Source organism: Peromyscus californicus, unplaced genomic scaffold (genome assembly GCF_007827085.1).
Source record: "Peromyscus californicus insignis strain IS unplaced genomic scaffold, ASM782708v3 Scaffold_6__1_contigs__length_162567912, whole genome shotgun sequence".
NCBI classification, from domain to species: domain Eukaryota; kingdom Metazoa; phylum Chordata; class Mammalia; order Rodentia; family Cricetidae; genus Peromyscus; species Peromyscus californicus.
Window position 1 is genome coordinate 72,516,472 of NW_026294584.1, and position 118,744 is coordinate 72,635,215.

Here is a 118,744-nt window from a genome sequence, read left to right on the forward strand (position 1 = left end):
GGGTGCAAACAATGGCTAGATCCTAAGAACCGAGTGCAGCGCCAGCACAAGCTGGGGATCCCTGAGGCAGCCTGACACCCACTCGGCTTGAGGAATCAAGGCAGATTGTCTGGAGGACATTGTGCTGGGTGGCAGGTTAATGGACGAAGAGGCACTCTTACCTGTCCAGGGGGATGCTGCTGTTGGGCTGAGGAAAGAGTTCTCGGTTCATTACACAAGCTTGTTAGAGTCATGGTGGTACAAACCTGTAGTTACAGCTCGCAGGAGGTAGATGCGGGAGGGCCACAAACTAGAGACTAGCTTGAGCTACAAAGTGGGATCCATAGTGAAAATTCATAGAGTTTTGAGCTGTAAGGCATTATAGAGATCATGTTAGGATTCCGGAGGGCTGGAGAGGTACCTCAGTAGGAAATGTTTACCTAACATGGTCAAGACCTTGTGTTCAATCCCAACAAACCCTTGAACTCACAACTGTCACGAATCGGATGATCTTCAAACATTTGCGGACTCTAACTCACATTAGGAGAAATAGTTTATGTCGTTCATGAAACAATATCCTCACAGCACTTTTTATACTGTCTAGTGTTTCAAAACTATCCTTTTTCTTTTTTCTTTTTGGTTTTTTCGAGACAGGGTTTCTCTGTGTAGTTTTGGTGTCTATCCTAGATCTCGCTCTGTAGACCAGGCTGGCCTTGAACTCAAGAGATTCGTCTGGCTCTGCCTCCAGAGTGCTGGGATTAAAGGCTTGTACCAACAAGCTACTTAATCGGCTACTATCCTTTTTCATTAACACACACATATATTTATATAGAGAGAGCACTATATATAATATTTATACTTGTCATACAGAGAGAGAGCACAACACACACACACACACACACACACACACACACACATATATATGGGTCATGCTTGACCTGATGGTTTTTCTAACTCACTAAAGGAGTATAACCTTTATTTTAAAAAAATGTGACCTCTCTCTTTGATTGTATTTCCGTCTGGAAGCAGTGACCTAGAATAATAAGATGACTAGGCCTAGAAGAGCAAAGAGACATTTAAATTCTAGTTTGAGGGATTGGTGTTAGAGATAAAGAATCCTTACACCAGATCTGGTGGTTTACAGCTTGGGAAGCTGAGGCAGGAGGATTGGCAGGAGAATGAAGCTGGCTTGGGCTGCATAGCAAGATTCTGTCTCAAAACACAGACTCCATTGATCACTGGGTATTTTAGGGCTTGCCTTCCCCAGAAGTCCCTCTATTTAGGAAGGGGCAGCACTGTCCTGGAGGGAGAGCATAATGGTGAATTAATATGCGAGGGACCCAGGTCTTTTCTAGCTTCATTAAGACACACTGGATGCTTGGATCCTTCTGAGTGAGAATTCTTAGCTTAGTTTGGCTTGGATAAGGGTGATGCCACCTGTGTGGAGTAAAGGGCCTGTTAGAACTGTATGGGTCTTGGTCTGATATGGGTATCTCCCAGGCACTCTGTCAAGCAACTCTCCTTCGGGGGAGCCATTGTTGCAGCTGAGAAGTTGCCTGGGGCTCTGGCTGATGGGGTGCAATCTAACACTGCAGTGTGCTACAGCAAAGTAAACCCAAAGCAGGGACTGCCAGCCTTGAGGAACAGCTTCCTGCTGTCTGGGTTTCCTAAGGCAGTACAAACTAAAAAATGGTTCAGAAATCAGTATTGGATTGTCAGGGGTTTTTTTGTTTGTTTGTTTGTTTTTGTTTTTTTGTTTGTTTGTTTTGTTTTGTCCCAAGTAAGGAAATACTTGAAAAGGGAGGAGGAGAAAGACGTGGTTGTAGGGTAGGGGGCATCATTGACACCCCCACCCAATCTAATGCCAATCATGAAAATAGAAAAGATGTCATCTTGGATGAAAGGTAATTTCAAACATTGACTGCATCTAGCTTTTCATATATCACAACTACTACATTGTTCTCATTTCTCTGATGAACACACTTCATTACAGATGTGCTGGTGTGTAAACCAGACCCTGGAATTACTGTTCAGATAGATAGAAACTTCTTCCTGAGGTTATTCACCTTCAAATGAGGAAATCTGGATGCTTTATGCTTTGCTTGACATGAAGATAATTATTTAAGTCATAAAAAAAAAACATTAAGTGGTTTGGAAAATCACACACAAGCCATTAGCCATAATCATACGAAATATGAGAAAAAAGACAGCTCCTACGATCTAGTTTATCAGGCCATTGCCAGTTGTCTGCTAATTACTACCATTCTAGAATTGGTCACCGAATGTAGTAGACACTTGCTTCCTTTTTCTCTTCTGCAGGAGGACACTGGAGGCAGTGGCCTGACTTCCCCAAGCCCTATATGTCAAGCTACATGCATTGTATGCATGGTAGGGCTTTGTGTTTTTATTTATTTAGTTTTGAGAAGGTAGGGGTCTCTCCGTTGTCAGTGTTGATCTTGAATTCCTGCAATCAAGCAGTCCTTTTGTCTTAGCCAGGGCAGTAGCTGGGATCACAGGTGCATTCTACCACTTCCAGCTTATATTTGATTTTGCAAGGTGTATAGCCTAAGTTTCTCTGTGAGCTCCAAAAGACACTCTTGCCACTGAACTGCATGAGTTATTATCAGGAAAGAATATGCTTGCTTGCATTTAATACAGCAAAAAATGGAATCCTAACTGTAGCTGTCATTCTCATAACCACTACTGGTCTTACCACTCATTAGACATTAGAATTTGGGGAGTGGGGAAGTGTTTGAAGAAACAGGAAGACGGATTGGTCTGCATCTGTTACAACATACTTGAGAAACTGGATAGACGCACATCTAAACATTTTGTTGAAACTCTACCTCTGCCCAAAAATATTCCAGATGTCACTTGGTGCCTCCTTGGAATTTCAGTGCATCACCATTACAATTTATTGCCAACGGTAAGAAATCAAAATCATCATTTCGAAACCTTCCCAGCTGCTGTTTGCACAGGTCAAGTCTGATGCTGCTTCCTGAAACGCACTCGGGTTTGTCCTTTTCTCTAGCTTTACAGAAGCAACCATATTCTGGAAGTGTTTGTACCTCTCCTGTCCTACATTTCTGACTGTCAAAACTGATTCAGACTAGCTGAGCTGCCTTACTGGTTAAGCCTTTGCCTCAGCATGCGTGAGGATCAGAGATCCATGTAAATGCTGGGTGGGCCCAGTGGCCCGCCTTTAATTCCAGCCTGGAAGGCTGAGACAGGCCTCCTAAAAACCCCACAGGGAGTTGCCAAATGAGACTCATCACATTAGTAAGCTCTGAGTTTGACTGAGAGACCCCCACCTTATTGAATCCGGTGGAAGGATAATCAAGAATGATTCCTGGTGCCAACCTTGGCTTCCGCATGTTTGTGCATACACATACCCACATAAGTGTTCCAATACATACATACATACATACACACACACACACACACAGAGGCACACTCGGGCATGCACGTTTGTTTAGAAGTAAAAGCTTTAGCATTTAAAATATGCAGAAAAAGTGATGGCTACATAAGTCCAGTGGATGGTCCTGCACCCACCCAATACTGACAGCACTAAATGGGTTTAGTGAGTTTAAAAAAAAAACGCATTAATTTGGGAGGGAAATGTCAGGCATGGGAAGAGTTTGGAGGGGAGAGAGTTGGGAATGGATTTGATCACACATATTCATGTATGAAATTCTCAAACAAATTTTTAAGTTTTGAATTAAAAAAAATGAAGAGATAAAACTTTCATATGGCCATCCCTTGCACAGAAGCACACTATGAGAGGAAATCGTGCTGTGTCTCAGCCAAAGCAGAAGGAGGTTGGTTGACACTGAGTCCACAGCCACAGCCCGATCTCTGGTCCCACAGGAGGTGCCGGGAGGAAGGAATCCAGGGATGCCAACGGTTTCTCCTGAGGCCCTTGGCAGTGCAGCGCTGTATCACTAGATGTCAGTGTGGCCTTTTTCCGTCACTGCCTTTGTGTGTGGAAGACAGAAGTACCCAGGACCTTTCCTCAACCCAGGGCTGGCTTCAGAACCATCATTTCACCAAGACTTTTGTCTATTTGTTTCATTGTTCAGTATCTTTAAAAACACAGACACTCTGAATTAAAGGTTACTCTTTTAAATATCACTTTTTATTCTCAGTGCTCACCCTAGGAAGGTGGCCGGCAAGGACGCTCCAAGGCAGGTAATGGAAAGTTCCACTCAGGGTCTTAAAAGTCAGAGAGTGTAGGCCCAGCCTCAGGAAGCCACAGCACCCTACCCTGACACCATTGTTCACAAAGGGAGGGTGGGGGCTGGGAGGGCAGGAAGCTGTGGCCAAGTGTTTCTGATCAACCTCAGGAGGTATAGTGGCCTTGTTTACCAGTTTGGGGGGCAGGAGGGGAGCGTTTAACTGTCCTTTGGGTTTTTTTTTTTTTTTTTTTTTTTTTTTAGAGATAGTTTGTAATCAGGAGATTTCTGGAGCCTTGAAGACAAGTCGCTGAACAAGTTGGCTATCTCTGACACAGCCGCTCCCAGGAACTGGGTAGCTTAGACCAGAACAAACTCACAGCTTCTGAAGGTCACTGGGTTCAGATCAAGGGGCAGGCAGAGAGCTGTTTGCTCCCGGATGCTCCTGAAGATCCACCTCCACGCCTTTTCGGCAGCTTTGAGGAGCCACTGCATTCCTTGGCTTGTCTCTAATCCCACTCCCACCCCCTTCTGTCTCCAAAGCCAACAATGATCAACCCAGTCTCCCTCCCCACAGGGGGAGGAAGTAGAACCTAGGACCTCATAGGAGCTAGGTAAGCCACATTCCCAACCTTAAAACAACAACAACAAAAGAGCAAAAAAAAAAAAAAAACCCAAAAAACAAAAAACCCCACAACTTTTTATTTTGAAGCACCAACTCACTTACTGGCCCAGGCAGACCTTGAACTTGTGATCCTCGTCTCTCAGCTTCTGTAGTAGCTAGGATTAGAGATCTGGGCTACCAAGCTGGGCTCTGTCTAGTCTTTCTTGGCATCCCTCTACGCTCCCTCTCCTACCTGCCTCTTTTGCCTGTGAAGAAAGTGGGCCAACCCAGGTGGTTCAGGACAATCTTCCTATCTCAAGACCCTTCACCTGCAAAGGCCATCTTGCCATAGAAGGTAGCAGATCCGCAGATTTCGGGAATGAATATATGGAGAATCGTGGGCTGCTGGTGGTATATGTGTGTGGGAGCAAATATCTAGCACAGTCATTAATTTAAAAACAGCATAGGATGCAATTTCCAGTGCCACTGACTGGTGCTTTTTTATATGGCAGACGGTATCACAGAATAGTAAGGCCTGAATGGACTTAGCTCATGGAATATCAACAATGAAAAAATAAATTTGTTATGCCCCCTATTAATATTCAGTCGCTCCCCAGCCTGATTGCACTAACTCTACCGGCCCTGGTGACCTCTGCTTCCAGGATGATTGGGTGAGATGCAGCCACAGCACTGAGGAAAGTGAGACCTGGTGCTGGGGAGACATGCTCGGGTGGGCCTCTGTGCATCCCATCCACAGTCAACAAAAGGACTGGATGTCGCTGAGTAGGGGAGTGCTGGTTTAGATGTCCTTGTTTCGGCCACCAACACAGCAAACAAAAACACCCAACTCGATCCCATGACCTGCTGCAGACAAACGGCGGGTTTCCTTTTGCCTATGTGTGGCTGAGTTCAGTTCCTCTCCCCAAGTGGTCTTTCCCTCCATATTCACACCTGGCACTAGAAGCACCGACCAGAAAGCTCCTGCACCACCTTCACCTCTTCCTTCTTTCAAAGAGTCTGTCTCTAGCCTTCAGAGCCCCCTACTCCAGTTTCTCCTCTTGCCTGTGTGCCTACATCAACTCCTAAAGGGTGTACTTTCCTCTCCCCCATCACTCCACTCTCCAAAATGCTGCCCGAGATAACCTATCCTTTCAAAATCTAAATATGACCATGCTACAGCTGCCTAGGAGAGCAGTTCTCTCTTGCCTTTTGGATCCTTGCCCAGCAGGCCAAGCCAGCTGGACTCTGTCCCAGCCCCACTCTTCCAGCTGGTTCTCAGACTTCCTTGTCTCCTTCTCTTCGTTCCAGCTAGTGAAATGCTTGTAGTTCTTCGGATACTCAAAGCTCTCCTTTGCTTCACCCAGGCTCTTGCACCCTAGGCTATCTATAAATGTGTAAAGCAACTGTCTCAAGAGTTGGGACTGCATCTTCGTTCTTTGCCCAACTTCCATCCCTCGGCTCCCGTGTGCAATCACTCCGTACTCAAACCATCTTTCTGTCTAGGCATGGTGGCTGCAGGCCATGAGGGCAGGATTAACTTTGTGTCTCTAGGGCTAAGACATTACACATGTGCAGCCAATGTTTGTTTAAGAATGAAGACGTCTTCCACAGGGGTCCGGTTGTATCCTAATATTTCTGTATACCGGGGATGACCCTGCTCGGGGCTATGTTCCAAAACCTATTGGTTCAGACTTGGAGCTCTAGAGTTCAGCCAAAGACCATCTGGCTTCCGGGAAAGCGAGGGTGTGGTAAATTGACCAGTAGCTCTTACCACCCAGTTTGCCTTCTCATTCTCAGCAAGAGGTAATCCTGCATTTCTGACTCCACTCTTTCCCACCTGACCTACCTTGGGAGCCAAGATCATTCAGATGTCACCCCAAGGGAACTGGCCACTTAAAGCATAGACTGCTTTGGCAGTAAAACACAGAGGACAACCAACTTGGCATGGGAATAACAGTTAGCTAAGTCAGTGGTAATCTAGGGCGTGCATTAATGACTGCTGCCTGCCATTCTGATCCACGACAGGGGCTGAAAGCCTGCAGATGGTCTGAGTCTGGAGAAGCATTCACTGTGGGGAGTTAAAGATAGAGTACGCTAGGGCCACTGTACTTGGGAGGTTTATATAATCCAGGCCTAAAAGACAGCGCTTGCCTCTACCAGGGCCTTGGCTACCACTGGGGGAGGAGGTGGTACAGGGTCTTACGCTCCTTTTTAATCATTCATATATTGCCTCGGGGATTTGTGAAAGTGGTAGGAGATGGGGGTGGATGGTGCATATGCACCGGAGGAGGGAACACATGCATTATGTAGCAGAGAGCTATTTTTTTTTTCCTCCAAGTTCCTATTCACTTCTATAGACTGGGAAATCCCCTTGGTACTGAGCCCATGACATTTTTCCACTAAGTTTTATATCTTTGCAACAGTATGGCCCCAGTAAAGCCTTTTACAACACTATGGAATCTAAGAGGTTTCTTTAGAATACAGGAAAAACATCATAGGTTATGTTTGTTTTGTGCTAAGGGTTTGAAATAAAGGGTGTGTGTGTGTGTGTGTGTGTGTGTGTGTGTGTGTGTGTGTGTGTGTGTGTGTGTTCATCTATGTGTGCACATGTCTGTGCATGCATTCAGAAGACCAGAGATCCATCTTGGCTGTCATTCCTTAGAAGCCCTACACATCATTTATTTATTTATTTTGGGCCAGGGGTCTCTTCCCTGAGTCCTGGAGCTCCTTGATTAGGGTAGGATGGTGAAGCGGTAATTAATGAGGCAATTCCACGGAGTTTATCTGATAACCAAAGGGGTTTATTTTGGGTTAACTTACAACAAACAAAAGGGAGTTGGTTTCGGGGTTCAGGAGGGGTGAGCTGTGGTCCGACGTGGTTCTCTGGAGAACTCTGCCTTGGCCTGCAGTACCAGCATCCAGCATCCAGCATCCAGGACCACGAGGTAGCCAAGGGAGAGCATTCCAGGTCTTAAGGGGTCCCCCTTGGCCTTGACCCGTGGGTGGTTTAGTGAACCTCAGGAATCCTCAGATGTTCATCTCCTTGGAGCTAGGATTACAAGCCACACTACCATACCTGTCTTTTTACATGGTGCCAGAGACTGCGGAGACCCAACTCTGGTCCGAATGTTTGTGTGGCAAACAGTTTATAGACTGAGCTATCTCCTCAGCTCCAAGATGTTGGTTTTCTTTTTTTTTTTTCCTTAATTAAAAGATTGTTTGCAAGCCAAAGTGAATTGAGAGTAGACTATAATACACATATTTAATCTCTTATTAATAACTTTATACTAGTTTGATAAGCAAGAATCAAGTTATTTTTATTAGCAGGTGCTGACATTCTGTCTCACCTGTTTTTAGAAAAGAAAATGATTCTAAAATCTACGTTAACTAGAACACAGGGCACTGCTCAGGAGCTGATTGACATGAAATATTTTTGTGACACACTGAAGCCCAGTTAAGACACCAAAGATTGTTCAAAGTGTTAGCCACCCTATGAAATAAAGAAAAGTTCATTAAAAAAACCCTTTAGATATCAAAAATTTCAAATAACCTCTGGTCTTTCTATATATCCTTATCCAGTCAAGCCATTATGGTGATGTACATACAGTCATGACGACTAATCACTTACTAATGCCACTTTAAGTGTTAACAATTCAATTGTACAAAATAGTGAAATCAAGTCCATCTAAACTGCACAGTGTCACACCCTGCCTCAGACAATATGCATGATATCATTCCACAGTGGGTAGGACACCGAATTCCAAAGTGCTTTCAGACAGACATTGGATCTTTGGAGACGCTCAGCTACTCTGAGACTGGTACTGTGCTCATGTGCACTTCACACATTTTACAGGAAGCAGGTTGAGCTAGGGTAAGCAACTTGGCTTGCCCTAATCCCAAAGCCAGCATTAAACAGAATCAAGACCTAACCCCAGCCTGACTTTACCTACTCTGTGGTGTGTGCGTATAACCCTGTCCCAATGGGCTCTGCCTGTCGCTTTGAGCTCACTAAAGAACCCATGGAGGCACGCAGAGGGAAGAACAAGTTTACTAAAGGAATGTGGAGAACTGGTAGGCTGCGATGCAGCTACACATCTTAAGTGAAGTTACAGCTGCTTGGAGATAAAACTCAGTCCTCATGAGGATTGCTGTTTGGAGAGAGACAAGAAGGCTGAAGAGAGAGAGAAGAGTATCCAGGAAAGGACAGAGAAGAGTCCCTCCACCCCGGTGAAGTCCAAGAGTAAATAATAATGTAAGTATGTGAGTGACTTTCAAGAATCATTTTAGGGCCAGTGAGGTGACTCACGCAAGTAAAGGCACTAAACCCCCAGAACCCACACTGCAGAAGGAGAACTACCTCCTGAGAGTTGTCCTCTGTCACACAAGTATGTCACGCAAATTTCATAGCACGAGTGCACCCACATACATTTGTATACACAAATAAATAAATGTAAAAAATTTTTTTTTTAAAAAAGAATTATTTGTTGGGCTGTGGTGGCACATGCCTTTAATCCCAGCACTTGGGAGGCAGAACCTAGGGCATCTCTGTGAGTTTGAGGCCAGCCTGGTCTACAGAGCAAGATCCAGGACAGGCACTAAAACTACACAGAGAAACCTTGTCTCAAAAAAAACCAAAAAAAAAAAAAAAAAAAAAAAGAATCATTTTAGCATGATTGGAAAATATGAATATACTCATTCACTGAAAAGCTACTGTATTGACATAGACTGTTGAGTGTCTAATACCATGATCAGAGCTATGAAGAGATTATTATATAGCATTGTCTTCTGTCCTGGGAATGGGGTGGCTGGTGACATGTGCAGGGAAAAGACATTTAACCAAATGATGATGTAACAGGATATTTTATATAAAAGCTCAGAGTAGCTATATATATATATATATATATATATATATATATATATATATATATATATATAGCAGGTGCAATTCATATATCCTTTTCCTCCTTCTTCCTCCTCCCTCCCTCCTTCCTCTCCTCTTTATTATTGAGATTGATTTTATTGAGATTGGTTTTTGCTATTTCTCAGCCACCGCCCCCCCCCCCCCCGCCCCCCACAGGGTTTCTCTGTGGTGTTTTGCTTCCTGTCATGGAGCTTGCTTTGTAGACCAGGCTGGCCTTGAACTCACAGAGATCCGCCTGGCTCTGCCTCCTGGTGCTGGGATTAAAGGCATGTGCCACTACTGCCGCCCGGCTTCCTCCTTCTCTTATCTTTTGAAAGAATGACTAAAATCACTACATAAATGACTCACTGCAAATACAAAAGGGGAGGGAACGTGACAACGCATTCATTTTTGCAGTTTGTACAAACTCATTTGCTGTTTTTCCACGCCGACGACAATGCTTCTGGCATCCTCAAAAATGCGAGCGCGGGTCAGAACCCGCTGGCCCAAGCACCACACACAGGAAGGCACCAAGGATTCTGTTAAATTCCATTTAGAGAAACCACAAGATTTTAAAGCCGCTATTGCCCTGGAGATTTAATTCAAACATTATGGGCAAGGAAGCTAAAGTCCAAAAAGGTAAAATAATTTACAGTCTGCATAATTTGGCTCGGGGTTGGGCCCGAAAGCCGAGTTTCAGGGAGAAGATAGTCTCTGCACCTCAGCTTTTGCTGTACCCTTGAAGGTCAGGCTGGATTATCATTCCAGTTTTGTGTTCTTCCAATTGTGGGCTCCCTGCCCCAGGATAATTCCGATCAAGTTGCTTTGGTTGTCCTTCGCGCCGCCACCCCTCTCCCCCTCGACCCGTACTGTTCTTTTTGTTTTCCTTTAAATCGTCCTCACGGCCGAGACCGATTTGTTCGTTGTTTGCTTGTTTAACCAGTGTCTACAACACCAGCGAAGGTCACATCCACCCATCCACAGGCTCCGGTCCCAGGGCACCGCCACCAATGATGCCCCAGCCAGGAAAAGGTGCACTTGCTCTTCTCCAGCGTCCACAGGCCACGTGCGGGAGGAGGGGCCGCCTTCTGATTGGTTACCGGAGCTTGGCCTGGAGGGCGGGGCCACCCGTCTGTCCATCACCACATGCTGGGCGGGGCAGGGGCGGGCGAGCCTGGCTGTGGGGCAGAGTCAGGCCCGCGGGACCCAATCTGTGCGCTGCGCCTGAGGTGGGCCGCAGCTCCTCCAGTGCGGGCCGCGCGGCGACGGTTGCTGGGGCGCGCGCCGCCCGTTCCTCTTTCCCGTTGCGAGCGGCTGGCGCGCAGGGAGGCGGCCCCCAGTCCAGCCGGGCGCCTCCCACTCTCCGAGCCGCCGGGGAGCCGGAGGATGGCGGCGGTGGCGGCGGCCGCCCGGGAGGAGGCGGTGCGGAGGCCGCGGAGCGCGGCAGCCAACGGTAGCGGCCCGTCGCGGCGGCCCGGCAGCGACCGCGTCCGCTCGGCCACCTGAGCGCCAGCCGCGAGCTGCGTCCAGCCCGCCTCGCTTGCTCGCCTCGCTCGCTCGCCTCGCTCGCCCGCTCACGGCCCGGGGCGGCGCGGACATGGGCGCCAAGCAGAGCGGCCCCGCCGCCAACGGCCGCACCCGCGCCTACTCGGGCTCGGACCTGCCCTCCGGCAGCGGCGGCGGCGGCGGCGGCGGCGGCGGGGCGGACGGCGCTCGGGCAGCCCGGTTCGCGGCCCCGGTGCCCGGCGCGCAGCAGCCCAACGCCTCGGCCGGTGCGGCGGCGGCGGCTGCTGCTGCGGCGGCGGCGGCCTCGGTCCCGACAGCGCCCCGCAGCCGCTCGCTCGGAGGGGCGGTGGGTAGCACGGCGGGCGGCCGAGCGGCGCAGTCGGCCTTCAGCATCCCTGGTGGCGGCGGCGGCGGCGGCGGCGGCAGCGGCGGCAGTGGCCCGTACGGCTCGCAGGACTCGGTGCACAGCAGCCCGGAGGACGGCGGCGGAGCTAGGGATCGGGACCGGCCAGCGGGCGGGGGCCCTGGCGGGCCGCGCCTGGTGATCGGTTCGCTCCCGGCCCACCTTTCCCCGCACTTGTTTGGAGGTACGGCCCCCTGCCCCGGCAGCAGCCTCCCCCAGCTGAGGGAGCGGCCCCCCGCCCCCCCTGCCACGAGGTGAATGGAACAAGAATTGTTTTAAAACAAACTGACGAAACAGCCTCGTGGTTGTAGTTTTTAGTATCAGGAAGTTAGGGGTGATCGGTGGTTGAGTGTAGTTCTGCTCAGGAGCTGAAGGGCGAGCGATTTTAAAGGCCCAAAGCCAGAAGGGACTCACGTGGATGTTTGAGTGTTTGGAAAAAGGAAGTTATCTCTCCTTTGGATCGACTCCTAACAAAGCTGCAGTCCTTGAGCGTCTGTAAATGGCTCTACATACTTACTGGGTACATGTTATTTGGGTGTATGTGTTAACGGGAAGTGTTCTTTACCCCCCAGGAAACTGCTACTTTACATGTGGCTGATGTCAGTACTGCTTGGTTTGAAGCTGATTGTGGAAATGTTGAAAAGCAGTTATTTAAGGAGATAATCTTTACAGTGATCACAACTCTGCCCACAGAGGCAGTAATTGGTCAGGGTCTTTCGAAAAGCCGTGCTTACTAGAGCTAAGGAAAAATTTAGAGGTCAGTTACGTTGTTTGAAACAGGAGAAAGGGTGCACTTTGATTGTAAAAATGTGAACTCAGACCGCACATTCCCACATCCTTGTGTTATGTGTCTGGCATTATACATTAATATTTGTGCACCGAATGATGTAAAATTCGTCCCTTCTGTTTTAAAGACCTTATTCATGTGTTTATAAATGTAGAAATTCTGTTAAGTGGAGAGTTTACTGATCTGTGTTCTAAAGCGGTCAGACTCCAGTGTTAGTTCAAGAATGTCATGTGTAGTTTCCACCATCTTAATGATATTTTGCACTTTTGGTATGAAAGCACTTAGCTTTCAGCTACCTTTATTGTTTTTTAAAGTCTTTTTTGTTTGTGAGGTTCTGGGACTCTAACCTAAGTAAGTTACTGAGCTTGTTAGGCAAGCTCTTTACCACTGAGCCGAACACCTAGCCTGCCATTTAAATAGCTTGCTTTTATAGTAAGTTTTGCAATGCCAATAATTATAGCAGTGTTTCCTAGAATTGAGGTACCTTTAAGTCTTGTTTTTGGAGAAAAGAACTGATCATGTCCATACTGTGATTTGAGACATTGTAGTTTCTTGAAAATTGGAGAGTAATGCTACATTTTAAGAATATGTATCTTTTTAAAATGAAGTTGTCATTAAGCAGTTATGATCGGCAAAAGTATAAACAAGAAAAGGGAATAGGAAAAGTCTCTTTAAGTGAATAGTTAATATCCTCATTACCACTTTGATTCAGTTTTTCTCTGGGCTGATGATTTCTCTTTGACAAGAGTCAGTATGTATGTCTTTATTTTGTTAAAGTAACTATTCAGAGCAGGGCAGATAGCTGGCCTTCCTGCTATTAATTCCTAGAGTTGGAATGCAAGCTGTTTGTTTTTGGTTTTTTTTCAAGACAGGGTTTCTCTGTGTTTTGGTGCCTATCCTGGATCTCACTCTGTAGACCAGACTGGCCTTGAACTCACAGAGATCTGCCTGGCTCTGCCTCCCAAGTGCTGGGATTAAAGGCATGGGCCACCGCCCGGCAGTTTGTTTATTTTTTTTAAACTTAATTCTTAGATTTGTGTATGTAGTTCTTTAGTAGTCCTGTGGAGTAGGAGGACGGGTTTGGTAGCAAGACAGTGACATTGAGGAACCTAGGGCAACTTTTCTCATCCAGATCTGGTGAGGTTGAGTGCTAGGCAGTCCTAAGTCTTCAGTTGTGTGGAATGGTTTTTTTTCTCCAGTTCATTATGAACCATTAGAATATGAATCGTTCTTGGGACATTTGAGAAAAAATAGTCACTCATTTTCCTGTGTTCCTGATTCATGTGAGAAACTTCAGTTGATAAAGGCCTAAAGAAGACCAGAAACGGCCTGTTCTTATGTGAAGATGCATGAAAAATGCAGTGACCTTAAAATCCTTGTTGAGAGAAAAATAGTGAAGTCCGTCCGTCCTTAGTAGCTTTCCTAATGAGACTTGTACCTGTATGCCCGTGAGTGGGGTCATGAGAAAAACTTACAGAAGCACATTTTTAATTAAACTGAGGGTGTAGCATGGATCTTAAAGGGTCTTAATAATAAAAACAAACCTGGAGCCAGGTATTGGGGTGAATGCTGGAAGATCAGAGTAGCAGAACAAGGCACAGCTTCCTCGCCTCACCAGTTCCTCAGCTGATCCTTTCTTTTTTCAGACTGGAAGCCTCTGTGTCCTTATCCAAATGGATCTCAGCTGAAATGCTGCTCAAAACCTAAAAGCTTAACCAGCTAGTTCCTGGTCCTCATGCCTTATACACCTTTCTGCCATCACTTCCTGGGATTAAAGGCTCTTGTTTCCACGCCTGGCTGTTTCCAGTGTGGCCTTGACTCACAGATATCCAGATGGATCTCTGCCTCCAGAGAAGGCTAGGATTAAAGTGTGTGTGCCACCATTTTCTGGCCTCTGTATCTAGTGGCTGTTCTGTTTTCTGACCCCAGATAAGTTTATTAAGGTGCACAATATTGGGACACAATATATCACCACAGGAGGGAGCAAGATGTGGAGTCTTAAATAATTAGACTTGATTCTTTAAATTGACTTCATTTTTATTATGTCTTATACCATTGTGTTTATTCAGTTACAGTTAAAGATTGGGCCTATGCAGTGTTTGTTGAGTTTTGAATTGTTAGGGCATACATAACGGACTCCATCTGGAAATGGAGAAAAAGATTATTTCTAAATTAATGGGAAGTACTTATTGTAACTATATAAAGCATTGATGTTTGTATTGTTTCCTCCGCAGAAAATATAGTTCTAAAAATACTCAGATAACATTCTTTGTAGACTCTCAATGTTATGTATTGAAAGAGAAAACCGAAACTATTGCTCTTTAAATTGCTTTACTCTTAGGAGTGTGGCAAGTAGATTTGTAAGCTACTCTATCGCAATGAGTTGCCAAATTGAATGAGGTTTTCTGTGATGACTTTTGAGTATTGCTTTCTTTGGGATGTATATTTTGGCTGCACAATTCAGTTTTTCAAGACAGCGTTTCTCTGTGTAGCTCTGGCTGTCCTGGAACTTACTATGTAGACCAAGCTGGGCTGCATACATTCTTAATTCTCTCTAGAGAATTAAATAACTAGAAGGGAGGTGTATAACCTAGATATTTCAGCTTGTAGGCATTGAGTTCTCCTGGAGATCAGGATATGGTTAGACTCTATGGAGATCTTAGAGGAAGTAGGCTTGCTTGTTTTTCTTTACTCCTTGTGGTGAGTCAACTACTGTATATTTAGTGAACAAAAGTCATCTCTTGATTGCTGGTAATATTCTGGTCCCATTTGCTTTAAAACTGCTCTCTAAGGGCATCATCTAATATTTGAAAGCCTTGGTATCTTAAGGAGAATTTGTTTGACTTTATTTTATGCCTGCATTTTCCCATTAAGTCGCTGATGTTCATAAAAGCTGTCATAGGAATGGGAAACTAGGCTTCACTGATGCAGCTGTCAAAGCAGGTGAATTAGACTCTTTAAATACCCAAATGAGTGAAGATTTATCTGGAGAAATCCTACGGACTTCAGTCATGGATCTGTGTGTCTGGCAGTGGGATTGTGAAGCGAATTCACTTAAGGCATTGAACCACAGTTCTTTGCTGCTTTGGCTGCTTAATTGTCTTGAGCTTGTTTGGGTGTGGCTTGCCTGTGATTATTTCAGCAGCCTGTAATTCAGGTGTCTCCTGTTACTTACAGTGAAAAAGCCTGGGCCATCATTTAAAATTGAGTGTGTTAAATAAGATTTGTATTCCTAGGGAGATTTATTTAAATTAATTTTCAGCACAGATGTGAGGTTTTATGGAGTTGTTCTCAGTTATTACTTACAATAGGTGTCAGTGTTTGAATTTGGGAAACTAGTTAATCTGCTCTCCATTCTTGGATTTTCTTTTATACAGTTGATAGTTTTCTTGGGGAGGGGCGGAAGAGATGTTGCTGTGTAGGGGGAGCCATACTTGTAACTGCCATTCCTGCCATCCTGCCAAGGGACTTGGATGGCTAATGTTTCTCACTTGTAACATCATCTGTCTTTAAAGATCACAGGCGATGCCTTGTGGCTTACTGAAGTGTGGCCTCTGTCCTGGACGGTCCTGCTTTGGGAACTGTTGGGAAGTAACCTTGAGGTTGAAGAAGAGTGGGCTGAGTTGCACAGGCCGGCCCTTTGAGAGCTGCAGGACTTGGCTGGTGGAAGAGCGCTCTGTCTGTCGTGTGCTCGCACCAGCAAGCCTGCCGACTCCCTTCTGCTTGGTTGCCTTGCCTATTGACCAGTAAGTAGGTTCTTATTGCTGACTGTCCACCTGCCTCTTACTCATCTGGTGCATAATTATATGGAGAATTGACTTAATGTTCTACTTACCAGATTCACTGTCTGTACATATAATCCATGATATTGGCAAATGGGCTAAGAGAAAAGTGCAAGAACTGTTGTATGTAATATAGTACTTTCTAAGATTACTTTCTTATGTAAATATTCCTAAGCATTTTTAAGGGCTAGTTTGTTTAAATTTTGTAGGTTCTGAACTGTTTGACATTAACGTGTTTAGAATGGAGAAACCATGGTACTTTGTGTGAATAAAAGGTTCAGAAAAAACTTGTGTGTTGTAGGAATATTTGTTTTTTTTGTTTTGTTTTGTTTTTGTTTTTGTTTTTTTTCTCAAGATGGGGTATCTCTGTGTAATTTTGGTGCCTGTCCTGGCTCTCGCTCTGTAGACCAGGCTGGCCTCGAACTCACAGAGATCTGCCTGGCTCTGCCTCCCCAGTGCTGGGGTTAAAGGCGTGTGCCACTGCCGCCTGGCTGGAGTATTTGTTTTCTATGCTGCTCACTAGCAGCATATTACAAATATAGCTGTTTGATGCAGTACACATTCGTCAGCTTCTGTGGTTCAAGAGTCTGGGCACAAGCTTACCAGGTCAGGGTGTTGGTGGGGGCACTACAACCACTGCTTGCTCTCACCTGAGGAGGATCTGCATCCAGACTCCCTCAGGTGGACTGGCTTAATTCATCTCCTTGTGGTGGTTAGGCTCACAGCACTTTATTCCCCTCCCTGCCTCCTAATTCTTAGTGTGGAGTCATTGCACCGAATAAATGGATTTTGTTGTGACATTTCCTCCCCCTCCTTTTTTGTTTGTTTGTTTTTTGTGACAGGATTTCTCTGTGTAGCCTTGGCTGTCCTCTATAGATCAGGCTGGCCTCGAACTCAGAAAGATCCACCTGCCTCTGCCTCCCAAGTACTTGTGACATTTTCATACATTTATATTGTGTATTTTGGTCATATCCACTCCACCATTAACCCCTTTTGTTCCCATCTCCTTCCTCTTCCCAACTAGTTCTCCTTTTAGTTTCATTCTCTTTTTAAACCTAGGTTTCAAAAACAAAGTATTGGTATTTGAGTGTGGCTTATTTCACTTAATACTACTCTCCATTTCTGTCCATCTTTCTGCAAATGTCATTTTAAAAGATTGTATTTTATGGGAGTGTTTTGATGGCACGTTTGTATATGTATATGCACCATGCCTGTGCCTGCTGCACAAGGCATTGAAGAGGATGACAGAGCCCCTGGAACTCAGAGTTGTGAGCCAGACGTTGTGAGCTACCGTGTGGATGTTGGCAACTGAGCCATCTCTCCAGCTCCCTGATTTCATTCTTTATGGCTGAATAGAACTCCACTGTTAGTGAATATACCCTATTTTATTCATTTATTGAAGGAGACCTAGGCCAGTTCTATACCTTAGTAATTTGAACAGTATCACTATGAGCATGAATGTTCAGATATCTCTGTAATGTACTGACTTAGATTTTTTCGGGTATATTCCCAAGAGTAGTGTTGCTGGCTCATATGGTAGTTCTATTTTTAGTTTTCTGAAGAACTGTCCTACAGATTTCCATAGTGGCTTGTTAGCTTCCGTGCCTGCAGAGACCACATCCATTCCATCTTAGGTTCAGCTTATTGTCTTTACCACTTTTCATTGGTTAGATGCATATAGGCCTGGTCCACACTCGATGAGAGGGAAAGGTTTAAACACCAGAAAGTGGGAATCAAAAGTGACCACCCTAAAATCTGTTTTCCACATTGAGATAGGATTAGGTTGATCAGGTTAACATAGAACTTTTAATTTAAATAAACCTCTCTTTTTATTTACTTTCTAAAAGTTGTGGTGATTTATGAGTCAAGTGCAATAGTGGCCTTGACTTTTAGTCCCTTTAAGAGGCTGGGGTACAAACATGAGGCTGCCCTTGCATAGTTCTTCCTGGAAGCTGAGAAGACTGTCTGGTGACCGTTGTGATACCATGTAACAAGTTCCATAATAGGACATTAAGCAAAATGCTTAGTTAAATATGTGCTGTGGGTGCATGGGGTGTGGGGAGAATACTTAAAAGGAAATAATATATGAATTATTTTTGAAGGATATAGACTTTTTGGTAGGGAAGGCACTATAGACTATGTAAAAGCCTGCAGAAGCTTGAAGTTTGGTAGGGTGTGTCTGGATTGTGGAGTTGGAGGAATGAATAGTGAGCATAGTAAGCTGAAAGAGTAGAGCATTGGACTGCTTTTTGAAGTCTGGAAGGAGAGAGGTTGTCGGGTAGAGGCTTGTCTATGGCTTCTCTTTCAAATAGGGATTTAGAAATGTCCTGATGACATTCCAGCCAAAATTGAGAAGAGCAAGCCCTGAGATTGGGACAGAACACACTCAAGTCCAGGAACAGAAGCTAGTGTGGCTGTTCCATGGGTCCTGGTAACCCAGGTAGTTGGAGTTCAGAAGGCTGTAGAAGATGAGAGCACATGTGGGTTGGGTGAGCATGAGGGTGGAATACTTTGTGACATTGTCTGAGATTCTTGGCTTTGCTCTCAAGAGTGGTGCAGAGGTTTAGAATGGTTTTGAGCAGAGAACTGAGGGAACCTGGTGGGGTTTAAAAGACTGTGGCCCCTCTGTGGGAGTAGACAACAATCCAAGTTAAAGACGACTGTAGACTAGGTGTAGCATCATAGGTAGTAAGAGGTGGCATGCTTCTGATACTTTTAAAAGTAGAGCTAAGGTGATGTAGAGATGAGAAAGAGTTTAACAGTTGAGTACTTAAGTTTGTAGCTTGTGCTATTATACAGCACATATTATTATTAACATCCTGCCAAACCAAATTTCACATTGCTCCTGTTCTTGGAAATTCATTAGAGACATGGTAATATTAGAACCCAAGATCTGCATTTACTTGGTCAAGGTGTATATAAATACAGAATAGTAAACACATCTCGTATGTTTTTCAGAACAGTAAAGCTACGAAATATATACTCACTCTGTAGCCCAGGCTGGCCTCGAACTCACAGAGATCTGCCTGCCTCTACCTCCCAAGTGCTGGGATTAAAGACATGCACCACCAGCGCCTGGCTGAAGCTAAGTATAAATATTGAAGTTCCAACTGTAATCAATCCTTACTGTAACTTGAATATAAGCCTGATTATGATTAGCCTGAACAGTTCATTAATTTATCCTATTTGCATACATATAAATGGAGTGGGGGCATAAATACAATATATGTGTGTATATAATGTGTATATACATATTGCATTATTATATGTGATTTATGTCTGTTCTTGGTTTGAACAATACGTTTTGTTTTTATTGATTTTCGTTTCACTCTCTTTATTGTTTATTGCTTTCTTTCTCATTTTAGAGTTAAATTTATTTTTGTAGCTGCTTTATTTTTCATGTATTTTCTAATGCTCAGGACATAATTAGGCTTCACTTACCTCTCAGTACATCTAATCCTCCCCATAACGTTTGGATGCTTCCTTGTTTCTTTGTCACACACTCATTGTTTTAAAAAAAGTCTTGAGGAATGATTTTGTTAGCGACATAGTTTGGTACTTCGCATCTAGAGGCTATTGAAAGTGTGGCTTTAACATTTGCAGGTGGCAGATTTATCATTGTTTTGCTACCTTTTTTTGAAACAGGGTTTCTCTGTGTAGTTTTGGAGTTTTTCCTGGAACTCATGCTGTAGCCCAGCCTGGCCTTGAACTCACAGAGATCTGCCCACCCCTGCCTCCCAAGTGCTGGGATTAAAAGTGTGGGCCACCACCACCCGGCTTGTTTTGCTACCTTTTTGATCACAGAAGTAACACTATGAAGTGTTACCTGGAAGTAGGTTACACTGTGGTCAGAAACTCTTAAGAACCTGTAAACAATAGAAACATAGCTCAAGATAGCAAGAACTAGAAGAACACAGTCCACTTTTTTATCTAACCTCTTGTGCCACAACAGCTTGTGTGTGTGTGTGTGTGTGTGTGTGTGTGTGTGTGTGTCTCGGGGTGGGGTTGGGGTGGCATGTGCCTGCAGTGGGTGGAGGCCAGAGTTGTTGTTGGATGACTCTGTCACTGCTTTTCTACCATATTGTGTGGGGGTATGCCTGCAGAGCAGGGTGGGTGGGTACCATGTGTGGATGTGAGTATGTATACATGTGGAAGCCAGAGGCTGACATTGGATGTCTTTCTCTGTGAACATGGAGCTTTGTGTCTGTACTGTAGTAACTGGCCAGCATCCCGGAATCTGCCTGTCTCCCCTGTAAGCACTGGAGTGACAGAAGCACATCTGACTGGTCTGTGTGCTGGAGATCTGAACTCACGCCATCTTCCCAGCTTATTTTTAGAGGCTGTTTCTTACTGGACCTGGAGCTCACCAGTTGGCTAGACTGGATGCCCACAAACTCCAGGGATGCTGAGGATCCAGACTCAAGTCTTCCATGTTTGTGCAACAGCCACTGTATTGACTGACCTATCTCTCTAGTCTCTACTTGTTATATGGTCTTAATTTCTTCAAACTATTGAATTATGCTTCATAGCACACTCACTGTGCCAGGCTTGTGGTAAAAACTTTGTAAATATTGATTGATTCCTAAAATGTGCATGAAGGTCACATTATTGTATTTTTAAACAAGATTATTGGTCACCAAAACTATTGTCATATTTAAATCTACAAAAATGTATTGCTCTAGAAAAAAGCAGTATGTGGCTGATGTAAATATGTTCCCTTGACTTTGAACAATGAAAGTAGATTCTATTGTTGGTACTGTCTACAAATGAGACAGACATAGAGTTAGTTGCCTTAGAAGGAAAAGGAAGTACACTGTGCTTACAGCTTGGTTTGTTGTATGACCATTTGAATTTGTGTCAGACTATTTTTAGGCTATCTGGATGTGTGTTTGAGATGGTTACAGTGACTGGTAGGAGGTAAGGCAGCCAGTCTTTGTGATTCTCTAGGACAGAGCCGGAAGAGTTGGCTTGCACTGTGCACATGCTCCCCTATTGAGTACATCTGCCCAGCTGTGTGAGGTAGTGCACCTCAGGCAGCTGGCACAGCCTGGCATTCAGTAAAGCAGCTCAGTTGTGTGCTGGCACTCTGCTGTCGGCAGCCTAGATCTGGGAGGTCTTGATTTGCAGTTCTTGCAATTATCTGTCTTAGGACAAAATGATGTACTCTGGCAGGATGTGATGGTGCATGCCTTTGATCCCAGCACTCAAGAGACAGAGGCAGGTGGCTCTCTGAGTTCGAGGCCAGCCTGGTCTACATAGTAAGTTTCAGGACAGCCAGGGCTACACAGTGAGACCCTGTCTCAAAAAGGGGGACCCCCCCACCCCGGTGGTTATCCTGAAGGCTAGTTTAACTGCTCTCTGCACACTCATTTCTGTCTCAGTGCACAGCAGTTTCCAGAGGCTTCTGTCTAGTCTCTTAAAACACACTCAAAAGTTTAAATCAAGATGTGATGGGCCCCTTTTTTTTAAAATGGTGAGGCAATGCCATGGTTTTATTATAATAATTTGTGTATTGGGAAAGTGATTTCATAAGAATGGTCTCTTGACTTGGAAATATGAATGGCAGATTCTTCACTTGTTTGGAGGCAAGACTCGGGAGAGAACTGTTTGCAGTAGCAGCATTTTAGATATTATTGATTATGTAGTTCAGCTGTTCAGCTCATAAAACCTAATAACTTTGTCTCAGAAATCAGAGCCTGCTTAGGATGGCTTCTTTTCTTTTTCCGCACAACTTCCTATTTCTCCCTTGTGTTTTAAAAGGTTTATTTAGTTTTGTTTTTAAGTTTGTTCAATTCAGTTTTTTTGTTTGTTTGTTTGAGACAGGATTTCTCTGTGTAGCTTTGGAGCCTTTCCTGGAACTCACTCTGTAACCCAAGCTGGCCTCTAACTCAGAGATCTGCCTGGCTCTGAGTGCTGGGATTAAAGGCGTGCACACCACCAGCCTGCTAATTCTGTTAAGTCTTATCTCAACTTATACAAGTTAGCCACTGAATTTCATCTTTAAAAATTTCTGTATGTATTTTTATTTTTAGCTTTCTTTTTACTTTTGTTTGTGTTTCCGAAAGATTATATAGTCCAGGGTAGCCTTGAACTGATTAGCTGTGTAGTCCAGGATGACTGTACTCCTGATTCTCCTGTCTCCACCATCTCTTCAGGGTTACAAGCATGGCTCCCAAACCCAGCTCTGCACATTGCATCTTGTTAAGTCTGTCTGGGGCCTCTGACTCTGTCTGGTCCGAGTTGGTCATACCATATGAGACCTTTACTTATCACTACCCAGGAGGTGGTCTCTTTCCTGGTTCATCTCCAGGTGCCTCGATCGCCTGTCATCGTCTTTCTTGATAGTCTCCATTGTTTGGGGTGGAGCACAATTTCCCATGTCCTACTGAGAAAAAATATGTGTGAAGTAAAACTTTGAGGCCTCTCAGTCTATGAAAATACTTTATTTCCACCCCCACTCTTGATTGGTATTTTGAGTTGATATAGAATTCAGGCTGGAATTACTTGCCCCCAGAACTGTAAAAGTATCCTTACCTCTGATTTTTCTGTTGCTCTTAAGCGCACAGATGCTAATTCTGATTTTTTGATGTGTTGTGTGAGCCCTTGCCTCTTAGGACTCTCTCCCCAGAGTTACATGTTTTCATTGTTACTAATACTTGTGATGAACTTATTTTTATTCCTTGTGTAGCTAGCATATGTGGTAGACTCAGTCTGTTGACTCTTAAAAAAACATTTGTGTGTTCATATATGTGTGTGCGTGTGTGTATGTGTGTTTGCACATGCTAGTGTGCACACTGTGACTAGAGTGTGGGGGTTAGAGGACAACTTGGTGGTGGCTCTCCTTCTACCAGTATGGGGCCCAGGGATTAAACTCAGATTTCAAGCTTGGTGGCAAGGGCTTACCTGCTGATGTTGTGGATATCGCTCTGTATAAATAAAATGCTGATTGGCCAGTAGCCAGGCAGAAAGTATAGACGGGACAGAGAGGAGAATTCTGGGAACAAGAAGGCTGAGGCAGAGAGACGCTGCCAGCCGCCATGATGAAAAGCAACATGTTAAGATACCGGTAAGCCATGAGCCACGTGGCAACTTACAAATTAATAAAAATGGGTTAATTTAAGATATAAAAACAGTTAACAAAAAGCCTGCCATGGCCATACAGTTTGTAAACAATATAAGTCTCTGTATGTTTACTTGGTTGGGTCTGAGTGGCTCTGGGACTGGCGGGTGAGAGAGATTTGTCCTGAGTGTGGGCCAGGAAGGAAAACTCAAGCTACATGATGAGCCATTTCTCTACCCATATCCATGCTTTGTTCTCTTTGGGTGATCTGGAAAAAAAAAATTGTAACTTGTGTGTTGATTTTTATTTCTCTAATTTTTAGTTGATATTAATTTTTTATTGTGAGATACAATATCTTTTCCCTTGAGACTCTTGATAATGTACTTTGTGTTTTTTATATGCATATATATATATATATAAAATGCAGGTGTGTATGCCTTCTCCCTTCATGATTATTCAGTTTCTGGGTGCTTTTTCTCTTTGTTTATCTTTTTTAGTCTTTTTGGGGGTGTTTTCCTCAAATGTTTGGTATTGACTGGTCATGTAAACACTTATCGGGGCACTTGAGAGCTAACTGGAAGCTTTCTACACATGCATTCACCTTTCTGAGCCTTAAGGAATGGTAAATTGTTTTCTCTTGGGCTTAGTCATGTTTTCTGGAAATGACTTTTCTTACATATAAGAAGCATCCAAACTGGCCTCAAACTTGTAATTAATACTCTTGCCCAAGCATCCTGAGTGCTGGAATTATAAGTATGTACTGCCATGCCTGGCTTTGAAGACTTTTTTTTTAAACATTACATTATTATTCATTTATTTATTTATTTTTCTATTATCAGCTTGGTACAGTATAAATTCTTCTCCTAATAGTGAAATGTTTGATTGGGGCTTGCCCAGTAATTGTGTAAAACCAAAACTTATTATAAGCCACAGTCATCTTAGGGTCCCCCCTGCTATATAGCCTCCCTGGTTTTGTGGGTTGCAGTCTGATTGTTCTTTGCTTTATATCTAGTATCCACTTATGAGTGAGTACATATCATGTTTGTTCTTCTGGGTTTGGGTTACCTCACTCAGGATGATATTTTCTAGTTCCATCCATTTGCCTGCAAATTTCATGCTGTCATTGTTTTTCTCTGCTGTGTATATGTACACATATCTCCATTGTGTATATGTACCACATTTTCTTAATCCATTCTTCAGTTGACAGGCATCTAAGTTGTTTCCAGGTTCTGGCTATTACAAATAGTGCTGCTATGAACATAGTTGAGCATGTATCTTTGTGGTATGATTGAGCTTTCCTTGGGTATATGCCCAAGAGTGGTATGGCTGCGTCTTGAGGTAGATCGATTCCCCAATTTTCTGAGAAAACGCCATACTGATTTCCACAGTGGTTGTACAAGTTTGCACTCCCGCCAACAGTAGAGGAGTGTTCCCCTTTGCTCCGCATCCTCTCCAACATAGACTGTCATTAGTGTTTTCGATCTTAGCCATTCTGACAGGTATAAGGTGATATCTCAGAGTCGTTTTGATTTGCATTTCTCTGATGATTAAGGATGTTGAGCATTTCTTTAAATGTCTTTCAGCCATTTGTGATTCTTCTTTTGAGAATTCTCTGTTTAGCTCTTTAGCCCATTTTTTAATTGGATTGTTCAGTATTTTGATGTCTAGTTTCTTGAGTTCTTTATATGCTTTGGAGATCAGTCCTCTGTCAGATGTGGGGTTGATGAAGGTGAAGACCTTTTTTTAAAAGATAGATTTATTTTGTGTATATGTTTATTTGTGTCTGGGTAACTGTATATTCAAGTGGGTGGAGCTGTGATACCTGCTTGTTACATGGGTCCTGGGATCCAGGCTGTGTTCCTCATGATCTGAATAGGTGCTCTTAACCATAGAGCTCTCTCCAGCTGTGGGAGACATATTTTGTATTGTTTTTTAAAATTTACTATTATGTATCTGAGTGGTTTGCCTGCGTGTATGAAAGTGCACTGCATGATGCATGCCTGGTGCCTGATAAGGTATCTCCGTGTTCGGCTATTCTGTTGTCTCATGTCCAGAAAGGTACTTCCAGACACAAAACCTCTAATAGAATTGGGGTGTCCTAGCCCTTCAAAGACAGGGAACACAGCTGGGGCAGCTAACAACTTTTTGCCTAGCCTGGCAAGCAGTGTTGCCCTTTGGCCTGCCCTCACTCCGGCAGTCTGAGGTAAATCAGGTTGTGCCTCTGCTTTCCTAATTTGACATGAAAATCATCACTCATTTATATGCTTTCCAAAGACTGAATACTAATTTTTTGTCATTACATTAATTTTGTAATTAGTTTTATGTATTTCTTGGGCTGGTGAGATGGATCACAGATAAGAGCACTTTCTGCCAAGCCTGACGGGCTGAGTTTGGTTCCCAGGGCCCACAAGGTAGAAGGAGAGAACTGTCAGAGCTCACTCTCTGCCCTCCCCCGCTCCAAAGTGTAAGCAAGTCCCCAATTAAATGTTTTCTTTTATGAGTTGCCTTGCTCATGGTGTCTCGTCACAGCAGCAATACAGTGTTTAATTGGCAAGAATGTCGTCATAGTGTTTCAAAATCTGCTTTTCTGTTTATTGTGTTTAGGGGATTTTTCTGTGAAAACCACCCAGCTCTTGTTTTTAGCTAGTTATGTGTTTATATTTCCATGATACAAATGCATTGTGCTCCTTAAGCCTTTCCTCTTACTGGGCGTTTAGGAAGGTTCTGGTTTTTGTGGTGTTACAGATCAAATAGGACCTTGCATAAGCTAGTCAAGAGCTCTACTGCTGAGCTCCCAGCTCTTTCCAATGTTGTAGTTAGTACCACTGAATATGTCTTTTTACATGCACAAACTTTGCTAGTTGGATACTATTTGGACAGCAGTAGGTATACTATAGTGTGGTACTAATCACTTAAGATTAAGTTAGACTCAGTTATAAGCTTTCTCAAGAAAGCTACACGCATATGTAAGCCATGCTTCAGGGCTTCTCAGGACATCTGCATGGCTTCCCACCTGACTACAGATTTGGGGAAGAAGGCCACGACTTCTCTGGTTTTTGATTATTTTCCAATACTAGCATTGAGTCCAAGGCTTTCTGCATGCTAGGCAAGTGTTCTACCACTGGGTTGTAGCCCCAGCTCTTTACTGCTTGTGATCAGATCTTATTAAAGTTGCCTAGGCCTCAGACTTGTGATCCTCCAGTTCCAGCTTCTAGAGCAGCTGGGATTGTAGGCCCGTGACACCACACCAAACTTCTCAGGTTTGGTAATTCACCACTGGGACTTACTTACAAAGCTCAGGAGAACACTACAGTTATCATTGCTGCTTTATTATAAAGGTGGAGCCCTCCATGGGGCAAGATTGCTGAGCACTAGAAAGCAGTTGGTGTCCCTTCCCCATGGGATCTGGCTGTGGCTCCAGCAGAGCTCATGCTCTGTATGCATGCACCAGAGAACTCTTCCAGGTCTTGTAGCCACACTGCTTATTTGGACTTCATTATGTCAAAGCTCCATCCAACCTCCCTGGAGCTTGAGGTTGACTCAGCTCCCCATCCTCCAATCATAAGGAGTCCTTTCTAGCTCCCATTCTGAATGTCTCTTCAGCATAGTCAGGTGTGAACCAGTCACTTGGGAAACTAAAAAAATTTTTGAAGTTCTGCCAGAATTTTGAGAGAAAAAAACAAAAAACAAAACAAAACAAAAACCCCAGACACGTTCTTTGTTGCACAACAGTTACCGAGGAATACAATTTTCTAGTTGAACAGAATGCGCATTTTAACTTTCAATAGATATTAACCCTCCCCAAAGGCATACTAATTTATTCTGTGCTGCTAGTACAATTTCTGCTATCTTTGCTCTTAGATGTTTTTCTTCTTTTTAGGTAGCTTCTACTTTTCCTCTGTTTTGCTGATAACTTTTTCACTTGGAATTTTTGGCTACTAGTGAAAATGAGCATTTCCATGTGCTTACTGTTAGCCACGCATGTATGTTTTTAATTGCTTGTTCATTAGCTTTGCCTATTTTTTGTCTGATATGTTTATATTGTTTTGTGGTTCATTGTATAATGCAAATACATAGTGGTTTTTTGTATATACATATTTCAAATATTTCTTCTCATACCACTGGTTTATAAGGTTTATGAATGAGGTTCACTGTATTGGTCTTTAATGATACAGGGTTATGAATTTAAATGAAATTGACATTTGTAAATCTGTTCCTATAACTGAAGAAGAAAAGATCTTTCCTTTTTTCTTCTTCCCCTTTTTCTTTTTCTTAGACATAGTCTCACTGAGTAGCAGGCCAGTCTCAGCCGACCTGGAACTCGATATGTACACCAGGTTGACTTTGAAGTCACAGAGGTTTGCCTGTATGGCTGTTTTGGGGAGGGTTTTTTTGTTTGTTTGTTTTGTTGTATTTTACTACAGTTTAGAATGTATAATGTTGAATTTCATAGAAACTTAAATTATATGAAGCTAGTATGTCTCATTTTTTGGACATTTGTGTTTGAGAGTAAGGAAGAGTTGAACAGCAAGAAGAGACTATTTGTGGTAGTGTCTGAGAAGTGAAAGCTAATAACTATCATAACCTGGGTAGTATTTCTGTAAATAGCTGTGTAGTATAGTGTATTTCATATAGAAATATATGTTAGAAGAGGGAATTCTTATCAATAAAATTGATGCTTCGGGGCTAGAGAGATGGCTCAGAGCCTAAGAGTGAGTACTCTTCTTGCAGAGGACCTGTGTACAGATCCCAGCACCTACTTTAGGTGGCTTACAACTGCCTGTAACTCCAGCTCCAAGGGCTCTTGTACTTCTGGCCTCCACAGGCACCTACCTGTACTCACCTGCACATACCCACACACATAGTTAAGAAAAATATAAAAATCTATCTATTTCTAATGGATTTCCTAAAAAGAAAAAAAAAACCAACCCTGAAATATTTTGCCATAAAACTGAGAAATATATATTAGAATGAGCTTCAATAACACTAGCAGAATTTTGTTTCTATAACTCTCAGCTTCATATAACATTTTAATATGTCCTTATGGATATTGTTTTATATCTGTAGATACCTCAGTTATTAAAGTATATGGATATACTCATACTTATGCTCCAAGTAACACTTTTCAAAAAGAAAATGATATACTCTCCCATTTTATAAATCAGAAACTAAGGTTCTGCAATATTAATGACTGAATCAATCCAGTGTTGTTTTTTCCATTTCACTGAGTGTTGGTTGCCTATTGATGCTGTAACAAATGGTCACAAATGTAGCAGCTTTAAACCACACACATTTGTGATCTTACAGTACTAGTGGGCAGAAGTCTGTAGTAACTCTCTCTCTCTTCAGTGGGCAGATTGCTGCTGCAGACCTCCAGGGGAATCTTTCCTTGCTTATGGCCTGCTTCCCATTCTTCCCAGCTACGTGCATCAGGCCAATTCACACTGCCATTTCTCTCTTTAATTCTACCAGACTCCTCTACAGTTTAAGGACCTTTGTAATTACATTGGATATGCCCATTTAATCTGGGGGCATATTCTGATGTTTTTGTGTGATTTTATATTTGAAGATTTAGTAAGTTTCTAAGTGCTAGATGGTAGTAGCAGAAAAATCTATATTTATAGAGCTTCATGCTTGTCAAATTTTCTTGTAAAGTTTATTTGAAAACTTTTAAAATGCTTTCTTCCTGAACAATTTCTAATTTTATTGAGTCTGCTGAGCTCTGTAGGAAGTAAGCAGCTGGAGTTTTCATTTTTCAAGGGAAGATTCATGTGCATACAAAGATCCTAAGTGCAGGATTTGAAGATTTTGACTGATACATACACTATATCATGATCACATCATTAACATGGCGTGTCCTTCTGAGAGGCCAGCTAATACTTCGTTTCTGTTACCATAAACAGAGCTTCATATAAATGAAGTCATACTATGTGTACTCACTGACTTTGGCTAATGTGATGTAGGAACAGTTAGAATTGAGTCATTGGAAAGGACCATGACTCTTTGCCTGTGTGCTGTAACAGTGTTCTGTGATCTGCGGACACAGGTGAGAACACCCAGGGTGTTTAACTGAAGTGTGTGCACATCTCTAGTGAGAGAACAATCAAAATTTCATATTTAATCCATTCCCATTTCATCCATTCTTCAGTTTCCAGCTAGTGATTAAATTTTAGGTTTTTATTACGTTTTCAGATAATTCACTACAGCAGTGGGATGTAGTGGTTGGGGAGCTTTAGTTTTCAAAGTGTATGAGAAGTTCCACTTGTTCAAGGAATACAGAGGCAACAGAGAGAGCAAAGATTTGCGTGGTAGACACTTACCGTTTTAGTTTGATCTGAAGTTTTTTAAAAATCAGGTATAGGCAATGGCAGGGGTTTTTGGTTTTTGGGGTTTTTTTTTTTTTGGTAGTCTTTTTTGTGTGTTTGTATAGAAGCCAATGAAATATAAATGAATCAAATATACTGTTTTGATTTGGGGCAGAGAGGATGCTTTGGAAAGGCTAGCAAGGGTCTTGGCTAAAGGGAATCTGGGGCATGGTCATTTTCTTGCACTTTGCTTTGTTTTGAGACAGGGTCTTGCTATGTAGCTCTGCCTGGCCTAGAACTCACTATGTAGACCAAGTCATCCTCAAATTTGGAGCAGTCCTGCTTCTGTCTGCCTCCTAAATGGGCCACCCATGCTACTTGTATGCACTTTTTTTTTTTTTTTAATAATTTGAAACCAGTTCTCTTTTTTTTTTTTTTTAAAGATTTATTTATTTATTATGTTTACAGTGTTCTGTTTGCATGTATTCCTGCAAGCCAGAAGAGGGCACCAGATCTCATTACAGATGGTTGTGAGCCACCATGTGGTTGCTGGGAATTGAACTCAGGACCTCTGGAAGAACAGTCAGTGCTCTTAACCTCTGAGCCATCTCTCCAGCCCTTGTATGCACTTTTGACATACTACTTTTTAAATATAAGGAGGCATCATTCTACTCGAAGTCAGAACTTTATTTCTCAGTTTTGGAAGTTTCTATGTCCTAGCTGGCCTATTTTTAAATGTCCATGTTTTGGTTGTTTTAATGACCCAGTGCAGGGAAAATCCCACTGGTGCAGTTAGTTCCACAAAGCTGGTGGGATGCACAGTGTGTACCTAGGAGAAAAGTGCTCCTGTGGGTAGTGTGCCAGAAGGACCCTTGTGCAGAGTGGCCTCTGCTACGTGTCAGGAGAGGGAAGGAGTTTCACCTCTTTTTCCCTTTGAGAGCAAAGCTAGTTCTGTAACCTTGTGTGTGAGGAAAGCAGTTTTCCTTGCTGAGAGTTGGAAACTCTTGAGCAGTGGTTCTCAACCTATGGGTTATGACTGACCCCTTTGGGAGACAAAGTACCCTTTACAGGGGTCGCATATCAGACATTTGTATTATGATTCATAACAGTAGCAAAATTACAGTAATGAAGTAGCAACAAAAACACTGTTATGGTTGGGGGTCACCACAACATGAGGAACTGTATTAAAGGGTCGCATCATTAGGAAGGTTGAGAACTACTGCTCTAAAGAAATTGAGAAAACTGACAGGTCCTGCACTGGAGGTTGAGATCTGTTAGTTGTCTACCCTGTTCTCTTGCTGTAGCTATGTGTCTACATACTCAATGTCTTAGACTTCCTTTTAAATTATGTATAAGGAGGAGAGGAAAACGTGATATGGTAGACTTTTATAAGCAAAACATCACAAGACTTAGCTAATCTTTGTGTTTTAGCTCACTTCAGTTTGAGCGTGGAGGAAATGTTTAAGTATTAATTGCCATGCTTAATCTGTATCACATTTTTATTGCTGTGTGTAAAGCAATAAAAATACTGCAGTGCCTACTGCAATAAGTTAGGTAGGCTTTTGGCATTGGAATATAAAGTTGAAGAAAGATCTTTGTCCTTAGGAAATATATGCTTGCTAAGAATTCCTTGGAAAGAAATTGTTCCAGTATAAAAAAGTACTGTGTTTTGTTTATTTCAACAACTTTATTTCCGTGTGTGTGTGTGTGTGTGTGTGTGTGTGTGTGTGTGTGTGTGTGTGTGAAGAGAAAAAAGAAAGTAATACTAATTTACTGCTAATGCTTCTAGAACTGTTTATACTCAGGTCTTTTGTACTTGATTCCATCTGTGTGCTCTGAACACAATTGGGATGGCACCACTGAAAACTTAGTTTGTAGAAGACTGGCCTCCTAAATTTTTCTGGAAAAATGAATTCTGTAGCCACACAAATCTATAACTTACTGAAGTTCTTCAGTAAAGAATTAAGTCACTATTTCCCCAATTAATTCTATAGTTACTTTTACATTTTATTTATTTATTTAATTCTATTCTGTGACTCTCAAACTTTCATGATGGTAGAGAATCAGGGCTGGACCCCATTCCCACCCAGTTCTGTTTGAGTAGATTTGGGGTGGACTGGGAATTTGCATTTCTGACAAGTTTGCCTTTACCTTATGCTCCCTTGAGATAATTAGTTCCTAGAACTGTGATAGGCCATCATCTTAACTATTTCCCTGCTGAAAGAAGGTACCTGTGGTGATGTGAAAAAGAAAGGCTCCCTGTAAGTGCATATATTTGAACAGTTGGTGGAACTGTTTGGGAAGGATTAGGAGGTGTGGTCATGTTGGAGGAGGTGTGTCACTTGGGGTGGGCTTTGAGGTTTCAAAAGCCCACACCATTCCCAGGGTGCTCTCTATGCTTCCTGGTTGTTACTCGTCAGCTGCTGCTCTAGTACCATACCTGCCTACTGCCATGGCCCCCATCATGATGGTCATGAACTCCAACCCTCTGGAATTGTGAGCCCCCAAATGAAATGCTTTCTTTTATAACTTGCCTTGGTCAAGGTGTTTTGTTACAGCAATAGAAAAGTAACTAAGACAGTATCTTGAAATTTGGAAAGCTAGGTGTGGCCATGCACGCCTGTAATCACAGAGCTAGAGAACCTGAGGCAGGAGGATTAAGTTCAAAGCCAACCTGGGTTGCATGCATTTCAAGACTGCTTCATAAACACAAAAATAGGAAATCCTTGTTTTTTTTCTTTATTTAATGTAGAGGGCCTAGGGCAAGTGGTCTTAATTAACATAATTACCCTAGGTAACATTATTTTCCTTTTTGATTAAGTCTTTTCTAGCCCTGTAACCTTCAGTTTAGTTCCTCTGTCCGTAGAAGTGATGAAAGGTTGTAGTTACTTGGAAAGATTGTAGTTAAGGATTAAATGATGTATTTACCACAGTATAGGATGCATCACATCCAGTTACAACTTTAATGAGCAAATGGCAAATCAGGGGGTCAGGTGGCATTCTTTTTTTTTTTTTTTTTTTTTTTGGTTTTTCGAGACAGGGTTTCTCTGTGTAGCTTTGCGCCTTTCCTGGGACTCACTTGGTAGCCCAGGCTGGCCTCGAACTCACAGAGATCCGCCGGCCTCTGCCTCCCGAGTGCTGGGATTAAAGGCGTGCGCCACCACCGCCCGGCCAGGTGGCATTCTTTTAGTTAGAAACTTCATAGAAACGTGGAATCTCAGGCCATACTCCAGACTCACTGCTGCAAGGCTGCACTTGGAGAATGTCCAGGAGATTTGTGTGTACATTGCCTCGTGAAGAGAATCAGTATAGCTGCCATGTTGGGAAAAAGCAACTCCCGGTTGGTTCAGTCTGTGACTCACTTTGATCTATTTTATAAACTGGCTGGTTTCCCATGTCTATATTGATGTTATCAATTAGAACATGTACTGTTTATTCTAGAGCCCATAGTACTTTGATAGTGTCTTTCTTGGTGTTCCCTAACTATAGAACAGTACATGCTATTGTAAGCCTTGAAATAACACATAAAGATGAAACATGCTTGAAAGTGTATTATCTAAGATAAATTACCACTAAAACCAATAACTCTGGTATATTGTTAATCCTGAAATTCTCCAGAAAAATACAGTTCCACCATTTTGGCTGAATTTAAGCAAGCTATTACTAAAATTTTAAGTATTGACCAAGATGGAATTTGGTCAGGACCACCATCTGGAAACTTTCACGTGTTAGCGGGGCTTATATGGACAAAATGCATAGTCCACTGTACTTTCCCATGAGGCTTTGTTGTTATTTTCCAAGAACTACAACTCCCAGAATCCCAGGAAGTTACCTGGTCCTTGTGTAAATGGGGCTTACAGGTTAACTTAGGGTCTAACAATATCTCTTTATTCATTCTCTCTCTCTCGCTGTCTCTCTCTTTCTTGCTCTCTTTTGCTTCCTCCTTTATCCCTCACATCCTCATATGCCAGATGCTTGCTTGATTCATTGTGCAGTATGCACATGGATTTAATCATTACAAATACATAGAGAGATTTTGTGGTCATTGTTTTACAGAAATGGGATTATGTTATAGACTCTCATCAGCATCTTACTTGTCTCACTTTATCTACTTCCAAGTTCATTTAAAACTTTTTGCTTACTTTATGTGTATATGTGTGTACTTCTTTGTATGTGTACCACATGCAGTGCTCTCAGAGGTTGGAGAGGCATCAGATCTTGGAATTGGAGTAACATGATTGTGAGCCACCCAGTGTGGGTACTGGGAACTGAACCTGGGAACTGAACCTTCGTCCTCTATAAGAGCACAAATGCTCCTAACTGCTGAGCACTATCTTCAGCCCTTTGACTAATAACTGCATGATAGTCCATGGTAAGAAAGTTGGACACATTTCACAATTTTTTGTTGGTGGTCAGTTGTTCATGTAGTCTTGTATACTGATGGTTATCATCTCTATAGAACTTCTGGATAGGACAATTTTTAAAATTATTTGTATTACACAATGAATTTTACATGTAGGATGGATAGATAGATAGATAGATAGATAGATAGATAGATAGATGTAGGAAAGATATACCTATAGATAGATAGATAGATAGATAGATAGATAGATAGATAGATAGATAGTAAGCATAGGTTTCCTGAAGTTTATGGTTTTATTGCTCACTGGTGCATCCCAGCACAGACATCAAACAGGAGGCTTTGGTTTTAAATGCCATGTCCTTGTTACCTTTAAGTAGTTTGATCGTTTTCATATTGATAATGCTGCATTGAATGAATGTGCCATAGTTGCTGGTTGATTGTTCAGGTTTTGCATTATAAACAGTGCTGTGGCCGGGCGGTGGTGGCGCATGCCTTTAATCCCAGCACTCGGGAGGCAGAGGCAGGTGGATCTCTGTGAGTTCGAGGCCAGCCTGGTCTCCAAAGTGAGTACCAGGAAAGGCGCAAAGCTACACAGAGAAACCCTGTCTTGAAAAAAAGCAAAAAAAAAAACAGTGCTGTGAGAACATTTGGAGACGTGGGTTTGGGTGTATGTTTGCTCTCTTGCAGTGGTCTTCACACTTTTAACATTCTCAAAGTAAGTTTTAATACCACCTTTGGGTACTGGGCTTGTAGGTCAATGATTGAGCACTTGCTTAGCCTGCCTGATGCTCTGCATTCAGTCCACAGCTCTGAATCAATACAGCAAAACCTGACTGCTTTACACAGTGTTCTCTTTCAGTTTTTGTCATAATTGAATATTTCAGTAGATTAAAATTTTAGGTCCATTACAAATACTGATCTATAAAAATACTCCTTTAAATTGTCCAAATATGAACATAAACATATGATTTCAGATATTTAAAATTTCATTAAATTTTAATTGTCATCAGGCTCCACATAGTAAACATTAATTTCTACTTTAATAATAGTACACAGTTAATTACAAGTAAAATGGAAGTTGTTCAAAATTTAATATATACTTAGCATAAATAAGATTTTATTGGAAATGCATTTCTTTGGTTTTCCCACTTCTGGAAGTAGAATTCAAGGCCTCATGCATGTGTTTCTTAATGATACAGGCGAGGGGATGGAGTGATTGGGTGATATGATTAAAGAACATGTCAGAATGTCCAATGCTTCTTTGGTGCCAGATGTTTTTTGTCGTTGTTTGCTTCTCCTTGTTATTACTGTTTGGTGTATTAAAACGTGATTTGCAGGGAGTGAGAGGTATGGCTTTCTTTATAAAGTGGGAGAAGAACAAATGAAATGGAGCCTGGATCACTTCCATGCTCTTAAACCATGGAAGGAGGAGGCCCGTATGAGATTGTATAGTTTTTAACTGATAGCCTGGAAAGTCTTTAGATCCTCCCAGCTGTAATATTCCCTTCACTCTATGGGATCAGTTTATTCATGTACAGTGCTCTACTGGCAGTGAGTAAGTTACAGGTCTGCTTTTGTCAGATTTTCTAGTCTTAAGTGCTGTTCCAATTGCTTTCTGTTACTGTGATAAAATACTAACTGAAAGCAACTTGGGAAGAAAGGTTTATTTAGATTTTACTTCCAGGTTACAGTCCATCCTTGAAGTCAGGGCAAGAACTCAAGGCAGAGCTTAAAGAACCATAGAGGAGTGCTGCTTACTGACTAGCTTTCCTTGGCCCATATGCAGCCTGCTTTCTTAGACAACCCAGGACCACCTGCCCAGGGGTGGGGCCATCCACAGTGGCTTTGACCTGCTTATATCAAGTCACGATCAAGAGAGTGCCCCACAGACATGCTTATAGGCCAGTCTGATCCAGGCAATTTCCTCAGGTAATGCTGGGCTGTGGCAGCTGATTGACAGCTGAAGCTAACTAGGAGTGGTGGGAAGATATGCTATTTCATGTTCATATTTGTTCTTTTATTTTTCTCCTGTTTCTCTCTCTTTCAACAGGATAGTGTTATGTGACCCTGACTGGCTTTGAACCTCTGATCCTCCTCCCTCAGCTTCTTGAGTCCTGTTTGCAGATGTTTAACATCATGGCTGGTTGACCAATTATAGTTTCTTCTTTCATGATTCCATGTTTCTTCTTTTCAAAGGCCCATATCATGCTTACTTTTCTGCTAAATTGTTAGTATTTTACTTAGTGATTCACAGATTTCTAAATGTAGTCTGTTTTCTTTTTTTGTTACTTATGTTCTAAATATCTCTGAGTTTGATGCTTGTTTCCTTGTTTACAAGGAAAAATATACATAAAAGTTGAGAAAAACAGTATCACAAAACCCCCTATTATGGTGATATATTGTGTCCCCCAATGTACTATGCACCCTAATAAAGCTTATCTGAGGATCAGAGGAAAAAGCCAGTCACTGTACTAAACACAGAAGTCAGGCAATGGTAGCACACACCTTTAATCCTAGCATTTGAGAGGCAAAGATCCATCCAGATCTCTTGAGTTCAAGGCCACACTAGAACAGAGCCAGGTGTGGTGGCCCACACCTTGAATTCCAACACTAGTTAACCATAAAGGCCTGGAGGTCTGTACAGACAGACAGGAAGTGACAGAGCTAGGCAGGAAGAGGAAGTGATGTAGCTAGACGGAGAGAGGAAGTGAGATTACAGGGACAGAAAGGCATATAGGCGTGGGTATACAGGAATTAGGTCTCTTTGGAGACTGAAGTGTTGGTGAGGTGAGGTTGGCTGTGGCTTGTCCTATTCCTCTGATCTCTCAGTTTTCACCCCAATATCTGGCTCTGGGTTTTTATTAATAAGACCATTTAGTAATTCATCTTACACCCTATCACACACATTCAAAGTCCATGAATATGTTATCTGTTCCAACCCCTCATCCTCAGTCCCAAGCAAGTCCCAGACATGTCGTTTCCAATGTGGACATAGTAATTTATTTAATGTTAGTTGTCTTTCCCTGCTCTTTAGATGTCTGCCTTCTCCTCCGTCTGAAAGGGGCTCTTAGTGACTAAAATGAAATCATGGCACTTTCGCCTTTCATGTTCAGACTTTACTGCTCCTGGGATTGAGTTTTGTATAAGATGCAAGGTAGAGAGGTCAATCTTTTTAAAACTTTGTCTGCATTTTTATACCCATTTGTCCTAGCACTGTCAATCATCTGTAGCGCACCCTTTTCATAAAATAATGTTTTGTCTGAAGCTTGGGGGGCAAGTGGAGCACTTGACTTGTGTTTCTGGCAGAGTGTGCCCCACAGACCAGCAGTGTCAGCGTCACCTGGCTGTTAACACAGATTATTGTCGCCCCGCCACTGAAAACCTAGTCTGTTTTAATAGAACCTCATGTGGTTCTGATGCATGCTCAAATATAGGAATGTCAGTTTGATGGCCAATGTTAGACTACCAAGGAATTATGATCCAGCCTGCAAAAACTGCAGGTACTTGTTTGTAATTCTCCATTCTCGTGATTTACCCCTTCCCTGCCTAGTCTCATGAATTTGCTGGGTGATGCTGGAGGTTCTGGAAAGGAATCTAGTCTAGGTTGTGGTAACAGTGAAGGCTAAGCCCTTTGAGGGCATCATTCTAGCAGAAAGACCGGTGCTGTTCTCTGTCTCTGTGGGTTTCCATCTCCGTTTTCTGGCCCGGGGAATGTGTAACACACTTGCCAGCTCATTTGATGTTCTTGATTTCTTTTTTTTTTTTAATTTGGATATTGAATTAGTTTCTATCAGAAGGGTAGGTCCAGGTACCTATTCTACTATATTTCTGGGATAGCTTTCTCTGTTAAATTGAGTAGATTTTACTAGCTTTCTGTCTAGGAAAATGCAAACTAAGGTGCTATGATGACAACATTGTCACACTTTGTGTGTGATATTGGGAACATTCATATTAAACTTAAGGTGAAATCTTTCAAAGAGATTGAGGACAATTATGACTTCCTTTCTTGCAAACTCAAAAAGTATAGGAAGTTGAGGGAAACAAGCAAAAGACAGGCATCCACTGCTAATGTCCGCAGAGCTCTGCGTGACAGCTGAGCCACCACACTTGCACACTTTTGATGCGGGTGCTGGGGAGCCACACTCCTGGCTTCATGCTTGTGTGGCCTCGTGCAGCAAGTGCCTTATCCATCCGCTGAGCAACCAGCCCAGCCTTCAGTCTTTGACCCTTCAGCTTCCACCTACCCAAGTGCTGGATTACTGGTGTGCACACCATCCCGGCTCTCCATCCCAGCTCTCCTTTGTGTTTCAAACAAACACATACATACATAAACACATAACCTGAGGGAAATTTTGTACAGCCATTTTAGCTTATTACATTTTGACTATGACTTGTCATGAGGTCAGGTGTGGAATTTTTTTTTTTCTTTACTTTAAAAGTTTGAGATTTTGGATTGCTTTGGTTTTATGAGGCAGGGTTTTATAATCCAATTGTGTTATAATAGGCTAGCCTTGAACTCCTAATCCCCCTGCGTGCCAGATTGCAGGCACATACCACTGCACCTGACACACTTGGGATTTTGGAGTAGGGATGCTCAGTCTGTGTCTGTTCTTGGGGTATTTGTCACTGTGTGTCTGTGGTGGGGACATTGTATAAGAATGTGCTACTTTACTACTTACTACTTGTCTCCTTGAGACTGAACAGTGACTGGCAGCTCTTAGTCAGAAGCGTTAGAGCAGCTGGTCTGTATCCACCAGGATCCTGATTGGTAGATAGAGCATCTTGCTTTTTAGATACCATTTATCTACCACCCCAGCAAATGTGCTTAAGCAATTCCATGATAATATGAAACTATTTTATTCTTCCTCAGATATTTCAAAAGATACTTTAAATTAGAGGGGATACACCTTGTTTCATTTTTGCTAATTTGTTCTTCTAGCCTTTTCTACTGTGAATGGAACCTAGGGCTTTGAGCATGATTGGCAAGTGCTTAACCACTGAGCTCTGTGTATCTCTAGCCCTTGGTCTTTTGAGATAGTGTCTCATTCTGTGCCTAGGCTTCCTTTGAGATTGAAATGTTCCTGCAATCACATCCTAAACACTGGAATTACAGTGTGCACAATACCCAATTTTAGACCTTTTTTTTTTCTTCTTTTGTGTGTGTGTGTGTGTGTGTGTGTGTGTGTGTGTGTGTGTGTGTGTGGTGCTGGGGATTGAACTCATCTCTTATTAATAACATAACATGCTAGTTAAGTCTCCTACCCTGGCTACAGCTAGCTCCTTAGTTTTCAAACATTGGTTATTTAAAGAGATCTCTGAAAAATCTTTATCACAAATAACCACCTCCAAGTTACCTTTCTTATAAATCATTAGAATTCATTGTATGAGTGCTTTAAATCAATTGAACTTTGTAAACCTCTTATCTCAATAGTGATAATAATAATAAAGTTAGATGAAATAGTGTAGCATTTAGCAAAATGTTTGGCTCAAGTGAAATCTTTTTCAAATGAAAGCTAACATCCTTATTATCAAATTTATTATTCTCTATCAACAATTTGCCTTAAATACCAAATGTGAAAGGTGGCGATGAGTTAGAGACATAGCTCAAAGTCACAAAAGTTCCTGGAGCAATTTTCTGAGGCATGAGATACAGACAATTTGAGTAGATTAAGAATTTCAACCTTTCACTTTTTTTTTTCCAGGATAGTAGTTGATTATTATCACACCAGTAAATAATAAAGCTACTAATTTTGCTCAGTGAAATGTTGAAGAGCCCTTTGAATCCATTGTGGATAGATAGTGTTTAGTTTCCTGGAATACAGGAGATAGAAGTGAGGCAACAAGATGCTGCTTGGTTCCTTTATTATTGTGGTTGCACAACCGTGTTAGGACAACCAGCAGCTTTCCTTTCTGGCCTACCCAAGTCCGCTAGCTGGGATAACTAAGCAAGCTGTATTCCAAATCAGTCAAGGGAGGACTGGGAAGCAAAGAGGGGCTGCTGCTTCTTGGTCTTGCAGAAAGTGGGCCACTTGCCTCCTAGTCTGTTTATCTGCTGTGTTATTTTAGGTGCCTAAATTTGATGCTACTGAGCCGCCACTTTCTATCATTAGTATTGATTGGGTTTTCCCTCTTTTTTTTTTTTTTTTTCTACTCTGCTACCCCTAGTCCTTCTGGAACCAGTAGTGTAATGGTAAGTATTTAAATAAGCCTTACAAAGTTTTTGACCTAGTGAGGATTTTTTCCCCTCACACATCTTGGTGAAAACTTTGTAGACTCCAGCTGGTCTCTGTGGTTTGGCAGGGTTCATTGTTGTCTTGTTTGTGTGTAGGCTGATCCAACTGTTCTAAGGTACCCTGTCCTTGCATGCTTTGTCAAATGGCATCATTGTTTGTGGGCCATAGTGTGTTTTTCTTGGAGCTTGCATTACCTCCCCCTTTTCTTTTTTGTGTTTTTGTTTGGGGCGTCAGGGAGGGAAGGGAAAGGCTGTGCTGGCATCCTCACTATTTTTGCCGTAGTCTAGGCCTCTGTTGAGTGGTGACATAAAGCAAAATAGCCAGTGTTTTTGAGCTTTAGATTCAGTCTACGTCTGCTAATGATGCTTTTGTTTGTTTTGTTTTGTTTTTCAGACAGGGTTTCTCTGGGTAGCCTTGGCTGTCCTGGAACTAGCTCTGTAGACCAGGCTGGCCTTGAACTCAGAGATATGCCTACCTCTGCCTCCTGAGTGCTGGGATTAAAGGCATGTGCCACCTCTCCTAGTGACTAGTGATACTTTTTAAAAGTCTTTGATGGGGATTGGGGACTTAGCTCAGTGGTAGAGTGCTTGCCTAGCAAGCGCAAGGCCCTGGGTTCGGTCCTCAGCTCCAGAAGGGGAAAAAAAAAGTCATTGACTCTGGTAAATTCTCTATCAAATTCTATGTTGTGTTATAACTCATTGAAATGTCAAGATATCAAACGCTGTTAAGTATTTTTTTAAAGGTACACATACGTGTTTAACACTTACACCATAGTGTTCAGCTTGTTATGCAGTTACCTCAGAACTGTAAATAAATTTACATTTATAACCAGGTCAGATCTTTTATTCTTTAAATTTATTATTATGACATATAATTGGAAAGAGTGCCAGGCTGGACTAGAGTACTAAACTTTGTAGTGAACTTTGGGAAAGAACTTTGATAGCATTCTGTCATCAAACCAAATGTCTAATTTTGGTGAAATTTACTTAAGCAGAATTAGTAAAAGAATACAGTTATATGCCAAATACCTAGCTGTTACTGTGTACAGACAGAGACTATCTGTACCTAGACATGTCCACCTATGCCATCTGATAGAAAGCTCCTATTTTCCTTAGAGCAGTTGTAAGCCTGGTGTCATGATCATTATTTTTTGTCTTTGTGTTTCATTATTTGTGTATTTCTAAATAATGTTTGCCAAGCTGGTATAAAATGCATTTATACTCCTGTTTTGGATTTTGATTCTTTCCCTCCAATATTACATTTATAAGACTTGTTTATAAGACTCATTTATATTGAATATAGCTGTTATAGAGTCTGTAGTATTCCTTTTATGAATACACCAGAATTTATTTTCTAGGAAAAAAAGAAAAACATTAATGAGTACTAAGAAAACAAACATGGCCCAGTAAAATATGAGACAAGACTGCCCATCATGAGATGCTTTTTACATTTATAATTTCTTCCCCGTGGTTGTTTTTCATTGTTGTTTGTTTGTTTTTAAACAACCACTTCTGGTCATTGGAATTAATCTGACAGTGTTCTGTGATGATGAAAATACCAGATTTTATCTAATCATTTAATAATTGGGCATTTGTTTGTGGGTTTTTTTTTTTTTTTTTTTGGTTTTTCAAGACAGGGTTTCTCTGTGTAGCTTTGGAGCCTGTCCTGGAATCACTCTGTAGCCCAGGCTGGCCTCGAACTCACAGAGATCCACCTGCCTCTGCCTCCCGAGTGCTGGGATTAAAGGTGTGCGCCACCACCGCCCGGCTTGTTTGTGTTTTGCTGCTAAGAAAACTATTGCCAAGTTACTATTTTGTTAGCATGTATTGTGGTGCATGCATGCACATACTTCTTTAGGACAATATTTCTCAAAGTATTTTGAATATTTTAGAAATGCGGATTCTTTGCGCACGTGTCCCCCCACCCCAGCACCCCTTTTAGTCAGAATCTCTGGGATAGGTCTAGGAAACTAAAGTAGGCTCTCAATATGAATCTCCACACAGTTCAACTTGGGAAACTGCTGCCCTGGGATCCCTACCTGGAATTGGTATCTCTGAGCCACCACTGGGTGCACTTGTAGCTTGCTATTGCAGATTGGAAATTTAGTTTTCCATGGAGCTTGTATCAAGTTTTACTTAGCACTAGGGGTACTTGGCCCGCTGTACCTCTGCAGCCTGTAATGGAAACTAATTTTAATCTTTGAATTTTGTAAATAAAATTTGAATGGTTTCTGAGTTCATTTTTAACTACAGTTGTTATGCTGGAGAGATGGCTCAGCAGTAAAGAGTACTTGTTGCTCTTCCAGTGGACCTGGGTTCAAGTTCTAGCACCTGTTGGTGGTTTTTTACTCTTCTTTGGAAGGCCTGACACCCAGCTCCCAAATAAATTGCACACGGAGGCTTATTCTTAATTATGAATGCCCAGTCTTAGCTTGACTTAGTTTCCAGCCAGCTTTCCATATCCCGACTTCCTTTTACCTCTGGGCTTTTCCTTTTCTCTAAATTCTGTAAATCTCACTCTTACTCCGTGGCTCGCTATGTAGCTGGGTGGCTGGTCCCTGGAGTCCTTCTCCTTCTCCAAGATTTCTCCTTCTATATATTCTCTCTGCCCGCCAGCCCAGCCTGTCCTTTCGCTATTGGCCAGTTCTTTATTAGACCATCAGGTGTTTTACACAGGCGCAGTAACACATCTTCACAGAATTAAACAAATGCCACATAAACAAAAGTAACACATCTTAAAATATAACTACAAGCACCCCCATAGCAGCTCACAACTATCTGTACCTTAAGTTCCAGGGAATCTGACACCCTCACTCACACATACAGGCAGGCAAAACACCAATGCACATAAAATAAAAATAAAATCATTAAAAAATATAGAAATGTAGATTAGGGTTGAAGGAGAAATGAACCGAGTTGGAAAGGAGTAAATGGACAAAGGACGTCTTTGTACAGTGGGGAGAGAGAGACAGAGAGAGACAGAGAGAGAGAGATGGAGGAGAGAGAGAACAAATTTGTATGAACAATTTGTGAGTGAGGAGAGCAGGCACAGGTAGCAGATATCTCTAGTGGTATTTCAGCTGTAGTGGTACAGGTATAAGCAGGCATCTGTAACGGTAGTCCAGTGGATAGCAGACATCTGTCTGTAGTGTACTCCAGTGGATAGCAGACATCTGTCTGTAGTGGTAGTCCAGTGGATAGCAGACATCTGTCTGTAGCGGTAGTCCAGTGGATAGCAGACATCTGTCTGTAGTGTACTCCAGTGGATAGCAGACATCTGTCTGTAGTGGTAGTCCAGTGGATAGCAGACATCTGTCTGTAGTGGTACTCCACTGGATAGCAGACATCTGTCTGTAGTGGTACTCCACTGGATAGCAGACATCTGTCTGTAGTGGTACTCCACTGGATAGCAGACATCTGTAGTGATACTCCAGTGGATAGCAGACATCTTTTAGTGATAGTCTGACAGTAACATACACTTGTAGTGGTACTCTAGTGGATAATTATGCCTAAATTTAGGGTGGTGGTGGCTGTCAAATCTATCATGGTGGAGAGGTGCTTGAGCATAGACAGTGGCCATGGGAAACACATGTGTCATAAGCCTGACTGTCATGCACCCTTGTCCTCAACTCTGCCTGAGAGTGGGGAACCTTTTGGTCACATTCACTGGTAACTTATAGTCATGTCATAAGCAAACCTTTTTTTGAAGAGATTTTCCTTGTTGCCCCTTTGGAAACAGTTATTCTGAGCAACTAATGATTTCTACAAGGAGGATACAGACTTGCATGAGAGTGCCACATAGCATATGTTTTAGACTATCTCCTCTTTCTGTAATAAGTGAGGACTAGAAAATAAATAAATGAAAAAGTAAAACTACCAGTGTGTACTGAAATATGAATTTCCTATAGTTTTTTTGTTGTTGTTTTTGTTTTTCGAGACAGGATTTCTCTGTGTAACTTCACACTTGTCCTGGAACTCACTCTGTAGCCCAGGCTGGCCTCGAACTCACAGATATCTGCCTGCCTCTGCCCTCAAGCACTGGGATTAAATGTGTGTGCCACCACCACCTGGTACCTCCTGTCATCTTTAAAATATTCACCTCAGGCCCGAGTGATGGGATTAAAGGGGTGTGCCGCCACCGCCTGGCGAATTTCCTATAGTTTTAATGTGTCACATTATTCTGATGCCTTTTACATTTTATTCAGCCGTTTACAAATGTAAAGGTTGTCCTTAACTTAGTTGCTGTACAAAAACAAGTTGTTACCTCAAGTGCATTTTCGTTACAAGAAACTTTGAGGTAGAGAGAGTAAGGAGACTGACACGCTAATTCCCTTCATCCCTAAGAGTCACAAGTCCTTACAGTTATTATTTATAATGCTCTATTTTATTCTTCTATTTGAGTTTGGGAACCCAAGAGACAAAACCGTATACAAACAAGGAACCTCCAGCCAGCACAGCGGGGTGAAGTCCCAGAAGAGCAGTGTCTCTAGGAAGGTAATTAACACATTACTAACAGTAGTCACTTGCAGAGGTCAGGCCCCCTGGGAGAGAAGCTAACAGGTTTTGTCAGACTTAGGTACAGGTGTGTTAGGAAGTGGAGTTGGGGTCTCTAATAGCGGTACTAGACCCTCTAAGAATATATTGTAAAGGTTTCCTATGTTGTTCCCATTTTGATGAAAACAGCTATATTTTTATGATGAGTTGAGGAGGATTCATACTGCAAACATTTATCAGAAGAATTTTTTGCCTCATTATATTGCTTTCTCAAGACCTCACATTCCTGTAGGTAAGTGCTACATGAAGTCATTTAATACATGGCTTATCGATAAACTTCAGTAGAAGCCATCAGCTACTGGCCACCAAATAACTCGTTAACATTACATTAAGTATAAGGCTTGGAATTTCTCTGTACAATCCTGCAGTGTCTACCTTCCCGCCTTCCTCCTTGCTAGAAATGTAAATGGTACATATTTTGTTGCTTTTGATTCAGGTTATGTCTTGATTGTGGATAGCATGGTAAAATCTCCATTATGCAGTGTTGAGAATTATGCACACCCTGAAGCCCCACCCCCTAAAACTTTGATCACCTCTCAACACAACCAAGCTGAGGACCAAGTTTCCAGAAGATGAAACTTTGCAGTGATTGTAAACACTCAGTGGTCATCCTGTCCCTGCTTCACTGCCCTTCATCACTAGTGATGGGGGGGGGGGGGGCATTTTGAGGCTCCCTGGTAGCAGAAACCACTCACATGTACTGCATCAGGCTTTACTATTAGTTAACTCATTGGTCTTTTATTCCCTTGCTGGTGTACTTTCTCAAAAAATGTATTGCCACCTGGGTTTGATCTGGTTTCCGTGGGAGCTGGCCTGTCCCTAACTATTATCCCACATCCCCCTTTCCTTCTGTTCCCTTTTTCAGCTGTCTGTTTGGTGAGTGCAGTTGTATTTGACTGGACATTCTTCTGTAAGGTGGGTTCATTCATCCACAGACTTCAAAAGGAAATCCCACCCTTTGTTCCCTTTACTGGGGAAGTGCTGTGGTGGTTAAGGCCACTTTTACTTTCTAAAAGCTATGCTTTTCAGCATCAGTTTGGGGAAGAGCATCTGTGATTATGACTCACTGCTAAGGTTTTGTTTTTGGTTTTGGTTTTTTGTTTTGGTTCTTCAAGACAGAGTTTCTCCATGTATCTCTGGTGCCTGTCCTGGATCTTGCTCTGTACACCAGGCTGGCCTTGAACTCACAGAGATCCATCTGGCTCTGCCTCCTGAGTGCTGGGATTAAAGGCGTGCATCACCACCGCCCGGCGACTGCTAAGGTTTTATTCCACCTTCACACGCACACACGAGCTTCGGAAGTATGAATATGAACATCTTGACAATGAAAAAGCCACAATACAGTCTGAGAAACAGCTCGGTGACTATTTGAAGTGAGGTGGAGAAAAGTGAAAGAGAATTGTTTATTAAAATAGTCGGAACTGTATGTAGATATAACCAACCGTCTTATTAAATAAGAAACACAGAGCCAATGCAAAGACGAAAGCCAAGAGATCAGAGCTAAGAGCCTTACCTGCCTGCTACAGCTAGCCTCTTCAGCCAAGAGACCTCTCTGAAAGAGACCTACTTTCTGTCTGTTTGTCTTTATATAGACTTTCTGTTCTGCCTTCTCATTGGTTGTAAAACCAACCACATGACTGCCTCATCACTGTCTGTTGGCTGTATCCTTGAACACACAGAGATCTACCTAGCTCTGCCTACCAAGTGCTGGGATTAAAGACGTGCGCCACCACCGCCCAGCTTTTGCTATGGCTCTAATAGCTCTGACCCCCCGGGCAACTTTATTTATTAACATACAATTAAAATCACATTTCAGTACAAATAAAATACCACCATAACTGTAACTAAGCAAAGGGCAGATGTCTGCACAGTCTTCTCTAAGATTGTAACTGGGTCAGATGTGAGAATTGAGGCATCCATTGTGATGTGCTTTATGACTTAAACATGACTGTAAAATGTTATTTTACAGGAGGAATTATTGATTCTCAAATATTTAATCTTCCTCATTCCTTAATAGTTTCTCAAATACATTGTGAAAATGTCTAGAATTTGATCCCACTGTGTTTTTTGTTATTTATTTATTTATTTATTTATTTATTTATTTATTTATTTATTTATTTATGGTCCTTAACGCATGCTCTTAATCACAGCCATTCATTTTTGTGTTTTGAGTTTTGCAGCTCTATGAGGAATACCACCTCTTCTTGAAAACAGATGTAAAATAGTCCCCTGCTATGGTAGCATGCTTCTCTATAAAATATTGTCAGTTATTGGTTGAGTTTGCTAACTGATGCCAGTGAGAGAGGTCTAGAAGAGATAGGGGCTAGAAAGTGTAGCAGCATCTGTTTGTCTTAGTTAGGGTTGTTACTGTTGTGATGAAACACCGTGACCAAAAGGGCTCACAGCCCTATAACGGGTTATCATCAGAATCAGTGAGGGCCGGAACTCAAGGGGAGAAAACTGGAGGCAGGAGCTAATGCAGATTGGTTTGCTAAGCTTGCTTTCCTGTAGAACCCAGGACCACAAGCCCAGGGAAGGCACCACCCTCAATGGGCTGGTCCTGCCTCATCAATTACTAATTAAGAAAATTCTCTCCAGGCTTACTGCAGCCAGATTTTATGGAGGCATTTTCTTAATTGAAGTTCCCTCTTCAGATGACTCTGGCTATGTCAAGTCGACACAAAACTATCCAGCAGCCCTATTCTAGCCCTGCTGTGGACTAGTGTTCTGACTTTTGGTTAGAGTTCGTATCTCACCGTCTTCTTGTCTATAAAAGGAGATTAGACACTTCTGTAGGACCCATTTCCATTCTCCTAACCTTGAGCCATGATGTGGGAGTGGTTACAGAAGAGTAGCGTCTCTTGGGCAGCCGCACTGACCGCATGACGAGCACAGTATGAAGTCTGAGGGTGTCTGCTCCATGTCACAGCTTTGTTCTCAGGAAGAAGGAATCCCTGGGTTTGGATTTTTGTTCTTAAGCTGTGCAGAAAACTGTGGAAGACTTACTTTAAAAAGTGATTGTGAGACATTTAGTGAATCCTTTCAGTACCTCAAGTCTAAACAACCGGCAATTCTTTGGATGACCTTTTGCTCAGATATTTGAATGCTTAATGTGTGTCAAAAAGCACTATTAATGACTTTTGGACTACACAAAATAGGTCACCTAAACTTTGCTTTATTCATTTCCTGTTTGCATCATCCTCAAAAGTAATGGTTCTATAAAGACTACCTGAAAAAGAATGAACAAAGAATTGTCACACACAGGCAGATAATAGAAAACATTGACTTTCCTTAATGGGCTTAAAAATTGAACCCGCATGAAGTAAGTTTTCTAAGAATCCCTGTGATGCAGTCTTTTCTATTGACATGAGTTATGTATGTTCCTTCAGGACTGCTTTGGATGATTCATTAGAGAATCTGATCTTCGACAGGTAAAGCACTTGCTGGACAAGGTTAAAATGTAACAAGTTACCTTGTTTCCGCAATGTATTTTGCTACAGTGTGGAGTTGGCTCATTCACCAGACTGCTGTTTTCATTTTGTTGGACATATTTTGTTCCTTTACAGAAGTAGCTGTCAGTTTTCAGAGCTGGAGATTTCATTTCCTGTTTTCTCCTTTGGCCTCTTGAGCGCCCTTTCCCTGGTAGCTGAAATTCTACCTGTGAGAAAACCATGGTAGTTTAGAAAGAAGATAGGTGAGCTGCATCTTGTCCTGGCTTTGTAAGTTGTTCAGCTTGTATTTTTGGGAGAATTTTTTCTTAGCAGATAATCCTACACATGCCTACCACTGAATAGGTCTCACTGGCAGCTGAAACAGCTGTCTTCTCAAGTTAGACTTCAAGACTGTGACTGTGCATCCTGTATTACTCACCATAAAATTTGTTTACAGAAATTGATTCATTTTTCTTCTTATTGGTAGATTTGAAACAACTTTTCCTTTTAAATAAATTTGGAAAATCATGAGGTTTAGGGCTTGACTACTTGTAATTATGATTAGCAGTAATTAGAGTTCTTTGGCCTCTAATTGTGCTACTCTTACCTTTGTAGAACGCAAGCCAACTTGATTTAGGTTTTCAGTGTTGTCTGTGGATCTAGGTGGAAGAGGAAATAGGGATTGTGTGTGTGTGTGTGTGTGTGTGTGTGTGTGTGTGTGTGTGTGTGTAACTTCTGTCTCACAGATGGTGTCAGACTTGAGAGATAAGATCTACATAGTAGTCATGATATATAGAATGAATATATAGGCCAATGGAGGGCATTTGGGTTTTAAGCTCTTGAAAGATTACATGGTAAAATTTGATCTGAACTTCAAGAGATAGAAATAGGTTTTTTAACAAATACAAGAAAGCAAAGCATATTTACTTGAGCAAAACCACAGAGGTAGCATAGTGCTATTTTGGAGAAAAAGATCCAAAATTGTTTCACTAAATTTATGTTAAGATAATAATGGGGAATAGTATGAGAAGCCGAGTACAGAGACAGATGGCTGTGTGCGCAGTAATGATCGTGCACACCAGGAGCCAAGACGCAGCAAGCCAGAAGCAGAGCTGAGTTCTGCCACTTTGGATTTCTTTCCAGTTGGACCTATATTCTCTTTAAGTGAGCAACTGAACCAAGTGAGTTTCTAGGCTCCTTTTATTATTTCTAGCTCCACCATTGAAGATGGAGAGGACAACTGCCATATTTGGAGATCAGAGAGAGCAAATGGAGATTACTTTGTAAACACATTTGTCTATCGTTAATTTGTTCCACTGTTTTTATATTCAGTTCATATATACTTAGAGAAGCTCAAGCCTTATCAGTTCCTCCTAGAAGTTATTAGCCAATTCAAGTATTATAAAGATGAAAATATAAGAACCTGCAAGCCTGCATCAGTGCCATCCACACAGCCAGCCTACCGGTGGACCTGGCTGCCTTTCTTTCCCTGCTGCCTGGACTCTGGTGTGGGAAGGACAGCTTCTCCTCCATTGTGGTGGTGAGCAGGGCTTAATCAAGTTGAATGTAGATAATTTACTGCAGTTGTAGAATAGTACATTGCTATGTAAATCTCACAGTAAGGACTAGAGATTAGGGCTTTCTATTACTGATAAAGGGCTTGCCTTATTTTGCTGGAGGCCCTGGGGTCGAGTTCTGACAGCACAAATAGTAAGAACAGGGCCTGAGTACTTACCGCCTCTGAGAAAAAAAGAATCTTTTAATCTTAGTCATCAACCATGGACAAACAGTAGATACCTGTATGATGTTCACAGTTTCATTGTACACACAGTTTAATTGATATAGTAGGCATGTCACAGGAGTGTGGATTTTATATTTAGGGAATGCCTTGGATAGTGAAAAGAACAGCCACTGCTTGCTGAATCCCTTCTGTGCTTTAGGCACTTCCTGTGTGGTCTGTTGAGTCCAGTGTGTACCTAGCATTATCAACATTTTCCTCATCATAGCTTGTAGTACAACCAGTATTGGTACCAAGATACAAATATTTTGAGGTTTCAAAATTAAGTTTTATTAGACTACTAAGCTAATAAGATAAATATGTAGTAAATACTCCCCTTGCTCTGCTGTGATATTGAAATCGTTAAAGTCTAGGAAAAATACAAAAGGAAGCATGATTCCTATAGAGAAGGAATATTTTAAGAAAGATTACTGTAGAAAGACAGCACCTTATCAAGCTCTTGATGACACTCTTAATTCAGAGTTGATTATGATAGAAGATGGGGGTGACATCTGGAAGTGGAGTTACATATATGTATTTAGCCATCACTTGCTTGTTCATTCTTGGATTTTTGTGTCTTGATCTCTTGGGTCCCGAGTCTTTGAATATTTAAAGATACATATTTCTTGAATCTCATTTTTTCTAAGTTATGAAATTACTCCCACACTGTATCTCAATTAATAACTATATTAGTCTATGAATAATTTCTAGACTTCCCTTTTTTCACTTAACATTTCCAGCCTCATAAGTTTCTTCTAGGCAACATGGTTTTGATCAAAGACTTCCCATCTCCTCTCCTGGGCGTTCTTCACTCCCTTGATTTAGTGGAGTGCATGCTTTGGAAGCTTCTTGACAATAGTCACAGGAAGTAAAGGCCTTGCCTGTCTGAAACAAAAACTGTGTGTTCAGCCCCATGGAAACATGGAGTACTGTAGGCGTGTCTTCAGTGAAATGCCTGGTAGAACTTTGGAATTACTGTTTGACTTGTCTTCTGGCTTCCAGCTTTGTTAAAGACTAATGCCATTCAGATTCTGAAAAGTAGTCAAACCTCTCTCTCTCTCTACAAAAACGAAAAAGGCCTGGGTTTTAGATTTTGCTTTGACTGTCTTTTTTCTTCTTGAACATTTTACTTTAAGTCTCTTGCTTTTTAATTTCACAGTAATATACTTTGGCATGGCTACCTGTTTTCATTTATTTTTAGTCTTTCATTCTAAATACTGATTAACTACAGTTTGGGAAAATATGTTGGATTCCCTCTTTCCTCAGTTCTGCAGTTCTGTTTAATTGGATAACAGAGCACCTGAACTGATCTTATTTTATTATCTGCCTTCCTTGAATTTTGGTCCTACTTCAGGCTGTGTAGAGTTGTGGTGAAGGACTTTGGAGCCAGAAGAGCTGTTGGAATCCTCTTGTGGCTAATTCCTAGCTATAGCCATGTTCTTAGCCCATCTGCTTTTACCTTTAAGGTATTAAGACTAAATTCAAAGTATGCAGGGGTAAATTGTTATATTCAAAATATGTAGATAATTTTCTCATACATAGTAAATGTTAATTATTAATTGACAATAGTATTGCCTTAAATGAAGAACCCATCTTTCTAGGTGAATTTTTAATTTCTATAGTTTTTTTTAAATTGTGTGTGTGTGTGTGTGTGTGTGTGTGTGTGTGTGTGTGTGTGTGTGTGTGTGTGTGAGGTGTGAGGTGTGTATTTGAGTCCCATATGCCATGGTGTGTGTAGAGGTCTGAGGACAGCTCTATGGAGTCCATTCTCTCCTTAGACCTTTCCTTAACCTGCTGAGTCATTTCACCAACCCTAATGCCTTTCTTCCATTGCTGTTACTGTTTTCTAGCCTCTCATTCTTATTTCATGGATGCAGCAGCAATTGAGAACAGTTACGGGGGCGGGTGTGTGTGTCTTTAACATATAAGATGGAAATCAAAGAAAGTAACCAGTAACAACCCATGTGAATCAAAAATCTTAAAAGTTTAGGAAGGATCAGGATTTGAACTGTTCAAGTTTCCTTCTGTTTTCTGGATTGACATTTGTATGTTAAAGACCTTTTCTTAATTCCTCATGATTATATTCAAATTCTATTTGACCTGAGTATATGTAGGTATATTTTGTCCTCTGTATATCACATCAAGGAGTGCTTGGGGCTGTTTAGAAATTTTGCCCATTTTAAAAACTACAGTATTTGCCTTTATTCATATTGATTTTTAAGAGTTCTTTGTATGGTAATGATACTGCCCATTTGTTTTTGATAGATAATATAAATATTGTTTGCCATCTTTTGAATTTGCTTCCGTGTATTTTTTTCCTTTCCTTTGTTGTATTGTGCCTAATAGAAAGGTCCCTTAAAAACCCCCAATGACTGTTTTATGTCGAAGATAGGACTTACAGTAGACCAAGAAGCCTTGGTGTCTGTTTTTCTTATACATAGACCGTGTGTGTGTGTGTGTGTGTGTGTGTGTGTGTGTGTGTGTATGTGTGTCTATAGGTGGACTGTGAGGAGGGTTCTTTGTCAGTGTGAGATTTGTCTTTATTCCTGTCCTCTTCTTTTTCCACTGTCCTAGTTTGGTCTTCGGTTGCTGTGACAAACACTGACCAAAGCAACTTGGGGAGGGAAGGGTTTATTTCAGCTCACAGTTACAGTCCATCATTGAAGGAAGCCAAGGCAGGAACTCAGAAGCAGGAGCTTGAGTAGAAACCTCAGGAATGCTGCTTCTGGGCTTGCTCAGCTACCTTTCCTATACCTACCCAGTGATAGTACCACCTACAGTGGGCTGGACCTTCCTGCATCAGTTAGCAGTTAAGGAAATGTATTGCAGACATGGAAAAGGCCATTCTGATCTGGGCAATTCTTCAGTTGAGGTTCCCTCTTAACAGGTGACTCTAGGTTGATCGGTGAAGCTTACTATGACACCCACTGCCTAGTAGAAATTCTGAATTTCTTTCTGTAGTATCTCCCACTCCCCTCTCCAGTTCTGGTATCGGTCTCTAAGCATTTTAAAAATGTGGAACAGACAATATTCTGGGCTGACTGGCTTTTCTCCCTACCTAGATGCAAAACACTTTTCTCCGTGGAGCTCTTTCTTGTGTAGAACTGACTCAGAGAAACCTCAGGTTTTCAAATGTTTTTGATGCTGTATGCCATGAATTGCAACTTGAAGGCTTGTATTTAGTCCTTGCAGCAATAAATTTTAGCCTCATGCATTAATATTAGGAAGTCATGGGGCATCCTTGTCGTCCATCTTGGCCTTTGAGAATTATGGGGTGAGACTTTGCTACCTTAACAGCACTTAAGATACTGTTTGAGCAATCTTGTCATCTCTTTCATGTATTTTCCTACTCTTTTGCTGCTGACTTATATCAGATTCTTCATTTCTCCCGTTTGAAGTTTTATGTACTCTCAGTTTAGTGAATTTTGAGAAGTGGAAAGAAACAAGTATAACCAGTGCTCTTAACTGCTGAGCCATCTCTACAGCCACAATAAATATTTTTTTTTTTTTTTTTTAAGTTCAGACTGTTTGACTTAGGGAAATGGAATTCCTGACTGAATGGCATGAGAACTCTTTCCCCCTGGCTTTGTATTAGTTGTGTTTGAGCTATGAGTCTAGGCATCAGGCTGCCTGTGACTTTGATCTCAGTTGAGTTGAGAGAAGACAGTTCCTATAAGAACCTGCACAGCCTAGAAGTAGAATGTCTCTTTCCTCGCTGGTTACTCATCTCTCAGAGTGCTTCTCTTCCTTCTCTCTGCACATCATCTACCCCAGGGCCTCCTGGAGGCCTCCTTTCCTGTACTTGTCTTGGTTTCTGTCTTCTCAATTCAGCTTACATCTGAGTCTCCATGAACATTCCAGACTGTGTCTTTGTAAGTGAGGTAACTAACATTCTCCCATTTAGTATGCGAGTTTGATTTTAATAGAGCACTTCAGGCAGATATTAGTCCACATTGAATATTGCATGAAAGAATCTAGCATTTAAGTATCAAAAGTGACTGTGAGTGCATCTCTTGGTTTTTTGCTCTTCCTAATTTGCATTAGGACTTAGTATGGTGTGGCAGAAAGGCCACTTCTTTGTCAGTTCTTCATTACTATAATGAAGAACCAAGCATGACAGATTGCATAAGGCTGCTTTAGCTCACATTTTTGGAGGCTCGTGGACTTGGCACTTGGCATCAGTTTGGCACTGATAAAGGCCTCATGGTGATTGGCACCACAGTGGTGGGTGTGGGATGAGGATGAGGATATGGAGGTGAGGGATTACCTTGCCACACAAGAAGCCAGGGAGCCATTAATGGCTTAGGCTGAGCCTTGCATAACAACTTAGTGTTGGGAAAATTACTCTGGAATCTCATCAGAACTGCTTTAATATTTTGGAGCTACATGTATGTCCTCAGTGACCTAACAACCACCTACTGGAACCATATTCTGAAGGATTGCACTTCAAATGAGTTGGTGATGAAGCTTTGAACATAGGAACTCTGGAGGTGCAAATGCAAACCATCTCCAAGTGTAGCAAGTGGTAATGTAAACCTCAGGAGTCTTAGGTGATAGACCTGTTTTGTTGTTCTCAAAGCTTTTGCATTCTTTATCAGTGTGTGTTTAAATTATTGGATTGGGTAGAATAGTGCTAAGGTATTGCCATAGTTACTTTTCTGTTGATGTGAAGAGACGCCATGACCAAGGCAACATATAGAAGAAAAAGTTTATTGGGGCTTACAGTTTCAGAGGGTGAGTCCATTGACCATGGTGGGGGAGCATGACAGTGGCAGGCAGGCATGGACCTGGAGCAGTAGCCAAGACCTTACATGCTGAGGCGACAACCTCAAAGAAGAGAGAGAAAAAGAATTTTAAAAATTTTTTAAAAATCAGAAACGAGAATAACCTAAGTGATAGGAATCCATAAGGGAATTTATGATGGAGCGCACTCTTCTCGTTTAACATGATTATTAACGTAATGGGACAATCTTCATACACTGATTTAAATCAAGAGTGATCTCTAGTCACAACCCCCCTCCCCAATTGAGTTGTACGTAAGTACTACAATGCATTTCTTAAGTCTAATATTGAAGTTTTAAATACTTTTGGTCTTCCATGACTTTTAAAAACTATAGTTTGATATTCAGAATAGTTAAATAACTTGGGTTTCCTTTATGTTTTAGGATTTAAGTGCCCGGTATGCTCAAAATTTGTACCTTCAGATGAAATGGATTTGCATCTTGTGATGTGTTTAACAAAGCCAAGAATAACCTATAATGGTAAGTTCAATGCCTTAAATAACATTGTAATTTCGCATTGCCATAAATAATGTGAATTTCATGTTTGAAGCAAAATTTAAGGGCAGGGAAGGATTCAAATTCTCATCTCAAGATACCTTTGTATGTTAATTAGGTTATATCTATTAGTAAGTGAAAATAAATACATTTTTCCAAGACAATTTAATGGCAAGAGTGGCATTGTCTTTTATGTTTTTTAAATTCTTAATATCTGGCTTGATAACAAAGAATTATATCTTTTCCACAGTTAGTTTTTTTTGTAATAGGGCACATCAGATACCCTGGAAAATTCCACTGGGACACAGGAGAGAGTGGAAATGAAAAGGCAAATGATGTGACCATAAAAACAGGATGGCCAAGATGCTGTGCTGAATACAGTCGTTTAGGTTAGGTCTAAAGAAAAAGGAATGTTTGTCATGACTTTGTTCAGGAAAAAAATGTGTTTAAGATATGTAATAAGTGAAGGACTGGAGAGATTTCTCAGTGGTTAAGAACACTTGTTGCTCTTCCAGAGAGCCCAGGTTCAATTCCCAGCACCCCCATGGTAGCTCACAACTCTGTAACTCCAGTTCCAGGGGCCCTGACACCCTCTTCTAGCCTTTATGGGCACTGCACACATATGGTGCACCGACATACATACAGGCAAAGTACCTGTACACATAAAAATAAATAACTCTTACACAAATGTATAATAAATGATACATTGTTAACAGAAGGTATAGGGTTTGTTCATAGTTAGACAACTGTGGGAGGAAATAAGTGTAGGAAGTGGAGACTGAAACGTTATCTGTCTCTTTGAACCCACAGATAAATTTCATTTTTGTGCTACCTGGCAGTTGCTTTAGGTCTAGTGTGTAGGACCAGGGTATTCTCTCATGACCCTAGGAATACAGTCTTTGGTGTCATCACAGAACAAGTAGAATAAATTCAGGAATTAAAAATCAAATTGTTCCTCCTGGCTAATAGAAAAACAAACTTGAGTTGGATTTTGTGGTGTTTGCCTATAAATAACTTTAGCATAGCCGAGTCTGAACTCATCCTGGGCTGTTTATGTAGTAAGACCCTGTCTCTTGATGCAAAGAAGTAAGTAAATAGAGGCACTTGGTGCATACCTAAATGCCATTAAGAAAAAAAGAAGAAATGGCATCTGAGGCTTAGATATAAAGTGCATGGTGAGAATACTAGTAATTAGCAAAATCTGTTGAAAGACTAAGTTTAGCAACTCTCTTTTGGGTACTTATGTATAAGATACTATGCTAAGTGCTACAGTGAAGAAGACAGACAGAGCTTACGGCCTATCAAGAGTCGATGAGATGAATATATTCTTCAGATAACTTTGTCAAGTGTTTTAGGAAGGTAGTGTCTCTAGCCTTAGTATCACAGTGGTGACAAGCATTTTTTTTCATTTACCAGTGTATAAGTGGAAAGAACGTCTAGCCTTTACTTTGAATAGTAAATGTATTGGTTATGTCCTAACTTTTTTGCCTTATGAAATTGTCTTCTTTACATAATCTAGTTGAAATTTATTTACTAAAAATTCTCATTCAAGTTCAGAATCTGAGACTAAATGTTGATAGTTTTGTTTCTGTACTTGCTCCATTGTTCTGCCATTATACTTCATAATTATGTTTAATATATATATACACACACACACACACATATATATATATATATCCATAAAATAACTGTCCTTTAATGTTAACCCCTGGCTTTTAAAAATTGCAACTACATTTCATTGAATTAAAAAGCATATATTTGCACATAATCATAGTATTCTGTAATTTAATTTTTTTATATCTAGACTACTACCTAAATGTTATGATATTTGACAGCTTTTCATTTCCTGACTTAACCGTGTTTAAGTTATTAAATTTGTCTACTCGATTGTCTCCAAGTGTAACTAAATACAGAGGCTCTTGTCTTGGTGAGTGCTAAGCCAAGGAGTGCAGCCCAAGGACAAAGAATGGAGAGAAGCCTTGGCTGGTAGCAAGTGAGGAGAGCACGAGGGTTACTACCAAAGTATTGTTCTCTTGTGGTGTTGGGGGTCTTCTGGGCAGGTTTATTCGAGGTTGCCTGAATGAATGAGTCAGAGTGACTCTGTGGCCCTAGCGAGTCCTCTAAATTTTCCTGTAGAGTTTTAACTATAGAAAAACAAAACAAAACAAAGCCGCTTGAAAGGCATGTTAGCAGTCTTTAAAAAACAGCAGCCTTCTCCTCAAGTGTTAAGAGTTTGCCCCTAATGCTTCCTATACTACTTAGTGGTTATTGACCCCCGCCCCCTCCCCGCGCGCGCGCGCGCACACACACACACACACACACACACACACACACACACACACACTCACTCATTCACTCACTCTGCTCTGCTAGGAAACAGAGTTAAAGCCATTTTGAAAAATAACTAGGCCTGGGTCTTTCTATAAACATTTACAGCAAGAAGCAAAACTTTCATAAATTTTAGATAGTTTTTAATTTTAAAACTAGCCTATGGGCTGTGATGACACACAGGTGAGTGAAGAAGGATCTTTGGCTGTACATTATGATCTAGGGCTTACAGAGAGGTGGCACATTGGTAAAGTTTGTGTCTATCTTGGGTGTGGGGAATTCTAATTGGGTTAAAGGCAAAGCCCCAGAATACCACTTACCACATTGATGGTGAGTCTGATTGGAGGTGGCCTCTTTAATGCCTAAGCAAAGCATCTGTTATATTATGTTATCATAAAGTTTAGAGCAGGTGAGTCAGAGACTTTGAAGCTGAGTCTTTCTGGTCACAAGGCTGCTTATAGTTTTGTGTTTGAATTCCTAAATGTTGACACCAACTCAACTAGATTGGGCCTCTAAATTACGTTAATGCTTAAACAAGAATTCTTATTCAATATGATAATACTTAGTCACTTGTATCTTGTGCAGACTTCCAGAAGTAGCTAGATCTGAGAATTTGAAATTTATTTATAAAGTGTATATTAACTACCTATAAAAATTCGCAATTAGAATAGTCAGGCTTATTTTCAGACACCTGTATTTATAGAGGAACTCTGAGAGAAGGTGAGTTCCAGTCACTTGAATATAAGCTGATGATCCAGAGCTTGAGATTCATCCCACAGAGATACTATACATGCTCCTATTGAGGAACCTGGTCTGTGCATTTGTTTGGGTTCAGAGAACCTGTGTCCTTAGTGTCTAGGTTTATTCCTACTGCAAGAGAAGATGTAGCAGTGGTTCTGTTAGACTCCTCAAGAGTGTGTCTACAATGACTCACTTCTTACTTACTGTAGTATTACAGCGTGGGGGCCATGCACTGGTACACAGCTGATGGACATTCAGAACCCGGTCTAGTACTGGCTTTAGTGGTCTAGACTTTGTGAGCATGTAAGTGTCATCTGAAAGGAAATTCCTAGCAAGCGCTCTGCGTGTTTGTCTTTGTCTTACTGAAACACTCATAAACTTTCTGTAGGATAACCATGGCACTGGGGGCATGCTGCTTTTTCTTACTCAGCATTAACTTGCTGAATGGATGCTTGCTTTGAACTTGAGTAGTGTGTGTGTGTGTGTGTGTGTGTGTGTGTGTGTGTGTGTGTGTGTGTGTGTGTGTGATTTTCTTCTCTTTTAAAACAAAAAACTCAGCATTAACTTGCTGAATGGATGCTTGCTTTGAACTTGAGTAGTGTGTGTGTGTGTGTGTGTGTGTGTGTGTGTGTGTGTGTGATTTTCTTCTCTTTTAAAACAAAAAACAGCTTAATTTATTAAATTTAGTTAGGTTTGTTTTTGAAACAGAATCTGTAGCCCAGGCTGGCCTCAAACTTAATAAACTTCTTGCTTTGGCCTCTCCAAGTACTGAGATTCTGGGCTTTTTCTTTTTTGTTTGGTGTTAGAATGTGTTGGTAGATTTTTCTAATGGTCTAATTGAATTGTATTGATTCTGATATTGCTGGATTTTTACATCTTTGATCATGAAGTGTTTAAAAACATTGCTACTGAGGTTACTTACTCACAGGCAAAGATTATGGACCAGACACTCTTCCTTTGCTCTGAAGTCTGTAATTCAGGAAGTTCTGCTGTCTCATCAGCTACAACACAACGGTGAATCCATTCGCTCTTAAAGACGACTGACAGGTTCTTCAGTCCAGTCATAGTTGTCACTTCCTCAATGCATCTGGGAATTTTGTTTGGAAATAATCCTTTTCTATGTCAGAGTGTGGTGGAACAGTTATTATATAATGACATACCCAGGAGGTGGGGGCAGGAGAAGCAGGATTACATGCGAGCCTGGGCTACATGAGACCCTTCTTCAACTACCCAAAATCAATAATATTTTCCTCTAAATTTTATATTTCATCAGTGTACATTTCATATGTTTCTCACATATTTTATTCTTTAAAATATCTTTGGTTGTATTTTTTTTTCATTGCAATATGTGTTTTTGTACTTCAGGCAAAGCTAAAATATTTAATTGATATTTTCAAGAAGATAATAGTTTTAAATAAAGCTAAAATTTATTTATGCTAAGTACCAAATAGCTTATTTCTTTTCATTCTCTATATTTTAATAATAAACATTTTAAGAATAAATTTTTAATAGCTTTGCCAACTCAATATGCTTTATTCCTTTTACTAATTTTAAAGGTAATTTTGGTAGAGAGATATAGTGGGAATTGATTTTGATTTTGATGTTATAGAGCACTGTTCATACCACTGTGTTTTTGAAATTCATTGATTATTTGTGATTAAATACATCATTGCTTTCTGTAAATAATGATTATAAGCTGTCATAGTTTTAGCTGTAAACTTGACAGAAACCTATTGATTATTTGTGGTTTAGTTGTCAACTTGACACAAATTGATTATTTATGATTAAGTACACCATTGGCTTTCTGTAAATAATGATTATAAGCTGTCATAGTTAGTTTTAGTTGTCAACTTGACCCAAACCTAGAGTCACCTGGGAAGAGAAACCTCACTGAAGAATTATCTTGATGAGACTGATCTAGGGCCTTGTCTCTAGGGCATTTTCTCAATTGCTAATTGATACAGTGGGCCCACCCCACTGTGGGTGGTACCATTAGCCTGGGCTGAATTAAAGGGTAGCTGAGGGGCTAGCTATTAAGAATATTTAACTGCTCTTGCAGAGAGCCCAGCTTTGTTTCCCAGGACCCACATGGCAAGCTCACACCCCTCTGTAACTCCAGTTCCAGGGGATCCAATTCCTTCTTCTGACCTCCTCGGGCACCAGGCACACACATGGACCACAGACATACATGCAGGCAAAACATTAATATACATAAAAACAAAATTTTTCAAAAGGTAGCTAAACGTGAGCCTGTGGACAAGCCAGTCAGCATCATTCCTCCTTGGTCTGTACTTCATGTCCTACTTGATTTTGAGTTCCTTCCTTGACTTGTCTCAGTGATGGATTGTGACCTGAAACTATAATCCAAATAAACACTTTTAGCCCCGAGTTTCTCTCAGTCAAAATGTGTCACAACAACTGAAGCAACTAGAACCTAAGTGAAGTATGTTTTCTGTAGAGTGAAAAGGTCTTGTGCGCTTTTGTTTTGTTATTTGTTTGACATAGGTTCGCACTGTCTATCCTTGGGCACCCTGACTGACTTGGTACTCACCGTGTAGACCAGTGGGGCCCAGACTCAGATCTGCCTGCCTCTGTCTCGGTAGGGATTAAAGACGTGCCATCACACCTGACTGCTTCAGCAGCTTAGTAATACATAAATTGAGTTGGTTGTGTTATGGAAATATTCAATGGCCTTCCTAAGAGGGTATTATTTGATCTACATAAATCTGACAGATTTAGAAATTTTAGTAAAATCCCCACTGTAACTAGTTTTACCAATTTTTCTTGGATTTAAAGTCACTTCAGTTGTGTTGGTGCTAATAGCCTAATAGGAATTTTTCTGGTTTTATATATTTTGATTATGTGTACATGTTCATGTATGTACAGGTGTTTTTACACGTGTATGCATATGTATAGGGTCCAAAAGTTAATGTTCTCTTCTATTACTTGATCTCCATTTTATCTTTTGAGACAGGCTCTTACTGTAACTCATCAATTCCTCTAGACTAGCTAACCAGAGAACTCCAGGGACCTTCTGTCTCCACCTCGCCGACTCTGCTTTTACATGGGTGTTGGGAATCCAAACTCCGTTCCTTATGCTTGCACACTGAGCGATTTGCACACTGAGCCACCTCCAGCCTTTGGCTCTATATATTTCATAGCTGTGTTATTTGCACAAATATTGTGCAGTTTATTTGAGCATCCTTTTTGTATTAGAACTTTTTAAAGACAGGTCTCATGTAACTGAAGCTGAACTTGAATTCGCTTTATAGTTGGACCTGAACTTGAACTTCCCTTATACCCCCCATCCACCTCCTGAGCTGTTGAGATGGCCAGTTACACACAACTATGTTTGGATCTTTTCTGTTATATTTTTGGTTTATTGTGAGTGTTTTGCCTGCATATTTATGTATACCACATGCATGCCTGGTACCCATGGAGGCCAGAAGATGGCATCGTAGTCTCTGGAACTGGAATTGCCAACGGTAGTTAGCCACTGTGTGGGATCTGGGAACTGAAACCAGGTCATCTTTAAGAACAAGTGCTCTCAGCTGTTGAGCCATGTCTCCAGTCCCTAATGCCATATATATATATATATATATATATATATATATTTTTTTTTTTTTAACACTGTCTCATATAAGGTTTTAGCCATATTCTGTTTTAATGTCATCATTTGATGGTGATGATGATTTTGCAATACTGTGGATCACAGCCCACTTTGTGCATACTAAGCAAGTGCTCTACTCTAGTCATTTGGTATTATTTTGATAAGCACTTCTCAACCTGTAAATGCTTTGTTTACCTTGCCATAACCAGTTAACCTGCCATAGTTGTGTGAACTCTGGTATAACATGTGAAACTCTGGTCTGGGGTAAAAATCAAAGGATTCTGTTACTCATGAAATACCAACAGGCAGAAAAGCCTTTTGTCTGTCCTGAAGCCTTGGCTCCCACGTCAGTGAGTGGCTGTGATGAAGAGGAGCTCCAGGAAGCCATGCCTCTTGTATGAGGCACATCCTCCCTTAGCTCTGGAACTGATTCTGCTGTACGGGTGTCCTTTAAGAAGATGCCCTAAGGATACAGAAGCACCAGTTTAAGACCCAGGGAGAATGGCCTTCCAAATGGAGTTGCTTTGATTGCTTTTGCCTGCCATCTTTGTTCTTACTCCGTTTTAAAATGAACTTTTCTTTCTGAATAGGTATGTTTGCATGGTTACAATGCAGGGACAGAAAATAGCCAGTGAAAAGCCCCCTCTCACCTTAGCAAGCCCCAGTCCTCTCCAGAGATGGCTTGTGTTCCTTACACTCCTTCCAGCATAGAGAGTATTTACGTGTGTGTCTGTTTTGTTTTGTTTTTGTTTTTTGTTTTACATAAAACTCAGGGTCTCATGAATGCTCTCTACTGCTAATCTGTGTCCCCATTCATGTTTATGTAGACATATTCATATGTTCTTTCTACATATACTTTACATGACCATTCTGTACATAATTCTGAACTTTTCTATGTGTCTTGTAGTCACACTCAGTCAAGGTTATATGTACTTTTGCATTCTTTTTTTTTTTTTTTTTGGTTTTTCGAGACAGGGTTTCTCTGTGTAGCTTTGCGCCTTTCCTGGAACTCACTTGGTAGCCCAGGCTGGCCTCGAACTCACAGAGATCCGCCTGGCTCTGCCTCCCGAGTGCTGGGATTAAAGGCGTGCGCCACCACCGCCCGGCTTGCATTCTTGATAATGATCATACGTTGTAGTCCTAGAGGGATTAAAGTTCTTTTCTGGATTTGTTTTCTCTTGTATTGTTGCATTTCTACATGTGCAGGTACACATATACACATAGTGTTAAGAAATTACATTAAAAAAAGTATACTTTTTCTAAATATGTGGTCCTTGTCAGCCTGAGAATTTCACACACTTAAGGTTATCTAAAACAGTTTTTGGTGTGTGTGTGTGTGTGTGTGTGTGTGTGTGTGTGTGTGTTTAGTAGACCATTAATCATCTCAGTATAACCTGCCCCATGCCAGGTGCAATACTAATAGTCAAGTATTAGTCATGTCTTGCCACTGCTTTATGAGGTAGCTGCCACCTCCAAATGCTCCTAAATAAACTACAAGTTTAGAATCAAACCTGAAGCTGTCTAAGCTATACACATGTGGTAGTTTTGTTTTAATGGGCTTGAGCTTGGGTTTTTTGTTTCTGTATTCAAATTTATTGCCATTTTGAGCCTACCTTTATGCATTATTATAATTTTAAAAGTACACAGTAATAAATTAAGCTTGAAAATCCTGTAGAAATAATGGATTTTTGTTTTTTCAGTAACTGATTTTCCCCTCTGTAGTAGTGATTCAGAACAAATGAACCTGAATCTTAGTTCAAAGCATATTTTGATCTTTTTTTTTTGTGGTTGGTTTTTTTCTTTGTTGTTGGTTGGTTTGTTTTGTTTTTTTTCCATCTTCAACAGTTTAAGGTTTTACAAGTAGAGTGCCATTTATGACAGTATTTGATTACTATATAGCAAATAATTGTGATTTTATATGTTTTCTTTTTGTGGGAAAGAAAAGGAACCTAGATTGAAAGTTTGGAAGATTAGGAAGCAGTGCCAAAGGGTGCTTATTCCTTAGTTGCCTTGCATGGCTGTTTGCAGCCTGTAAGGAACTTAGCTTTATTCGGTACTTTGTTTTGAGTTTGCTTTTAGGTCACCTTGGGAATGGAAATGTGATTGAAAACCATCTCTTATCCTTTCTGTTCCAGTTTTTCCATTCCAGATCCAAGTCCATTTCACTTTGGTCACATTTTCTTGGAGATGTCAAGTGTGAATTTCCCAAGTATTTCCAGGCATATAATTTTTAAGTTATTAAAAATTCTGCTTTTAAATAATATTTTTGTTTGCCTTTGAGACATGTGGACTACATTACTGTGTAGCTCAAGTTGGCCTCCAATCCTCATGCTTAGGATTTTAGAACTGAGCCATCACTGAAAGCTAAGGAGTTGATCTTATTTTTAGATTATAACAGTACAGTTCAAGGGTAGCTGCATGATTAATAGACTCCATTCTTAGTTATATTTACACAAAAGAAAGCATACACATGCTCACTTTGGAGGCGTCGGGGCAGAGAAGCTAGTCATTGCAAGGTGAGCCAGAACACGATTCTGAATGGGTCAAGAACCAACACTCACCAGGGATTTCCAGTTTGAAGCACACTAATAAAGGTTGATACCATATTTTTATTGATATATTTAACTTAAAAATCAGCCTCACTTTGTTAAATATCATTTATAAGCTGTGTTACAGTGTTTAAATAAAACAACAGCTTATGGATCTGAACTGTCAAATATTAGTATTAACTCTTTAAACTAATTAAGAGATAATATCTGAAAATATTAATAAGAGCCCCCACTTTTCATTATTTGAGTAATTGCTTTCTACTAATATTGTGATTTTTTTTTTTTTTTAATTCTTGATTTTTCTAGGGATTATTTCACATTTCAGCTGCTTTTGTTTTCTTCTGCTATCATTGAGGGGTCAAGAAAAAGTAAAGCTTCAGGTAAAACGCCTGATCCGTGATAGTGCTCGGCATCGTATTGGCTGGAAAGATGAACCTCCTGTTTGGATGCTTGTCTGAAAGTGACTGTGGTGATTTAGACTTGTGCATGGAATCCTGGCTGCCTCACACTCGGCCTTGGTTATGTTTTGGCTTTTGGAGATTTTTGGCTGTCTGCTTTTCTTCATGTTGTCTTGAGCCACAATAACTATGGATATGTGCTTGGACCTGCTAAATATTTAATTTTGCATAGTTGGCTGCTTGAATTGTAAGTAATCTCTTTGGACAATGCAAACTTAAAGAGCTTGAGAAGCTGTAAGTGAAATATCAATTTACAGAAGTCTATAATGAGCTTTTAAATGTATGTTCATTAACATATATTTTGAGGTTTGATATTTTACCACAAGTAAAGTTGAAAATTCAAGAGCTGATTCCAGTCGGTATGTGGCCACTGTAGATGGCATACATGATACTATTGCTTTTATAATAGAACATATTGTTGGCCAGGATTGCTTTTAAGCTGCTGAAGCAGTGGAGTGTGAGTGACTTTGTACTGCCACCTTTACAATGTGTTATTAACGCCTAACAATGATGTGTGACCAGTCTCAAGAACACTTTCCCCAGGGGCTGGAGAGAGATACTTCTGTGGTTCAGGTTGGGCTGAAGACCCCAGTTCAATTCTTAGCACCTGTATCAGGCCACTCACAACTGCATAGGACTCCGACTCTGGGGGATCCAAGACCTCTGACCTGAGGGCACTAGCACACACAGAGTTTTTTTAAAAAAAAAAAAAATACTTTCTCTAAATATGTGGTCCTCTCCAGCTTGAGAATGTCACACACTTAAGGTTGTCTAAAATTGTTCATTTGCATCAATATTTATGCTACTTTAATGTGAAACTTTTTAAAAATGAGGGAAAATTATGCCTTATAGCAAAATTCATGAAGTAGGCAAAAACCTATTTAATTAGCCAACCTAAATCCAAGTTTTGATCCTAGAACACAACTAATTTAGTGCTTTTGTTAAGTTGCTTAACTTCCTTGAGGCTTTTTACTCCTGTGTAAATGTAGATAACCATCTTTACTGTATAAGATTAACATGAAATACAAGTATGTCCAAAAGAATGTAATAAAGTGAGGTTTGTATTGCCTCATGGGAATGAAGCCACAGCATAGGCAGTATTGGGCACACTCAGCATGCTTTTGTTCTAGTCTGGCCAGGAGGTGTGCAAAAATGGCTAGGTCAGAAGTGTGTCAGATGTTCCTTCAACATGGATTTCTTTGAACAACTGGAGCATCAGCATGAGGAGGAAAAGGAACAGGATGCTAACTGGCTTTGTTTTTTGAAGAACTCCATAAAATCTTTCCTATTAATAAAACAAATTTCATGGAGTGTTTTATAACTTACAAAGTATTTTACATAATTCTTTAAAATCTTAACTGTAATATTTTGAATATATTTCCTATGTTGATACTAGAGACAAGTAATAGGATGTTTCAGAGGTTGATTATTAAACTACTAGCAAAATGGAAATCTGTATTAAGTTTTCAATTTTCAACTTTTTAATTTAGTTCTGTTTTTGTTTTTGAGACAGGATCTCACTATGTAGTTTAGGCTGTCCTCGAATTCACTATTGTAGACCAGGATGGCCTTGAACTCATGGAGAGATACTCTTACCTCTGCCTCCCAATTGCTGGGAGTAGTGTGCCACCATGACCAACCCATAAATTTTTGTGGGTGGTCTCACCCTCCCCCCCACCCCCATTCTCACCATGTACCCTAGCTGTCGGTGAATACCCTCCTCTCATCTTGGTCTTCTGGGTGTGGTTATAGGAATGTCCACAATGCCCAACTCAACTTCCTACTCTGACCTGCTGTTCCTGCCTCTCCCTTCTTTAATGACCAATCCCCTTTCTGAAGCAGGTGTATGTTGTAAAACTCTGAGAAGCTCAGATACCTGTTTCTGTGTTGAGATTGAATGCCCCCTCCCTAAGGGATTCTGGTACCCACCTCTTGTTAAAAGTCATCATCTTAGCTTTCCCTTATCTGTATGTCACAATTAATACACAGATAATAAGGAGCCAGAGAGGTAGAATGGTATGCACTGTACCAATTTCACTCTTAACTGCTCCAGATGTGTTTGGCCTGTGGTGGACACTTTGAAAAATGCAGTTCAGTTTTCACATTGCATGGTGACTTCTTTTTTTTTTTTAAGTAAAAATATTTTCGGGTAGATTTTATAGGGGGGCTTTAAATTTTGAAAAACTGAGCATTTTTTGCTTGACAGTGATTATGAGGTTTTACTTTAAGAATGAATATATTCTAATTTAGTCACTTAGCAGATTACATTTGAGCATTGAGTAGCTGGAGTGTTAACATTGGCTTTTAATTGTCTGACAGAGTTTTACAGGAAGCTGTTTCCAGCAGAGGTCGAGCTTTGGCTGTAAGCTGCTGTCTGGGGTGTTTGTGTGTGGGTGTGCTTGTCTTGATACTGAAAGTACAGTTGTGATTGTACTGGAACTGAATAGAATTAAAGATCAAAATAACTGGCTTTGATACTGCATTCTGAATTAAGGTAGAAAGTATCTGAGAGTTCATACTTGCCCCCATCAAGTTGAAAACAAACAGCATCCATTATATAGAATTCTTAAAATATAATTCTTATTTTTAATCCTTATATTCTTAATACAATTTTATAGGTTGGATTTACCTTTATTGTATGAGTTTTATATGTAGAATAAAATACTATTTTTAAATAAAAACTTAAATTAGATATTTTAGCTTTAATAAATACTAAAATTGTCATAGCAAAGTTTTTTAAAAAATGCTTATTGTAACAAAGAAATGAGCCTTGGTTATAGGTTAGCCTAGAAGTGTTAGAAGTCATTTATTTTTCTCTCAATATATTCAGAGCGTGTTAAAGTTCTACATATTTCTATTTCATGGTGAATCTATAATGTGGAGTTACAGGAAAATGATAATGGCATTGGTTTTTCACATGCTCATCTCATTCATCTTATTTTGTGATGAGACTTGAGAGTTGTTTTCTACTGAAGTCTGAACACAGTGTTAGCTAGAAGAGACTGCTATGTTTTAAGATCAATGTGTGCTGCAGTTTTGATTGCTTTTAATTATCTTTTGAGACAAGGTCTCTGTATGACCCAGGCTAGCCTTGAACTTGCAGTCCTCCTACCTAAGCTTTCTGTATACTAGGATTGTGTGTCATAACTTATGGGAGTATATTTTTCTTATTTGGGGTTATATAAAACCAGTAATGTCATAATCAGTTATGGGTTGCATAAAAAAATAGTGCTTCATTTTTGAAGTTTATTAGAAAATTCATTCATACATTTGTTTGATTTATCTTTGCAGATACAATCTATGTGGTAGGAATATACTGTATTTTTTAGAATTACAGACCTTTACGAAGTGGGTTTTTTTTTTTTTTTTCTCTCTCTCTCTCTATTTTGCAATGCTGGGGATGAAACCTTTTGCTCTCCCTGCTATCTGTCTATTTAGTGCTTTGACTGTGAACTGGGTCCTTAAATGATAGGCTAGACACTAAGACTTCAGTGGAGATAAAGGGTCAAGGGAGAGACAGAAGAGAAGTCTCTAGGGAGAAAACAGAAAAAGGGAAAGGCTGGAGTCCTCAAGGGTTGATGATAATGGCCCCTCCAGGGTCAACAGAGAAACAATGAAGTTCAGGAATGTGAGGGAAATGGTATAATACTTTATCTCTGTAGTAGTTGTTGCTGATCATAATGCATTAGCTTTTGAGAGCTGATACCTTTTTTTTCCCCCACGGAAGTTGTTCATTACCAGGCTTTTCTGTGGACCAAAATAGACTATTTTCCCTCCATCTGCTGTCTCAGAATGAATCATTGAGAGGGAGCCACACTATTCTCTGCAAGTCTCTTATTCGTACTCTGCAGTGATGGCATGATTTTCAGCATTTTTAAAGGGCACAAAGGATATCTAGCTAACGTGCTAGTTCAAGCAGGGTTAAAATTGAACATTCGTCTGGGTGTAGTGTTGCACACCTTTATTCCTAGCACTCAGGAGGCAGAGGCGGAGGAGGATCTCTGTAAACTTGAGGCCAGCTTGGTGTACATAGTGAGTCTAGGTCAGCCAGGGCTGCACAGTAAGACTCTGTCTCAAAAAATAAACAAACAAATAAATAAAATAACATTGAAACAATTTAAATTACAACTTCAGAACCCTTTAAAGGCATATCTGCTTTGGAATAAGGGGTTTTCCCTTGAAAACGCCACAGAGTTTTCAAAATACCCTCAGTGCTGTCTGGAAGCCACTCAGATCACTGTCTGGGGTTGGTGTGGCATTAAGGGCTGGGAAGAGTTCCCTCCTGTACCCAGTCTCTGAAACTCTCAAGCTTCTAAAGTTGCTTTCAGAATTTAAGCAAGAGCACTGATAGCCTTCTGCTTTTTTCTTTCTTTTTCTTTTCTTTTTTTCTTTTTTTTTTTTTAAGATAAGCAGCTTTTTAGCAGTTTCCTGTGGTGATTTCTCTTTGTTTCCTTTAATTAAAAACCTTAGAGCCGGGCGGTGGTGGCGCACGCCTTTAATCCCAGCACTTGGGAGGCAGAGCCAGGCAGATCTCTGTGAGTTCGAGGCCAGCCTGTGCAAAGCTACACAGAGAAACCCTGTCTCGAAAAACCAAAAAAAAAAAAAACACCTTAGAGTGGTGGTTTATATTCATATATTTTCAGTCATACTATACTAAACTTTTTTGAAATATCTTGGACACTACACTAATATTGATACATAGCAGAAAGAATATTAACTACAAATTACAAATGACTGAGTTGTTGATCTTTTGGGATCAGAACCTTGTGTAAGTTGAGAACTATGGTAGTCTGTCGTGGCTTACTCTTACGCCTCAGTGCAATGGGAATGCAAGGCACTGTCCAGAAGCAGATCTGATGAGCGTCACTCAGTGTGAACAGTACTTCAATTACAGGTGCTGGGTTTTGTATAGTTGTACAGGTAGAGGAAGTCATACTTTGGATTTTGTTTTTCAGTTTGATGGCTAGTTTTCTTGTACTGAATTCATTGTTTTCTTCACAGAGGATGTGCTGAGTAAAGATGCTGGGGAATGTGCAATATGCCTTGAAGAATTGCAGCAGGGAGATACCATAGCACGACTGCCTTGCCTGTGTATATATCATAAAGGGTAAGTTTAGTAGTACTTTAACTAAGTTGTTATTAAAGCAAATGATTATTCTTAGTTTCAAACATTATAGTTAGGGCTAAAAAGTTTCTTCTTCATTCAAACTCTGCTGCCAAATTTAGAATCTCAATAATACCCCACCCACCTACCTCCCTTTCTCCCCTTTGCTCGGATAAAATTTGAACATACATCTGTTGTACCTAAAAGACTGCCATTTCTAAAACACTTAGTGTGATGCAGGTGTGGCACCTAGCAGCAGGTGGTCTGTGTAAGCCTAGCAGCCACTTCACTTCACAGCTGGGAAATGAGACAGGAGGAAGTTTCTCCAGACCTCTATTTCTAGCAAATGGCAAACCAAGATTCCAACAGATTGGGAATTCCAAGAGATTGACTCCAAAGTCCATCTGGTGTTGTGTACATTCTTCTTGCTTTCAGAAGAACACAGAACAGTTTCTTAGTTTAAAAAACAAAGCCAGGTATACCACTTCTTTAATCCCAGCACTCAAGAGGCAGAAGCAGGTGACGCTCTGGGAGTTACAGGCCAACCTGATTTACATAGTGAGTTCTGGGCCAATAGAGAGACCCTGTTGCAAAAACCACCACTATTTGAGGTAGCCACATAAAGAATAGAAAATTAGGGACTGGAGAGTTGGCTCAGGGGTTAAGAGCACATACTGGTCAGTTCCCAGCACCCATGTCAGACAGTTCACAACCATCTGTGACTCCAGCTTTCGGGGAGGGTATAGGCAGAGGGAGCCAACACGTCTGGCCGCAGAGGGTACCGGCACTCAAATGCACATATCTACACACATACACATAATTAAAAGAAATAATAATAAAATACATTTAAATTTTAAAAAAGAACAGGAAGCTGTAGCATTTGAACCAAGGAAAAGAATAAGGTGTAATTTTATTTAAGAGTGAGAGGGGGTAGCAAAAACATAGATAAAGCAGAGTAAATAATTCAAAATAAGGAGACAAAAATAAAATACAGACATACCAGTAATTATTATCTATAAGAATAAAGTGGAAGTAGGTGAAATATTAGAATGATATTGATAAACAACATGCGTTAAGGGTATGGACGGAATTAAAAGGATAGAGAACTATATCCAGGCAATAATAACCAAACTAACAATGTGTACCAACGTCACACAAAGTAAACCATCAAAGCAGCATTATTTAGAGAAGAGTTTCTACATAATGGTAAATACTGAAAACTCTCCTTGATGATCTGTGTTAACATGTAAACTGTTAGAAGAAATTGACAACTATGTCATAATAATGGAAAAGTTTTAAATTTTCCTGACTAAATAAATAAATGAGTCAAGATCCAGAAAAATTGAGTTGTTTCAGCTTGCCAAGATTTGGTTTTGTTTGTTTTTGCAGATAGACTCTTAACTGCATGATCCGGGATAGTTTCAGAATCTCCATGTAGTTAGACTGCCCTCAGCTTGTTCCTCCCCCAGCCTCCTGAGAGCAGGCATTTTGGCTGTGCTTCTGTGCCTGGTTCCCAACTCATTTCTTGGTACTGGAGATAGACTTTGGGGCCTTGCATTCTTTACCACTGAACTGCACCCCCAGCCTGTGGTTCAGTCTAATGAGTGCATACATTTCCCTGTCAAGTACACAAAGAATATTCTAGAAATCAGTTGTGTTTTAATCCATAAAGCATACCTCAGCAGACCTTTACAATAGGTACCATACAGAACTCTGACCATCATCAGCCACCAGGAATGACAGCAGAACTCATTCTTAGATAGCCTTCTGAATAACATGTACATCAAAGAACGTGGGAAACAATTGTACCTGAACAGTGATAACAGTCTGGATGTGCGCCTATAGTGAGTAATCTCTATACTCATGTCAGAGTAGGTGCTAAGAGTTAGCAAACAATGCACTGAAGTTGAAGATAATTCTGGGAAAAACTGTTAACAGAATTGTCTCCAGAAGGAAAAATTAGAAAAGAAAAGGACATAATTTGACACAAATTAAGAATAAATGGGGGGCTGGAGAGATGGCTCAGAGGTTAAGAGCACCGACTGCTCTTCCAAAGGTCCTGAGTTCAATTCCCAGCACCCACATGGTGGCTCACAACCATCTGTAATGAGATCTGGCACCCTCTTCTGTATATATAGTAAATAAATAAATCTTTTAAAAAAAAAAGTAAATGGAAAACTCACTGCTAATATTCTTGAATTTAGAATTTTAACAAATGGACAATTTCCTTAAATGTGTAATTTTATAAATAATGATTAAAAAAGAAATTCAAAACCTCAACTACTGACTGCTTTAAGAAGTTAAGACTAAATCTTAAAAATGGCAAACAGTGATTGAAGAAAAGCAAACAAACCCTAAAGCAGCCTTCAGAGACGGTTTGACAGTGGGTCTGCATGCAGAGAAGAAAATGGAAAACAGCTATTTGACACCAGACAAGGACTGAGTGTGAAGGAAACTTAAAATGCAGAAATCCCGATTGAACAATACCAGTCTAAAGTAGTGTCTCATGTTAGGGATAAGCTCTCTGGAGCCAACTATTAGTGACACACACATACACAGAATAAATAAGCAAATAAATGAATGAATGAAATTATACCTCAGGACCAAATTGGATTTATGCTGGGGCTGAACAGATACTATAAGATGAGACCATTAACTCAGTAAATGAGGAAGCTTTAAGGAAAAGTCTGTCTGTGTTCATGACCTTTACAGCAAAAAGTCAGGCTAAGTAATAGGTGAATTATTAGAACGGGGCCAGTGAGAGGGATCAACAGGCAAAGGCACTTGCTGCCAAGCCTGACAACTCAAGCTTATTCCCCCAGACCCACATGGCAGAAAGAGAGAGCCAATTCCTGTATGCTGCTCTCTGACCTCTACATGCACAGCAGGGTGCTCACATACATACACCCATGCACACACATGGATGGATGGGTAGATAGATAGAGATGGATGATAGGGAATAAAAATTATTAAAATCAGTGAGGGTTTATTGGGTTGTCAGATAGGTGACATATGTGTGGAAATTGTTGCTTTCATGTCCCACAAAGAAAAAAAAAATGAAGAACTTTCCTTTAAATAGTAACATTAAAAATAACAAGGGCTACAAAAGCAATAATGTATTAGAAATAATTTCTAGAAAAGGTTTGAGACTTTCTTTTAAAAAAATTTAAAACCTTATTGAAATAAGGTATCTAAGATTAATATACATGTAAAGCATATTATGTATAGAAAAATGCAGTATTATAAAAATAATATTTATACCCTAATTAGCCTGTATAGTTAATGCTATCCTGTTGTTGGTGTTTTTGCTTTTTTGTGGGGTCCACCACCCAGCTCCCAAATAAATCAAACACAGAGGCTTACTCTTAATTATAAATGCGCCAGGCCTTAGCTTGGCTTGTTTCTTGACAGTTTTCCTTAACATAAATTATCCCATCTACCCTTTGCCTCTGAGTTTTTTCCTTTTCTTACTTCTATAAATCTTACTTTTACTCTTAGGTGGCTGGGTGGCTGGCCCCTGGTGTCCTCCTCTCCTTGTTCTCTTGCTCTTTCTCTTTGCTCCTCCCAGAGTTCTCCTATTTATTCTCTCTGCCTGCCAGCCCTGCCTATCCTTTCTCCTGCCTCCCTATTGGCCGCTTAGCTCTTTATTAGGCTGTCAGGTGTTTTAGAGAGGCATAGTAACACAGCTTCACAGAGTTAAACAGGTGCAACATAAAAGAATGCAGCACGCCGGGCGGTGGTGGCGCACGCCTTTAATCCCAGCACTCGGGAGGCAGAGCCAGGGGGATTTCTGTGAGTTTGAGGCCAGCCTGGGCTACCAACTGAGTCCCAGGAAAGGCGCAAAGCTACACAGAGAAACCCTGCCTCGAAAAACCAAAAAAAAAAAAAAAAAAAAAAAAATGCAACACATCTTTACATCATTAAAACAAATGTTCCACTGCATAAACAAATGTAACACGCCTTAAAATGATATTCTACAACACTCTCCCATCAAATCTTAGTTTCTTGTAACCGGACACAGTGTTTCTAATATGTATATATATATATATGGACCAATAAGTGAAGGGCTAAAGAGCAGTGACCATACTCATGAAGAATAATCCTCTTGGGACATATGTCCTAAGAGATGCAGAAATTAAACAACTGTGGACAGAACTGAGTCCATAAACACGTGAGCCTGAGTGGAGAGACCACAGCCTGGGACCTAAGGACATGGAGCCTGCAATCAGGGTCTCAACCCTTCCACTAATTAATTTACTATGTGATTTTAGATGGGCTTTAATTTTCTTGTCTCTGAATGTTTAAGATAAGGGCAATAGTACAAACTTCATGTGGTTGTGAGGATTTAAATGTTAAAATTTGGGCAATGTTGGCACTAAATTAAGTGAAAAGATTGTTGACTACAGATGGTGCTACAGTGTCATAGAGTAGGCTCTTGATGAGTAGCGCTGGGGTTAATTGGTTAGTGATATGGAAAACAGTTGAATCATTTTTAAATTTGAAATAAAAGTTCTAGGTTGTCTCCGTAATACCTGTGAAATTCAAAAATCTAAAGAAGTAGGGAAAAAAATAAGGAATTGTTTTTGACCTTTTGGTAAGGAATTTCTTTTTGCTTAAGATATACCCTTTTCCTCTCCATCCCCGCCCCCCAAATAAGCTTAGGGGTGCTCAAAGATGACTCAGCAGCTAAGAATACTGTTCTGCTCTTATGAAGAGGATCTAAGCTCGGTTCCCAGCATTCACGTGGCTCATAGCCTCCTGTAACTCCAGTTCCAGAGGATTTAACTCCCTCTTATCAAGGGCTGTTGCACACACATGGTACCCTACAAACATTTAGGCACACATACATACACATAGACAAATTTAAATGATAAACTTAGAAGACTGATAACATTGACTGTTGACAAATTGTAGCATATTTACATTTGAGGTAGAAACTAGACTTTGTAGTGGAAATGGCCCTTGACAACAAAAGTTTTGTGATGAAATAACACACAGTCCTTTGGTTAGTTGCTGTAGCAGATGATGCTCAAGTTGGCAGATAGAAGCATGATAGCATAATGACATGGTAATAGTCTGGTCCAGGTGATACCTTTTCTCGCACCCTAAGTGCTGCTTTGTACAGCTGCAGAGGAGAACACACAACTACAACAAGCCATGCAGTAATGCAGTGTTGAAGGGCACTCATCCCCCATGGCCCTGTAGGTATCCCTTCAGGCTATGTGTTTCAAAGGAGCCCAAGTCAGAGTTCTCAGTTTTATGTGCATTGGCTTTTGTCTTCATGGCCTATCAGTCTGGATTCTTTTTAATTATATATGGCAATAAACTCATAACATTCCAAAAAGTACAGTATTTATTAGAAATGAACGTGTCATTGTTCTGTTAACAAATTATGTTGCGTGGTCTGCCTTTAATCTGTTTTTTACCATCAAACCTTGTTATTTTAAGTTTATATTTTTGTGGAAAGGGTTATTAAAAAAGCATTAAACAGCACCAGTATTTAGGAGGTGGAAGCAGAAAGATGTCTAATTTGTGATCCACATAGCAAGATCTTGTTTCAGATGCCTGACCCCACCCCGAATATATATGTTGTAACTGAGGTACCTGAATAATAGTAGCTTCTTGAAAATCTGTAAGAAAAAAACTGTAGAACATTGAAAAATACAAAGAAAAAATTGTGACTAGTGAGGTAGTTCAGTGGGTCAAAGTGCTCACCCCAAGTCTGACAGCCTGAGTGTGATCTCCAGCACCGTTAGGTAGAAAGAAAGAACTTACTCCTGTGGGCTCTTGCCAGCACATAATCACCAAATCAATCTCTCTCTCTCTCTCTCTCTCTCTCTCTCTCTCTCTCTCTCTCACACACACACACACACACACACACACACACACACCCCACACCCTACATATAACTTATGATAAAAGATTTTTGAAAATGTAGTTCAGTAAAGAGGATTGATGTGGTTGCTAAGCAGCTCTAGTTACAATGTATATGCTCTAAGTCAGTCATTCTGTTCTCAAGTTTGTGCTGCAGAAGAAGTCTAGAGAGCAGCCACTGCCCAAAATTAAGACCAGGAGGAAAGAAAGCATCTAAACCAGGATGTGAGAAAGCCTTACTGTGACTCTCTAAAATGCCAGTTCAAACTGTAATTAGTGACAAGATTAATTTATAATTTGTGTGACCTTTCAGAGACTGTTCATAGATAATTGGGAATATCTATAGTAAAAGAACAAATCAGAAAATTGTGATATACTTTTTGTCATTATTTATTTTGAAACAGGATCTCATCAAGTTTTCTAGGCTGGCCTTAAACCTATAATCTTCCTGCCTGCCTCAGTAACCCAAGCAGCTCGGATTATAGGCTTGTGGCATCAAGTCCGTGTGCTATACATACATAATGGAATACAAATTTAAAAGCACTTACAAAGAAGGCAAATAAGGCATAATATTTGTGGTGACACTAATTTAGATTTTTAGACATGGGGCAATACTGTGTGTGTTTAGAATACATGCCTCTATAGTTATGCGGTAAGAAAATGCCTGAGAATAAAATTCAGAATACTGATTTCCTGTTGGAGCTGCTAAGAGAAAGGGCTATCACAGTCTTAACAACCAGTGAGATAGTTTACAATAGAAACTATGTGAGTTGATACTAGTTTGATGAGATGGGATCTGGAGTGAGTTATTGGCCTTCTCATGATGAGCCTAGATGACATGGATATAAAGTAAGAACCCATTTTAGACTGCGTAAGTAGTATTCAAATGTACTGTGAGTGTAACTACAGCTGTACATTTTGTTTTGAGATGTATCTTTGTAGATGAGTTTTTTAGGGTGCAGTGGTAGAGACCAGACTAAAAACATGTAAACAAATTAGGGTATGATATTTAGAGTAAATATTGCAGTGGTAGCAGGAGTTGCTTTTTTCAGTCACTTGGAAGACATGATATTGAGATAGTTTACCTTTTTTTTCTATTTTCACCTATAGAACTACCAATAACATCTTTTCATTTGCCCTGTCAGGATACTAGCTCACCTGGCTATATGAGCATACAGAAATTAACATGTGCCCCCAATGAGAACTCTGAGAAGTTTGAATCCTGCTTTAGTACTCATAGGCTGCTGCCCAAGTTACTTGTCCTTTGAAGACATTGATGTTATCGTTTGCCACAGCTCTGTGAATTTGAGAAAATGAAGGAACAATGTGTACAATTGGGTTTTTTTGTACAATGAGGGAAATGTGTTACATCTGTCCAACAGTGGAGCAGCCATTACACGTCACTACTGAGAGCACTTGAAATGGGGCTGAGAAACTGGACTCTGTTGTTAATTAAGCTAATGAATTTAAATAACTACTGCATTGGACATTGCTAATCTATGTTAGGAATAATTATGAGCTGCGAAGATAGCTCACTAAAATGCTTCTCTTGTAAGAATGAGGACCTGAGTTCAGTCCTTGGAACACACACAGAAAAGCTGCTGTGGTGACAAGCCATTGCAATCTCAATGCTTGAGGAGGTGGAGGTGGGTGCATCCCTGGGACTCACTGGACAGCTAGCCTCACGAACCTACTTAGATAATTCTGGGCTACTGACAAGCCCTGTTTTGTTTGGTTTTAACAAAAAAGGTGAGAAGCACTTGAGGAATGACCTCCTAGGTTGTGTGTGGCTTCCACATGTATGCACAAATACATATATAGGCATGCACATACATATACATACACAAACCCAAAGAAAGAGAATAAATATATGTACCCTGTACATAATTTCCAGTAAGACCATGAATGCTCTATAAATGTAAATAGATCAGGGTATCTTTGTCTGTGTATATATGGATTGCAGAGCAGGGTGAATTAAAGGGTCAATAATTACATATAAACACGAAATTTTAAATGTTAAGCATTATTGTCAAGAATTAAAATTTTAAAGCTTTTTATTACATTGCTAGACAAGCTAAACAGGCCTGTGTGTAACTATTTTGAAAAGGAAATGTTTTTTTCTAACTTTTGAATATTAATGAAATGGTAGTTCTTTAAGGTAATAGTTACTCTTTTTAAATTTGAAAGTATGTCATAGCATAATTGTTCGAGGATTTCCCCCCTTAATAATGTAAAATAACTGAAATATAATTAACATCCTTTACTGTATTTGTCAGGTGTGATCATTAAAAATACTGATTGTTTTCCAAAGACACTAAAAGTCAAGTAGTAGATGTTTTTATTATGACTGTTGGGATCTCATTATACATAGGATTTATACTTTTCTGGTTTTGTTCTTTTCTAGCTGCATAGATGAATGGTTTGAAGTAAATAGATCTTGTCCAGAGCACCCTTCAGATTAAGCATCAGATTCCTGTGTTATGGGTAATTGTCCCTTTTTTTGTTTTAATTGATTTATAAACTATTATTTTGAATTACTATTTCATCTTCAGTTTTTTTCACCTTTTTTAGTGTGTGTGTGTGTGTGTGTGTGTCTGCACTTGCTACTGCATGTGATCATGTACAAGCCTTGGCGTGTGTGTGGAGGTCAGAGGACAACCTGCCTGAGGAATTAGTTCTGGCCTTCGACCATGGAGGCCCCAGTAATTGAACTTGTTTCTGAAGCAATCACCTTTGCTGCTGAGCTACCTCTCAAGCTACCTCAGCTTTCATTGTTATCCATCCATTTACTCACTGAGGCACGTTTCTGTGTGCATGTCTGTATATGTTTCCTAGGTATTTTGCAAGACTACTATATAAAAACTCACATTTAAAGCTATACTAAGGAGGCTAAGAGTCTTGTTCAGGGTTAGAACACAGACTTAACTGTCACAAGCACCAAAACCACTCCCAAAACAACAGCAAAACAAATACATGAAAAGTAACTGTTCTTAGCCGGGCGGTGGTGGCGCACGCCTTTAATCCCAGCACTCGGGAGGCAGAGCCAGGCGGATCTCTGTGAGTTCGAGGCCAGCCTGGTCTCCAAAGTGAGTTCCAGGAAAGGCGCAAAGCTACACAGAGAAACCCTGTCTCGAAAAACCAAAAAAAAAAAAAAAAAGAAAAGTAACTGTTCTTGATTCTTGAATAGAGTTAGGTATTGAATAACTACAATACCCTTGCTACTTAAAAAACATACTTGTTTATTTAATTACAGTTTACTACTGGGAGGAAACAAACAAACAGTGAGGTACAAATCATGACCACATCTTCTAGGAAGAATTCTTTAAGGGTCAGAGAGAGAGGTTAAGTCCCATGATTGTAAAAAGCAAGTTGTACCATACTCCTCAGAGTATTTATATTGCATATGCACAGCTTTTTTTGCATGTCATTTACTTCAAGTCCAGATTGCACAGAATTTAATCTACATGCTTAAGCATTGCCCCAGGTGTTTTCTCAGGTAATACAATTCCAGTCATTCACAAGTCTGATGTGCTGGAGTCATTTCCTGTCTGCTATGTGCTTGAAGTGAGAGTAAGCTGCTCAGTACTCAGATAAGGAAGTTAGAGCCATGGGAAAGGTGACGTGGAGGACACGTGGTTTGTGGTGCCAGTTTGCACCCAGCTCATACATGTATCACCTTGCAGTACTAAATGGAGAGTGGTTTTATTCTGCAGAGGTAGTTTATTTGAAAATGCTTAGTGAATTAAAGGTAAACCGTGACTATATTTTTCTTTAATATATGTCCCATAAGGTAAATTAATGTAAGGCGTCATTTAGCATTGAAAAAAATGAGGTTAACTTAGTTGCCATCTTTAAGTATGAAGCATTTAGCTAATCTTGCAATGCTTCAGAGAACTGAAAGACTCATGATGAAGGTGAGAAGACTAGCCAGCTGTAGACTTAGTGAGCAACTGTGACTAGAAGTTGGGAGTGTTGTTCTGGGGTCTTGTTCTCTGCCATCCTTGAATAATCTCTAGGTGCTTGGTGTATGTGCTGGCTAATTTTATGTCAGCTTGACACAAGCTAGGGCCAGCAGAAAAGAGGGAGAAAATGCCTCCAGAAGATCAGGCTATAGGCAAGCCGGTAGGGCTCTTTCTTAACTAGTGATTGATGTGAGAGGGTCCAGCCCATTGAGGGTGGAGCCATCCCTGTGCTGGTAGTCCTAGTTCTATAAGAAAGCACCCTTCTATGGCCTCTGCATTAGCTCCTGCCTCCAGGTTCCTGCCCTGTTTGAGTTCCTGTCCTGACTTCCTTTGATGATGAACAGTGATGTGGAAGTGTAAGCCAAAAAACTATTTCTCCCTCAACTTGCTTTTGATCATGGTATTTCATCACAGCAATGATAACCCTAACTAGAACAATGGGTAACGGTGCCTGTCACCAAGCCTGATAACCCGTGTTCTATCCCTGGGACCCGCATAGTAGGAGAGAATCAATTCCCATAGGTTGCTCTCTGACCTCCACACATGGGCCCCGCCTCCACAGACAATAAATAAATGATGTAATTAGTATCTCTTGCTCTTTAGCTTAGAAGTCTAGGTATTGAGGTGATGTACTCAAGAAATGTGGTTGCAGCATTGATGAGGGTAACTTAAGGGTAACAGATTCAGCAGTGAGAACTACAGCAGGGTACATGAGAAAGCAAAGGCCCTAGGAGACTGGGGTGCTGAAAGACCCTAAGTACAAATGGGATAGCAGGCGTTCTGGTGCAGAGCAGTGGGATGTAGTGAGGTTGTATCAGGGCACATGTGTGTGCATCAGTGTTTTTAGTTTACTATTAGAAAGGTAGAGATCTTTATTGGTTTTGTTTTATGATGTTGGAAATCAAACCCATGATCTTGTACATACCAGCAGTTTACACTGGGGTACATCCACAGCCCCAGTAAAGTTTCCTGTTGTTGTTTCAGAACTTGAACTTCAAGTTCTGTTCTGGCTAGGTGATGCCCTGCCACTGAGCTGTATCCCCAACCTGAAAACATTTTCTGATGGCGAGGATGCTTTGCCATACTGTCAAGTGTTGTCCTGTGTCTGGGTCAACACAGTTAGGGGAAATTACTGAAACATTTTAAAAGAAATACTAAAAAGTAGTGCTAATAAAATGAAGGTTTTGCTGGGCATGGTGGCAGAAGTTCTGGGTCAGCCTGACCTACACAAAAAGGGGGGAATTTTTAATTTAGTGTTTCACATGCCAAAATCTATCCCTAAATCTTTAACCTGCATATAAATATGCTCCTTTTAGTCTGTACTAGTGCAGTCAAGATAGCCTAACAAAGTACCTGAGGTGGCTGATGATGAGCAAAATCTTTGCTCAGAGTTTTGCACATTGGAAAGTCCAGATCAAGGTGCCAGAGACAATGTCTTCGATGATCATTCCTCAGATGTCCTTGGATGACAGAAGAGAGGTCATTGGCCAGGAAAGGCTCTGATGCTGCTGTGATGGAGATTAGCAAACACCAAGATCACAGCAGAAACAGTTTTTTCTTTCATGGTCTCATCACTGAACTTTTTTCTTTTGATGTTACAGTGAGCTCATGGGATTTTGGAACACATCCTATCTCATAGTCACCAGCACATCTTTTTAAGCTCAGACAACATTTGTTTTCTTAACATCTTAGTCCTTCCTCGTTAGGAGTGTTTCTGCACATGGCACCTGTGCTTTGAGACAAACTTACATGGGATAAGTTGATCTTTCTACATATCTGCCTGCAGAAATCCAAACCAATGGAGTCTGTTTCCAAAAGCTTTAAGGAGTCTTTTTAAGTAGCAAGGCCTTGCATTATATCTGTAGCATAAGAATTTAATAGTTACCAACCCAAAATAGAGACATGAATATGCACAGTCTTGATTAATTATGAAGTTGCTTACTGCTTTTATTTGGGGAGATGATTTTAAGTTTGAGAGGGTGTATGTATATGTGTTCATGTGTGTACTTAAGCACTTACTGTGGAAAAGGAATGACTTAAGTTTTTGCTGATTTTTTTATACTATGTTAAGCTTTTATTGTCATGCTGTTTCTTAATTTGTTCTACAGAATAATAATTTTGTAAATTTCTGAAGTAAAAAGGGTGGTATAAAAGGCTACAGTAATAAAGCACTCTTCATGGGGAAGTGGGTGTTGTATTTCTGTTTGCATTACTATGATTGATCATGACTTAGAATAATTTATTTTTATGCAGGTTTTCTTGTCTTTTCAAGATGCTTGAGAAATCTAGAAGATTTGAAGATCTGTCTCTGGAAAAAAAAAAATGAAAACTGCAGGCTTACTCAGCCAGGAACTGAGTTCTGTGACACTCGGTAATCCAGAGATGGACAGGAACCACAGAACTCAGTGTACCAAACTTGCATATAAGGGACACACAGGGATTTTGAAAATGCTGCACATCCTGTACTAGTCACTGCATAGATGATACTGATAAACATTTTGTATTCAGACGCCAAAGTTAACTAATTTCAAAGTTGATTTACTTTTTATTAAGTTCTGTAGAGCTGCTGTTTTATTGTATTTGTTTTATTTGTTTGTTTGTTTTTAGTTTGGGGACTTTTTATTTTCTCCAACATAATGCTTCTACATTCACCTATTCTTAACTTGAAAACCACCCAATTTAGTTCTTACAAACTCCTCAATGTGAAACCAAGAAATGTAATCAAAACCGAATAATATTCTATGAATGGAGAGTATAATCTTAAGTTCTTCCATTTTTTTCCCCCATGTGTGAAAAATAGATTTCTGGGTAGGAGAGCTAAAATATGTTAGTAGTTTGAATTAAAGGTTTAATATTATAAAAATGCCATCCAAAGAGTAAATCAAGTTACATAATTACATTTTAGTTAATTAAATGTAGAAGTGTCTACTGAATTGCAGTTTCTGAAATACATTGTTTCTTTTGAAATAAAACTGCGCAATAGCTTGTTAGCAGTGACCATCTTGCAGCTATGCAACTTTGAAAAGTCCAGACTTGCAGGTCTTCTTCGTGCTGGGGCCGCAGTGACTGTCCTGACAGGGATCTTTTCTTCCTTTCATGTAACTATGTCATTGTGCTTTGCATTTCCAGGCAGGTTTCCCATGTTTGGTGAAATGTTTAGCGAGCTGTAAACTTAATACCTTATGAAAAGGGTGAAATAAACGCGTCTGCAGTGGGACTTGTAGTAATTTGAGGGACATTTTATATACTTTTAAAAATCAGAATTTAATTGGGATGCCAGATTTCTAGCAACTTGCATCTTTAGTTTTCCAGATAATCTGGAAGTTAGCATTTGATAAATGATTTTTAAGCAAATATAAAGATTTTGTTAATTTATAATTTATTAATGTGTTGTTACTGTAATTGAAAATGTTGTGGATACTTTTAAATTCAGTCTTTGTAGAAAGAACTGTATTAAGCAAAATTATGTGAATAAATATTCCCCCAAAATACATCTGATGGTTAAGAATACTGAAAGTTTAGCTATGAGGACTGCAACAGTGTATGTCTTTTTTAAATACTATCAGAATATCACTAAGTAGGTTTCACGTTTGGGTTCCTCAGGAGAATGTCGTTTCCCTGGTCTGGTCCAGGCTGCACAATCCTGCTTCCGGCTGAGCTGTCGGGGTGTTGAAGTATGTGCTTCTCCGATGCTGCTGCTCTCCCCTCACTTGGTCCCAGCCCCATTGCTTCTGCTTCCTCTTTTTCAAAAGGGCAAAGGGCAGGAGGCAGAGGGGGGGGGGGGGGATTTGTCCAGATCATGCAATGAACTTGCATTGTTTTCCTGTGGTTGTAGGCTAGATACTACTTTCCTGCAGTTACACTGTGGTCTACCTGTTGGGGACAGTGGTCAGACACCAGAACCTCAGTGGGAGGGACAGCTGCCAGCACAGCTCTGTAGCTGCTTTTTTTTTCTGTCCAGGTGTAGGAAGTTACTTTTCCCTCAAGTGAAATTTTCTTACCTTAATTTTGTTGTTGTTGTTGTTGTTATATGAAATCTCAACCTATTTTATCTTTCAGTTTGTACACTTTCCTCTCTCCTCTGATTTTCCCCAAGGAAGAGCTCTTAGAATGTGAATAATCACTTTGCTTTCTACTACTGGTGTATTGTCGTGGTAAGAATTACTTCCGCTGGCTTCTCTCTTGGAGAGCAGCTATGGTAATGAATGTTTATATTCCCCTGGAAGGTGACCTGCTTTGTGCCAAGCTCAACTTCTTGGACGTCTCAGCCTAAGTTCGCCTTCCTTCACATGTCCTCCAGCACTCTTGATGGCTTCTCTGCCGTGGCTGCTGCCTCCAAGCTCCTGCGGTGTTAGAGGCCAGTACTGCTGTGTCCAGGACACCGGCAGGCTGTGCCTGTCTGGACAGTATTTACTGAACTCCATTAAAACAACTTTTTTTTCCCCCTCAGATTTTATAAAGTTGGCATTTTTACTTTAAATTCTGTCTGTAATGATTTCCTATAAAGAATAATTTAGAAATAGAAGAAAGCAGATGTTTCAGTTTCTGTTCAAAGTTACTATTCTGGGAATGTTCTATAACTGATACTTTATAACACTGTTTATAATATTTATCAGTCTGTATGCAGACACTGAGTAGCATCAATCATAAAATTATATTATCTATTTGAATATTCAGCTGAAACTACTGACAGTAACTACTATAGAGACAGAATCACAGTGGGATCCTCACTTATCCAGCCAGTCATCACCCTCTAGAATCTTCGTAAATGCTCTTCAGATAAGGTCACGCGTATGCTGAGAAGGAGGTACATGCTTGAATTTCTCTAATGCTGCTCTGTCCATAGGGAACTTTCTGCCAATTTTTATTCTACTTTAATCTGGCTGTTTATTTCCTCTTTACTAGGATATTTAAGAGAAGCACTATTCTCTTTAGAAAACCAATTCTCTTTCTTTGACTCCTTTCTAGAGAAATAGACATAATGATTTTTCAAACCTAGTTATAAGCCAGACTGTAAGATTGTTTTAAGAAGAATGTCTGTGACTAAAATAAGCAGTGGTCTCTTACTGACTTGGTGTGTGTGACAACAGAAACCACAGTGGTCAACTCACGTTGACTGTGGGAGTGTATAGGCCTGGGCTTTCCAGTGCAAGTCTTCTGCATTCTTAAATGTTACATAGTTACTCTGGTTTTCACCCATGTAGACACTAGGATGTAGCCCAGAATAACCAAGGATGATCCTCAGCATAGCTGCAGTACATACAGTGAAGCTGTTTCCACCCTCATGAGTTGTCCGAGATGGCAAGCCTTTCCAGACCTTATCTCAGACTGGGTTCTAAGTCTGGGTACGGTGAGGTTTCAGAGCACTCATTGCCCACACTCCTCAGGAAACTGAGGTAGGAGGATTGCCACAAGGTCCAGGCTGGCCTGGGTTGTTCTAGGCTAGCCTGTCTCAAAAAAAACAAACAAAAGCAATCATTTTAGTATGTTACAGTAAGACATATGTATATTCCTCTCAGTGAGAAGGATCATGAATTCAGTGTAAATAGGACCTACTTTTCTGTACTGACTTGAGTGAGGTGAGGGGATTTCCCCAACAGTAAGCTAATGGTGAGCAAAGCATGTAACTCAAAATTCAAGAGTAGTTGTGCTTGTGGTCTGACTTATAGCTGCACTTTATATTGACCATATGACCCAGATAGCCTTATGCTTCACAAAGGAGGTTTCCATCTAAACCAACTCAGATCGTCCAGAGCATACAAAGTGACTTAGAGGCAAATGATGCTGTTGTCATCAATGACCTTTGCTCGTGGTGGGTGCTCTGGTGCATTCGGCCATTTTCTGTGGGTTTGGTTTACCCTGGTGTAAACTAGGTATTCACTGACAGTGAGAGATGAAACGTGAAATGTCCCTTGTTACTCACTGTACAGATACTTTAACTTGACTTAAAAAGACTAGTATGTCAGTGCTTTGGAGCCCATTCTCCTATTTTTCCTGAAATCTGTAACTTGGTCTTTTCTTAGCGGTGGTGTGACTGTGGTTCCCTGTTTCACTGTCCGCTCCTTCCTCCCACATCTGCTGCTGAGTCTGACTAGCTGCTGCGTGGCGTACTCCTGGTGGTGATTCACATTCTGAAATCATTAAGAAAACAGTTTTGGTGAGACTGTACCCAGTACTTTATACCATATTCTCTAAATGTGGTGCTTAAGCTAGGAAATGGCATTTTTTAATTAGAGTTCTGTCTTAAATGGGAAATACCTGATCACCTAAGTTTGTTAACTTTCTGTGAGAAATAAAAGGCCTTGAACACCAGAAATGTTAATATTTAGTTTAATATGCACAGTCAATGTCCTCACAGGTGTGTCATTGGATGTTCAAACTCTTCATTTTTTGACCAGTGGCTGAAAATAAGGTAGTTTGTTGTTGTTTTGTTTTGTTTTGTTTTGGTCTCTTTGTTTATGGAGAAGCAAAGAGCAGTTGACATGAACTAACATCCCCACCAAAAAAAAAAAAAAAAAAATGAAGAATGTGATACTGTAGCATTTATTAACGTGGTGTGTTTCTTAGCTCTGCCCCTATGGCCTTACCATCTCAAAATTGGACGGAAGTGACATTCTCCTGTCACTGAGGAGACATTTCTGATTTAGTATGTTGGAGTTGACATGTACCAATCATTTATTTGGGAAACTTCATAACTGCCTGCCTTTTGTCAGCAGTAATTGTGGCACCAGAAATGTTTCCTTCATTAGCCAAGGACGTGCACATCTGGAATCCCAGCACCCAAGGGGTTGAGGCAGAGGCAGAGGGTCACACGTCTGAAGCCAGCTTGGGCTACACAGTGAGTTTGAGACCAGCCTGAACTGCAAAATGAGAGCTTGTCTCAGAGTTTGGTTGTCATCTTGTTAGAGTGTTTGGGTGTACATAGTATAGTTAGGAGACTGGTCTAGGAGAAACAATAGGAACATGGGACTTAGTGGCACTGAGCAACAGTTCATTGCATTTTTTTGCAGATGACTTGCTATGTGGACTTCTTTGATTGAAAATCACAATATTTACCTCTATTGATTTGCTCCTGGTTTCCACAACTCTTCTAGAATATCTCTTAATTTTCTCTATTAGAAAGTATTTTGTTGTTGTTGTTGTTAAATAAGGCCCTGGAAGCATTGATCACAAGAAACAGAGAAAATGTATTAGGAACAGCTTTTATTAGTGTGATCTAAAAAGAAACAGAACAATTCATCATTGATATTTTAATAAATAAAAATTCCAAAAGATCTTGTTAAACTCTGTTCTTTAGAAGTAGAAAATAAGAATACTCTCAAAGGAAGTTGTCATGTCCTACCTTATGTCTTTAAGTTGACAGTGCATTACAATAAACATATTTGAATGCTGGAAAGTTGGCATGCTTTAATTGATGTTATGGCCTCTTTATTTTATTTTTACCCATAATAACAAAGCTAGATCCAAAATTGTGAAAATTTCTCATTAGCTTACCGTAATGGACAAAGGTGTTTTTGTATTTCCATGACTATAATAAGTAAAGATGTACTTTGAAATACCCGATATAAACCTTTAATGTTATCATTGAAATGCAGCTAGAACACTGTTGGGAGGGACACCCTATGAGTGTGCAGTCACACTTTGTAGACTTCATTTGTTTCATAACTTGCCTTTATTTTTGGAAGCAGTTTTTAAGATATAAACACCATTGGGTTCTGTAGTGAAGTGATTAAGAAACTAGGCTTTGGGGCTGAATCTCCTAGTCTTAGGCATCTCTGGCCATGGATTTTATTCTGTGCCTTGCCTTGGTCTTCTGATACCAGGGCTCTTGTATTAAATAAGAAGGTATGTGTATTCAAAGTCAGATATGTGGTATACATAAATGTTGCTATATTAAACAAAAACATTTGTACCCATTTATATGATTTTTGTTAATATGTTTACCATGAAGTGTGATGATAAAAATCTGAGATCTTAACTGGTGTATTGAAAGAAGCCATGGAATAACGGAGCATCGTGGGTTCTGATTTCCATTCTCACCAGTTAGCAAGAGTGCTATTTGAGCAACTTTTCATTGAGCAGCTTTTGATTTCATGCTGTCTTGGAACTAGGAACATAGTAATGAAAGACAGCTGGCCTCTAGGAGCCTAATTTCAGTTACCATTGCATGCTAGAGAGTAATAAGCTGTAGCAGGTATGTTACTATGTAATATGACTCAGAGACATAGACTCAGAAGAAATGGGAGCATGAGTAGGTCTTTAAGAATAGGTAGATGATTCATAGCTCTGGAGAGTATGGGTAAAGGGATATGGACAGTAGACAAAGTCAGCCTTCACTCTGTCTAGGAAGGCAAGCTAGCAACAGTAGAAAGGGATAGAGAGCTCCTGGGACAACTCATTGTCCTTTCTGTCTATCTTGAAAGGTTGACTGCCTGGGAAAATCTGATTATGCCAGGAATGTCCTAAAGAACCAGAAATAAGGACCTTCCATTTGAAAATGAATTGAGGTGGGGGTCGGATAGAGGGTTGAGAACAAAGGCAGACATGAATACATGGCAGTTGCTTCAGGGTCATAATGCCTTAGGGCTGCAAATATCGGCAGCACTAACTGCTAGCTAGAGAGTGAGGAACACAGAGTTACTTAACACTCCAGCTTGGCTGAGTTGGACTTCTCTTGAAGCCCCATTGCTTTAGCTTCTGTTGCTGTGGCCCTTGCTTAGTGAGTGCCAACCTGTACCTTGAAACACTTGAGAGTTTTGTCTTGGGTTCATTTTCCATGCCCCTTCCATTGTGCCTGACTTCAAATCTTGACAACAGAAAGTAAAGGGACTGCTTGGTTTGGGTTCTCGTCCACATCCATGTGAGCCTGTGGTCCTAGTGACATTGCTCTTCAAAAAAGCTTAGGTTCTGCTCTGGAGAAGGACCAGAAGGCTACAGGTGCTGCTGCATGATCTTTGCTGTTGAGCAAAGGACAGAAAGGCTTTCTGGGAGGAGCAGCAACCTCAGGGTAGCTGTATGGGTCAAGGAGACCTCCTGATGACCTAGTCTAATAGCACATCCCTGGCAACACAACAGATTGCTCCAGAATGACCTGTGAAAACAGTAGAAACTTAACCCTGAGATATATATCCCAAGATGGCAAAGGACCCTAGGTTTATATATTTCACATAAAATGCTTTTTTTTTTAAAAAAAAAAAATGTCTTCAGTACTTAATATAGAACTTAAAATTTTGTCAGACTCCTAATAATATTTTCTGTGAGCTCTTGATTTCACTATTTTGTGGGATTCAGATAGAATATAACCAAAAAAATACCTTCCCAGTAAAATAAATTTGAGTTTTTAATATTTCTAATTTATTTGGTCCTTTAGGAGCCGAGTGACCAGGACATTAACTGAACAGTAGCTGCATAGTGTTGGCCTTAGTGTAAAACAACTTCAGGAAAATATCAAAGAACTGTGTATCATGAGCCTTTGGTAGCTCTGTAATGCCTGAGATGTTTAGTGTTAGGTCAGGTGTGGTGGCACACACCTTCAGTCTCAGCACTCAGGAGGCAGTTTCCTGCCTGGCCCACAGTCAGGACAAATCTCTCTCACCTGCCAGTCCCACAGCCCCTCAGACCCGACCAAGTAAACACAGAGACTTATATTGCTTACAAACTGTATGGCCGTGGCAGGCTTCTTGCTAACTGTTCTTACAGCTTAAATTAATCCATTTCTATAAATCTATACCTTGCCACGTGGCTCGTGGCTTACCGGCATCTTCACATGCTGTTTGTCATCTTGGCGACTGGCAGTGTCTCTCTGACTCAGCCTTCCACTTCCCAGCTTTATTCTCCTCCTAGTCCCACCTATACTTCCTGCCTGGCCACTGGCCAATCAGTGATTTATTTATTGACCAATCAGCAACAAATTTGACATACAGACCATCCCACAGCAAGCCTGGTCTATATCGCCAGGTCCAGGCCAGCCAGGGATACATAGTGAAACTGTCTCAAAAAAAAAAAAAAAAAGAAGTCTAAGGTTATTCACCACCCAGATATTCAGGTCCTGTTAGAACACAAACCATAAACTGCCCTAGACTGTTCAGATATGCAGATCCACCTTACCATGTAATCAATTTGATAAGTCCCCTACTGATAGATAACTAGGTTTTTTTTTTTTTTTTTTTTTTTTTTTTTTCCTTTCATCTTTGGGATCTATTTGGAACCAACCCTGTTTTCAGTGCTCAGCAGTTAAGCGACCAGTAGCTATTGTCCTGGAAGGCACAGGTTCGGGCATCTCTACCTTGGGAATGTTTTCTCTCTGACTTTTTGTGCCTGGATATTTCTGAAGTCTTTGTTAAGACCCTGACCTCATTTGGAGTTGGTCTGGTTGAACAACTGCATGTAAGCAGCTCTTGCTTGCTCTGTATTGGGACTAGACGGGAATAGTGCCAACTTGTTTGGACAAAAGAACTGGAAAATCATTTGCAAAATTAAGGTCTTCATATGCATTCATGGACAACTCTGGCCATCATTGTGGCTGTAGCTTTTGGTGGTTATATGCAGACTTTGATTAGCTGGTCTCCTGCACAGGAGCTGAAGGGTTTGTGAGGTCTGATAAGCAGAGTTGTTGATGAACCCCTTTCCGATGCATCACCTCTCGAGTTCTACCTGACCATCTACTTGTAGTTAACTCTCTACCATGTTCATGCTTGGTGCTGCTGTTAGGCTTACCCATAAAATACTCATTTGCAAAACAGACTTCACAATCTCGTGTGGGGAGCAGTCTAGAGGCAGTGGAAGTCTAAATGTTACTGAAGCCACTGCCCAACTTGCTAAGTAAGGGGTCTTGTGCTCTAGTGTCGTGCTGAGTTTGTTTGTCAAACTAGTGTTGAGCTCTAGTTTGTCAAGTTGAACTGTTCCCTGAGAAAAGGCATATTAAACACTGTGCCTCTTGGTTCCTGTGAGTCGGTAATTTCTCAAAACTTGGCCAAGCATCAGATTAACTCAAGAGGCAAGAGGGAATGCAGGAGCCGCTCTTTAAATCTGTGGGCTCTGGGCCAATCTTGGCAGTATGGTTCTGTGGGGTATCCAAGAGACCTCAGACCTGTGCAGCCCGGCTCTCAACATCTCTTCTACTGCTCTTCCTGTTAGGTCCAACTTCTCTTGTTGAATATTGAGAAAACTGCTCTTGGTGAAGTTATAAATCCTTCCCCTCTTTGGTTAAGGAATCAACTCTGACTCGCCAAGGCTCCAACACTGATTCTGCACAGCCTACTCTAATAGATTCCTCAAAACCCTTTTTCCCCCAGAGCTTGGCACTCAGACAAAGCAAAAGTCCTTTTGCTTCCAGGCTTTTGTCTTCTTCACATTTAATAAACTCAGCTTTGACTGAGCACTGACATCTCTATCTTCGTCCTGAAACAATGACTCTAGTGAGTCCAACTTCCCAGAAGCACCCAGAACACAAAAAATCCCAGGAACAAGGACCATAGCAGCTAAAAATAGTGTCACTAGCTGGCCTAGTAGCACACGCCTCTAATCCCAGCACTTAGGAGTGGAGGCAGAAGGATCAGTCGTTCACGGTCACCCTTTCTGCATAGCCAGAGATCAGCTTGGGTTACACAAGACCCTGTACCCTAAAAAGTGCTGCATTCCAGTGAGACAAGAGCTGTCCCAGTCTGTTCCACTCACAGATAGACCTTCAGTTCTCATCTTGCGGAGGAGTGTGTGAAGCTATGCTGATAGGGGACAGATAGGGAGTGGATGATTGCTGTTCGTAACAAAAGATTGGGATTCACATACAGTATAACAACCATAAGAATAAACGGCACATGCCTGTAATTTCAACACTCAAGAATCTAAGACAGGAGGGTTGCTAGGTTGCTGAGGCTAACCTAGGCTTCATAGTAAATGCCAGACCTGCTAACAGTATACGACTAGACTATCTCAGCAACAGATTTCAAACACTTCTTGAGTAGGCGTGTGTCGTCAGGTCTTAAAAGGAGTAAGAGAGGATAGTTGCACAGGATAGCGGTCTCACATTCTACGAAACTGATGTGCTGCTGAGAGCCAGTGAGCACGCGGATACCAGGCAAACTCGGCTGTTTCCTCAGCAAGGGCAATGGTGTGTTCTAATCAAGCTATTTCTTTTTCAGAGCAGCTCTCCTGAGTTAAAATTTACATATAACAGAAACACCAAGGGGAAACAGCACCTAAGGAATTGGACAGAAATGCACCTGCGTGGCTTTTCTCCACAACCAAAATAGAGAACACTTCCATCATCCTCAAAGTTACCTCGTGTCCCTTGAGTAGGTTCCCAGCCATCTACCCTCAGCCCCAGCCACTGCTGTCTGCTTTGTGTTGCTGTGGATTAGGGGAAATCAGTATGGCTTTTATTTGTGTGTGGTTTCACTCAGCGTGGCTCTGTGAAAAGCACACATGTTACTTGAGTCAGTTTTCTTCAGAGTAGTGTTCTGTTACATGAAGATGCTGTTATCCTATTGGTGTGGACCTCAGCTGTTTTTAGTTTGGGTTGTTATGAATAAATGGTTGTGAACATTTATATACAATGTGTGTGGACATATAACTTCATTTTTCTTCAATAAATATTGGTGGTAAAATTGCTGAGTTATGTGGTATTTCCGTCATGAGATGTTGCCAAAGTGTCACGAAGTGACATTGTGTTTCACTTCCCACCAGTACCACACCTTATTGATACATGCCTGTAATCCGACATTCAAGAAGTGGAGGCAGGGAAGTCAGGAGTTCAGGGCCAGTCTCAGCTACATACTACATTTTGGGTTTGAAGCCTGTGATGCATGAGGTCCTTTCTTAAAAACAAAAAACAACAACAACAAAAAACCCCAACACTTTATCAATCATTCCCATGTACTCTTCCCCAGCCAGAGGACCCTTCATACTCTCTGTAGATCTGCATTTTAGGTTATCTAGCCCATGTCAGTGGACTCCAATATGCTCTTGCATTTGATGTTTTGCACCTTAACATTCACCCATGCTTAGTGCATATTAGTCATTCTTAATTTAGTGACAAATATAATGTGTGTGGCTATGCCACATTTCATCTGTCTGCTAGTTGGTAGAAATCTGTAATTGTTTCTATTTTGTGGATGGCCACTCTGAAGAATACTGCTTTGAACATCTACCCTCAAGTCTATGACATTGGTTTCCAGTAGGTACTGAAGAGTAGAATTGCTGGGTCATGTGCATGCAGTTCCCTTCCTCTCTGTTGGTCTCATTCCTCAGACCTCTAGATTCCTTGTCTAGATTCTGAGTCTCTTGTCCTTGGGCTGATGACAACCACATTGGCTTTTCCTGATTTTGTGCCTCCCACATCAATACCGTTTCTAACACTGACCTTCACCAGAGTTTCCCCCACTTTACTCCCAGTCTGTTTGGTCCTCCCAGCCGGCTCCACCCTGATAGGACTACTTTGACCCAGAACCTGCTAGGGGCGGGGTTGGGGTGGGGTAGCAGGGAGTTTGGTTAACCTTCTGTCTGGTCATTGGGGTGATTGGCTCATATTTCTTACTGAGTTTTGTTGGGGGAGGTTTACACAAATCTTTTATTAGGTGATTTATAAAAGCTAGTCTATGGCTAGCCTCGAAAATGTTCTATTTTAATGTCAATTTATTAGTGTGTTCTTTTCCTGTCTTCCTGCCTTTTTGTCCTAAGCAATTCTTACCTAATATACAGTCACAGGACTTTCTCTGTAGCTCTTACAGTCAGGTCTATGATACAGCTGATGTTAATTGTGTACTGTGTGACAGTAAGGGTTATGGTTTGTGTCTCTCCCTATGGCACTCGAGCTTGTTCCAGACAATTTGTTGTGATGGTATTTTCCCTATGGTACTGATTTGACATCTTCATTAAAAGTCTCTATTTTTCTATATGGACCCATTTCTGGTCCCCTTTGTTTTTAGGCCCTGTGGTCTGTTGTGTCCATGCTAATGTGCTCTTGCAGAGGACCTGAATTCAGTTCCCAGCATCCACAGGGGCAGCTCACAACTACTTTTGTATCAGTTACTTTTTTATCACTGTGATAAAACACCATGGCCACAAGCAATGTATGGAAGAAAGGGCTGGCTTACAGATCCAGAAGGATAGGAGTCCATTACGGTGGGCAGAATAGCAGCAAACGTCAGGCATGATAGCAGAAACAGAAAGATGAGAGATCACATCTCCATCCACATGCAGAGAGTGGAAGTGGAGTGGGGCTGTGAACTCTCAAATCCCACCCCCAAAGACAGACTTCCTCCAGCAAGCCTGAACTACCTCCCCAAATAGCGCCACCAACTGGAGACTCGGTGTTCAACTATCTGAGCCTATAGACGACATAGTCATTCAAACCGCTTCAGCCTCTAACTCCAGCTCCAAGAGATACAACACGCTTTTCTGGCCTGTGTAAGCATTGCCGGCACATGGGGTACATGCAGGCACACACACACATAAAAATAAAGGTAGTAAAGGCTAATGTATGATTGAAAATGGCATTGATTTATATGGGAGTTGCTTGTGTGTGAAAGTCAGATGTCGACTTGCAGAAGTCAGTTTTCTTCATTCACTACGTGGGTCCAGGGATCAAACTCGGGCCATTAAGCTTTCTGGTAGGTACCTTTAACCACTGAGCGATCTCACAGTACCTCCCTCCTTCCTTTTTGGAAAAAAACAAAAGACTACAGTAGCTTTCATCATGCCCCTGTCCTCAGTGCACACTGGGTGTGTGAAACAGCCCAGTCACAGCCCCTTGGGTAGTGAGGACCAGAAGTAGCTGCTTTTTCTAAGGAGCCACTTCTGCCCCTGAGGCCAAGGCACATGACAAGGTCCTGCGGCACTGGCTTGAGCTGGTAGGCATCAAATGGAGTGGTGTCTGGGAGGAGTCATGATGCTGTATGATGGAGGGCATGTAAATACATCTGGCCAGAGAGTGGACTATTGGCTTTGAATCATGTCCACAGACCCCTTTGTGTTTCCTACATGCAGAGCCTCAGTTCTGCTCCTCTGGATTATAGCCTGGTTCTGGCACCTTGCTCCTAACTCGTTAGAATCGGCCTACATGTGCTGCAGAAACCTCCAGCACTAGTTTAGAAAAGCCTGCCTGTCTCTGGAGAATCTCCGTGGTTCCCAGCTTTGTACTTGAGAAAGACTGGTCACTAGGCAAGTGATGGAGGAAGCTTCTAGACAACTCTCCCCAGCTGCCATCATACTGCAGCCAACCACATGGGAGAGCCTGAGTGAGGGAGTCCAGCCCGCCTCAGAACTGAGAGGCCTGAGAAGGTGTGGCTCTTGACCTTGTGTCTCACCAGGGATGAGGTGGTTGGACACACTAAGAAAACTAGAGCAGACCTGTTCTAGAAATGAGAGCACCTGCCAGGCGGCCCTAGGCCACGCAAAGGTTTGGCTACTTGCTTCTCTACTCGTGGCCACTGAATAGGTTTTCTGATCCTGGGATGCTTGAGAGTCCTAAAGTGAAGAGAAATGTAGAAACTTAGAGTGAGCCAGGTTATACCAGTGCTATGGTGTCCAAGAAAGAAAGGGGGGCTGAGCAGTTGCCTGGGATCACAAGGGCTTGCCACACAAGCATGAGGAACTAACTGGGTTCTGTACCCAAGACTCACATGAAAAAGCTGGGTCTGCCTCCCAGTCAGTGCTAGGAAGGCAGAGACAAGTGCAGCCCTGGAGCCCACTGGCCAGCCAGCCTAGTAATAGGAAAGCCCGGCCAATGAAAGACTCCGACTGGCCAGGCGGTGGTGGCGCACGCCTTTAATCCCAGTACTCAGGAGGCAGAGGCAGGCGGATCTCTGTGAGTTCGAGGCCAGCCTGGACTACAGAGTGAGTTCCAGGAAAAGCACAAAGCTACACAGAGAAACCCTGAAAAACAAACAAAAAAAAAAAAAAACAAAAAAAAAAAAGGAAGACTCCGATTGAAAACAAGGTGGACTGCTCCTGAGGAATGTCTCCCAAGGCTAACCTCGGGCCTCTACACACCCATGTGTACCCATATAGATATCCACCACACACACACACAGAATGGGGAGGGCGGGAGATAGCGAGAAGGAAGGAGGAAGTGGGGGAGAGCGAGAGAAAGAATGCTGGTTGAAACAGTTCAGAAGAGTTAAATCTCACTTTAACACTGTAAGGCATTACTGGTTGTCAGTGGCTCCTTCTAGGAAGGGAGTTGCTTACATGTCAGTTAGTATTGGCTTGGTAATTATCACAGAAAGGAAATGGAGCACACAAGGAGGATCTTTTAAAGGTAAAGCTAAGGAAAGGGTTGTTTTTGTGTATGGCTCTTCTAATTAGGGTTTCTATTGCTGTAATAAAACACTATGACCAGCCAGGGGGTGGTGATGTATACCTTTAATCCCAGCACTAGGGAGGCAGAGGCAGGCTGATCTCTGAGTTCTAGGTCATCCTGGACTACAGAGCAAGTTCCAGGACAGCTAGGGCTATGAAGAAAAACCCTGTCTTGAAAAACAAAATACAAAACAAACAAAAACCAAATAACAACAACAAAAATAACACCATGACTATGGTAGTTTAAATGTAATTGGCCCCCATAATCTCATAGGGAGTGGCACTATTAGAAGGTGTGGCTTTGTTGGAGTGGGTAAGGCCTTGTTGGAGGAAGTGTGTCACTGTGGGGCAGGCTTTGATGTTTCCTATGTTCAGGATACCACCCAGTGTCTCAGTCGACTTCCTGTTGCCTGCAAGACTCTCAGCTACTCCTCCAGCACCATGTCTGCCTGCACACCACCATGTTCTCTGCCGTGATGATAATGGATTGAACCTCTGAAACTGTAAGCAAGCTACTCCAATTAAATGTTTTCATTTATGAGTTGCTGTGGTCATGGTATCTTTTCACAGCAATAAAACCCTAACTAAGACAATGACCAAAATCAACTTGTGGAATAAAGGGTTTATTTCATTTTACACTTCCACATCACAGTCCATCATTGAGGGTGTCTTAGGGTTTTTATTGCTGTGAAGAGACACCATGACCATGACAACTCTTACAAAGGAAAACATTTAATGGGGGCTCACGTACAGTTCAGAGGTTTAGTCCATTATCATCATGGCAGGAAATGTGGCAGCATGCAGGCAGACATGGTGATGGAGAAGTAGCCGAGAGTTCTACATTTTGATCAATGGGCAGCAGAAAAAAGACTGAGCCACACTAGGCCTAGCTTGAGCATCTGAGATCTCAAAGCCTGCCCCCACATTGACACATTTCTTCCAACAAAGCCACACCTACTCCAACAATGTCACACCTCCTAATAGTGCCGCTCCCTCTGGGCCAAACATTCAGACACAAGAGTCTGTGGGGGCCATTCCTATTCAAACCACCACAGAGGTCATTCAAGAAAAGAACTGATGCAGAGGCCATGGAGGAATGCTGCTTACTGTATTGCTCCTCATGACTTGCTCAGCCTACTTTCTTGTACAACTCAGGGCTATCTGCCCAGGGGTGGCACCACTAACAGTGAGCTGCCCCTCTCCACCCCCCATACCAATCATCAATCAAGAAAATGCCCTACAGCCCTTGCCCACAGGCTTGCCCATAGGATAATCTGGTAGGGGCATTTTCCCAATAGAGGCTCCCTCTTCCCAGATGATTCTAGCTTGTGTCAAGTTAACAAGAGAACAAACAGGACAATGGCTTTAATAATTCATCCTTTATTTCCAAATAAAAATTTTCTCCCTGCAAAATAATGGAATTTTGTTATAGAGACCTTTGAAAATGCAAGGAAGGCACAAATAAAAAAAACATCCATTGTATTTCCCCCTTTCTCATCTGGCCAGAGATTTGTTTTCTGTTAATTCCTTGGTAAATATTTTTCCTGACTCTTTTCTGTGCATATATATTTTTGGAATTATATATAGTTTTTAGAATCACTTTCATCTCATTTATCATTTTTTCCATAGTGTTTCATTACATAAGTTTTCTTTCATTTCTAGTTTTCTTTCTGTTACTGTGCCATAATATCAGATACTATTAGTATATTTATATTCATATTTAATAATAAATATTTAACAGTGCCATGGTTGAGTAACTCCTCCGTGTTTTGTAAATGTCTTATCGAAGGCTGAAATGAACAGTCTTATCTAAAGTTGATGGGTCAGGCTAACAAATGCAGTGTCAGGTCATGGTATTCCTTCACTGCGTCCAGTCCTGTGGTTCCATCTTACTCAATACCACAACCTAAAGACCCCACAACACACAGACATAGACACGCCCCTCCCACTTCCTTCTCTAGCCCTTCTTCCTCCTCCTTCCCTCACTGGCCCCTGGTCTGGGCTCTCTGCTTATGACACTTCCTCCCCAGAATCTTGTAGCTTCCTTTTGCTTTGGCACGGCTGTCACCCAGTGGAGACCCTTCTTCAACCACACACTGTAAACACCAAACACTGCCTGACATGTAGCTGTCACTCAGTAAGCTCAGCAGTAGTAACACCAACACTGACATTGTGAAAGAGGCGACTATAGTATAAAAGACACCACTGTTTTAGATGCTGAGGCAACCTTTTGTATATTTTCACTCTGCTAATACTTGGTTCAGGATTTTTTAATCCCACCCATATGGGACGTGATCTATGGTTTTCTATTGTTGCAGTGTGTTTTGTTTTTCTCTCTAGAAAATGGAGGGCTCATTGAGAGTCTTGGGAGTCCCTGGTTTATTTTAAAAGTTTGTACAAAATGCTAGAAATGTCCTCCTGTGTACTGCTTAGCCTGCATCTCACAAATTGTCTTGGTTGAAAAGAGACCATGCTGAGACCTGAAGCAGATGGTCCTGGGAGTGTCGGTAAGATTTATCCCAGCAGGTATGGGCCAGTTTCCTCTCCTGGGAGGGAGAGCTCCTGGGGGGAGGTAGCTAGTGTCTGCAAATCATGGTGGAGAGTCTCAGAAGAAAGCCGATGATCCTCATAGCCAGAACAGCACTGGGAGCTGTTCCCATGCATAGCACGTTGTGCTACAGTGATTACAAAATAAGGATTTTGTGAATCTGAGGTTAAGCTCCATTTTAGTTTTCTTTCTGTGATAAGATACCCACCAAAACGTCTTAGAAAGAAGGGGTTTATTTCAACGTACGTGTATTTCAGATTCAGCCAGTCACTGTGGGGAAGTGAAGGCAGCAACTTCAGACAGTCAGTTACATCATATCCATGGTCAAGAGCCACCCACCAATGCAGGGGTTACAAGAACACACGCTGTGACCTCACTTTTTGTATGGGTACTAGGGGTCCGATCCCAGCGTATCTTGCTGTCATAGCAACCATTCTATTCACTGAGCTGCCTCCCCAGCCCCTGGTATCTTTGTGTTCCGCTCCAGCTGGACTCCTCAACAAACAGGTAAGTGTTTATCTGTTTGTAATTTCAGTTCTTTTGCACTATGAAGGTTTGTCTTCTGGCTTCAGATAGGATCTGGTCTACCTTGGCATCTTTTACTTGTCAAGGCCATCTTCCCCTTGCTGAGAAGCCTGGCCTGGGGAGAGATCACAGAGATCCCTTCTGCCTATGTGACACTGTGCTAAGTCATATGGCCACAGCTCACAGTGGAGGTGAAAACTGAATTTGGCTATATTCCCAGAAGAAATGTGAATAAAATCGAGTAATTCTGTAACATGACCGCTCGTATTTCTTCTTAATTATTCTACTCTTACTCCCATTCCTAGTTTTGTAGGTATACACCCTTCTGACTGATCCATATAGTTGATTAGATTTATGAATATTTGACAATATGTAGGATTTTAATGTTTATTTATTCTAGGTATGTCATTCTTTACTTAACTATAGATTATGTTTTTGTAATCCATGATCTTGTTTCATATGAATACCATTCGTCCCTTTTTACTTTTTAAAACTGTTCCATGGTGGCACAGGCCTGTAATTCCAGCTTTGGAAGCTAAGCAGGGGGACTGAGAGTTTGAGGCCTGCCTGGACTATGTTGTGTTATGGTATAATCCTTTTGTACACAGTGAAGATGTGTCATTCTGATTGGTTTAGTAAAAAGCTGAACAGCCAATAGCGAGGCAGGATTTTCAGGCCAACAGGTCACTGGGAAGAGGTGTGGAGTTGACAGCCAGACAGAGGAGGAGCAAGACATGCAGGAGGAGAGGCAAATGCCACAAGTCATGTGGCAACACATAGATGAATAGAAATGGGTTAATTTAAGTTGTAAGAGCTGGTGGGGCAAGCCTAAGCTATCAGCCAAGCTTTCATAATTAATAGTAAGTCTCCATGTTGTGATCTGGGAGCTGGCAAGAGGGACAGAGAAATCCGACTACAAATGGCGCCAAATGTCCAGTCACAGATCCACCTGAGACAACCTTAGACAGGCTTTAAACACACAAAAATGGACCCAAATGTGGCTGCCTAGCCTCCTGTCTCTTATGCCAGCTGTGGTACAAAGACCCGTCTCCCAGCAACTGCCTACATGTGTGAGGCCCCAGTTTGCCATGAGCTAAGCCATGTGGCAGATTTAAGGTTTTGCTCTTACAGACAGAAAAGGTTATAGATATACAGTAAAGCAGAAAACAAAACAAGCAAACAAAACACCAAAACTCTAAACAGGTTACAGTATGTTTAACAATGTGCATAAGCTTAAGGGGAAAAAAGGAGGAAAGGGTATAGACAGTCATAAAATAAAAAAAACAGTTTTAAAATAATAAAGTCTTTAAAGAAAGAGCAAAGTAATAAAAAAAAAAAAAGAAGCCACATAGATATGGGAAATATACCGGAAGTCCGGATCCTGTATGTTACTGTGTCGACTTTAAATTTTTTGATTGCTGATGAGCAAACAATAGCTGAGAGACACTGGATCATAAAATCTAAATTAAATCAACCTATATATTTTTAAAATGTCTTAACTTCAAAATGGAAGTTGGACAATGTGTTGCGTTGGAGGAGAGGTTATGCTTTTGTTTCCACAGAAAACGAAAGGCTGTGGATTCCTTCCAGATTAATAGAGATCAGATTTGTCTGGGGAAGACCTCCTGAGTATGTTTGCTACAGACATGGGGAAGGAAGCCAAAAAAGACTACAGGACAGGCAATGTGTAAGCTGATCCCTTGACAGGGGAACAACTCTGAGATGAGATGAGACATTATAAAACTTGTTGGCTACAGAGTCCTCATGATTTATTATTACATGCCATCCTTTCATATGGCATGAATAGAGATCTATATTACAATTTAATTATACAGTTCAAATGGACTTATAAAGTTGATAGAAGCATTTTACCTCTTCAAACATAGAACAAAAAAATCTTTAACTGCATTGTGCACACTGCACATTCCATACTTATGTTAATGCAGATATGTATGTTACCTTTAAAAGTCTGTGTGGTTTCAGAGCAGGGGGACCAGATACCAATGAAAATGGGTGGCCAGGTGATCCAGCCTCTCAGAATGCCTCTATTACAATTTCCTCAGAGTTATGCATCCAGAACAGCTTCAAGGCTACTGGCTGAGATAGTCAACCTCACAAACTATTCCAGCCAGGACTTCAGATAAGCCTTGCACTTTCCTATTGCACAGAGACTCAATGACAAATATTATATATAACTCTCCCAGGACTTAACCATTATCCCAGTTTTTCCAGGGTCTCCTAAAGATGCCAGTGCCCCCAGACAACAGAGAGCAGTCTAGAGAACACAGCACCCACATTCCCAAGAGATGGAGTGAGTGTTTTTTGATCATTTGGTGGGTTATAGATGTTTATCATTGTTTAGGGGGGTTGGTTACAAGTTGTTATTGGTCATGGTCAGGAAAAAAGCTAAAAAAGGAATAAGATTCAAGGATCTCTTTCTGAAGGAGAAAATGGGGATATAGTATATAGGATAAAAGGATGAATTGCTGAGTCTACTTTTAAACAGTCATTACTCTCAAATATTTTACATTGGTATGAATTTTTATGTATTGATACAAATGTAAGGTTATTTTTATTATACTGTATATATGTTTCTATTCTTGTTTAAGGTATTATACCTAATTTAACAATGTAATATAAATTTCTAGTTCTTGAAAGTTATTGTTATAAACTATTTAGGATAATAAAGAAATGCAGATTAATAGTCACCTGTTACAATCAAACTTATACTCATGTTAGGTATGTTTTCAAGGTAAAACAAAGATATATTTTAGATAGATAGATGGTCTTCAAATACTTCAAAGACATATAGAATATGGCATTTAAAATGTTTTGTTAACGTAAGGCTTTTCATGACAATGAGATATGTCTGCTCCTGGCAGCACCAATTTACTTCAGAGAAAATGATGGGCATAGAAGTAACTCCATATGAAGTTTGCTTTCAATATGGCAAAATTAGCCATTTGGGCAAGAGGCTGACCTTGCCTTGATTACTGACAGTATGCTGTCCAAACTGGACAAGCAGAACACACACACACACACACACACACACACACACACACACACACACACACACACACAAATGTGACTGCCCAGTTTTGCCAAGACAAGGTAGAACAATTCTTCAAAATTCCTGCTTTATCAAAAAGTCTGTCAGATATTCTAGGCCTGTAGGCTGAAAATGGATGCCCCCAACATTACAGAGGAACCTTGTGTGACTGTACAGGCAGCCAGCTGTTTCTGTCATTTCTATAGGGTTGGAAGTGGCTTGCACTGCACTTCCTGTTTACTCAAGTAATATATCATCTTTCTTGGGTCTATGATGAAGTTGAATACTAGACAGTCATAGTTATATTTTCCTTAGTTATGATAGAAGATAAATTAGGTACAGAACTTTAAACTCACCAAAATAAAATATATAATAAAGTATTTTCTCTAAAATTGGCAAATACAAGTGGACTAAACATTGTGAATGTTATTCTTACCTGATAATTGTTCTTATTATATATAGTTTTACTGTGTTAGAGTTAAACCCTTTCCTTTTTATTTAGACAAAAGGGGAAATGTTGTGGAGTAATTTTGTACACTGTGAAGATGTGTCATTTTGATTTTATAAAAAGCTGAACAGCCAATAACTAGGCAGGAATTTCAGGCACACAGGATGATGAAAAGAAGGATGGAGTTTCTAGCCAGACAGACAAGGAGCAAGACATGCAGGAGGACAGGTAAATGCTACAAGTCACATGGCAACACATAAGTGAATAGAAATGGGTTAATTAAGTTATAAGAGCTAGTGGGACAAGCCCAAGCTGTTGGCCGAGCTTTCATAATTAATAATAAGTCTTCATGTTATGATTTAGGAACTGGCAGGAGGGACAGAAAAATATGACTACAATGTAGTGAGTCCCTGTCTCAAAAAAAAAAAAAAAGAACCAAAGACGTATCTACTTTATTCATTTCAATCCAATATATTTTGCTGACTGGCCCTCTGTGTAGTCACCATCTTTACTAATGCCACACTATCTGTGGTCTCCTCATTATCTCTACCATGTAGCAAACCACCTTCAGCTCTAGTGACTTCAATGACAGTGGCTGTTGTTTTATTACCACATTGCACATGGGCTGAACTGTCCGGAACAGCCTGCTCATCTTTGCTCCATGCACTTTCGTTGATGCACAGGTTCAGGTTGGAGTTGCCTGAAACTTCACTCTTGTCTGCTGGTTGATGGTGGTGGTCAGTGTGGACCTCAGGCAGCTGGAGATCTTTGCCAGGACACCCACTGTGAAAATTAGTGTTAACTGTCAACTTGATAGACTCGAGAATTACTTCTGGGCCTGCAAAAGACGGTGACTACACAGAGGGCCAGCCAGCAAAATATATTGGATTGAAATGAATAAAGTAGATACGTCTTTGGTTCTTTTTTTTTGGGGGGGGGGCCTCCGGAGAATTATCCTGATTGTGTTCATTGATGTGGGGAGACCCACCCACTGTGGGCAGCACCATTCCCTGTCTGGGATCCCAGCCTACACAGGTGGAGAAAGAGGGCTGAGCAGCAGCAAGCACTCGGTGCTCCCTGCTTCTGACAGTACCACTCTGTTTCAGGTCCTGCTGCCTTAACTCCTCAGTCGTGATGGACTGTAACCCAGATCTGTCAGTCAAAATAAACCCTTTCTCCCTTAAGCTCCTTTGTTAGAGTATTTTATCACAGCAAAGAGAAAAAAAACCAAGACACCACCAGTAGCATGTCTGAGTAGTAACTTGACTTCCTAACTGCAGGGACTGGACTCTCAGTGTGGTTTCCCCAAGAGAACAAGGCAAAAGTGCTTGGATTTTATGATCTCAGCTCACAAGTCACACACAGTCACTTTCACTCCATCATATTTGTGGCAAGGACACAAAGGTCTTCCTGGGTTCACAGAAAGAAGACAGGCCCACCGCACAGGAAGGGGTATACAAAGTTAACATGCTAACAAAGCATGTGAGGTGGGGTAGGTCACTGTCCTTCTCTGGAAAAGACAGTTTAGCATACCTCATTGAAAACGAGTTAGACACACCAGCATAAGTATTAAGGCTGACAGGCAAGTATATAAAGAGGTCTACTTGAAATGGTTAAATTCCACACATACACATGTAATATATGTATACCAATGTGCTAAGTCACAGCCAAGAAGTTCTTAACTTTCCATGTCTCTGGTCTTTTCTTTCTAAAGTTATCTCTGTCTTTCCCCTGGCCTTTATTACCTTTAATGCTGCCAACTCATACAGCAGGTTACAAACCTGGAGTGCCACCACGGGAAACTGAAGATTTGCCTCTGTAGAAAATATTTCTTAGGAGAAAGAAATAGTAACTGGTGCTCAGCCCCTGTGCCCTCATTCTGTGTGGTGGGACAGATGGTTAAGTGCCAGCCACATGACTAGGTACCTTCCATCTGCAACGACCATCCTGAAGGCTTGTTGTCCCCAGCCCAAGCAGGCGGGTCCATAGTTTTTGCAACTCTTTCTGTGCTCAGTCCTCTGTGGGATCTGCTGGGTCTCTGGTGCTTAAAGAAAAAAACACTGCCATGTAGCTCTGCCTTCTTTGGATGATGGCCACAAGAAGAGACGTGTGTTCCAGCCATCAGTACACTGGGAAGAGGTGAGGTGGGTTTCAGCCCTGTCGAGGTCCTACTTTCTGTGGATTATGCCATCAGCTCGAGGCCTCCTTGGGCTGCAAGTATAAACACAAGGGGAGCTTCTGCTCTATGTGAGCTGTTTCATCCTTGGGAGTCTATTTCTTTCCGTGGCTGTTCATTCTTAATTTGTGTGGGCTACTTCAGTTTCCCTTTCCTGGGGTAATAGAGCACTCTGAAATTGTCAAACCACAGTCAGCCCTAATTAACCCCTGATTACAGAGGTCAGAAATTTGGGCTCTCAAATGTGCTTGTTTGTGCAGCTAGAATCAGCAGGTGGATCTCATGAAGTCCAGCTGGGCTGTAGCTCCCCTGGAACTCCTTGGTAGGTGCTGGCTGCTGGCTGGACCACGTGCTTGCAGCACGCTTGCCTGAGCTCATTCATGTGATGGTGGAAGCGTTCCCAGGAGCAGGAGAGGACAAGCCCCGGTCTGCAAATACTTCCTAAGCTGCTCTGGCTTAGTGCCACACCGCTGTTCCCTAGCCCTGACGCCTTACACAGGCTCGAAGGACACAGGATTTATGGGGGTCATTTCCTGCTATAGTTGGTTGTGTATGTGACAAGTATGCAAAGTAGGCACTTGGTTCACATTTGTGTAACAGCTTAGTTGCGTATTTGATAATGACGTCAGCTGTGACGCTGTTTTCATAATCTCCTGAATCAATTAAAACTGTGTTGGTGGGAGGGAGTGGGTGAGGAAGGAGTCTCCCTGTGTAGCCCCCGTCTGGCCTTGGACTTTTGATCCTGCTGCAGCCTCCTTTGTAGCTGGGGTTGTAGATGTGTACCTCAGTGTTCCGCTTCTCAATCAACTGAGTCAGTGTTGGGCGTAATAGAATTCCAATTATTTTAAATTACTTTTCAGGTCTGGATATGAGACTAAGATATTTGCCAATCATCATGGTTGGAATATGGCTTTTCTCCCAGGGCTCATGTTGGCAGGTAGTGTGGGGCCTTTAGGAGACGAGGTCACCAGGCGGTCCATAGGTCATTGGGAAACACCCTTGGAAGGAATTAGGGTAGTTCTCATTGGATCCCTGAGTTGTTTCTCAAAAGACAGTCATAAAATTGGGTGTGAAGGTGCATGCCTGAGATTCAAAAGTAGAGGCAGGAAAAGCCAGAGTTCAAGGTCATTCTCAACTATAGTGAGCTTGAGGCCAGCCTGGAATACTTGAGAGCCTATTAGCAAACAAGCCAAACTTTCCTGTGGAAGGAGCCTGGCCCCTCTCAGCCTCTCTGGCTTTCTCCTCTAGACGTCCCTATCTCTTCCTCTCAGTCCTGTTCCCACCACTGTGACACCGTCTTCTAGGACATCCTCAGAAGGGTGAGTTGCACACATCTCTTTATAAAGTTACCCAGACTCAGGTGTTTGTTTTGTTGATATAACAATGAAAACTGTGTATTCATTTCTCATTGTATAACAGTGAAAACTGATACTTTAAAAGTATCATTAGTCACAGGGAGAGGTGATGCGAGCCTTTAATCCCTGTACTCTGTGGGGCAGAGGCAGATGGATCTCTATGAGTTTGAGGCCAGCCTGGTATACAGAGCAAGTTCCAGGATAGCCAGGGCTACACAGAGAAACCCTGTCTCGAAAAACCAAAACCAATCATCCAACCAAACAAACAATGAAAACTGGGATAAGACCATGTTTGGCTTTGGTCCATCATATGTCAATATGAAGAATATCAAGTTTATTTCTAAAGTGCCATCTAGCCAACTGAATGTTGGCAAATACCAGCTCAGTCATGTTTTAGAAGCCTCTTGTCCCCTCAGGCTGGAGGGTGCTGACATGGTGTAAGAATCAGATGAGGGGGCTGGTCGTAACCACCACCCTTACCATCTTCAAAATGCTGTGCTTAGGTCATGCTGAATTCTCTATCAGAAAATGTAGTGGACATGTGCCACACTGTGGCGGCTCAGAGCCTGGTGCCCTTCTCTTTCAGGAGGATCTCCAGAGTCTTCTGGGTGGAAGAGAAGGGGACATGTCATCCCTCTGTGTCCTGGCAACTGAGGCACTGCCTCCACCCACACTCGCCCTGGTGAAGGGTTGCTAGTTCTGATGAGGGAAAAGTTCCACTAGACATCATCACTCATGACTGAGTCAGTGGCCCTGGCCCCACTGCCACTGCATCTTCTTGCTCAGCCTTTCAGAACTGTTGGGGAATATTAGTTGAAGATGTGTTATATTTGTTTATGCTGTGGAATATTTGTTTAATGATGCAAAGATGTGTTGCATTCTTTTATGTTGCATTTGTTTAACTCTGTGAAGCTGTGTTACTTTGCCTGTCTAAAATACCTGATTGGTCTAATAAAGAGCTGAATGGCCAATAGCTAGGCAGGAGAGGGATAGGCAGGGCTGGGAGGCAGAGGGAATAAATAGGAGAAGAATGAGAAGAGGGAGGAGTGAGAAAAGGAGAAGGAGAGGAGGATGCCCGGGCCCAGCCACACAGCCACACAGCCACACAGCCACACAGCCACATAGCCAGACATGGAATATGAAGGAAAGAAAAGATACACAGAAATAGAGAAAGGTAAAAGCCCAGAGGCAAAAGGTAGACTGGATAATTTAAGAAAAGCTGACTAGAAATAAGCCAAACTAAGGCCGGCGTTCATAAGAAAGAATAAATCTCCATGTGATTATTTAGGAGTTGGTGGGACCCCCAAAGAGAAAAGTGTAAAAAAAAAAAAAAAAAAAAAAAAAAAAAAAAAAAAAAAAAACAACTACACAGAACTGTCTTAGTTCCTGCCATTTTTAATATTAATCATCTCTAGCCTCCAAGAGGACTCATGTGATTCAGCTTTCTTTTACTTAAGATGTCCAGAGAAGAATTGTACCATTTGCCAACAGAGAAATGAAAAACACTAGAGATGTTGATGTGCCAGATGGATTCGAAGGGCTCATATATTGAAGGCTTGGTCCACAGTACAGCAATGCTCAGAGGTGAGCTTTGTGGAAGTGACTGGATCATAAAGTATCTGGCCTCATTAATGGATTAATTCTTTTCTGGATTCACAATGTGACAAGCTATTTTGAGAGTGATGGAAACTTAGCAGAAGGGATGGAGTTAAAGGAATGGGTCTTGGCTACACCTTGTACCCAACCCTTTCCCCTTCCTGTGTCACCATGAGGTGAGCAGCTGCTCCCCTGCTCACTTCCACTGTCCATGTTCTGTTTCACGTGCCCAGAAACATTCAAGCTCCAGGACCATGAATTGCAACTATGAGCCAAAATAAGCCTCTCTTCCTGTTAAGTTATCTCTGCTGGTCCTTTTTCACAGGTGTGGGAGCCTGACACAGGAGGACATGAATATTGGTTTGACCTGAAGTCTCTGCCCTAACATCCCTAACAGAGCTTTCTTGGTCAGCCAGCTCTTATTCTGATATATGAATTATCTGACATGGATAATGTCTTCGTCAGGGTTTCTATTGCTGCAAGGAAACACCATAACCAAAAAGCCAATTGGGGCGGAAAGGGTTTATTTGGCTTATGCTTCCACATTGCTGTTCATCATCAAAAGACATCAGTCAGTTTCTCTTATTGAGATTTGGTATATCTGGCCTTATGTTGAGGTCGTAGGTCCATTTGGAGCTGAGTTTCAGGCAGGGTGATAAGTATTGATCTATTTGCATTCTTGTTCATGCAGACATCCAGTTGGCCTAGCACCATTTGTTCAAGATGCTGTGTTTTTTTCTCTTTCTTTGTTTTTTTTTTATTAAAAAACATCAGATATCTATGGATGTGTGGACTTATTTCTTGGTCTTCAGTTCTATTGCATTGATCAGTGTGCCTGTTTGTGTGCCCATACCATGCTATTTGCTGTTGCTGTCACTATAGTTCTGTAGTAAAGTCTGAGCCCAGGGATGGTGACACCTCTACCAATTCTTTTATCATTCTGGAGTTTTAACTCTCCTGGGTTTTTTCTGTTTCCATATGAAGCTGGAATTTTCCTTTCAAGTTCTGTGAAGAATTGTGTTGGAATTTTGATGGGGATTGCATTGACTCTGTAGATTGCTTTGGTTAGTATAGCCGTTTTTACTATGTTAACCCTACTGATCCATGAACATGGGAGATCTTCCCATCTTCTGATATCTTCTTCAATTTCTTTCTTCAAAGAATTGAAGGTTTTATCATACAAGTCTTTCACTTGCTTGGTTAGCATTACACCAAGATATTTTTTGATGCTGTTGTGAAAAGTGTTGCTTCCCTGATTTGTTTCTCAGTCAATTTGTTATTTGCATCTAGGAAGGCTATTGATTTTTGTGTGTTAATTTTGTATTCTGCTACTTTGCTAAAAGTGTTTATCAGCTGTAAGAGTTCACTAGAATAATTTTTAGGGCCACTTATGTATACTGTCATATCTGTAAATAACGATACTTTGACTTCTTCCCTATCAATTTGTATCCCCTTAATCTCCTTCAGTTGTCTTATTGCTCTAGCTAGAACTTCTAGTACTGGATTGAATAGATACGAAGAGAGTAGACAGCCTTGTCTGGTTCCTGATTTTAGTGGAAATGCTTTGAGTTTCTCTCCATTTAAGTTGATGCTGACTATGGCCTTGCTGTAAATTACCTTTATTATGTTGAGGTATGTCCCTTGTAGCCCTAATCTCTCTAGGACTTTTATCATGAAGTGCTGTTGCATTTTGTCAAAGGTCTTTTCTACATCTAATGAGATGATCATGTGATTTTTGTCTTTCAGTCTGCTGTAGTGGGTAGCCATTCCAGCTTTGATCTGGAAGTTCCAACCCCCATTGAGGCTTCGGCAACTGTCACACCTACAAGGCAGCGCCAAGGGAGGCACCTGGAGACCCGATATCTGGATGGGCCAGCGCTCTCTCTGTTCCTGGACCCTGGACAGTGGAGGTGGACCGAGCAGAGCTCCAGAGAACACTGCTGGACTGCGTACACCTTCCCCAGGCCCCGTGACCTACCTATCCCTTCATTTGTAAGTTACCCGCTAAATAAATCTTCCTTTTAACTATGTGGAGTGGCCTTAATAATTTCACCAATAGTCTGCTTATATAGTGGATTACATTTATCAATTTAGGTATGTTGAACCACTGCTGCAACTCTAGGATGAAGCCTACTTGATCATGATGATCGTTTTGATTTGTTCTTGTTTGTTTGCAAGTACTTCACTGAGAATCTTTGCATCTATGTTCATAAGAGAAATTTGTCTGTAATTCTCTTTCTTTGTTGAGTCTTTATGTGGGTTAGGTATCTGGCTAACTGTGGCCTGATAAAAAGAAGTGGGCAATGTTCCTTCTGTTTCTATTTTGTGGAATAATTTAGGAGTATTGGCATTAATTCTCCTTTGAAAGTCTGGTAGAATTCTGTGATAAAACCATCTGGCCTTGGGCTTTTTCTTTTTTTTCTTTTTTCTTTTTTTTTTGCTTGGGAGACTTTTAATGACTGCTTCTATTTCGCTAGGGATTTCAGGTCTGTTTAATGCTTATCTGATCTTGATTTAACTTTGGTAGGTAGTGTATATAGAGAAAATTGTCCATTTCTTTTACATTTTCCAGTTTAGTAGAGTACAGGCTTTTGAAGAATGTCCTTATAATTCTCTGGATTTCCTCAGTGTCTGTTGTCATGTCCCCCTTTTCACATCATATCTAGTTTTGTTAATTTGGGTATTAGCTCTCTACCTTTTATTATCTCTCTACTTTGGCTAAGAGCTTGTCAATCTTATTGATTTTCTGAAAGAACCAACTCTTTGTTTCATTCATTGTTTGTATTGTTTTGTTTGTTTCTATTGTATTGATTTCAGCCCTGAGTTTGATTATTTTGAGTGTTATTTCTTCTTGTTTTAGAACTTTCGGGTATGTTGTTAAGTAACTAACATGAGATCTCTCCAATTTCCTTATGTAAGATCTTTCTATAATTTCTATGAACTTCCCTCTTAGAACTGCCTTCATTGTGTCCCATAAGTTTTGTGTCTGTTGTATCTTCATTTTTATTCAGTGCTAGAATGTTTTTTATTTCTTTCCTAATTTCTGTCTTGATCCATTTTTCATTCAGTGGTGAGTTGTTCAGTTTCCAGGAGTTTGTAAGCTTTCTGCTGTTTCTGTTGTTGATGTCCAGCTTTAATCTGTTGGGGTCAGACACAATACAGGGTGTTATTTCAGTTTTATTGTATCTCTTGAGATTTGCTTTGTGTCTAAACCTCTGATCAGTTTGGAGAAAGTTCCAATAGCTGCTGAGACGAAGGTATATTCTTCTGTGTTTGGGTGAAATGTTCTGTAAATAAGTTAGGTCCATTGGGTATGACGTCAGTTAGCTCCAGCATTTCTCTGTTTAGTTTTGTCTGCATGGCCTGTCTATTGGCAAGTGTCAGTCAGGTATTGAAGTCACCCACTATCAGTGTGTGAGAGTCATCTAGGATTTAAGATACTATATCTTAAATATAGTGTTTCTTTTATGAATTCCAGTGCCTTTATTTATGGTGCATAGATGTTAAGAATTGCAATATCCTCTTGATGGATTTTTTCCTTTAATAAATATGTAGTGACTTTCTCTGTCTCTTCTGATTTGCTTTAGTTTGAAGTCTACCAGATATTTAAATGGCTATAGCAGTTTATGTCTTAGATCTGTAAGCTTGGAATATCTTCTTTTATCATTTTACCCTGAGGTAATGTCTATCCTTGATGTTAAGGTCTGTTCCTTGGATGCAGCAGAAGGATGGATCCTGTTTTCAAATCTATTCTGTCAGTCCGTGTCTTTTTCCTGGGGCATTGAGACCACTGAGGTTGAGTTATCATTGAGCAGTATTTACTGATCCTGTCAGTTTGTGATGGTGTGGGTCCCACCCCCACACCCTGCTTCTTTTGACTTGCTGGTCTGATATTATTTATTTCTTGTGTTTTCTTGGGTCTGCCTAACCTTTTCAGGTTGAAGTTTTCCTTCTAAGTATGCCTTGAAACATGCCTTCTGTAGCACTGGGTTTGTAGATAGATAATGCTTAAGTTTCGTTTTATCATAGGATTTGTTTTTTCATCTATTGAGATTGGAAGCTTTGTGGGTAGAGTAGTCTGGGCTGGCATCTATGAACTTAGAGTTTGTAGAACCTGTGTCCAAGCTCTTCTGGCTTTTAGGATTTCCCTTGTAAAAGTCAGGTGTTATGGGTTATATGTTATTTGGTCTTCGCCCTTTGCAGCTTTTAATATTCTTTGTTTTGTATGTTTAGTGTTTTGGTTATTATGTGCCATGGGGAATTTCTTTTCTGGTCCAGTGTATTTGGTGTTCTGGATGCTTCTAGTATCTTCCTTCTTTACATTGGGGAAATTTTCTTCTATGATTTTGTTGAAATATTTCCTATGCCTTTGACCTGGATTTCTTCTCCTCCTCCTATTCCTATTATTTATAGATATGATCTTTTCATAGTGTCCCAGATTTCCTGGATGTTTTGTGCCTGGATTTTTTTTTTTTTAGACTTGACATTTTCTTTAAAAAAACAAAAAACAAAAACCAATTCTTTATTGATTCTTTAGGAATTTCACATCATGTACCCCAATTCTGCTCACCTCCCAGTCCCTCCATATTTTCCCCTCACCCCTGCAACATCCCTCCAAAGAACCCCCCCCCCAAATCAATTAAAAACAAAACACACACAAAAAAACACCTTACTCTTCCATTTCCAACACCTCTTCATCCATCCTAGTGGCCCTGGGTGCTGCGGTATGTCACGCAGTAGACCCCTTTTGTCCACTCAGCCCCACCCACAAAATGTTCGTTGCAATGAGTCATTGGTCTGGTTCAAGTCCTCTGGCACACACCATCATCACTGGACCCTCACCAAAACTCCTCTCAGACATCCTGCTGTTGCCCCGAGTCATGGAGATCCTGCAGCCATTGTTCCGCAGGACCAGTCCCTTCATGCACTCCAGCAGGTCATAGGCGTGGTAGATGTTAGGGTGGACCAATTGAAGGCTCAGGATGTGGGTCTGGGTAGTAGCTGAGCTAGTCAGTCCTGGCCACTGGGACCAACCCTCTCAGTCGAGGAGTGGAGCCAGCTCTCCCACGCCCATGGTGTGGGGTGGGGCCGTCTCTCCTGAGTGTGGGGGCCAGCTCTCCCATGGGTGAGCAGGACCAGCTCTCCTGCTGCAGTGTCCAACAAGGGGCAGGGACAGCTATCCCAGGGACAGTGAGGGGCAGGGCCAGCTCAGCATGGCCCTCTGATTTCAACATGCAAGGTTCCTATGATGTGGCAACATGGGCCATGGACATCATCACAGATCCCAGCTGCAGCAAGACCATGGGCCAAGACATGGCCCTCAGCAGCAGCTCAGACAGAGATGTCACCAGGGCCCCAGTGGCAGCACAGGCCACCCAGACCAGTATGGCCCTGGTGGCAGCAAGGCCCTCAGACACTGGGCATCTGCACAGCCCTTGGTGGCAATAGGAGCCACAGATATCAACCCAGATCCTGGCTGTTGCTGGTTCATAGACCCAGACTTGGCCCTCAACTTCAGCCCAGGCCTAGACAATACCATGGCCCCAGGTGACAGCACAGGGCATTCAGGTTGGCATGGCCCTGGCAGCCAACATGCCAACATGGTCATAGAATGTGGCCCAGACTCTGGGCATCCATGTGACCTTTGGTGGCACCAAAGGCCACAGACAAAATTATTTAACAGTTTCTCCAACCAGTGTATCCATTTCTTCTATCTTATCTTCAGTGACTGAGAGTCTCTCTTCTACCTCTTATATTCTGCTTGTGACAGTTGCCTCTGAGGTTCCTAAATTTTTCATTTCCAGTTTTCCCTCAGTTTTGGTTTTCTTTTTTTTTCTTTTCTTTCTTTCTGTTTTTTTGTGTTTTTTTTTTTGTTTTTTGTTTTTTTGTTTTTCGAGACAGGGTTTCTCTATGTAGCTTTGTGCCTTTCCTGGAACTCACTCTGTAGTCCAGGGTGGTCTTGAACTGACTGAGATCTGCCTGGCTCTGCCTCCTAAGTGCTGGGACTAAAGGCGTGCGCCACCACCGCCCAGCCAGTTTTGGTTTTCTTTATTGCTTCTGTTTCCACTTGAAAGTCTTGAATTATTTTCTTCATTTCCTTCCACTGTTTGTGTTTTCATAGATTTCTTTAGTGGATTTATCCATTCCTCTTTAAGGACCTCTTACATATTCATAAAGGCTATTTTGAAGTCCTTGTCTTGTGCTCTAGCTGTATTACATTTCTCAGGGCCTACTGTGGTAGGGTGGCTGGGCTGTAGTGGAGACAAATTGCTTGGATTATTATTGATTGTGGTTTGGGGCTGGCATCTAGGCATCTGGGTTTGAGGTGATTGTAATTCTAATTTCTGGTATCTGGTCTTGTCTTTGTTGGGTGAGTGTTCCATTCCTTGGTTTCTGTTGCCCTCTCTCGTTCTTAGCAGAGTGTGGTAGCTGTGGGTGGCCTGGTAGGGAATGCTTCTGAGATCCTGCCAGATGTGGCCACTGGGGATTCTGGGTAGAAGGTGTTTCTTGGTATTGGGAGCTGACAATAAATAATGGGGATTGACTAGAAGAGGGTGTTGAGAGGGTTCACAGGAGGGAGGAAAGCAGGGTGTGCCACCAGGATCTGCTGAGTCCCCTGGGGGCAGAGAGGGAGGAGAGGCCACAGCCCTCTGCTAAGGAGCTGAGGGTGAGACTGGAGCTTTGGATTTGGAAGAGATGAGGGACAGTGAAGATCTGAAGATTGCCTACCTGCTTCCCTGGCAGGCAAGTTCCCAGGGAACGCTTGTGTGAAGCAAAGGCATGGGGTGGTGAGGAAGTCTGTAGAGTTCTGTGTGATCCTCTGTAGGTGAGGCAGAGGAGCAAGGGAGGCCATAGCAGCTGGTTTGCTACCCAGCTGGGGGCGAGACTGGATTTGGAAAAGAGGGAGAGTGAAGGACTGAAGGTCACCCACCTGCTTCTCTGGCCAGTGTGGACCTGAAGGGGTGGGGGTGGGTTCCAGGGAGCCTGTGAGAGTTAGCAGCTGAGACAAAGGCATGGGGTGGTGAGGGAGGCTGTAGGAGATCTGCTAACAAGGGCAGGAGTGCGCACTTGCATTTTGTTCCGAACCTCCATGTGAAGCCTTGACCCTTAGCCAAGGTAGTGGAGAGATGGCATGATGTGTGTGGTAAGGAAGCCAACTTGGGTGCCCGAAGAGGAGACCCTGGTCTCTCCAAGGGCAGGATGGGAGGAAGCCAAGAAGTAAGAGGAAGTATGACAGCAGCTCACACAGGCAAACCTGGCCTCTCACTCTGCCCGTGGGCTGGTTTCAGGAGTCAGGGACCATGGAAGAAATGCTGTGGGACCACTGCTGCCTCGTGTGCTTTAGAAGGCAGCTGCTCCTATGGCAGCCTCTTCCCCTTCTACAGGGGTGTCAAAAAAATAACAGAGGCAAAGCTGTCGCATGCGTTGAGATGATCTTCAGGACAGGTGAATGAGAAGAAAGCAGATGGTTGGACCTGTGACCATGATTTGCTGAATGGAAAATTGCACAGTGTATGGAAAGACCCTTGGTGGGGCAGAGGGACTTGGGATGGGACAGGGAGAGTGTTGCTGGTGTTTTTTACTCTTTTGAGGGGCCCACCACCCAGCTCCCAAACAAATCACACACAGAGGCTTATTCTTAATTATAAATGCTTGGCCTTAGCTTGGCTTGTTTCTAGCCAGCTTCTCTTAATTTAAATTATCCCTTCTACCTTTTGCCTCTGGGCTTTTCCCATTCTTTTACTTCTGTAAATTTTACTCTTACTCCATGGCTGGCTGTGTAGCTGGGTGGCTAGCCCCTGGAGTCTTCCTCCTTCTCTGGCTATTTCTCTTTCCTCCCAGATTTCTCCTTCTATATATCTTCTCTGCCTGCCAGTCCTGCCTATTTCTCTCTCCTGCCTCACTATTGGCCATTCAGGTGTTTTAGCAGACACAGTAACACAGCTTCACAGAGTTAAACAAATGCAGCATAAACAAACATAACACACCTTAAAATAATATTCTATAACAGAGAGAACTACCAGGTGTGGGGAAGCAGAGCTCTCTCTCAAGAGCAGCAGCAACACCAGGAAGACAAAAACAGATGAGACCAGAGAGGAAAGGGGGCAGGAGTGGTAGGAAACTTGGATCTTGAGTGTGAATCTTTGGGACTTAAACAGAAATCATCACATTGAGTGACTAAAAGAACTGAGGGGAGAGAATCGAGAAAATGTAATGGAAGTCAGTTCCGGAGATTATGACAACAGTGTGGGCAAACACCGGACTGCTTGGTGCAGTTAGAAGAATTTGTTGGCCACTAATGAGTCCTGCTGGGAAATTATTTGCAGACAGGAATCCTCTTGGCTGGTTGTGTTGGCAGGTGCCTGTATACCCAGCATCCGGGAGGTTAAGGCAGGACTATCATAAAGTCAAAGGACTGTATAGTGAGACCTTAGGCCCCCTTCCAAATAAACAACCAAGCGCTTCAGGAATCAGAGCCCTACAGGTCACCTAGTGAACACCTGATTGGACATCTAAGTGCCACAGCAGGCAGCTGGCCCATCCTGTGCTTCTGGGGGCTCAGTAGCTTGTGCACTTGCTAACTACATAAATCTTTCCTGTACCCAGGCTGTTGGGTGGTGACCGCACATGTGAGGCGAGTGGAGCACCTGTGGAGTGGATGGCAGTCAAGGTTCCAGGAATTAGCCCACTCACTCCCTCCTGTTTGTTCCTGTCTTGTCTTCCTCTCATTTCATTGTGTTATAGGCAGGAGACTGAGCAGCCGTGCAGCTAGTACGTGAAAGAAAGGGGTGCTGGAAACAGAACCATTCATTGATACAACAGAAGCAACCTGCAGCCATAGAGACTGATGTGGACAGCCTCTTGTCTGTCCAAACCATGCCCTGCTCACCTGGATACAAGGCTGCTCGTACTGTTCACCGGGATACAAGGCTGCTTACCGTGTTCACCTGGATACAAGGCTGTTTGCCCTGTTCACCCGGATACAAGGCTGCTTGCCCTGTTCTCATGGATACAAGGCTGCTTACCGTGTTCACCTGGATACAAGGCTGTTTGCCCTGTTCACCTGGATACAAGGCTGTTTGCCCTGTTTGCCTGGATACAAGGCTGCTTGCCCTGTTCACCTGGATACAAGGCTGTTTGCCCTGTTTGCCTGGATACAAGGCTGCTTGCCCTGTTCACCTGGATACAAGGCTGCTTACCCTGTTTGCCCGGATACAGGGCTACTTGCCCTGTTCGCCTGGATACAAGGCTTCTTTATTGAATAAAGAAGACTGTTGCACTATGGATGTTGGTTTTCTCATCCGTCAGCATTGAGCATTACACATAGCCTCATGTGTCTAAAAGCCTCATCTTGACTGGCCATGTGAAAGGGTGATGTCTTGGCTGCATACTTAAGGTTGGGGAGGGTAGCCCAGCATATCTCTGCTTCTGCCAACTCTAATTCCTGATTCCACTGAGGCAGGCCCAGAGGGAATCAGAATGATGAGGTAACAGGAGTCGCTGTTTCTGCCCCTGCCCCTGTCCCCGCCCCCACAATGTGAGCAGATGCTGGGTAAGAGCTTTATATTATGTATGTTCGTTTCTTCAAATATTTCTTCCAAGGCTGCAGAATAATCAATATCAAATGTTCTATATTGTCCTGAAAGTTTACCATCAGTTCAGTAGCTAGCAGTTCCCATTGAAGTTTTAGCAACTACATGGAGAAAGTTAAGTTCTGACTTCCTGCAGAAGGAGCAAGAATTTACAGACATCATAAGAGAAAATAGAAACTACTATTATTGTAGAAGTTGAAAGTTTAAAACTGCTTTTGATTGATCTTGCCAGTGAATTGAGAACATGTCAATTAATAATCTAAAACTACAACTACAGTTGTACTGTGTCTAAAACTACACCCATACTCTTAGAAAAATGGAAACATCTGGGATCTGTACAACGGCACAGTACTCAAAGAAACAAGGACCTTGGCAGTAAAGTTGTTTTAAAACATCGTTCCAGGCTGGTGGGGAGTTTTATTAGCAATTAAGACAGAGGTGATTACTTAATTATATCACATTATACCAGCTTACCTGGTTTACATAATCTAAGGCAGACATTAACCATTCTTTTTTTTTTTTTTTTTTTTTTTTTAATTTATTTTGCAATACAATTCAGTTCTACATATCAGTCACGGATTCCCTTGTTCTCCCCCCTCCCGTCCCCCTCACCTTCCCCCCAACGCCCCCCCCCCCATTCCCATAGAGGCTTTAGCTAATGACCACTGTTCTCATTATCAGAATTCACTATTATGAACAAATAATCAATGGGCCATAACTCATTTTATAAGTCATAGAAATATACAGGGAAAACTAATAATTTTATTTTTAGTACAATTTACTTTAGAATGTTGCTCATTTATATATACTGCTTCAACATGAAGGCTACATTATTTTGTTGACAGAATTTTCTACAAGGAAAATAGAATAAAAATATGCAATGGCTGTGATTTGGTAGTTACAATCATATAATAAGTCTTATATGAAGATTATAACATGTTTACATAGTGTGATAAATAAAATGCCAGCAAATAGAAAAAAAAAAAAAAAAGAGCTTTATATTAACTTATTTAACCCACTTGCTCAGATAACCCTGCAAGGGAAGCACTGTTTGATTGGCCCCGCTTACAGATGGGAAACTCAACAACAGAAAAACTAAATCAGTGTCCTGGGTCACACACAGCTGCAGTTAGCACTGGGCTTTGAACTCAGACCCTCAGCACTACAGTGATTCACCAAATACGCTTTTAAGGTGTCCTTAGCCCGTTCTCTTCATGTATTGATGTCTTTGACCTGATGAAGAAGTGGAATTAAGATAAAGTTTATTTAGCTCGGTATGTTTTGGTTTGAATTCATGGCTCTATAGGAAAAGCGTTTGCCGGCAAGTCTGACACCCGAGTTTGGTGCCTGGAACCCACATAAACAGCCAGATGCAGTTGTGCTCATCTGTAGTTCCAG

General features: G+C 41.3%; 1 protein-coding gene across 1 annotated transcript; it reads left to right on the plus strand.

The window, feature by feature from the left end:
• The first annotated feature begins 11,135 nt into the window (after nucleotides 1-11,135).
• Znrf2 (zinc and ring finger 2) lies at nucleotides 11,136-89,771 on the plus strand. The gene is made up of 5 exons (XM_052719707.1): nucleotides 11,136-11,748; nucleotides 55,021-55,116; nucleotides 69,819-69,924; nucleotides 78,200-78,279; nucleotides 82,011-89,771. The coding sequence occupies exons 1-4, from the start codon at nucleotides 11,253-11,255 to the stop codon at nucleotides 78,255-78,257; spliced, it is 756 nt and encodes a 251-aa protein (XP_052575667.1). The 5' UTR covers nucleotides 11,136-11,252; the 3' UTR covers nucleotides 78,258-78,279; nucleotides 82,011-89,771.
• The last annotated feature ends 28,973 nt before the right edge of the window (nucleotides 89,772-118,744 follow it).

Bases quoted from the DNA above. Each gene is read 5' to 3' on its own strand.
- Znrf2 (XM_052719707.1), top strand. From the start codon at position 11,253: ATGGGCGCCAAGCAGAGCGGCCCCGCCGCCAACGGCCGCACCCGCGCC. The intron at 55,117-69,818 runs GTAAGTTCAATG...TTTTCTTCACAG, and splicing joins GCCAAGAATAACCTATAATG to AGGATGTGCTGAGTAAAGAT. The intron at 69,925-78,199 runs GTAAGTTTAGTA...GTTCTTTTCTAG, and splicing joins CTGTGTATATATCATAAAGG to CTGCATAGATGAATGGTTTG.